The sequence below is a fragment of the Erinaceus europaeus genome, chromosome 4 (genome assembly GCF_950295315.1).
Source record: "Erinaceus europaeus chromosome 4, mEriEur2.1, whole genome shotgun sequence".
Lineage (NCBI taxonomy): Eukaryota > Metazoa > Chordata > Mammalia > Eulipotyphla > Erinaceidae > Erinaceus > Erinaceus europaeus.
Genome location: NC_080165.1, coordinates 69,132,505 through 69,254,400, shown reverse-complemented (window position 1 = coordinate 69,254,400; position 121,896 = coordinate 69,132,505). Strand labels below are relative to the sequence as shown.

General features: G+C 48.4%; 6 protein-coding genes across 10 annotated transcripts; 4 read left to right on the top strand and 2 right to left on the bottom strand.

Moving 5' to 3' along the window:
• The first annotated feature begins 4,172 nt into the window (after window positions 1–4,172).
• Window positions 4,173–22,903, top strand: AARS2 (alanyl-tRNA synthetase 2, mitochondrial). Of its 2 annotated transcripts, XM_007537382.3 has the most exons (22): window positions 4,174–4,585; window positions 6,200–6,391; window positions 7,605–7,750; window positions 7,978–8,145; window positions 9,586–9,730; window positions 13,375–13,520; window positions 13,698–13,806; window positions 14,353–14,391; window positions 14,484–14,595; window positions 15,047–15,180; window positions 15,817–15,961; window positions 16,188–16,360; window positions 16,470–16,583; window positions 16,684–16,824; window positions 18,930–19,067; window positions 19,149–19,258; window positions 19,382–19,490; window positions 19,742–19,864; window positions 20,069–20,179; window positions 20,808–20,891; window positions 20,998–21,108; window positions 22,008–22,903. In XM_007537382.3, the coding sequence occupies exons 1-22, from the start codon at window positions 4,343–4,345 to the stop codon at window positions 22,170–22,172; spliced, it is 2,958 nt and encodes a 985-aa protein (XP_007537444.1). In that variant the 5' UTR covers window positions 4,174–4,342; the 3' UTR covers window positions 22,173–22,903. The 2 variants fall into 2 exon arrangements, with proteins under 2 accessions (XP_060045880.1, XP_007537444.1); XM_060189897.1 differs by lacking the exon at window positions 20,998–21,108 and having other exon boundaries at window positions 4,173–4,585.
• A 6,591-nt stretch (window positions 22,904–29,494) lies between these two features.
• On the top strand, window positions 29,495–53,414 carry TCTE1 (t-complex-associated-testis-expressed 1). Its single transcript, XM_007537391.2, has 5 exons — window positions 29,495–29,798; window positions 31,057–31,432; window positions 34,768–35,336; window positions 44,300–44,749; window positions 52,001–53,414. Exons 2-5 carry the CDS (start codon window positions 31,153–31,155, stop codon window positions 52,202–52,204), a joined length of 1,503 nt encoding a protein of 500 aa, XP_007537453.1. The 5' UTR covers window positions 29,495–29,798; window positions 31,057–31,152; the 3' UTR covers window positions 52,205–53,414.
• Window positions 52,755–61,440, bottom strand: TMEM151B (transmembrane protein 151B). Of its 2 annotated transcripts, XM_060189895.1 has the most exons (4): window positions 61,035–61,440; window positions 60,971–61,002; window positions 58,391–58,685; window positions 52,755–56,652 (listed from the first exon to the last, which is right to left on the bottom strand). In XM_060189895.1, the coding sequence occupies exons 1-4, from the start codon at window positions 61,149–61,151 to the stop codon at window positions 55,501–55,503; spliced, it is 1,596 nt and encodes a 531-aa protein (XP_060045878.1). In that variant the 5' UTR covers window positions 61,152–61,440; the 3' UTR covers window positions 52,755–55,500. The 2 variants fall into 2 exon arrangements, with proteins under 2 accessions (XP_060045878.1, XP_060045877.1); XM_060189894.1 differs by having other exon boundaries at window positions 58,391–58,831; window positions 60,971–61,437.
• Window positions 61,441–73,937: 12,497 nt separating this feature from the next.
• On the top strand, window positions 73,938–82,198 carry NFKBIE (NFKB inhibitor epsilon). Its single transcript, XM_007537393.3, has 6 exons — window positions 73,938–74,530; window positions 76,686–76,788; window positions 77,448–77,670; window positions 79,576–79,664; window positions 79,826–80,065; window positions 81,074–82,198. The coding sequence occupies exons 1-6, from the start codon at window positions 74,181–74,183 to the stop codon at window positions 81,137–81,139; spliced, it is 1,071 nt and encodes a 356-aa protein (XP_007537455.2). The 5' UTR covers window positions 73,938–74,180; the 3' UTR covers window positions 81,140–82,198.
• Window positions 82,199–83,071: 873 nt separating this feature from the next.
• SLC35B2 (solute carrier family 35 member B2) lies at window positions 83,072–89,115 on the top strand. 3 transcript variants are annotated; one of them, XM_007537383.3, is made up of 4 exons: window positions 83,072–83,221; window positions 83,724–83,917; window positions 84,117–84,271; window positions 87,671–89,115. In XM_007537383.3, the coding sequence occupies exons 1-4, from the start codon at window positions 83,211–83,213 to the stop codon at window positions 88,607–88,609; spliced, it is 1,299 nt and encodes a 432-aa protein (XP_007537445.1). In that variant the 5' UTR covers window positions 83,072–83,210; the 3' UTR covers window positions 88,610–89,115. The 3 variants fall into 3 exon arrangements, with proteins under 3 accessions (XP_007537445.1, XP_060045881.1, XP_060045882.1); XM_060189898.1 differs by lacking the exon at window positions 84,117–84,271 and having other exon boundaries at window positions 83,091–83,221; XM_060189899.1 differs by lacking the exons at window positions 83,724–83,917; window positions 84,117–84,271 and having other exon boundaries at window positions 83,108–83,221.
• Window positions 89,116–89,376: 261 nt separating this feature from the next.
• HSP90AB1 (heat shock protein 90 alpha family class B member 1) lies at window positions 89,377–95,695 on the bottom strand. Its single transcript, XM_007537386.3, has 12 exons — window positions 95,538–95,695; window positions 94,188–94,334; window positions 93,881–94,087; window positions 93,635–93,794; window positions 93,383–93,516; window positions 92,975–93,283; window positions 92,586–92,751; window positions 91,539–91,729; window positions 90,944–91,091; window positions 90,356–90,624; window positions 89,827–90,160; window positions 89,377–89,740 (listed from the first exon to the last, which is right to left on the bottom strand). Exons 2-12 carry the CDS (start codon window positions 94,332–94,334, stop codon window positions 89,631–89,633), a joined length of 2,175 nt encoding a protein of 724 aa, XP_007537448.1. The 5' UTR covers window positions 95,538–95,695; the 3' UTR covers window positions 89,377–89,630.
• Window positions 95,696–121,896: the final 26,201 nt, after the last annotated feature.

The following is a 121,896-nucleotide window of genomic DNA, read 5'->3' as shown; positions in this document are numbered from 1 at the left end:
CCCAGAAATAACCCTGGAGGCAAAAAAAAAAAGAAAGAAAGAAACACTGTCTAGAGGGTCCAGGTGGTGAGCATCCAGTAGAAAACATATATTACGGATGACAGAGGACCTAGTGGGGGTTGTATTGTTACATGGGAAACTGGGGAATGTTGTGCATGTACAAAATATTGTATTTACTGTTGAATGTAAAACATTAATTCCCCAATAAAGAAGTTAAAAAAAAAAAAACATATTACAATATGCATGGACACGCCGGTTCAAACCTCTGGTTTTCATCTGCAAGCAAGGGAAAGCTTCACAAGGTTTGTTTTGTTTTGTTTTGTTTTTATAAATACTATTTATTGTGGTTAATCCCTCAGTTCATTAGCTGGTTTAAGAAAGTTAAAGGTTTATAGTGAAAAATAACATACTATAAATAGTTGTTTTGCAGTGTCCTTTATGACAAGCTCAGAAAATGTGAAACACGGGGTAGAAACATTCACCACAATGGGGCAGAAACATTCAAAACAACCACAAATTTTACACAGAAAGCTTGCTACAAGAAAAGCTGAACACTGCTGCAGAAGTCCCTCCTTCTGTGAGTTGGGTGGTAGCACAGCAGGTTAAACACAGGTGGTACAAATTGCAAGGACTGGCATAAGGATCCTGGTTCAAGCCCCCAACTCCCCTCCTGCTGGGGTGTCGCTTCACAAGCGGTGAAGCAGGTCTGCAGGTGTCTTTCTCTCCCCCTCTCTGTCTTCCCCTCCTCTCTCCATTTCTCTCTGTCCTATCCAACAACGACATTAATAACTACAACAATAAAACAAGGACAACAAAAGGAAATAAACATTAAAAAAATTTTAAGACCCTCTTTTCTTTTTTTAAAATATTTATTTATTTATTCCCTTTTGTTGCCCTTGAATCATTGTTGTAGTTACTGATGTCGCCATTGTTAGATAGGACAGAGAGAAGTGGAGAGAGGAAGGGAAAACAGAGAGGTGGAGAGAAAGATAGACACCTGTAGACCTGCTTCACCCTTGTGAAGCAACTCCCCTGCAGGTGGAGAGCCTGGGGCTTGAACAGGGATCCTTACCCCAGTCCTTGCACTTCGTGACATGTGTACTTAACCCGCTGCGCTACCACCCGACTCCTGAAGTCCCTTCTTTCTATAATATCTCCCCTTCCTTTTCAATTTCTGTCTCCAAAATAAATTAATTATTTTTACTCAGAAGTGCCTTGGCAATTCTTGGCCTTTTTGTGGTTCCACACAAATTTTTGGACAAGTTGTTCAATTTGCTTGAAAAATGCTATTGAAATTTTTGTAGGGATTGAACTGAAATTGTAAATTGTTTTTGGTAGCATGGCCTTTTTTTTTTTTGGTCACCTGCATAACTGTTTCACCGCCTGTGAAGCGACTGCCCTGCAGGTGAGGAGCTGGGGGCTCGAACCGGGATCCTTAAGCCAGTCCTTGCGCTTTGCACCACGTGCGCTTAACTGCTGCTCTATTGCCTGACTCCCAGCATGGCCTTTTTAATAATGTTTATTCTTCCAATCCAGGAACAAAGGATGTTCTTCCACTTCTGTGTGTCTTTATCTCTGTTAGCAATGTCCTATAGTTCCCATTATAATATTCCTTCACCTCCTTCATGAGATTCACCCCAACGTATTTTATCTTGTTAGGTTTGACTGTAAATGGGATTGAGTCTTTTATTTCCTTTTCCTCTGACTCCTTGTTTGTATACAGAAATGCCACAGATTTATGTGTATTGATTTTGTATCCTGCTACTCTAGTGACTCTAATATTAATTATGCCGAGTAGTTTTTTGGTGTAGTCTTTGGGGTTCTCTAGGGATAAAAGAATTCCAGGGGTCAGACAGTAGTGCAGCAGGTTAAGCACACATGGCGCAAAGTGCAAGGACCAGCTTAAGGGTCCCCGGTTCCAGCCCCTGGCTCCCCACTTGCAGGGAGGTCGTTTCACAAGCGGTGAAGCAGGTCTGCAGGTATCTTTCTTTTTTTTTTTAATTATCTTTTATTTATTTATTGGACAGAGACAGCCAGAAATCAAGAGGGGAAAAGGGTGATAGAGACAGAAAGATACCTGCAACACTGCTTCACCACATGCAATGATTTTCCCCTGCAGGTGGGGAGCAGGCGCTTGAACCTGGGTCCTTGTACACTGTAACATGTGCACTCAACCAGGTTTGCCACCACCTGGCCCCCAGTGTCTATCTTTCTCTCCCCCTCTGTCTTCCCTTCCTCTCTCAATTTCTCTCTGTCCTATCCAACAATGACATTAATAACAACAATAATAGTAACCACAACAACGATGAAACAACAAGGACAACAAAAGGGGAAAAAAATAGCCTCCAGGAGATTTATGGTGCAGGCACCAAGCCCCAGCAATAACCCTGGAGGCAAAAAAAAAAAAAAAAAAAAATTCCAGCAGATATGGATTGACCTGCCAACGTCCATCTACAGCAAAGAAGCAATTACTGAAGCCAGAACTCCCACCTTTTGCATCCCATAAAAAACTTTGGTCCATGTGGCCAAGGAGGTGGTACAGTGGATAAAGCATTGGATTCCCAACCATGAGGTCCCGAGTTCGATCCCCAGTAGCACACGTACCAGAGTGATGTCTGGTTCTTTCTCTCCTATCTTTCTCATGAATTAATTCCTTAACAATAATAATAATAATAATAATAATAATAATAACTTTGGTCCATTTTGGTCACTATCAGGACACCCCATCATCTGGGGCCCTAGTCAGTGAATCCTGGGATTCCCACATAAATATGATGGGCCTAGACCTCTAACAGATTCCTCTCTCCACCATCACTGTCATCTTCATCAGGAACAACATAAACCTCTTGTGGGTCTCTACAGAACCTTGCCCTCAATGTGGAACAACTGTGGAAATTGCTCCACTCTCAAAGGGAGGCTGGATCAACATATTCTGCCATTCAAGGAAGACTAGTCCTGAAATGAGTGCAGCCTAGAATGTTCCTAGCTGTGACCATGGAAAGGGACCTCAGACTGACAGAGATGCAGAAGTTACACAGACTCCTGTGATAAATATGAATAGACATGGGCCCTAGGTCAGATCAATGGGGTTTATAGTTTACAGTATTTATACACTTTTCCTAGATTTGGAAGCTGCCCTAATCCAATTTATTATTCCTACTCCCAGTTCTGACACTATCTTTCCAGACAATACTTTTAGACCACTTGCATGTTATCTATGGGGCTCAGGCAAAAATTAGTAAAGTCATGGGTCCCTTAGAATATACCTAAAATAGACTTTCCAGCTTCTTCCAATATAAAGATCCCAAATTTCATATGCTGTATTCTTACCTTTAGGTTCCTGATTATTAAGCAATTTGTCCTGCTTTATATCTTAATGGTTTTCAGCCACCGAATTGCAAATGCTACCATGACACCAAACTGACTTCCCTGGACAGACTACCTCACCAATATGTCCTGGAACCCCACCTCTCCAGAGCCCTGCCCCACTAGGGAATGGTAGAGACAGGCTGGGGGTATGGATTGAACTATCAACGCCCATGTCCAGCGGAGAAGCAATTACAGAAGCCAGACCTCCCACCTTCTGCACCCCATAAGGGTGCATACTTTGGTCCATACTCCCAGAGGGATAAAGGCTAGGGACTCTTCCAGTGGTGGGGGAGAATATATGGAACTTTGGTGGTGGGAATTGTACCTCTCTTATCCCATAATCTTGTTGGTCACTGTAAAATCACTAATAAAAATAAATAAATAAAAAATTTTTTAAAAACTTTGGTCCATACTCCCAAGGGGGTAAATGTTAGGGGAAGATGACCAGAGCGCTCTGAACTCCAATTCCATCAGGACCCAGAGAGAGAAGAGGCTCAGTAGGTGTGACTTAGGAAGAGAAGGCAGGACCACAGGGAAAAAGGGGAGGGGGCAAATAAATATATAGATATAGATAAGTCGTTATAGAAATAATAGTCAACCCAAATCTGTGATCGTGGAAGAACTACTGCAGTTTCCAGTGGAGGGAATGTGAGACAAAGAACTCTGGTGGTGGGTAAGGTGCGGAATTATACCCATTATCTTATAATTTTGTAAATCAGTATTAAATCACTAATAAAAGTTCTCAGCACGTAATATGCTCTGACAAACATTTCCTTAATGCCGAAGAATACAGGGTTTACTATATGCTGGTCACTGGACTAGGCCTATTCCTAATGGACTCTTTCCCAGTCACTAGTACCGGAGTCCTCCAAACGCCAGGGGCCGCTGTAGGAAAGGCCTGGTTTTCTTCCCACAACACCCAGCAACCCCAGCGGTGCCCTTTGACCCAGAGAAGCTGCTGCCCAGAGTTAAGATGGCGGCCTCAGTGGCAGCTGCCGCTGGGCAGCTTCGACGCGCCATTCGAAGGTCGCCAGCATGGCCGGGCCCCAGCTGTCGGCCGCTGTCATCTGGGCCTCCTCCAGCCAAGGCCGCTGCCGTTCGGAACGCCTTCCTAAGCTTCTTTCGGGACCGCCATAGCCACCGGCTGGTGCCCTCCGCTTCCGTGAGACCCCGCGGCGACCCGAGTTTGCTTTTCGTCAACGCCGGCATGAACCAGGTGGAAGGGGTTTCCCCGCCCCTGCGGCGAACAGCGCCACGGGATTGGGCAAAAGGAAGAGGGGCGGGGCTTTGAGGGGGTGCGGAAGGAGTTGGGTTTGAGCAAGACCTGACCTAGGGTCTTTTTCTTCGGGAATGAATTTAGGTCCAGGAAGAGCGGGTGTAGTGGTCCTGGGGACAACCTGTTGGGGAATACCTGACTTCATTTACTCATTCGTTAAATAAAAATGTCATTAGATGTTTATTGAACATACATCATATGCTGGATGATGTTTCACTAAGCGCTTGACTTATGAGTTCCATTTGCCCTTTCTAGACTTCATTTTCGTTTACTTATTTTTTAAATATTTACCTATTGGCGTGATAGAACTAGAGCATTACTTTGGCACATGCAGTGCTGGGACTTCATGCTTGAGAGTCTAATACTTTATCCACTTTGCCAGCTCCTGGGCTGCTAGACTTCATTTTTCATCTGAAAAAATAGGTGAGGAGGGTTGAAAATAGGGTAACCTTAGAGCCTGTCCGAGATCCTTATGAAATACTGGCATTGGGGATGGCAAAATAGCCCACTTAGCTACTGTGCTGCTTTGCCATGTGCGTGATCCAAGTTTGAGCCTGGCCCCCATTGTATTAAAGGAAGCTTTGGTGCTGTGGTGTCTTTCTCTCTCTTTCTCTTTTCATTTACCTGTGTCTGTTAAAAATAAGAACAGGGAGTCGGGTGGTAGCGCGGCGGGTTAAGCGCACGTGGCGAAAAGCCCAAGGACCGGGGAAGGATCCAGGTTCGGCATCCGGCTCCACCTGCAAGGCGGTCGGTCGCTTCACAGGTGGTGAAGCAGGTCTGCAGGTGTCTGTCTTTCTCTCTCCCTCTCTGTCTTCCCCTCCTCTCTCCATTTCTCTCTGTGCTATCCAACAACGACGACATCAATAACAACAACAATAATAACCTCAACAATAAAAACCAACAAGGGCAACAAAAGGGAAAATAATAAATACATATTTTTAAAAATAAAAATAACAATAAAGGGGGCCAGGTGGTAGCACAGCAGGTTAAGAGCATGTGCCGGGAAGCTCAAGGACCTGCCTAAGGATCCTGGTTCAAGCCCCAGCTACCCTTCTGCAGGGGGGGTGGGGGGAGAGTATTGCTTCACACAAGCGATGAAGCAGGTCTGCAGGTGTCTTTCTTTCTCATCCCCTATCTGTCTCCTCTCCTCTCTCGATTTCTCTCTGACCTATACAACAATAACAGCAATGACAACAATAACAACAACAACAAGGGTAACAAGGGCAAAAAAATGGGGAAAATGGCCCCCAGGAGCAGTGGATTTGTAGTGCAGGCACCAAGCCCCAGCAATAACCCTGGAGGCAAAATAATAATAATCATAATAACAATAAATAAATACTGACATCTTGTGTTCTGAACTATGCTTTTCCCTTAACCCATTCTACTAGGAGAGGGTCTCTATTTCCTTATTTTTTAACTCCTTGTCTGACCTACATACAACAGAGATGGTGCCTTCCAGGCTCCCAGGTTGCTCCCTTAGCCCAGACCACACTGCAAGAGGCATAGTCAACCCTATCTGAAATTTTCTCCCTCTCCCCCTTCATGTTTTTGCAGTTCAAACCAATCTTCCTGGGTACTGTGGATCCACGAAGTGAGATGGCTGGCTTCCGGCGTGTGGCCAACAGTCAGAAGTGTGTGAGGGCTGGAGGACGCCACAATGACCTGGAGGATGTGGGCCGAGACCTCTCTCATCATACTTTCTTTGAGATGCTTGGCAACTGGGCCTTTGGAGGTGAATATTTTAAGGTGAGTCTCCAGGAAACCTTGAAAGTAGATCAGTGATCAACCAAGAGCAGTCTCAAGATTATTGCTGTCTCAGCTTGTGGAGTCTGTTTGGGCAGGGTCTCATACCAGACACAGAGACGAATTAAAAGATGATGTGTTTAATAAGAATGTGACTTTCCTAAATGCATTGTAAATTCCTTGAGCACAAGGGCTGTGCCTTCTACCTAATAGCTGGTCAATAATTACTATATGAATAAATGATGAGGTAGTAATACTAAAGTACAAGAATAAGAAATCATCCCAAGCTAACATGGATAGAAGATATTTCATGGAGAAGTTGTACTGAGACTAAAAAGAAAGGAGGGAGGCTGCGAGACAGTGCACCTGGAATCCTGTCTGCTTTGTCATATGCATCATGCAGGTTGTAGCCCAGCCCCTGCCACAGTGGGGAAAGCTTCAGTGCTCTGGTATCTTTCTCTCTGCCTCTCTCTCTCTTTCCCTGTTAGTATTCTATTTGAAAAAGCACTGTGAAACAAAGAAGTCCTTGTAACAACAACAAAATAAATACACAAAAAGAAAGTGGGATCTGGAAGAGAGAGGATGCTTTCTGAACAGTTAAAAAAAAGGGGGGGGGGAGTCCGGCAGTAGTGCAGCGGGTTAAACGCAGGTGGCACAAAGTGCAAGGACGTGTAAGGATCCCGGTTCAAGCCCCTGGCTCCCCACCTGCAGCGAAGTTGCTTCACAGGTGGTGAAACAGGTCTGAAGGTGTCTATCTTTCTCTCCCCCCTCTGTCTTCCTCTCCTCTGACCATTTCTCTCTGTTCTATCCAACAACGATGACAGCAATAACTACAACAATAATTTAAAAAAAGGCAACAAAAGGGAATAAACATTCCAAAAAAAAAAAAAAACGGGTAGTGGTGCACTGGGTTGAGTGCTCATGTTATAATGTGCAAGGATCCAGGAACGTGCCTTCTGTCTCCACCTGCAGGGGTAAATTTCGCAAGTGGGGAGGCAGTGCTATGGTGTCTTTCTTTCTCTCTCTCCTCCTCTCAATTTCTGTCTCTATCCAATAAATATATATGCCTGAGGAACAGAAGTGGTCATGTTGGTTCTGGAAACAAGACAGGTAGTGAAAATGGGTTTGTGTTAAGCTGAGGGCTGAACTCATGCAGCTTGATTGGGACCTTAGTCTCATCTGTCTTCTTCCTCCCCGTGATGGACTTCTGCTACAGGAAGAAGCTTGCAGCATGGCCTGGGAACTGCTAACTCAAGTCTATGGGATCCCCGAGGACAGGCTCTGGGTCTCCTACTTTGGTGGTGACCCAAAGACAGGGCTGGAGCCAGACTTGGAGTGCAGGGATATCTGGCTCAGCTTAGGGTAAGTCCACTTCTCACCCTTTGGGGGAGGGGGGGGCGGCGGGGGGAAGCTTGGGAAAACAGAAGCTATCAGCACTATCCTCAGATTCTCATTACTTTCTAGGGTACTACTTACTATAAGGTCCTCTTGTTATCTTGATGAGCTTGAAGGAGGGGCTGTCATGTTACTAAAAGTCCCAGCTTCTGGGCTTGTCTGTCTTCTTACCATCTACATGACTTTCTTCTCAGGGTGCCTGCCAGGCGTGTGCTTTCCTTTGGACTAGAGGAGAACTTCTGGGAGATGGGGGTTACTGGGCCCTGTGGGCCTTGCACTGAGATTCATTATGACCTGGCTGGTGGAGTGGAAGCCCCCCAACTGGTGGAGCTTTGGAATCTGGTCTTCATGCAACACAACAGGTAATAGGATGCTGAATCCAGAGGAAAAAATCTCTGGTTAGAAGTGAATGAATTGGCAGTTAGAAGACATGCCTCCATTTCTTATAAAAGCAGACACTTAAATTGTTCTTACTTGTGTCAGGCACGTTACACTCTGGTTTCTCTTCAGATCGCATAAATCTTTCACCTTTTACTTGTGTCAGGCACGTTTTGAAAATGGTTTGCAGATAGTAACTAATATTATTATCATTGTTATTATGATTTATAAAGGGTACAATTTCTCATCCTTCTGTGATAGGTGCTTGTACACCACTCCCGCCAACTGCCTAGGTCCCCCTCCACCAGTGTGCATTGGGGCCCTGGTGGGGCAAAGGTGACTTTATCACATAGTAACTGATTTAACACTAGTTTTTTCACATGAGATTTTCAACTTGTTACTGCTATTTCTGATCTCTCTTATCATATGATAGAATTGAACTTAGTCTCTAAAATTTTTCTGCCAGTCTTATTTTTTTAAATATTATATGAATTAATAAGATAAGTAGGAATAGAGAAAAGGAACCAAAATAAGTCTAGTACAAATTTTGTTTATTTACTTATTTATTAAATCAGAGCACTGTTCAGCTCTCAGCTCTGACTTTGGGTGGTACTGGGGACTGAACATGGGACTGTTGGTGCCTCAGGTATGAAAGTCTTTTTGGAGAACTGCTATACTGTCTCCCAGCGCCCCCTTGCCTGCCCCACAGAAATCACTCCTTTTTCCTTTTTTGTCTCTGGGACTTCACCTCTCCAGGCCAATTTTTTTTTCTTTTTAAATATTTATTTATTCCCTTTTGTTGCCCTTGTTGTTTTATTGTTGTTGTTATTGATGTCATTGTTGTTGGATAGGACAGAGAGAAATGGAGAGAGGAGGGGAAGACAGAGAGGGGGAGAGAAAGACAGACACCTACAGACTTGCTTCACTGCCTGTGAAGTGACTCCCCTGCCGGTGGGGAGCCAGGGGCTCGAACTGGGATCCTCACACTGGTCCTTGTGCTTTGTGCCACCTATGCTTAACCTGCTGTGCTACTACTGCCCAACTCCCCTTTTTTTTCTTTCTTTTTTTCTTTCTTTCTTTGTCTCCTTTCAGAGAAAGAGGAAGATTCCACAGCACTGAATTTCCTCCAATACACTCAGGGTCAGGCTCATTATTCATACTCATGGGACCAAGTACACTATCCAGATGAGCTATTTTGCTAACCCCAGGTTACTCTTTATGAGAAAGGACAGGGCCCAACGCATCACTGTCCACTGGTGAGGACTTTCAGGAGGTTAAAGTGGAAGTGGGGGGGAATGAGTTGATACTTCCTACTGGCTCTTCCCACTATCAGTCCCCTTAAATCCTTTCTCATTCCTCTACTCCACTGGGGCACCACTTGATGCTTGTAATCCTGCATGACCATGCACACTTTCCTTGACCAGAGAGGCGGATGGAAGCCTGCAGCCCCTGCCCCAGCGGCATGTGGACACAGGAATGGGCTTAGAAAGGCTGGTTGCTGTGCTCCAAGGCAGACACTCCACCTACGATACTGACCTCTTTTCCCCACTACTTGACGCCATACATCAGGTGAGCCTGCCTTTTGCCTTCTGGGAGCTTCTCTGACCTGCTTATCACCAGCACTCACCTCCATTGTTTTCCATCTTTGTTGAAAACTCAAGCATACTCCCACATATGGGTGAACACTCACAGATCCCAGGCTGTCAAATATAAGAGTAGGATTTATGTTATTTACCTACAGCCTCTCCTAACTCCTTCCTTCATTTATTTAGAAAGTACATGTTGGGCCAGGGAGACAGCATAGTGGCTATGTAACAGACTTTCAAAACAGACTCTTGTTCCAAGCTCAGTTCCTGGTACCACCTAAGCCAGAGCTAAGCAGTGTTCCAGCTAAAGGAAGGAAAGGAGGGAAGGAGAGAAAGAGAGGGGAAATTGTATATTGAATACCTACTGTTTATCACCTCATAGACTGGAACGATGTAATTTCCAACTCATTCTTTGACCAAAGCAAGTCACAAGGCTAGCCCAGATTCAAGGGATGGATAGATTCTGTCCTCTGATGGAAGCTCCTGTAAAGTCACACTGTAAAGTGGCATGCACATAGGGAAGGAAATAATTATATCCTTTTTTTAATTTAATTTATTTTTTTCACAAGAGAGAAAAACCAAAGAATTACTCTGATGTGGCAATACTGAGGATCAAACTCAAGACCCTCATGCTTACAAGTCCAAGAATTCAACACGCACCACCCCCTGGCTGTGGATAGTGGCCATTTTTGCAAGCTGTCTACATGAGAGAGGAAGGCCAGAGTCAAACCTTATATAGGACCTTAAAATCCAAAGTCAGGGAGGTCAGGCGGTAGCGCAGCAGGTTGAGCACACGTGGCACAAAGTGCAAGGACTGGCATAAGGATCCCGGTTCAAGCCCCCGGCGCCCTACCTGCAGGGGAGTCACTTCACAGGCGGTGAAGCAGGTCTGCAAGTGTCTGTCTTTCTCTCCCTCTAATAACCACAACAAGGCTACAGCGAGGGCAACAAAAGGGGGAAAAAGTGGTCTCTAGGAGCAGTGGATTTGTGGTGTAGGCACTGAGCCCCAGCAATAACCCTGGAGGCAAAAAAAAAAAAAAAAAACCAAAGTCAGGTGGCCAGGGAGATAGCACAGCAGTTGTGCAGAGAACTTGCATGCAAGAGATCCCATCTTCAGCCTCAGCACCATCACTAGCCAGAGCTTAGTATTATTCTGGTTAAAAAAACAAGGAAAAAATAACATCTAAAGTGGGAGTTCTGATGTGTGTAGTAAGAAAGTTTCTGAAGGGAGAGGGACATGATCTGACTGGGATGTTTGAAAGGCCACTCCTGTTGCTGTGTTAAGGCTGGGTTGTAGGGAGATAACATCAGAAGCTGCGAAACCATTTGGGAGGCTAGTATTATACTCTAGGGGAAAAAGAGTAGGGCTGGGCTTAGGCTTCCAGCAGTGGAAAAATGTATGTTGATTTGTGAGTTGTCATGAGGATTGAAACAAAAGACCCTGCTGGGTTGGGTGGGGAGGAGAAAGAAAATCAAGACTCATGTTTTTTTTTTTGAGCAGTGCAGTGAATGGCAGAACTGTCTTTTGAGGGAGAAACTTGAGGAAGAGACTGGTGTGGAAGCTCAGGAACCAAGCACTCTCCCTCATGCCCTCACACACTCCCTCTCTGCAGCCATAAAGTTTGTAGAGGCTGTCGAGGGTGGTGGTGAGTACCTGAACTCAGACCTGGTTCAAATCGAAGATCTGCACCCAATAAGTTATGTGACCTTATATCACTTAGCTGCTGAGAGCCTCAGTTTTCTCTTTAAAGTGAGACTAGTAATACTTTCCAGATTAGACTCTTCAGGGAATAGATATATTATTTAATCATGTGTGCACATACACACAGATTTTTTTTTCTGATTATTTTTTATTGGGGGTATTAATGATTTACAGTCAACAATAAAATACAGTAACAAAGTTGGGCGGTAGCATAGCAGGTTAAGTGCAGGTGGCGAAAAGCACAAGGACCGGCATAGGGATCCCAGTTGAGTCCCCGGCTCCCCACCTGCAGGGGAGTTGCTTCACAGCAGTGAAGCAAGTCTGCAGGTGTCTATCTTTCTCTCCCCTTCTCTGTCTTCCCCTCTTCTCCATTTCTCTCTGTCCTATCCAACAACAATGACATCAATAACAACAATAATAATAAAACAAGGGCAACAAAAGAGAATAAATAAATATTTTAAAAATATTTTAAAAATACAGTAACAAAAAATAAAATACAGTCGTTTGTACATGTATAACATTTTTCAGTTTTCCACATAATAATTCAATCCCCTCTAGGTCCTCTGATATGTCCAGGGCCTGAACCCTACCCCCACCCCAGAGTCCTTTATTTTGGTGCAATACACCAAACCTGGTTCAAGTTCTGCTTTGTGTTTTCTTATTTGTCAACTTCTTTTATTTATTCATTTATTATTGGTGATTTAATAATAATTAACAAGATTGTGGGATAAGAGGGATACAATTCCACACAGTTCCCACCACCAGTCTGCCATATCCCATCCCCTCCATTGGAAGGTCCCCCATTCTTTATCCCTCTGGGAGTATGGACCAAAGATCTCTACGAGGTATAGAATGTGGAAGGTCTGGCTTCTGTAATTGTTCCACTGGACATGGGCATTAACAGGCTGATCCATACCCTGTCTCTGCCTTACCCAGAGGTAAGGGCATTAACTGGTTGATCATACCCAGTCTGTCTCAGACTGGTAAGGTCATCTGCCCAGGGAAAGTAGACAGGTGTCATGGTAGTATTTTTTTTTTTTTGCCTCCAGGGCTATTGCTAAGGCTTGTGCCTACACTGCTCCTAGTGGCCATTTTTTTTTTCTATTGGTGGTGGTGTTGCTGTTATTACTATTGGTGTTGTATTGTTGGAAAGGACAGAGAGAAATTGAAAGAGGAGGGGAAGACAGAGGGGGAGAGAAAGATAGACACCTGCAGAACTGCTTCACCACTTGCGAATGACCCCTCCCTTGCAGGTAGGAGCCAGGGGCTTGAAATAGGATCCCTGCGCTTCACATTATGTATGCTTAACTCGGTGTGCTACCACCCAACCCCCTCTCTTTCTGATTTATCTCACTTAACATGATTCCTTCAATCTCCATCCAAGATGAGGTGAAGAAGGTAAATTCACCATTTTTAATAGCTGAGTAGTCTTCCATTGTGTATATAGACCACAACTTGCTCAGCCACTCATCTGTTGTTGGACACCTGGGTTACTTCCAGGTTTTGCCTATTACAAATTGTGCTGCTATGAACCCATGTTCATACAGAAATCTTTTTGGATGGGTGTGTTTGGTTCCTTAGGATATATCCCCAGGAGAGGAATTACAGGGTTATAGGGAAGGTCCACTTCTAGCCTTCTGAGAGTTCTCCAGACTGCTCTCCACAGCATACCCCAGTTCAGATAGTAAGCTCAATGTGTGATCACAGCTATGATCCTTGCTGATGCTGGATACAAGCCCCATGAGGGCAGGGACTGGCTCCCATCCATCTTTTGTGCTTCTCCAGCTCTGGCCAGCCTGACAAGACTATTCCAGATGTGGTTGGCTCTTTAGGGATGAGGGCAGATCCTATAGCAGTGACAAAGAGCATCCACCTGGGTGAGGTCAAGCAGGGCCAATAGCCATGTCTCCTCCTCTATTTTCCAGGGCTGTGGGGCACCCCCTTACTTGGGCCGGGTAGGGGCAGCAGACAAGGGGCGCACAGACACGGCGTACCGAGTGGTGGCCGACCACATCCGCACACTCAGTGTCTGCATTGCTGACGGCGTTTCTCCTGGGATGTCAGGTGCCCCGTGAGTCTGGAAGGGCTACAGAGGGGTAACGGCTGCTGGGGATTGTTGGGGGGTAGGAGGGAAGAGATGGAGAAGTGAGTTGAGTTGGCAGGAAGAGGAGAGAGGGCTCTGGGGTAGGAGCATGGCCCGTTACTCAGAGACGGTGAGGGGGTCATATTGGGCTCTGAACTCCTGTAGGCTGGTTCTGCGTCAGATCCTTCGCCGAGCTGTGCGCTTCTCTACAGAGGTGTTGCGGGCACCTCCTGGCTTCCTAGGCAGCCTGGTGCCTATAGTGGTGGAGACACTGGTAAGGGCAGAGCTCCCTTGCTCCTCTAGAGCTTTCTGGGCACATGTTGGGGGGGGAAACCTGCTGCTAAACCCAGATAGTGCCCAGCCGACTCCCCAGCCCCCCACCCTCTGTGTCCAGACCAACACCCTATCAGCTGACTGAGGAAACTTCAGTGGCTTCAGAAGGTGAGAATCTTCAGCGGACCTCTTTGCCCAAGCTGCTGAGCCCTTGACCTTGCCCCCCCACACATACACAAACTTTTTTCTTTTTTACCAGAGCACTGATTAGCTCTGGTTTACGGTGGTATAGGGGATTGAACCTAAGACTTCAAAGCCTCAGGCATGACACTCTGTTTTCATAACCATTATGCTATCTACCCTTGCCCCCCACACACTTCTTGTCTTTCCACCCCATCAGAAAACTGGGGTGACTGACTCATCCAGATCAGTCAGCGGAGCTGAGCCTCCAGGGCAGGTCTCTTCAGCATGGCCCCAGGTGGGGAAGTGAGAAAGGGGGAGGGCAGTGAGCTCCCACACCTCCTTATCCCTCTCTACCTCCCCCTAGGGAGACACTTACCCAGAGCTGCAGAAGAACTCCACCCAGGTACTGGATTTCGGTGGGGGAAGGAGAGCTGATGAGAGGGCATTGGAGAGAGGCTATCCCCCACCCTCAGGCCCACCCTATCCCTGGTTCAGATAGTCAACCTGGTATCAGAGGATGAGGCAGCCTTCCTGTCCTCTCTTGAGCGAGGTCGGCGTATCATCGATCGGACCCTGAAACGCCTGGGGCCTACGGATATGTTCCCTGGTGAGTAGGGTGCCTGACTTAGGAGTACCAAGGCAGGTAGAGAAAGGAGCCCTGGCCAGGACTGCTTCACATGCACCCCTAGCTCCCACCACACACACACACCCATCAGTACTCTTTCTCAACACTCAGTCCCGTTGGCAGTGACACCACCCACTCACTGCCCATTCCCCAGCTGGCCCTGCCCCACCACTGCTTTCTGAGGCTGCCTTCATTCTGGAATCAGCTCCCCTCTTCCTCTGAACCGATGGACAGCAGGGAGGAACCCAGGATATCCCCAGCTCTGGCCTAAAAGCATGAACCCACAGATAACTGACCTCTCTTCTGAGCCACCCAGTGTAGGCTTGTGCTTGACTCCTGGTGGCTCCTGTGCTGTTAGAGAAGCTCTGGCCTTGCTCCTCACTCCTCCCCACCTCCCACTTCTTTTGCCTCCCCTTGTCTTCCTTTTTCAAAGCTGAAGTGGCCTGGTCCTTGTCCATGTCTGGAAACCTGGGGCTCCCCCTGGACCTGGTAGAACTGATGCTGGAAGAGAAAGGAGTGCAGCTGGATTCCGCTGGACTGGCAAGGCTGGCCCAGGAGGAGGCCCAGGTACAGGCTAGCACACCCACCCCTGAGAGGTTTTTTTTTTTAAATATTTTATTTATTCCCTTTTGTTGTCCTTGTTTTATTGTTGTAGTTATTATTGATGTCATTGTTGGATAGAACAGAGTGAAATGGAGAGAGGAGGGGGAGAGAAAGACATCTGCAGACCTGCTTCATTGCTTGTGAAGCGATTCCCCTGCAGGTGGGGAGCTGGGGGCTTGAACCCGGCTCCTTACACCGGTCCTTGCGCTTTGCGCTATGTGTACTTAACCCACTGCGCTACTGCCGGACTCCCCTCTGAGAGTTTTATTGGGATCCATCAGCCCTTCCCCAGGCCTGAGCTCCAGGGGCAAGAGCTGCAGCTGTTGAGGGAAGCAGGAGACTAAGTAGGCTCCGTGCCCTTACCTCAACCTCACTCCCTGTATCCCATAGGAAGGAACACTGACTGTAGTGCACTAGTTTCCTTAGTGCACTAGTTTCCATGGGCTCCTCAGCCAGCCCTGGGTCTCCAGCAGCTAGGCTGAGGGCTCATCCCAGAGAGGGCTGCAGGCTCCCCACAGCTGTACAGCCGGGGCGGAGCTCTAGGGGCTGCAGCCCCATTGTACTGTCCCTGCTCCCTCTCTACACCCACCCACCCCACAGCACCAGGTGCAGCAGGCTGAGCCAGTTCGGGAGCATGGACTGCAGCTGGACATCCATGCATTGGGGGAGCTGCAGCGCCGAGGGGTGCCCCCAACGGATGACAGCCCCAAGTACAACTACTCTCTGCGGCCCAGTGGGGATTATGGTGAGAGCCTGGGTGAGGCAGTGGTCACAGGCTTGCCTCACCATGAGTGACTGGAAGGGACCCCAGGGAGCAAGACTCCCAGCCCTGTGCATTCCCCAGGGTGGCCACCAGGGGTCACTGTGGCCCCAGCTGGAAAGACCCCCAATGTTGGCCTGTGGGCCTTGAGGTTGGGGGCAAAGACCCCCTAGCCCCTACCTAGCACTGATAACCACTCTTGCCCTGACAGATTTCAGTGCCTGTGAGGCCCAGGTGCTCCAGCTGTATACAGAGGATGGGACAGCTGTGGCCTCTGTGGGGGGCGGCCAGCGCTGTGGCCTCCTTTTGGACAGGACCAACTTCTATGCTGAACAGGGCGGGCAGACCTCAGACAGAGGCTACCTGGTACCCGTGGGGCAGCAGGTGAGCATCCATAGGCTAAGCAGCAGAAAGACCCCAGAGCCAGGAAGGGATTCAAGGGCAAGTGCTATGAGTAGTTACCGCAGTACCTCAGCCCCTGTCCTTCCCCCAGGATGTCCTATTCCCAGTGGTCCGGGCCCAGGTCTGTGGAGGCTTCGTTCTGCATGAGGCAGTGGCTCCCGAGTGCTTGCAGGTGGGGGACCGGGTGCAGCTACATGTGGATAAGGTAAGGACCCCGCCCCCAGTATTCTTGATACCCTATGGACTCCTTGCTCCTCCTACTCCCCAGCCCTCACCCAGAACCCTGGGTGACGAAAGTGTTTCAGGCCTGGCGTCTGGGCTGCATGGAGAAACACACCGCCACCCACCTGCTGAACTGGGCACTGCGGCAAACCCTGGGCCCCAGCACAGAGCAGCGAGGTTCCCACCTCAATCCTGAGCGGCTACGCTTCGATGTGACAATCCAGGTGAGCAGAACCTAGAAAGACAGACTCCAAGTGAGGGGGGCAGACTGAAATACACAGGCCTGCAGTGTGGGGAGTTTGGCCATCCAAGGGCCCGGGCTCAGTGTCACTCAGTCACTATGGGACCTGGAGCAGATGTCTTCCCCTCAGCGAAGGTCTGGGCTAAGGGGTGTCTGCAGCCTCCCTCCCCTTCCAGCCACCCAGCTTCCTTGTGTCTGCTGACACCCAAGCCACTGTTGCTAAAACATAGCTGCTGTTTCCCTTTCTCTGTCGTCCCATCTCCCTCACCTCCTTGCTCATCTGCCAGAAGTACTGACTAGATCCCATTTCGCCTGAGTACTGTTTGCTCCTGAATCTCACCAGCCCCTGGTGCTGGGGCCACCCCTATGAGTCCCTTGAGTGCAAAGCCTTTATTTGCTGTTTCTCCATCTGCTTTTTAGTGCTCAAGAAAAGCTTTACAACTTCCTCCCAATAGGCCTGACTCTCAGATAATTCTCTAAGGAAATGAACTCTCTGCCCCTCAGCCAGAGAGACAGCACAGCTACTAAAGCACCAGACTTTGATACCCATCTTTTTTGAAGATCTCACCAAGTTCAATCCCTGGCACCACCATAAGCCAGAGCTGAGCAATCCTCTTATCGCTCTCAAAAAAGATATAACTATATCAAGTGGCTCAAAGTGCAAGGACCGGAGTAAGGATCCCGGTTCAAGCCCCCAGCTCCCCACCTGCAGGGGAATCACTTCACAGGCAGTGAAGCAGGTCTGCAGGTGTCTCTCTTTCTCTCTCCCTCCCTGTCTTCCCCTCCTCTCTCCATTTCTCTCTGTCCTATCCAACAACAATGACAACAATAATAACTACAACAATAAAACAACAAGGGCAACAAAAGGGAATAAATAAATAAATAAAATAACTATATCATTAAGAGACTTGTTGGGGGCCAGGCGTTGGCGCACCAGGTTAAGCACACATAGTACAAACCTCAGGGACCTGAGCAGGGATCCCAGTTCAAGCTCCCAGCTCCCCACCTTCAGGGGAGTTGCTTCACAGGCAGTGAAGCAGGTCTGCAGGTGTCTGCCTTTCTCTCCCCCTCTCTATCTTCCCCTCCTCTCTCCATATCTCTCTGTCCTGTCCAATAAATGGAAAAAATGGCCACCAAGAGCAGTGGATTCATAGTGTAGGCACTGAGCCCCAGTGATAAGTCTAGAGGCAGAAAGAGAGGAGAGAATTGTCTGTTTCTCCAAAATGTTTTAACTAGACTATATATATATATATTTATATATATATATATTTTTTTTTTTTGGCCTCCAGGGTTATCGTGGGCTCGGAGCCATTTTTTCCTTTTTTTTTTTTTTTATTTCTATTAAATAGTACATAGAGAAATTTAGAGGGGATGGGGAGGTAGAGAGGGAGAAAGAGAGAGAAAGGTGAAGTCACCTCTTATGAAGCTTCCCCCTGCTGGTGGGAGCTGTGGTGGAGGGCTTAAACTGAGGTCCTTGGGCATGGTAACATTTGCACTTAACTAGGTGCACCACAACTCAGCCCCTGATCCTCAAATTTTTTTTTTTTTTTTTAAGATTTCCTGATTCGGGAGTTGGGTGGTAGCACAGCAGGTTAAGCACACGTGGTGCAAAGCGCAAGGACAGGCTTAAGGATCCTGGTTTGAGCCCCCGGCTCCCCACCTGCAGGAGATCACTTGACAGGTGGTGAAGCAGGTCTGCAGGTGTCTGTCTTTCTCTCCCCCTCTCTGTCTTCCCCTCCTCTCTCCATTTTTCTCTGTCCTATCCAATGATGACAATAATAACTACAACAATAAAACAAGGACAACAAAAGGGAATAAATAAATATTTTAAAAAAAGATTTCCTGGCTCATTAGATATTAAGAAAAAAATCAAAACATCACCAGATCAAACTCAAGACCTTAGTGCTTCATCCACTATGCCACTTCCTGGGCACTGTTCCTCAAATCTGTTGAGCACTTGTTAGATGCTCGTCATTGAGTCAGAGCCTGGGAAGAGTTCAGGGAACATGGCCTGCTTTGTGACACACCAGTCTACAGACATGGGACTGACTGTCATCTGCCCATCCCCCCTCTGGCTCTCCCCTCCAGGCGCCCCTGACCCCAGAGCAGCTCCGGTGCGTGGAGGACACCGTGCAGCAGGCTGTGGAGCAGGATGAGGCCGTGTACATGGAGGAGGTGGCCCTGGAACTCACGGCCCACGTCCCTGGCCTGCGCTGTCTGGATGAGGTGATTTGGGGAAGCTCCTGTGATGGGGCTCCGTGGCAACACACCCCACCAGCTGACACACCTGTCCCTGCTCTCCCTCAGGTGTATCCAAACCCTGTGCGGGTGGTGTCCGTGGGGGTGCCTGTGGCCCAGGCCCTGGACCCAGCCTCCTCAGCTGCACTGCAGACTTCTGTGGAGCTGTGCTGTGGGACGTAAGTTGATGCAGAGGCCCGGCATCCCTGCCTAGCCTGGTCTGGAGCTCAAGCTGCTCTTTCTTTTTCTTCTCCATCATCCCCCTGACCTCCTCCTCCTCCTCTTCCTCCCTCTGCCCACAGGCACTTGCTCCGCACAGGGGCAGTGAGGGATCTCGTCATCATTGGGGAGAGGCGGCTCACCAGGGGCACCACACGCCTCCTGGCTGTCACCGGGGAACAGGCCCAGCAGGTGGGCACCCCATGTACCTGGCACAGGGTAGGCTGCTGGGGTGGGGGGAGCAGACAGGAGACACATAGGCACTGAGATGCAAGGAGCCAGTGTTCATATGTGAATAGAATCTGCTGCTTTGACTAGTCCTGACTGTTAGGTGTTTCTGACTTGACCCTGTCCAAGAGTGTATTGAGAGCCCAGGTCCTAAGAAGCCAAAGTCAGCCAGGCAGCCCTGACCATCCTGTCTCTCCCCACCCCCACCCCCGCAGGCCCGAGAGGTAGGCCAGAGCCTGACCCAGGAGGTGGAAGCAGCTGTGGAGCGCTATAGTCGGGGCAACCAGGATGTGGCAGAGGCGCAGAGGCTGTCCAAGGACATAGGACGGCTCTCTGATGTGAGGGCCACCCCCACCATGATCTTCCCTGGCTTCCCCCACCTCTCCCCATCTCCCCAACATTCCCGGTGGACTCCCTCTGACCCAGCTGATTGTTATTTGTCTCTGGGGTAGACGTGGTCCCTTCCCTGGCCCCTGCTGGCCCTGGCCTCAGATTCTTGGGCTCAGCAAGGGGCCAAGATGATGAACTACCTCTGACCCTAGGCTGTGGACACCGTCATGATGCCCCAGTGGCAGAGGCGGGAGCTTCAGGCCACACTGAAGGCACTCCAGCGGCGCAGCAACACTGTGATCCGGAAGCTAGAAGTGGGGCAGGTGAGAGGAGGCTTGGCTGCACTCATACCAGGCACTGAAACAAGGGTAGTCACATTCCAGAGTGCAGATGAGAAGCTGCCAAGGGTGGGGAGCCGGTCCTCCCGCTCCTGCCAGCTGGAAGCCATCAGCAGGCCATTCCCTCACTTCTCTCTCTCTCTCTGTGCCAAACTGTGTCTCTCCTCTCAACTCCCAAATCTAGCTCAGACTCCTCCCCCCCGCCCCCCCCCCCCCGAAGCTGACTGGCTTGATTACGCCATTCAACTGTAATTGCTCCTTGATGATAGAGCCACTCCTTCTCCCCACCACCTCAAAGTCCATCTGTGCTCCAGCCTCAGTCCTTTCACCTTCAGCAACCTATTTCTAGGGGCCTGGAGCTATGATGGGAGGCAAGAGGCAAAGGAAGAGAGGAAGGACACTGGTGGCACCCATTAAAAAAGAGGTCAATCCAGATAGAACCCCTGCCAGCACCCTCAAAGCCAAAGACCTTTGCAGGAGGAGGAATAGAGTGGGTTTTCAGACTGGCGCTTAGCTCAGAAGCGGGGACCAGTCTGACAGCCTGACCCCTCCCTCTGCTGTCCTTCCTGCTCCTCCTGACCCCTGACCTCCCTCTCCCCATCCCCACTTCCAGGCTGCGCAGAAGACACAGGAGCTACTGAGGCAGCACTCAGAGGGCCCGGTGATCGTGGACACCATTTCTGCTGAGTCCCTCTCGGTGAGTGCTGGGGTAGGAGGGAACCCCAGAATCTTGGAAGGGGAACACCCTAAGATGTAGCTGGGTGAGCTAGCTACTGTGTCACCCCCTGCCCTCCCTTGCCCAGGTGCTGGTGAAGGTGGTGCGGCAGCTGTGTGAGAAGGTGCCTAGCACATCTGTGCTGCTGCTCAGTCCCCAGCCTGTGGGGCATGTGCTTTGTGCCTGCCAGGTGGCCCAGGTGAGGAAAGTGAGGGGCAGCCCCCCACCCATCTCCTGATTCCACCCCCAGACGAGGAAGCCAGAGCTAATTAGAGATGATCTATAAGGACACCCAAGGACAGGACTAGAGCAGCCTCCTTGTCCCTAACTATGACACACACCACTAGACAGGGCACCCTGAAATCCTTTCACATAACCACCCTACTCCAGGCTTCACAACCCTTGCAAACAAGTAGACACACATCAGCCTTCACACACATCTCCAGCCCAGCCTTGTTGGCTCACTCAGTCACCCCCACCATGTGCCTGTCTAGGGAGGGTTGTCAGTCACCCTGACTCCACTCTTAAAAGATACAGTGAGGGGGCTGGACGGTAGTGCAGCGGGTTAAGCGCACATGGCGCAAAGCACAAGGACCAGCGTAAGGATCCCGGTTCCAGCCTTCGACTCCGCACTTGCAGGGGGGGTCGCTTCATAAGCAGTGAAGCAGGCTGCAAGTGTCTATCTTTCCCCCTCCCTGTCTTCCCCTCCTCTCTCCATTTCTCTGTCCTATCCAACAATGACAACAATAAAAACAACAATAACCACAACAACGATAAAACAAGGGCAACAAGAGGGGAAAATAGCCTCCAGGAGCGGTGGATTTGTAGTGCAGACACTGAACTGAGCCCCAGCAATAACCCTGGAGGTATAAAAAAAAATTAATTTTCATAACTGGATGAGGGATTTTCCGGGAATAGGTACACTTTGCAGAGCAAGAATTTGAGGCACTAAAAGTAAGTCCTCACAACAATGTAAAAAAAAAAGATACAGTGAATGTAACTCAATTTTCCACCTGCCCCCCCCCCATAAAGGATGGTGGGAATACAGTGAATGGACAGACTGCTCTGAATTGCTGCCCCTTCTTTTTTTGTCCCTAGGATGCCACACCAGCCTTCACAGCAGAAGCCTGGGCACTGGCTGTTTGCAGCCACATGGGGGGCAAGGCCTGGGGCTCTCGAGTGGTGGCCCAGGGCACCGGAAGCACCGCTGACCTAGATGCTGTCCTCAATATAGCCCGAACCTACGCCCTCAACCAGCTCTGACCCAGGAGCCCCCGGGGACACAAGTGGACTAAAGAGATGGACTAGGCTAGTGCTCAGAGCCTTGACGGAGCCAGTGGAACACACTTGTAGGCTAAAGCTAAGGACTAGACTGGAAGCCAAGCAGCAGAGCCATGGAAAGTTGACCTGAGCCATGTCCTGCTTGGAAAAAAGGAACTGAGATACTGAGAGGGTGGAAGTGAACACACATACAAGGTGAGTATGAGGATACCAGTTCTGGCTGTGATTACTTATTAAACAGTATTTCACAGAGGCTAGGAAGCTCCAGACAGATGTTTTGCTTAATAAAGAGAAGACCATCCCATCCCCAGCAACCTGGAATATGGGTGCCAACTTGGGCACACATACCTATCACCAGCCTGGTCCACCATACTGGGTGGGAAGGCCACCATGAATCCAAATCAGAATGTCCAAGGACGTCTTCATCGTCAGAAGTGCCCCGACAAGTTCTCCAAGGTACACAGAAAGGCCCATCCTAGTCCCGCCCCAGTTCCAGGAATGTCAAGTGAAAGTCACTATGGGGGCAGACCCTTGCTGCTATCCCTTATCTCATTAATGATGACTTTTTAATGAAGACCCTGCTGTTTTTGTTGCTAAATTGAGCAACAGCTACTAATCAGTTGCTGAAAATGTGTCATGAATCCAGCAGATAGTCCTGCCCTTGTGAACTTACTTTAGTGGGGAAATGGACAATAAAGAGAAAGAATGTCAAATAGTGCTGTCTTTCCCCTCTGTCTGTCTACCTGTAAAAGAGGGGAAAGAGGGGAACAGGATTGGGAGGGTAGGGTAACATCTGAGCAAATACCTGAGTGGGGAAGGTGTGAGCTCCATGGATGTCTGAGGGAAGAGCTGGAACCAGGGCCCTTAAGTGAAGGGGAGGGAGAATGAAGAGGCTCAGTGACCTGAGAGGGTGATGGAGTAAGAGAGAGGGAGCCAGAGCAGCTCTACTCTTTGTAAAGCAAGTGGCACTGCACCTTTGCCAAGCCTGAGCTAAAACTGGGAAACAGTTGAGAGCAAGAGGAAGCCAAGGCATGGAGGGCAGCCCCTATCCTCTGCCTGAATGGTGCTACTGAGGACCAAGTCAGATGCTGGAACTCCACTCCTGTCCGCAAATCTCTTAAGAAAAGGCAGGGAGACTCTCACGCTTGAGGCTTCAAAATCCTGGGTTCAGTCCCCTTCACCACCATAAGCCTGAGCAGTGTGTTCTTCTTCTTCTTCTAGCGTTTGCTTTGCCATTCTTCCGTAGCCAGTCAACAGGTCAGGTTGAAAGCTGTCAGGAGCTGCTTGTTGCTGGCTTTGAAAGTGACTGGGATCCATGTGGATTCAGTCGGCTAGGAAGGATCGTCAGTTTCCCCAATGAATGGGTACTCAGGGGATGCACCACGAGAAGGTCAATCCAATGCTCTGATAAAAACAAAGAGAAAAAATTAAAGAAAGATCAACTACTAGTAATCAGTAGCACTGAATTTCTTTTATTGGATTTTATTTTATTTTTAGGTAGAGACAGTGAAGGCAGATGAGACCACAGCACATCAAAGCTTCCTTCAGTGTAGTGGACCAGGCTCGAACCTATGTCATGAATAATCCAAATGAGCTATTTCACCAGCCCAATATTTATTTACTTATTAATGAGAGAGGAGGGAAGAGAGAGAACCAAAGCATCACTCTGGCATATGTGGTGTCAAGAGTCAAACTCAGTACCTCATGCTTGATAGTCCAACATTGTATTCACTTAGCCACCTCCCAGACCACAGTAGTACTTAAAGCTATGTTCTGCCTCTATAGATAAGCTCCCACCGACCTGGTTGACTCTCCCCTTCTGAAGGACTTTTTTTTTTTAACTAACCACATTCCTGAAGTTGGTCATTGGGAGTGAGGAGGGAGGCAAAAATCCTGTCACCCAGGGGTGGAGGAGCCAGGATTGCCATCAAACTTGGAACTGAAGAAGCTCTGTGGGGGGGGGGGTGTCTTCCTGCCTGGTGCCAGGCATCAGCTTGCTGATAAACTAGAGAAGAGTGGCAGGTGCAACTCAGCGGGATACCCCAACCCAGAGCTTCCTGCTGGGTCTGAAGTCAACAGGAGGCCAGGGTGTGTGTGGGGGGTGGGGGGTTCCATTGCCTTCTGCAACTCCTCCCCACCCCCTTCTGGGAACCCTGTGCTTTTCCTGGCTCCCCTCGCCACTCCCCTGCCCCAGCCCCATTTCAAACAAAAGATAGCAGATAGCAAGCAGGAACACCATCTCAGTCCGGGAGCCCTGCCTGTTTTTGGGACTCCTCATTTTCCCCCACCCACCACCTCCTAAACACGTCTTCCAGGAGCACAAAGTTGGGCCCACGGGGCGCAGCGCAAACCTGGCCAGTGGGCAGGACACCCGGGGCGCCATTGGAGGCTGGGGGGGGGGGCGCGGAAGTGCACGCGGGCCAGGCCCCGCCCCCTAGCAACACGGGCGTCCCTAACTACCGGAGTAGGCAGCCGCAGCACGGCCCCAGGGAAGGCGAGCCCTTCGCTCCCGGAGCAGGTGAGGTAACCTCCGGGGAGAGAGCTCTCAACCCTCAGCAGCCTAGTGAAGGTGCTCAGTCCCCGCTCCCGCCTGGGCGGAGCCGGAAACCCCTCCAGTGCCGGGTCTTGGGGGGGGGGGGGAGCCGGGAGTATCTGCGCGTGCCCCACCGCATGTCTTGTCCTCATATATAAACAGTTGGAGACACAGGGTTACTGTCGAGTAAGAGGAAGGAAACAGAAGGTCAGAGAGAAGAGCAGCCCTACATCCCAAGGCTTCCGGTCTTCTCACAAAGACTAGCCCCTCACCCCCACTGCAAGCCTCCTGCAGGTCAAGAAGCGCCAGGCTGAGCGCACATGTTACAATGCATAAGGACCAGGGTTCGAGGGAAAGCTGAGCTGTGAAGCAAGGTTGCAGGTGTCTCTCTCTCTCTCTCTCTCTCTCTCCTCCTCTCTATCTCCCGCTTCCCTCTCGATTTCTGATTGTCTCTATCAAATAAATAAAGACCAAAAAAGACTGCCAGTACCTCCCTCCCACAATGTGACCGGTTTCCCTTGGTAACAGAGGCCTTGCCAGGCCTCTACCACCCAGGTGGAATGGGGGAAAGACTCACTGGCCTTTGGAGCAGAGCTGCCCTGCTGGCTGCCTCAGTCCAAGGTAGGGATGAAGACAGGAGCAGGGAGGTCAGAATCCCCTTTAAGAAAACAGATCTCAGTGGGCAGGTGCAGGGAGGGGGGCCAGGCCCAGATACTGAGTTAAGTGTACTGGGCCTTTGCCCCTCTTTTCTCTTTTAAAGACATTGATTTACATATTTACAGGAGGGTTACAGGTGAAAGGAAGAATCATAGGGACACTCATGCACCCTCCAACGGGGAATCAAACTCGGGACCTCGTGCACACAAATGGACTGCTCTACCTACTGCACCTTCCTGTTGCTTACCCCTTGTTTTGTAGTTCCACAAGCTAGAGAGATTCTAAGCTAGGGGTGGGGGAGTGACCCCAGGGACGTCTGACTTGGTCATAAATCAGAGAAAATGAAAACAAAGGCCCAGAGCAGAAAAATGCATGGGAAAGGCTCTTTCTAGAGGATCTTGATGAGCAGACACTGACTGAGAAAACAGGGAAGGCACCCATGAAGAAGTGGGGAGAGAGACAGCAGGCGGTAGCAGCCAGCTCATCAAAGCTGAGTCAGCCTAGGGGTGTTCAGGGACACACAGATACCCAAGGGCCTAATGAGGTCCAGACACTTCAGCTTCTGAGTAAGAGGAAGAGAGGTGAGCTGGCTGAGGACCGTGAATGCAATGAGCAGGAAGGGGAGAGGTCTCCCCCTGACCAGTATCTTCCTATTTGGGCAGAGGAGAAGCCTCTTCTCCAAAGTGGTTGGATGTATCTGGAGACTGGAAGGGTGGAGAAGGTCTGAGATCTCCTAACAGGAGAGGATAGACTGGTGATTCAAGTCGGAACAGTACTCAGACTCCAAGGGCAACAAAAGGGAATAAATTTTTTTTAAAAAAATGCATAAAAGGAAGCCCAGGGGTGATGCACCTGGTTGAGTGCACATGTTACAATGCACAAGGACCCAGATTCAATCCCCTAGTCCCCACTTGCAGAGGCAAAGCTTCACGAGTGGTAAAGCAGTGCTTCAAATGTCTCTCACCCGTTCCTTGTCTCCGCCTCCCCCTCTTTATTTCTCTCTGTCTCTATCCAATAAATAAATAAATAAATAAAATATTTCTTAAACAAATCTTCAGAGGCCCAGTGGTGGCGCACCTGCTTGAGCACACATGTTACAATGCACAAAGACCCAGCTTCAAGCCCCCAGTCCCCACCTGCAAGGGGAAAGCTTCAGGAGTGGTAAAGCAGGGCAGCAGGTGTCTATTTCTCTTCCTCTCTTTTTCCCCCTTCCCTCTGGATATCTGGCTGTCTCTATCAAATAAAGATAATAAAGATTTTTAGAAAATAGTAAAAAGAAAGAAACACATATGAGGAAGGCATCTAATATCTTCACGATAATATCAGACACATATCTTGAGTGCTGACCCTGGGCCAAGCCCTGTGTGACTAGCCTCTCACATATTTGCTCCTCTACTCCTCTGGCTCAGCCAACGGAGTAGGGGCCATTAATTATCATCCTCATTTTCCAGATGAAGAAGGGGAGCCTTAGTGGGTCATGTGACTTGCCCGAGGTCTCACAGATGCTAGGGACAGAGTGGAGATGTGACCTACCTCAGGCGGCATAAGTACTGAGTTCTTGGCAAGCTGCTACATTCTCTCCCATTATTCACACACTACTGAGGCCTAGAGTTCAGCATAATGGTTATGCAAAGAGACTCTCATACCTGAGGCTCCGAAGTCCCAGGTTCAATTCCCCACACCAGCATAAGCCAGAGCTGAGTAGTGCTCTGGCAAAAAAAAATAATAGAAAGAAAGAAAGAAAGAAGAGGGGCTGGGAGATAACAGAATTTGATACAGAATGCAAGGTCTGAAAAAAGTCTTCCCCAAAGCACAGCATTATACTAATGGCAATTGAAAAATTAAAATAAAAAACTGGTAGTATCACATAGAAAAATACTTGCATAAAAATACCTTAAAATGTTTTTTTTAAAAAAACAGGGGTAGAGAGGGAGTAAAAGAGGCCATAGCACTAAAGTTTCCTTCAATGTGTTGGGGGTCAGACTCAAATCTTATTATGAGGCTGATGGTTTCAACATACCTTAAAAATGTTATCAGGGACATGTGAAGATTGCTCAGCCTGTTAGAGTACTGCCTTACGTGCCTGAAGCTCCAGAGGCTACAGGTTCAATACCTAGCTGCTCCTCATACCAAAGATAATCAGTTCTCTGCTCCTCTCATGTTTTTTCTCTTTATTCTTCCTCTCATAATAAATAAACAAATCTTGGGGCTAGGCAGTGGCACACCTGATAGAAACTGCACATTTCCGGGGCTGGGTTGTGGTGCACCTGGTTAAGTGCACATGTTACAATGCGCAAGGACCCAGGTTTGAGTCCCCGGTCCCCACCTGCAAGGAGAAAGCTTCAAAAGTGGTAAAGCAGTGCTGCAGGCGTAGCGTTGTGGTCTGGGAGGTGGCACAGTGATAAAACTTTGGACTCTTAAGCATGAGGTCCCGAGTTCGATCCCCTGCAGCACATGTGCCAGAGTAATGTCTGGTTCTTTCTCTCTCCTCCTATATTTCTCATAAATAAATAAAATCTTTTTAAAAAAAATGGTAGAGTCATGCAAGCACTGAACTCCAGCAATAACCCTGGTGGCGAGAGAGAGAGAGAGAGAAGAGAGAGAGAGAGAGAATAGAGAAAGGAAGAAATAGAAAAAAGAAGACAGTAACACCAGACCTTCTGGTGTGGAGCATCTGGAGATGTGGCAAGTTGTACAGGAGGGGAGGGAGGGAGTCCTCCAGAGGCAGCATATTGGAGCAAGAACTGTTAAGACCATACCATGAGAAGAAATGCTGGATCCTAGGACAGTGAGGCTTCATACAGGGAGACAAGGTTCTCCTGTTCCAAAATGTAGCTTTCCACATTTATTTTTATAGAGACAGAAATGGAAAAGAAAGGATGGGCGGTCTGGGAGGTGGCACAGTGGATAAAGCATTAGACTCTCAAGCACGAGGCCTTGAGATCAATCCCCGACAGCACATGTACCAGAGTGATGTCTGGTTCTTTCTCTCTCCTCCTGTCTTTCTCACCAATAAATAAATAAAATCAAAGAGAGAGAGACCTGCAGACCTGCTTCACTATTTGTGAAGCTTCCCCCCTGCAGGTTGAGGGTGAGGACTTAAACTCAGATCCTTACATGATGGCATGTGCGCCAGCTGGGAGCACCACTGCTCACCCCTACACACACCCCAACATGTAGCCTTCCAGGAAGAAGGAGAAGGACTATCTCCAGGACTGGCGAGGCCGGGCAGCATGGTGAGTAATGTGCTTACACAAATGGCTCTAGGGTAACACCCACTAGTAACCTGGGGCTCCCCCTGCCAAGCTGGGTCCTGCTCCCCTGGGTGTGGCCACGGGGTGTCCCAAAACATAGCTGGAGCCAAGAATGCAGCAGGTGATTAAGGCTAGAACTTTGGAGGGAACCCAAATGTTGAGTTGAGCAGGAACCTCTGGCCTGGTTTCTGTTGCTCATAAGGCCAGGGTCTCTGGGGTAAGGTCTCCTAGCCTCAGCACTCTCTCCAAATATTGCCATTACCATTCAGATAAATCTCTCCCAGGACTCTCCACCAGAGCCTGCACAGAAAGGCACTGTGACCCTGTTATATTACAGATAAGGAAACTCAGATAGGTTGAGTAAACTGGCCACGGTCACACAGCAAGTCACTGGGAAAGCCAGAAATGCAAAGTCAGATATCTGGTGCTTCAAATAAGAAACCCCTCCTAGCCACACCCTCGAAGAGGCTAGTAGTTAAATAGTACCAGCTAGCTATTCCACAATTCTGGGCACAAGTGGTCAGTGCATTTGCATCTGGTTTGCATAAGGGTGTCACAAATGCAAAGATATCTTCCTTACATTGCCCTTTCTCTTTCTGTCACACACACACACACACACACACACACACACACACACACACACACACACAGAGCCAAGCTCTTCCTCCTTGAGACGCCTGGTGAGCTGGGGAGCACCATCTGGTCCCCTCCATCTGCCAAGGACACCTTCTTGGTTCAGAGCGTTTCTTCCCGCAGGCCACTGCACAGGTCGGGGAGACAGAAGCAAGGGGAACAGGAAACCGCCAGGAGGAGCTGCCTGCAGGCTGCCCCATGTCTGCCTGCAGTCCCAGGGCTAGGGCACCTGCAGCAAGGGTGTAAAAATGGACAAATGAGGAGTGGAGGGGCTACTGCCCCCAGAAACATTCCCTGTCTTGTCTTCATCCCCAGATTTAGCTGCCTTTTTCACCTCCCACGTCTTCCTGCTGCTGCTGTCTGGAATGCTGGGAGGTTGGAAGAAGTAGGGAGACTGCAAGAAAAAATGGAAGGGAGGAAGACCAGAGCTCACAGGGAGTGAGAAGAAATGCCACCCCCCAGTACTGTCTCAGAGTCTGTTCTCTCTGAGACTGCACTGTCCAAAACCACGTGTGGCTACTGAGATATCAGGTTCTTAATGCGTAGTATGAAAAAAGGACATACTGTTGACTCTTGAACAACAGGGATTATGGGCAGCAAACCTCAGTAGTTTAAAATCTATAATGCTTATACAGAAAAGACTTTCGTGGTCTGGGAGATGGCGCAGTGGTTACGGCATTGGATTCTCAACCATGAGGTCCTGAGTTCGATCCCTGGCAGCACATGTACCAGAGTGATGTCTGATTCTTTCTTTCCTCCTGTCTTTCTCATGAATAAATAAATTCTTAAAAAAAAAAAAAAGACTTTCATGTCAGAGGCTCCAAACTCCTATGTTCAATCCCCAGCATCACCATAAGCCAGTGCTAAAACAGTGCTCTGGTTAATAATAAGAACAATAAAAATAATAACAATAATAATGACAGTAAAATAAAATTTACATATAGTAGCCCAGGAAGTAGTGCAGTGGTAGAGCACTGGACTAAACAGGCATGAGGTCCCAAGGTTCATCTCCAGCATCACATGTGCCAGAGTGATACTCTAGTGTGGGGCCATCTCTCTTTCTTTGTCTTGTGAAATAAGTCTTTACAATAAAATCTCCACATAACTTGTAGTTAGCCGCCTGTATCCATGCTTCTGCACCAATGGATTCAGCCAGTGAACATCAAGGGTTGATAAAATCTGTGACTATGAAACCCTTCAATAAAAAACATAAGGGGGGTGGGCGGTAGTGCATTGGGTTAAGCGCACATGGCATAAAGTGCAAGGACCAGCATAAGGATACTGGTTCGAGCCCCCAGCTCCCCACCTGCAGGGGGGTCGCTTCAAGAGCGGTGAAGCAGGTCTGCAGGTGTCTGTCTTTCTCTCCCTCCTCTCTCCATTCCTCTCTCTGTCCTATCCAACAACAACAACATCAATAACAACAATAATAACAACCACAACTATAAAACAAGGACACCAAAAGGGAAAAAAATAGCCACCAGGAACAGTGGATTTGTAGTAAGAAAGAAAGAAAGAAAGAAAGAAAGAAAGAAAGAAAGAAAGAAAGAAAGACAAAACTGTGCTTAAGTCGACCCTCAATACCCAATGCTATGTTGTTCAAGGCCCAAGGAAGTGGCCCACCTTGTTGAATGCATATGTTACAGTGCTCAAGGACCCAGCTTCAGGCTCCTAGTCCCTGACTGCAGGGGGGAAGCTTCACAAACAATGGAGCAGGTTTCAGGTGTGTCTCCTCTCTCCTCTCCCCTCCCACCCCCCTTCCAAAGTAATACCTCTGTCTACCTCACTCCAGGTTTCCTCCAGCATCAACAACCTGCCAGTCTGAGAAACTTCCTACCGCAAGCCTGTTACTGAGGGGCCCTTGGGCCTCAGCTGCCAAATTCTCAACATGCAGGAGACACTAACAACACCGCCGTCACTGTCAGCCCCCAGCCAGTCCTCAGTCTCCACCCAGGGCCGGCCCTCCATTCTAAGCCCACCTTCTGCCACGGGCCCACATCACTCCAAGACCTTGGTGGTACAGTCCCCCATGAAGCCCAAGTCTGGGAGTACTGGAGTCTCTAGCCGCCGGATGCGCAGGATCATCGCCGAGGATGCCGAGTGGTCCCTGGCAATTGTGCCTCTCCTCAGTGAGCTCTGCATCCAGCATATCGTCAAGAACTTCCAGAGTGAGTCTGTGCCCTTCCCAGTGAGGAGGGAGAAGGCCAGGAGTGATACAGGGAATGTGAGGGCTGTCTGGCAGCGAGGCTGCAAGAGGCTGGGGTATGCCTGGGCAGCCACTGCCTTCTCACAGAGCCCTCACTTCCAGTGACCTAGCTTCCCTGGGGCCTACTGGCCACACTTCCAGACACCCACCATACTGTCCCTCCATACCCCTGTGCTCTCCTCCCCTTCCTGGCTGTCCCCAGCCCCACAGACGCCAATGCCCCCTCCACAAACCCCTCCCTGACTGATGCCACTCTCACAGGGCCTTTCATGCTATCACTCGCCTCTTAGAACCTTGTCTCAGACATAGCCAGCACTCAAGATGCTTTTCTCGTTTATTTTATTTTATTTTATGTTTTTTATTTCTTTATTGGGGAAGTAATGTTTTACATTCAACAGTAAATACAATAGTTTGTACATGCATAACATTCCCCAGTTTCCCATTTAACAATACAACCCCCACTAGTCCTCTGTCATCCTTCTTGGACCTGTATTCTCCCCACCCACCCACCCACCCCAGAGTCTTTTACTTTGGTGCGATATGCCAATTCCATTTCAGGTTCTACTTGTGTGTTTTTTTGTTTTTTTTTTTCTGATCTTGTTTTTCAGCTTCTGCCTGAGAGTGAGATCATCCCATATTCATCCTTCTGTTTCTGACTTATTTCACTTAACACGAATTTTTCAAGGTCCATCCAATATCGGCTGAAAACGGTGAAGTCACCATTTTTTACAGCTGAGTAGTATTCCATTGTGTATATATACCACAACTTGCTCAGCCACTCATCTGTTGTTGGACACCTAGGTTACTTCCAGGTTTTGGCTATTACAAATTGTGCTGCCAAGAACATATGTGTACACAGATCTTTTTGAATGGGTGTGTTGTGTTCCTTAGGATATATCCCCAGGAGAGGAATTGCAGGATCATAGGGTAGGTCCATTTCTAGCCTTCTGAGAGTTCTCCAAACTGTTCTCCACAGAGGTTGGACCAACTTACATTCCCACCAGCAGTGCAGGAGGGTTCCTTTGACCCCACAACTTCTCCAGCATTTGCTGCTGTTACCTTTTCTGATGTATGACATTCTCACAGGAGTGAAATGGTATCTCTTGTTGTCTTGATTTGCATTTCTCTGACAATCAGAGATTTGGAGCATTTTTTCATGTGTTTCTCGGCCTTTTGGATCTCTTCTGTGGTGAATATTCTGTCCGTGTCCTCCCTCCATTTTTGGATGGGGTTATTTGTTGTCTTGTTGTTGAGTCTGGCAAGCTCTTTATGTATGTTGGTTATTAAACTCTTATCTGATGTATGGCATGTAAAGATCTTCTCCCATTCTGTGAGGGGTCTCTTGGTTTGGGTAGTGGTTTCTTTTGCTGTGAAGAGCTTTTTAATTTGATGTAGTCCCACAGGTTTATACATGCCTTAGTCTTTGTTGTAATTGGATTCGTTTCATTGAAGATGTCTTTAAAATGTATGCGGAAAAGAGTTCTGCCAATATTTTCCTCTAAGTATCTGATAGTTTGTGGTCTAACATCCAAGTCCTTGATCCACTTGGAATTTACTTTTGTATTCGGTGAAATACAGTGATTCAGTTTCATTCTTCTGCATGTTTCAACCCATTGTTTCCAACACCATTTGTTGAAGAGACTCTGCTTTCCCCATTTAATAGTCTGGGCACCTTTGTCAAAGATTAGATGTCCATAGGTGTGGGAGTCATTTATTTTTTTTAATCAAAGAGAGAGAGAGAAAGACACCAGAGCACTGCTCAGCTCTAGTTTATAGCAGTGTTAGAACTGAACCCAGGACCTGGAAGTCTCAGGCATGAAAGTCTTTTTGCATGAACATTATGGTATCTCCCCACCCTTTGTTTTATTTTAGTTTTTGCTTCATTTTATTTTTATTATATTTGATAAGACAAAGAAGAATTGAAAGGGGAGGAGGAAAAGGGAGAGAGACATAGAATGACATCTGCAGCACTGCTTCATCACTTATGAAACTTGCTCCCTGCAGGTGGGGATCAGGGGCTTGAACCTTCTTGAACACGTCAACAAATGAGCTCCACCAAGTGGACCACTTCCCAGAATCCCCTTTGTTTTGTTTTTTAAATATTTTAGTGAGTAGTGGATAGAGATAGGAGAGAGAGAAAGAGAACCAGAGGATCCTTCTGGCACTTGCTCTCACAGGGATTGAACTCAGGGCCTCATGCTTGAGAGTCCATTGCTTTATCCACTGCACCACATCCCAGACTGCTTGTCTCATTTTAAAATGCATGAGTCAGAGCAAAGTGGGGTCTTCTGAAGTCAGAGTATCTGCCCTATCAAAATAAGTAGTTCCTGAAGGTTGAACCTGAGAGTCTTCCTTAGACTGTGAAGTCCCAGAGGTCAGATGCTAAAAAATCCACTCTCAGGGGAGTCGGGCAGTAGCGCAGTGGGGTAAGCGCAGGTGGCGCAAAGTGCAAGGACCAGCATAAGGATCCCGGTTCGAGCCCCCGGCTCCCCACCTGTAAGGGAGTCGCTTCACAAGAGGTGAAGTAGGTCTGCAGGTGTCTACCTTTCTCTCCCTCTCTCTGTCTTCCCCTCCTCTCTCCATTTCTCTCTGTCCTATCCAACAATGACAACATCAATAATAACTACAACAACAATAAAACAACAAAGGCAACAAAAAGGAATAAATAAATATTTTTTAAAAAGAAAGAAATCCACTCTCAGGCAGGGAAACACCCCTCTCCCCTACCCCCACCCTTTCCCATTCCCGTCTCACCCCACCAGCCATCAAATGGCTGTGTCTCTCACCACAGCAGATTGAGCCTCACCAAAAACACAGGGGTCTACCCTCTTGGATTGGGGCTCCCTGGGGACAGAAGAGAGGGTTCCCTTTCCTTGCTGCCTCAAGGTAGGTCCAGCCCAGGGAAGCTATTGTAGTATCCCTAACACTTGTGACCCCCCCTCTTTTCCTCTAAGATTTATTCTCTCATTCATTAAACCAGAAAGAGAAAGAGAAGAGATAAACAGGGCTATTGAAATAAATAGCCCACTAAGCTAGTGCATTTCTTTGCCATGTGCACGACCCAGATTCGAACCCAGCCCCTACTTCCTTGAAGGAAGCTTTGATGCTGTAGTATCTATTCCCCCACCCCCTGTCTCTATCAGTGTGGGGAGGGGAGAACAAGAATATCACTCTCATGCATGTGATGCTGGGCATCAAACTTAGGACCCCATGCTCGAGGGTCCAGTGCTTTAATGCTTTATCCATTGCATCACCTCCCGGGCCACAACTCCTGCTTTCTTCCCTCTGCTCCCAAAGACAACCCTATCCTGAAGCAGCTGCTCCCAGAGGACCAGCAGAAGGTCCTGAACCACCTGCCTACTGACCTGCCGCTGGTGGTGACAGCTACCATGATTGAGGATGAGAGCTACTGGCACCGCTGCTGCCTGCAGCGCTGGCCGGTGTGTCACGTGAGCAAGCACGGCGGCAGCTGGAAGCGCATGTTCTTCGAGCGGCACCTGCAGAACCTGATCAAGCACTTCATCCCCAACACCACCGACCCTGGAGTGATCCTGGACCTGCTGCCGCTCTGCAAGAACTATGTGCGCAGGCTCTGCGTGGACCAGTTCCTGCCACCCGTGCAGCTGCCAGCCGCACCCCACAGTGGGGACCAGTCTGACTCTGGCAGCGAGGGGGAGCTCGAGCAGCCCCCTATGGACCACTACCAGCTAGATGACCTGGTGGCCGGCCTGAGCCATTTGGAGGAGCTGGACCTGGTGTATGGTGTCAAGGACTGTGGCATGAACTTCGAGTGGAACCTCTTTCTCTTCACCTTCCGTGATTGCCACTCTCTGGCCGCAACCATCAAGGCATGCCACACCCTCAAGGTACTACTCCACCTCTGGCCACCTCCACTTCATTTTCAGAGGGTTCTGAGTAGGTACTGGAGAAGGCAGGAAAGGTGGGATAAGCCTGGGGTGCCTTTTATTTACTCTCCCCTCCCCTCCACCGCTGCCACCACCCCTTACTGTTTCCTTCTCTCTTTCTCTTTTAAATACTTTATTTATTATTGGGTAGAGACAAATTTAGAGGGGAGGGGGATTTAGGGAAAGAGACAGAGAGAGATACCTGGAGTCTTCACTACTTGTGAAGCTTTCCCCACTGCAGGTGGGGACCAGGGGCTTGAACCTGGGTCCTTGCGCATTGTAATGTGTGCGCTTAGCCAAGTGCACTACTGTCTGCCCCAATTTCCTTCTCTGTCACCATCCTAGTGTTTTTGTTGTTGTTTGTTTTATTTTGTTTTTTGTTTTTTGCCTCCAGGGTTATTTCTGGGGCTCATTGCCTGCACTGTGAATCCACTGCTCTTTGAGGCTACTTTTCCCCTTTTGTTGCCCTTGTTGTTTATCGTTGTTATTATTATTTTTTTGTTCTTATTGCTGTCGTTGTTGGATAAGACAGAGAGAAATCGATAGAGGAGGGGAAGACAGAAAGATAGACACCTGCAGACCTGCTTCACTACTTATGAAGTGACCCCCCTCCCTGCAGGTGGGGAGCCAGGGGCTCAAACCAGGATCCTTGCACAGGTCCGTGTGCTTTGTGCCATGTGCACTGAACCACTGCACTACCACCCAGCCCTCCCCCCATCCTAGTATCTTTTTATGCACCCTGTACCAAGCTAGATTCTGGGGGTACAGTGAGGAACAAGGTGCTGTGGGTCTGACTCACTTGACACTTCTCTCAAGCAAACCCCTGCATCCCAGGCCCTGTCCTAGGTGCTGAAGAATTCACAATGAGCAGAATTTTGCCATTCATTCCTGCCCTCTGGCACTAATGAAGCCTAGTGGAACGAAAGGCACTAAACAGCAGTCATAGAAAAAATTTTAAGGGAGTTGGGCGGTAGTGCAGCGGGTTAAGAGAAGGTGGCACAAAGCACAAGGACCGGCGTAAGGATCCCCGTTTGAGTCCCCGGTTGCCCACCTGCAGAGGAATCGCTTCACAGGCGGTGAAGCAGGTCTGCAGGTGTCTGTTTTTCTCCTCCCCTCTCTGTCTCCCCCTCCTCTCTTGATTTCTCTCTCTCCTATCCAACAACTACAATAATAACAACGATAAACAAGAAGGGCAACAAAAAGGGGAAAAATAGCCTCAAAAAGCAGTGGATTCATAGTGCAGGCACCAAGCCCCAGCAATAACTCTGGAGGCAAAATAATAATAATAATAATTAATTTAATTAAATAAACATACCAAAAAAACAGAGCCAAAGGAGGGGTGAGTTTGAAGAAGGGATGAGAGACCTAGGAGGTGTTGGACTTAAAAGTACTTCGGTCCCAAGTTCAACTCCCAACATCATATGTGTCAGAATGATGTTCTTGTTCTTTCTCCATTATTAATAAAGAAAATCTTTAAAGGGGTCAGGTGGTGGCGCACCTGGTTGAGCACACTTGTTGCAGTGCACAAGGACCCAGGTTCGAGCCCCTGGTCCCCACCTGCAGGGGGGAAGCTTCACGAGTGGTGAAGCAGTGCTGCAAGCGTCTGTCTCTCTCCCTCTCTATCCTCCCTTCCCTCTTGATTTCTGGCTTGTTGTTAAAATTCAGAGCTCCAACAGGCCGGGCTAGCTTCATGGGCGGGTGACAGAGACTCGCGGACACACGGCTGGGCAGGGAAGCTGTATTTCTTTATTCAGAAACAACGATTCATAAACTAACCCAAACTAATCACCAAACAGAACTCTCCTGCCTCCTTCTCACATGGAGGCGCCAAGCACTCTCGAACTCTGGAACTCTGGAACTCTTTCAGGGTTCCTTGGGGCGGGGACAAGCGGGCCCGCGAAACTAGCAGGACTGAACCAATTTTCTTGGCAGGGGGAGAGCATACAACACTGGCTGTCTCTATCCAATAAATAATAATAATTATTATAAAGAAAATCTTTATAGAAGGAGAGGAAGAAGAGAATGAAAGAGGATAAACAGTAGTGGGTATAGTGGAACTGGTTTTTAACAAACCCAGAAGTTCATGGTGGGGGAGGTCCAGGTCAGTAGAGTGCTAGGAGCAGGGACAGGAGAGGGCTGGTTTAAGAAAAGAGTCGGGGTGGGGGAAGAAGAAGAGAGTGGGGTGGTCCAGGAGGTGGCACAGTGGATAAAGCACTAAAACTGTCAACCATGAAGTTCTGAGCTTGATCCTGGGCAGCACATATACCAGAGTGATGTCTGGTTATTTCTCTCCTCTTATCTTTCTCGTAACTAAATACCTAAATAGATAAATAAATAAAATATTTAAAAAAGAGAGTGGGAAGTGAATAGATGCAGTGACTTTGATCAGCTTTTTCAAGAACTTGGCTATGAAGTGGGGGAAAAGTAGGATAGTAATAGATGAGGAGTTTGGACTTCCTTAGGAAGAAACATCCATGTGTTTAAAAACAAAACAAAGTCCCACCCATGCAGATGCAAGGAATGGAGTTATTAAACCTCATTGGCCAAGGGGGGTGGGGTTTCCTGAGAAGGCAGGAAGGGTGGGAGCTAAGGCTGGGGGTTGGTTGACGCTGGGCAGAGGGGTGAGTGGATGTTGTGGGTAACTGGAGACTTATGCTTAACATTGGGAAATTGAGGGGTTCCTGTTCAGTGCTTCTGTAGGCAGAAGGAGATTTGTGTGCTGAAATTAGGGTCATCTTTGATATTAGAAGAGTCTAGAGAAAGAAGGCTGAAATGGTGGTTATCTTTCTTTTTTTTTTAAATATATTTTTAAGATTTATTTATTTTTATTTATTTTTATTTTTTTAAATAATTTATTTCTTTATTGGGGAATTAATGCTTTACATTCAACAGTAAATACAATAGTTTGTACATGCATAACATTCCCCAGATTCCCATTTAACAATACAACCCCCACTATTTCATACATCATTTTTCATGGACCTGTATTCTCCCCACCCACCCACCCACCCACCCCAGAGTCTTTTACTTTGGTGTAATACTCCAATTCCATTTCAGGTTCGACTTGTGTTTTCTTTTCTAATCTTGTTTTTCAACTTCAGCCTGAGAGTGAGATCATCCCATATTCATCCTTCACTTTCTGACTTATTTCACTCAACATGATTTTTTCAAGGTCCATCCAAGATCGGCTGAAAATGGTGAAGTCACCATTTTTTACAGCTGAGTAGTATTCCATTGTGTATATAGACCACAACTTGCTCAGCCACTCATCTGTTGTTGGACACCTGGGTTGCTTCCAAGTTTTGGCTATTACAAATTGTGCTGCCAAGAACATATGTGTATACAGATCTTTTTGGATGGATGTGTTGGGTTCCTTAGGATATATCCCCAGGAGGGGAATTGCAGGGTCATAGGGTAGGTCCATTTAATATATTGCTGTAGCTCTTTCAGTAGAAGTTTGATGTATTTAGATGGCTTCTCATTGGGTGCATAGATATTAATAATTGTTAAGTCCTCTTGATTGACTGATCCTCTGAGCATTAAGTAGTGTCCATTCCTATCTTTTTTAATCTTATCTATTTTATTTTATTTTATTTTATTTTATTTAAGAAAGGATTAGTGAACAAAAGCATAAGGTGGGGGGGTACAACTCCACACAATTCCCAACACCCAATCCCCATAACCCACCCCCTCCCATGGTAGCTTTCCCATTCTCTATCCCTCTGGGAGCATGGACCCAGGGTCGTTGAGGGTTGCAGAAGGTAGAAGGTCTGGCTTCTGTAATTGCAGTCTTATCTATTTTAAAGTCTATCATGTCAGATATGAGAATAGCTGTTCCTGCCTTTTTTTGTGGGCCATTGGCTTGTATGATAGTTTTCCATCCTTTCACTTTAAGTCTGTGTTTGTCTTGTTGAGTTAGGTGAGTTTCCTGTAGACAACATATTGTTGGGTTGTGTTTTCTGATCCATCTTCCTACTCTGTGTCTTTTAATAGGTGAATTCAGGCCATTGACATTTATTGATATCAAAGATTGAAGATATTTTAACGCCATTCTTGTAGAGTTTTAGAGTGTTTTGATATATGTCCTATTTGTGGTGGTCTGGTTGTTTATAGGAGACCTTTCAGAACTTCTTTCAGGGCAGGCTTGGTGATGGTTGCTTCCTTCAACTGTTGCTTGTCTGAGAAGGTTTTGATGCCTCCATCTAGTCTGAATGACAGTCTAGCAGGATATAGTATTCTTGGATGAAAGCCTTTCTCTTTGAGCACTCGATAGATATCTTGCCATTCTCTTCTGGCCTGTAGTGTTTGTATGGAGAAGTCTGCTGCTAATCTTACGGGTTTTCCTTTGTAGGTGACTCTTTGTTTTTCTCTTGCAGCCTTGAGGATCCTTTCTTTATCCTTATTCCTTTCCAATCTAAGTATGACATGTCTTGGTGTCTTTAGGTCTGGGTTAATTCTGTTTGGGACCCTCTGGGCTTCTTGAATATTTATGTCTTTGGTGTTGTCTAGACTAGAGAAATTTTCAGCTATTATGGCCTGGAGAACGCTTTCTTCCTCTCCTTCTCTTTCTTCCTCTGGTAAGCCAATAATGCGTATATTGTTTCTTTTGAAGTCATCCCATAGGACTCTGTTGTTGTTTTCTGCATCTCTTAATCTCTTTTTGAGATCTCTTACTCCTTTTTTAGTTGTCTCTAATTCATCCTCAATCTTGCTAATTCTGTTTTCAGCCTCATAGATTCTATTCTCTCTGCCCTCTACTGCTTTCTGGAGTTCATCTATTTTGTTGCCCTGCTCTGATACTGTTTTAGCTTGTTCAGCTAGTTGCCTTCTTAGCTCAGCGATTTCAGCTTTCAGCTCTCTAATAACCATGAGATAATTAGAATTTTCTTCCATTTTCTCATTTGTTGTTCCTGCATTTCTGATTACAATTTTTTCAAATTCTTTACTCACTCCTATTATTATTTCCTTAGCTAATGTTTGGATGTTGAACTCGTTGTTTTGTGCTTCACCCTCTGGAGGACTTTTAGCTGGACTCTTGTCCTGGTTCAGGTCTCCAATATTTTTTCTTGTTGTTTTAACCATTTTATATATGTTAACAGTTTTTTCAGTCCCTGAGTTGGAGCTCAGTGGTGTAAAAGCCTCTTTTTTTTTTCTTCCCTGTAGGCTATGGGAGCCTGAGGGCTTTTAAACTATCAATAGGCTTCTTAGCTTAATCACTGACTCCTGACCAAGAGATAAAGCAGGGTGTGGCAGAGATAATCTAGTGGTTATGCAAAGAGACTTTCACAGCCCCTCAGCTATGCCACCGAGGTAGAGGTCTTCTCCTGAGTTTCCCGGTTAGATCTCTGTCCCCTGGTGTCCCTCCCTGTTGCTGCTCCAGATTCTGAGGGTAGTAGCAATGGAGACTCAGAGTTGCACTTAGTGAGTCTCTGGGGAGTCCTTTCCTCCCTTCAGCTGTCCCCTTGTTGTGGAGCAGACTGGAGGTGGTGTCTCCACTGATAAACTGTTGAACTGTTAGCAGCCACTTAATCTCTCCTTAGGCCCCTCTCTCCTCTCTGTCACCAGCCACGCGTGTTTGTACTCACGGGTGAATTACTGGGTTCCTGTGGTCATTCTAGTCCTGTCTTGTTTCGGTCTGGGTGGTCTCCTTTGGTATTCCTAGTTGATCTAGGAGAGGAGAGGAGAGAAAGGGATCTGCTGCTCGTAGCTCCGCCTCAGGAAGTCGAAATATTTATTTTATTTTTGAGAGAGATGAAGAGAGAGAGAAACACACAGAGAGAAACACCAGAGCACTGCTCAGCTCTGGCTTATGGTGGTGCGGGGGATTGAACCTGGGACTTGGGAGCCTCAGGCATGAGAGTCTGTTTGCATAACCATTATGCTATCTCCCCTGCCCAAGATAGACACCTGCAGACCTGCTTCACTACCCGTGAAGCGACACCCCTTTTCTTTACACCTACCATCTTAGCCAGCTTAGTCTTTTGCCCTTTTTTTCCCCAACTAATTTATTTATTTATTTATTTATTCATGAGAAAGATAGGAGAGAGAGAGAGAGAAAGAACCAGATATCACTCTGGTACATGTGCTGCCAGGGATTGAGCTCAGGACCTCATGGTTGAGAATCCAGTGCTTTATCCACTGCACCACCTCCCAGACCACACCCCTTTTTGTTTTTCATTGCATCAATTTGGCAAAACTTCAACCCTCTAGATCCACCCCATTCTCTTGTTTCTTTCTTTCTTTCTTTCTTTCTTTCTTTCTTTCTTTCTTTCTTTCTTTTTTTCTTAAAGATTTTATTTATTTATGAGAAAGGTAGGAGAGAAAGAACCAGACATCACTCTGGTACATGTGCTGCCAGGGATTGAACTCAGGACCTCATGCTTGAGAGTCTAGTGCCGTAACGACTACACCATCTCCCGGACCACATTCTCTTGTTTCTACATGTCTGTACCTAAGCAATTGACATGGTGAAAATGTCATACCATGAGACTGGGGTTAGGGTTAGGTATCACTGAAACTATCAACAGGTTGATGGGGGCCAGGTGGTGGCACACATGGTTAAGTGCATACAACACAGAGTAAGTACAAGGATGCAGGTTTAAGCCCCTGGTCCCCACCTGCAGGGGGTGGGATGCTTCACAAGTGGTGAAGCAGGTCTGCAGGTGTCTGTCTTTCTCCCTTTCTATATTCCTCTCCTCTTAGTTTCTCTCTGTATCTATCCAATAAAACAAACAAACAAACAAAAAACAGGCTCTCAGTGCTGGGTGTCATTTCAGCTCCGCTTCTCGACCAACATTGTCCTCTTGAAAGACAACCACCAGTAGCACATCGGGTTAAGCGCACGTGGCGCAAAGCCCAAGGACTGGCATAAGGATCCCAGTTCAAGACCCTAGCTCCCCACCTGCAGGGAAGTTGCTTCACAGGCGGTGAAGCAGGTCTGCAGGTGTCTGTCTTTCTCTCTCCCTCTCTGTCTTCCCCTCCTCTCTCCATTTCTCTCTGTCCTATCCAACAATGACAACACCAATAGTAACTACAACAATAATAAAAAACAACAAAGGCAACAAAAGGGAAAATGAATCAATAAAATTTTTAAAAAAGAAAGAAAAGGGGAGAAGAGGAGGGAGAGAGTGGTGAGGATGGTTACTGAGAGATCTCAAGGGAGAAGGAGGTCTTGAAGAATGCAGGAAGGAAAAAGGTAGAGGGCTGGGGAGATAACCCAGCAGATGTGCACGAGGTTGCATGCAAGAGATTCCAGTTTTCATCCCTGGTATCACCAATCATCAGAACTGAGTAGTGCTCCAGAAAAGAGAGACAGAGGAAAGGAGGTGTGGAGGAGGAGAAAGAGAAGAATAGGAGGAAAAGAAAAATTGCTTAGCCAGGGCACCTGCCTGGCTGCTCCAGTACTGTAGTGTTGCTTCCTGTATGTATGTATGTATCTATCTATCTATCTGAAAAAGTTGAGCTGGAGCAGTGGAATTGCAGATGTGCAAGTCCTAGTAAGGAAGAAAGGAAGAGGGAGTCGGGCAGTAGTGCAGCGGGTTAAGTGCTGGTGGTACAAAGCACAAGGATCTGCATAAGGATCCCGGTTCGAGCCCTACCACCTGCAAGGGAGTCGCTTCACAAGCGGTGAAGCAGGTCTGCAGGTGTCTATCTTTCTCTCCCCCTCTGTCTTCCTCTCCTCTCTCCATTTCTCTCTGTCCTATCCAGCAACAACGACATCAATAATAACTACAACAATAAAACAACAAGGGCAACAAAAGGGTATAAATAAATATTTTTTTTTAAATAGAGAAAGAAAGAAAGGAAGAAAGAAAGAAAGGGAGATGCTCACCCTGCTCCCTTCCTCTCATTGTACCATCCCATCCATTCCTTTCCCCCTCAAATAAAGGGGGGATTTCATCTTTCCCACTTTCCCCCTGGTCTTCACCTTTGCATTCTCCTTCTTGTTTATATTTTTATTTCATTTTACTATATTTTATCCTACTGGAGAAATGTTTTTTACAAGACTGTTCCTCTCACAGGTACACCTTTAAATATACCCTTTTCTTTAAACATTTACTTATTTATTATCTTTATTTATTTATTGCATAGAGACAGCCAGAAATTGAGAGGGAAGGGGGTGATAGAGAGGGAGTCAGTGGTCCAGGAGGTGGCACAATGGATAAAGTGTTGGACTTTCAAGCATGAGGTCCTGAGTTCAATAACCAGCAGCACATGTACCAGAGTGATGTCTGTTTCTTTCTCTCTCCTGTCCTTCTCATTAATAAATAAATAAATATTAAAAATATATTTTAAAATAAATCTTTTTAAAAAGAGAGGGTGGAGTCAGAGAGACACCTGCAACACTGCTTCACCACTTGTGAAGCTTTCCCCTTGCAGGTGGGGACCAGGGGCTCAAACCTGGGTCCTTGCACTTTGTAACATGTGCACTCAACCAGGTGTGCCACCACCCGGCCCCTTCTTTAAATATTTATTCATTATTTATGAGAGAAAGAACCAGAGCATCATCCTGTCACATATAATGTGGGATATCAAACTCAGGACCTCATGCATTTAAGTCCTTTCCTCTTAGCACTACCTCCTGGGCCACCCTTTACCTGCCACCAATTCTGCAGTACCCTGCTGCTCTGGGTAGGCCTGTCTCTTGAAGAGCCAGCCAGGTCGCCAGCACTGCAGGCCTCCTTGCTGCTGCTGCTGCTTCCTTTTGTCCTGTCTTTTAAGATGGAGAGAGAGAGAGAGACCATAGCACCCAAACTGCCTGATAGCAGGGCTCAAACCTGGGTGGAGCACATGGCAAATCCTCGCAGTCCCTCTCCAAGGGAGCTGTTGCCCCCTGGTCCTGGCCCTTTCTATCTTGCTCAGGCAGGCAGGCAGATCTGCGCCGGCTTCCAAGTGCTGTGGGACAGCTCTGTACCTGCCCGTAGGTCTTCAGGCTGACCCGCAGCAAGGTGGATGACGACAAGTCTCGCATCCTGATCCGCGGCCTCCTGGACCACCCGGCCCTGGAGGAGCTGGACCTGTCGCACAACCTCATTGGGGACCGTGGGGCGCGTGCCGCCGCCAAGCTGCTGAGCCACAGCCGCCTGCGTGTCCTCAACCTGGCCAACAACCAGGTGCGCGCCCCCGGCGCCCAGTCGCTGGCTCACACCCTGGCACACAACACCAACCTCATCTCCCTCAACCTGCGCCTCAACTGCATCGAGGACGAAGGTGGTCAGGCGCTGGCCCACGCCCTGCAGACCAACAGGTGCCTCACCACGCTGCACCTAGGTGGCAACGAGCTGTCCGAGCCCACGGCCACGCTCCTCTCCCAGGTGCTCACTGTCAACACCACCCTCACCAGCATCAACCTCTCCTGCAACCACATCGGGACGGTGAGTCAGGGCTTCCGGGCAGAAGGATGCCAAGGTGGGAGTGGAAGCCAGCCACCAGGAGGTGGTTAGAGGACAATGATTAAGATCACAGGCTTTTCCTGATTCCAATCACAGTTTGCCAGTTGACAATTTAACTTTGCCAGTTAAATTAATCTTTTTGTATGTGGGTGGGGGTCTATCTTCTCATCTATAAAATGCCTTTATCATATATTTATTTTAGGTAGAGACAAATTGAGAGGGAAGGGAAAGAGAGAGAAGAAAGAAAGAGAGAGAGAGAGAGAGAAAGAGAGACTTGCAGCTCTACTTCACCATTTTGATACTTCCCCACTACAGGCAGGGACCAAGGGCTTGAAACCTGATCCTAGTGCGTGGTACTGTGCGCTCAACCAGATGCACCACCACCCAGCCCCTATGGTATCTATAATACTTCTAAGGGTTGTTACTGAATTAAGTGAGTTGTACTTGCAGAGCAATTAGCCACTGTTAAATTTCACAGTACTTACTTTTCTTTTCTTCTTTTCATTTTTTCTTTTCCTTTTTCCCCAGAGCACTGCTCAACTCTGGCCTCGGTGGTTCAAGTGATTAAAACTGAGACTTTGGAACCTCAGGCATAAGAGTCTCTTTGTGTAACCATTGTGCTGTCTACCCGCCACCCTTTTTTAATCTTTATTATTTTTTTCTTTTTCTCCTAAAGCACTGCTCAGTTCTGGTTTACTGTGGTGCTGGGGATTGAACCTGGGAGCTCAGAACATACAAGGCACTTGCATAACCATTATGCTGTCTCCCCAGCTCTATTTATTACATTTACTTTGATGAAAGAGAGATACAGAGGGACTAAAGCACTGATCAGTTCTGCCTTATGGTGGTACTGGGGATTCAACCTGGCGCCTCAGAGTCTCAGGTGTGAAAGTCTTTTGCTTAATCATTATGCTGTCTCCCAGCCCCAATAATACTTTCTAGGTGTTTCCATCCCTCAGAGATAAATGTGATAGTAGGCACCCAGTATCCGTTAAAGCTCCTTCAGTCCTCATCATTACATAGAAAGATGGATGTTTGGGGGCCAGGCGGTAGGTAGCACAGCGGGTTAAGCGCACATGGTGCGAAGTGCAAGGACCAGAGTAAGGATCCCAGTGTGAGACCCGGCACCCCACCCTGCAGGGAGGTCGCTTCACAAGTGGTGAAGCAGGTCTGCAGGTATCTATCTTTCTCTCCCCCTCTCTGTCTTCCCTTCCTCTAACGATTTTTCTGTCCTATCCAACAATAGCAATGACATTAATAACAAGGGCAACAACAGGTGCAACAAAATGGGAAAAAATGGCCTCCAGGAGCAGTGGATTCGTAGTTCAGGCACTAAGTCCCAGCAATAACCCTGGAGGGGAAAAAAGGATGTTTTTCCCGACCCTTAATCTCTATTTTAAAATTTTATATAATGGGAGTCGGGTGGTAGCGCCGCAAGTTAAGCGCAGGTGGCCCAAAGCGCAAGGACCGGCATAAGGATCCCAGTTCAAGCCCCCCGGCTCCCCACCTGCAGAGGAGTTGCTTCACAGGCGGTGAATCAGGTCTGCAGGTGTCTATCTTTCTCTTCCCCTCTCTGTCTTCCCCTCCTCTCTCCATTTCTCTCTGTCCTATCTAACAACGACGACATCAATAACAACAACAATAATAACTACAACAATAAAAAGACAAGGGCAACAAAAGGGAAAATAAATAAATTTTAAAAATAAAATAAAATAAAATTTTATATAATAATCTAGTTATTAGTGATGGAACAGTGGTTTATAAAATGATAAGGTATCAGGGGTATAATTCCGTGTGTGTGTGTGTGTGTGTGTGTGTGTGTGTGTGTGTGTGTGTGTGTGTGTGTTTAACTCAACAAACCTCCACCACAGTTCTTGTGCCTTTTCTTCTCCTCCAACATCACCAAAGTTCTCACAAAATCAAAGATGGACTTTAGTTGCTTTTACTTATCTATATTTAAAAATATAAAATATAGGGAAGTTGGGCGGTAGTGCAGCGCGTTAAGAGCAGGTAGCGCAAGGACCGACGTAAAGATCCTGGTTCAAACCCCGTCTCCCCACCTGCAGGGGAGTCGCTTCACAGGCGGTGAAGCAGGTCTGCAGGTGTCTATCTTTCTCTCCCCCTCTCTATCTCCCCTCCTCTCTCCATTTCCATTTTGTCCTACCCAACAATGATGGCATCAATAACTGCAACAATAAAACAACAAGGGCAACAAAAGGGAATAAATATTTAAATATATATAAAATATAAAAGTATTAAAAATCAGTTTGCTTTAGTTCTCTATATATTTCACATATGAGGAAGATGTGTTGTTTGTTTTTGTTTTGTCATCTCCAGGGCTTCACCGCTCCAGGCTGACTCTTTCTGATGGGAGGAGGATGGAAAGAGGCAGAGAGGGAGAGGAGAGAAAAGGAGAGAGGGAGAGAAAAGCAGAGAGGAAGAAACACAGTACTGAAGCATGCTTCAATGCATTGCTCTCAAGCCTGGTCTCACAATGACAAAGTAATACACAATCTAACTGAGCTATTTTGCCAACCCTATAAGGTGTGTGTTTTTATTTTTCCCACCAGCATTATCTCTTGGGCTATTAATACAACACAACTTTACCATTCCTGGATGCCATTTTCCTCCCTTGTTGTTAAAATTTTCGGAGGCTCTAGCCGGGCTGGCTTGCTTCACTGTCGGGTAACAGAGACGACCAGACACACGGCTGGGCAGGGCAGCTGTATTTCTTTATTCAGGAACAACGATTCACAAACTAAGACAAACTAATCACCAAACAGAATTCTGCTGTCTCTTTGTGGCGGCGCAAGCACTCTCTCTTTTACTCTGGAACTCAGGAACCCTCTCCCTTACTCTCGAACTCAGAAACTCTCGCACTCGGGAACCCTCTGAAACTCTGGCACACTGGAACTCTCTCTTACTCTGTAACCCTCAAACTCTCGAACTCTGGAACTCAAGAACTCTGTCACTCGGGAACTCAGGAACTCTCGGACTCCGGAACCCTCTCCCAGGGTCCCTTGGGGCGGGGCCAAGCAGGCCCGCGAAATTAACAGGACTCATCCAATTCTCTTGGAGGGGGAGGGCTATAACAAGCCAATGTAAAGCATACGACACTCCCTTTTCTTTCTTTTTGAAAGAGGATGAAAGACAGAGAGAGAAAGAGAAAGAGAACAGTAACACTGTTCTACAGTTTGTGAAGCTTTCCCTACATGGAGGGACCGGGGACTTGAGCCCAGGTCCTTGCATATGGCTAACACGTGTATTCTGTCAACTACCACCTGGGCCCAGATGTGTACTATTTTTAAGATTTATCTTCTGAGGCTGGGTGGTGGCACATCTGGTTGAGCTACAGTGTACAAGGACGTAGGTTTGAGCCCCCAGTCCCCACCTGCAGGGGGAATGCTTTGCAAGAGGTGAAGCGGTGTTGCAAGTGTCTCTCTGTCTCTCCTTCTCTGTCACCTCCTTCCCTCTCGACTTCTGGCTGTCTCTATCCAGTAAATAAAATAAAGATAATAAAACACATGAGACAAAGTGTGAAAGAGAAACCAAAGCACCGCTGTGGTTCATGCAGCACCAACAGTCGGATCAGGAGCCTAAGGTGTGCGAGTCTACTTCTGTGTCAGTTGAACCAGTTCCCCAGATGTGTATTTTTAACCCTTTTTTAAAAAACTTTTTAATATTTATTTATCCCCTTTTGTTGTCCTTGTTTTATTGTTGTAATTATTATTGATGTCGTTGTTGTTGGATAGGACAGAGAGAAATGGAGAGAGGAGGGGAAGACCGAGAGGGGGAGAGAAAGATAGACACCTGCAGACCTGCTTCACCACCTGTAAAGCGACCCCCCTGCAGATGGGGAACCGGGGGCTTGAACCAGGATCCTTACGCTAGTCCTTGTGCTTTGCGCCACCTGCGCTTAACCCGCTGGACTACAGCCCGACTCCCGCCCTTTTTTCTTAATTACCACGAGGGTTATCACTGGGGCTCAGTTCCTGCATGATGAATCAACCCATTGCTTCTGCAATCATTTTCCTTTTCTCTTTCTTTTTTAAAAATATTTATTTATTTCCCTTTTTTGTTGCCCTTGTTTTTTGTCGTTGTAGTAGTTATTATTGCTGTTGATGTCATTTGCTGTTGGATAGGACAGAGAGAAATCGAGAGAGAAGGGGAAGACAGAGAGGGGGAGAAAAAGATAGACACCTGCAGACCTGCTTCACCCCTGCAGGTGGGGAGCCGGGGGCTTGAACTGGGATCCTCACGCTGGTCCTTGTGCTTTGCACTATGTGTGCTTAACCCACTGCGCTACCGCCCAACTCCCTTCTCTTTTTTTTCCCCTTTTTCTCCTTCTTTCTTGCTCTTTTTCTTTCTTTTTCAAAAATATTTTTATTTATTTTAATGAGAAAAAAATACAGAGCACTGCTCAGCTCTGATTTAAGTGTGGTGCTGAGGATTGAACCTGGGGACCTCACAGAGCTTCAGGCATTTTCACCCATTATGCTATCTCTCCAGCCTCTTTATTTTTTCTTTTTGCTAAAGACAGAAATTGAGAAGGGAAGGAGCAAATAGAAGGAGAGAGAGAGAGAGACCTGCAACACTACTTCACCACTCATGAAGCTTCTCCCCTGCAGGTAGGCACCCAGGGCTTGAACCCAGGTCCTTGTGCATGGTAACATGTGCCATGAACTGGCTGTGGATCAAGTCCCTAGAGAAATTGATTGTCACAATAGTTAGGTGACCAGGCTACATTTCAAACCCAAAACTGACTGAAAACCTGGATTTTTGAGAGACAATCTCTCTTACTTTGGTGAGGGAATTGGAGAATAAGAAATGAAATGCATGGGTTGGGGGATAGATAGCATAATGGTTATGCAAACAAACTGTCAAGCCTAAGGTTCTGAAACCCCAGATTCAATCCCCCACACTACTTTAAGCCAGAGCTGAGCAGTGCTCTTATAAAAAAAAAATGAAATGCACATGAAACCCTGTGAACATATATTATTTGTGAAACATGATGGTTTCCCTTAATATTCTCTCTCTCTCACTCGCTCTCCTCTCTCTCTTTCTCTCTCTCCCTTTCTCTCTCTCTCTCTCTCACAGAGCCAGGGCCTTATGTGTACATGATCTCATCACTCTGGGCCACTTTTTCATTCAGATTGAGGGAGAGATCAAGAAAAAATGGGGAAACCATAGCACCAGAACAGTCTGTGTTGTCCAAGCACCTCCCATGTGGTGCTGGGGACACCTAGGACAGATGCTGGGCGAGGCAGGTGCCCTACCCAGTGAGCTCTCTTTCCAGTCCTCTACTTCATTTTTTAAAGATTTTATTTATTAATGAGAAAGATAGAAGAGGGAGAAAGAATCCGACATCACTCTGATACATGTGCTGTGGGGATTGAACTCAGGACCTCATGCTTGAAAGTCCAGTGCTCCATCCACTATGCCACCTCCCAGAACACCTCTACTTCATTTTTAAAAATACTGTATTGTAGGGCCGGGTGGTGGCACACCTGGTTAAGCACTCACATTACAGTGCTCAAGGACTCGGGTTCAAGCCCCTGGCCCCCACGTGCAGGGGGAAAGCTTCAGGAGTGGTGAAGCAGGGCTGCAGGTATCTTTCTGACTCTCTCCCTCTCTATCTCCCCCTCCCCTCTCAATTTCTCTCTGTCTCTATCCAATAATAAATAAATTAAAAGATTTAAAAAAATTTTTAAATACTGTATTACAGCAAATTGACTTTCAACAAACTGTTGCATCATAGGCATAGAAAAATAGCACTCTGCCTCCCACTCTGAAATTCTTTTACATTGGCATGGCCCAACCAACCCAAAGCGAGTGGAGCTATGAAGACTAGTGGACTTCCATGTATGTCAATCAGGAATACCCCCATACCCTCTACTATGCCTTCCCAGAGAGCTATCTTGTCTACTCAACACTGTTTCCAGACTGGGTATGTCCTACAATCAGAAGTTCCGGGTCTGGGTTCCAAGGGTGGTAATTCTTGTGGTTCAGGCCAGCAAAATAGCTCACCTGGATAGGGATAGGTGCTTTGCCATATGCATGACTTGGGTTCGAGCCCAGCCCCCACCACTGTGGTAGCAGCTTTAGTGCTGTGGTGGCCCTCCCGCCTGCCCGCCCTCCCTTCCTCTGTCTCTTTCTTTTTGTATGAAAAAGTCAGATCAGTGAAGTCCAGCAGTGACTTCTCTTTAATCCCTTTTCATGGCAACAGAAGCTTCCTAGGACTTACACCTCCAAACATCCTCCTCATGTCTCAGCAGATTTTTCTCAGATGGAGGAAGGGGATTATCATTAATGCCATAGAGTCAAGTTGTTTTTTTCTTTCTTCAAACTATTGGGATTGAAGAATCAATGTACTGAAGGTTGTTTTTATTATTTGTCTGTTTGTTGTTATTGCTGTTTTCTGCTGCAATCGTTTCCACTGGCCTCTACACTGCTCTACCACTCCTGAAGACTCCTTTCTTTTTCCTTGAAGACTTACTTACCTCCTTTCTTTTTTTTAGAGGGTGAAAGCAAGTTTAGATAGCATAATGGTTATGAAAAGAGACTCTCATGCCTGAGACTCCGAAGTCCCAGGTTCAAGCCCCTGCACCATCATAAGCGAGAGCTGAGCAGTGCTCTGGTTTAAAAAAAAAAAAAAAAAAAGTATAGCTAGAGGGTAAAAGAAAGAGAGGGACAGGGGTGGTGGAGACCATAAGCCAGAACTGAGCAGTGCTCTGGTGTTTCTCTCTGTGTGTGTCTCTCTCTCTGCACCTCTCTCAAAAATAAAATTAATTAAAAAAAATTTTTTTAAAGAAAGAGAGGGACAGAGGAGAGACACCACAGCACTTCTCCACTGTTTGTGAAATTCCCCCTTTGCATGGAGCTCCCATATGGTGATGGAGGCTTGAACCCAGGTCCTTGAATTTGATGAAGTGTGTGCTCTCTCAGGTGAGCTATCTCCTGGCCCTCAAATCAGTGAGTCTTCAGCACCATTTTCCTTAAGCACCTGGAAGACAGTAGCACAGAAAATGTCATTATGCCACATGGATATGTTAAGTTTTGTTTTGTTTTGTTTTACCAGAGTATTGCTCAGCTCTGGCTTATGGTGGTGCCAGGGATTGAACATGGGACTTTTAAGAATTGTTATGAAACTTTTGTTTCAGCCACATGTGAGAGGTGGAAAGGAATCTGGTGGTGATATGATGAAATCCGCTTCCTTCCCCTGTCCCCCCTCAGGATGGTGGGAAGCAGCTCCTTGAAGGCATATCAGACAACAGGACGCTCCTGGAGTTTGATTTGCGTCTGTCTGAGGTAGCCCAGGAGAGCGAGTACCTCATTGGCCAGGCTCTCAGTGCCAACCGTGAAGCAGCCCGTCAGAGGGCCCTGAATCCTGGATACTTCATGTCGTCAATCTGTCCCAAGGATCCTGAGAACCCTTAAGTATAAGACAGTGACCTGGTGGAGCAGCAACAAGATCTGCATCATGTCCCATCCCCATTTCACGCCCCTGCCCGGCCTGCTACCGTGTCACATTGGGACTTGGGGGTGGGGTGGGGGAACTGCAGAGAGGAAAACAGCCACAGATAAATCTTCAGATGAGTGATTGCGGGTTATATGGACAAAGATGTGAGGAAGAGGAAGTGCCCAGGATATAGGGAGAAGTGGTGGGGACCAGGACCCAGCCCCTGCACAAAGGTGGAGGCATCACAGAACCCCCAGAAATGACCCACTTCTAGGAATAAGGCAGGCAGTGATGTGTGCGCTCATGACCCACCCTCCCCTTTCCTTTCCCCTCCCACAGCAGAGCTTTGCTGACTCTCCCACCTTCACCCCTGCCTTTTACCTCTGGGTTCAAGTGGCCACGCAGTCCCTTAGTCATCCAGCCTGGGAAAGGAAAATCAGGGGTAACTACGGGATGGACTCAAACCCAGAAAGTTTTTCATGGAAGGGAAAGCTGGGGATGGGGCAGAGTGCCACACAGAGAAGGGCATTCAGTGAGTCAACCGCAACTTTATTATCCACCAGTTTGATTTGTACAATCTTTGCGCTTGGAAATCCATGACAGAAAGGCCACAGTGTGATGCACCCAGTTAACAGAGACCTGTCTTCTCCCCAGTCAGGCCCAGCCCACCCCACAAGCCCTTGTCCCCAGAACACATCCCCGTCCTTCCATAGCTGCCCACTCCAGGCCACACTCACAGGAGTCACATCAGTCTCTAGGGCCATGAAAGGTCCTGTCAGATGGGCTTCAGGCTGAGTCCCAAAACTCCCACCCAGCTAAGGGCTGAGTTGCCCAGACCTCCAGCTCAGTGTTTCCAGGAAGAGTCATAGGCTGCAGCCAGCCTCAGGGTACCTGCTCTCCGGGGACTCCTAGCAACCGGCTGGTGCAGAGCAGAGCACCAGAGGGGGGCTTGGGAGTGACTGCAGAGCCTCTCTGGACCTCCGGAGTCTGCCCATTCTTGACACCTCTGACAGTTCTGGAGTGCAAATGTGTAAGTGTAAGTGTGTATGTGTGTGTGTGTACATAGCTACAGATGCTAGCAGAGGTTCTAATTAGAGAAACGAGAACATTCGGTGTAAAGTTTAATTTTAGAGATTAATTTTCTGTTTTTTCCCTGACAATAAAGCTACCAAGAAAATAGACCAAAAAGACTTGGTTTCTCTCTAAGTCTGTGCGTGTGTGGGAGATGAGGCTGTCTGTGTGAAGACCTAGGCAGAAATGGTCAAAACAGGCAAAAATGAAAATAGTAACAGGGGGGCCTCTTCCCCTCCTCCCACCTCAGGTTCTCTCTCCAGAACAAACCTGGGGGAGAAGCTAAATCCCTCCTTCCCTGGAGCCTTGAGGTGGCCTCTAGGTGCCAGATGGCCCAGAACTGGGGCCTGAGGCCACTGCTCACCACCTGTGCCTCACAGATGTCCATTCAATGGAAAGAGGGGTGCTTCAGCTGCCTTGCCCCCCAAGAGGCACAGACTCTAGCCCTGGGCACATTCAGTGCTGGCAGCAGGTGGGCAGTGCTGCCCAGAGAAAATGAATGAGACAGCTGTTCCCTCCCATCGGAGCCTTCCCACTCAGCCAGCTAGCTCCACACTAAAGCAAAGCCCAACCCCCGAAGGGTCACAGGCCTGTGGAGTCCCCACAATCTGTGCTTCCTGCATTCCCCCGCCCAGGGAAGGAAGGGAGTGGGAGCCAGGGTAGATGTTGCATAGGTGGAGGCCTAACCCTGAGGGCCTCAGGCCTGGCGAGTCTGGAGAAGGATGAGAAAAGCTAAAGGTACAGGGAGGGGAGACTCTGGTGGCTCAGACCAAGTGAGAAGTAATGAGGAGTGTTGGTGGCCCAGGGGTTATCCTCTCCAGCTTCAGACAGCATCTTAATCCCCCTGCTGGGAAAACATGGGGGGTGCGGTGGGGGAGGCACACAGGCATGCTCACTGAAGCACACTGGGCAGGAGGTTTGAGGGAGGACTCAGAGAAGCATGACAGCTCTGGGGGCCCAGTGCCCTGGGCTGACAACAGGATGCCCCTGAACAGTCCTGGCAGGGCTTGTTCATCTGGTGGGACAGGGCAGCACAGAGGGCCAGGTCAAGATGTAGAGAATGCCTGCCACTGGGCTTGTGGTGACACTCTCAACCCCGAGGACTGGCACATGGCTAATGACTACCCTCCATTCCTGACAACTCTGGAGAGGAGGCAAGGGGCACCCCAAAGACACCCCCCCGCCACCCTTCCCCTCTACCCTTGACTGATTTGCATCTGGTCCCCACTGTCACCCAGCTGTCTCACACTCCACCACCCCCCCTTAAATGATTCACCTTGGCCACCTTTCAGGAGCGCCCAGTGGTGACGTCTCACACACACCCTCCTCAGTGAGGAGGCTGCAGAGTTTAGAGAAAGAACAGAAATTGGCTGTTCACCATGTTCTGACTACCTCCCCACATCCGGGCCCAGGCCACAGCTCCTCAAGGCCAGGGAGGGTGGAGGGAAGAGCATGGTGAGGTGGAGAGCGTGGTCCCTCCAGGATTCGGCCTCCTGCTCCCCCGACCCCCCCCCCCCATGAGATAAACAACAGTGGAGGGAGCAGCCGCAAGGAAACCCCAGTCTTTGGGGTCAGTGCCAAGAAGAGGACAGCAACATCTCCACGGGCTGGGATTTAGCGATGGATTCGTGGGGCAGAGCCCTGGCCTCCGACACACAGAATTCGTTAGCTGCTTGGAAACCAGCCCTGTCCTTTGCCAAACCACAGGCCCCTCAGTAGAGGCCTGTGTGGGTGAGGCAGCGGGGTAAGGAAAAGCCCCAATTTCCCTTCCCCACGGGTCTCTGAACCTCCCCAGCAGCTCAGCGAGGTTTCTAACTCTAGATGAGACCCCAGCCGGGTGTGTGTGTGTGGGGGGGCACATTAGCCACTTAACAGTCAGAAGATGGGTAGAAAGGCTGGATGGAAGGGTGAGTGTAGGGAGGGAAGGAATCCCCCGCCCCCCAAGAGACGGGGTAGGGCTGGAAGAGACACCACACAGCTCAGGTGGGGTTCGCCCATTCCAACTCCCTGCCATCCATCTGACTCTTTATGTACAAGGAGGGCGGGAATCCTGGGGCCACCCGGGGTCAGTCCTGGGCGCCCTCGATTGCCCCAGCCCCAGCCCCTGCCCCCCTGCAGTCACTATTAGACTCCCCCTGCTACATGCAGGGGACACAGACGAGCAAGGGGCTGCAGGGCAAGGGTGCCGTCGAGGGGCCAGAGGTCACAGTGAGGTCTCCACGCAGGAGCCATGGCGGTGCAGCGGCCGATGGCTGTGGCCCAGGCAGCCCTCCTGCCGGTGCACGATGAGGACCGGGAAGTAGAGGGCGTCGTGGTAGGGCGGTGGCGGCCCGGCCTCCTCCTCGTCGTCGTCATCGTCGTCCTCGTCGTCGCCCATGCTGGCCTGGCTAGACAGCCGCGTCTGCTCCGTGGGGCAGCTGGCCTCGTTGACGCTCCCGCTCCGGCTGCGCCACAGGCAGCTACGCCGGGAGCCGTAGATGCGCCCGAGCGAGAAGCGGCTGCCCCCGCAGCCCGGGCCGCCTCCAGGCCCCGGGCCGGCCCGCGGGCTGGCGCAGATGCTCAGGGCGCTGCGCGAGAAGATCGACGAGCTGCTGGCCGCGCGCTGGCAGTGCTCGCAGCTGCGCCGGTAGGGGGCCACGCCCGCCGCGCCCGGGCCGCCCACCCCGCCATAGCGGCAAGTCGGCGCGTATCCCGCCGCGCCCCCGCCCCCGCCCCCGGAGCCGGAGCAGCGCGCGCCCAGCCCCGCCAGGTCCATGAGCACGGCCTCCGAGTAGCTGGGCACCAGCTGCTGGTTGGAGCGGATGTGCCACTCGAGCTCCGTGCTGTCCACCGTGTTGACCCGCGGCAGGCGGTGGTGGGTGAGCGGGGGCAGCAGCTCGTCGCTGGGGCTCAGGCCGCCCGCGCTGCTGGCCGAGCCGGGGCCCTCCAGGCCGAAGAGCTTCTCCACGTGGTAGTGCGCGTAGGCCGTGCGGTACTCGGACAGCACGCGCAGCGGCCACGACAGCGTGAGCAGCGCCGCGGCCCAGAAGGCCGACGAGCAGGCGTACCAGGGCGGCCGCGCCGGGTCCGGGAAGGCCACCATGAACTCACGGAAGTCCACGTTCTTGAGGTGCATGCCCTCGCGCGCCTCCATGTAGTCGTCCAGACCCTCGTTCTCGGCGAAGAAGCGCGCTCGCTGGCACAGGTAGGCGTTCTCGGCCTCCACGCTGGCGAAGCTGAAGCACTTGGTGAAGCGCAGCCGCGTGGCCGGCGCGCCCTCCAGGCCCACCAGCGCCTTGGACACGTCCCGGACACCGCAGCGCGCGTAGTCAAACTCGGCCTCTGCCACATGCGTGTTGACCCGCTCGTGGTAGACCTGCGGCGCCAGGGGTGGGGGGCAGGCGGCGGGAGTCTCGGTCTGCTCGCCCCTAGGCCGCCCCGCCACTGCTCTGCTTGACTGCTCAAGCCCTGAACCCAGCTTGATTAACGATTCCCATTCCAGCAGCCTAGGGCTCATCACTTGCCTTACAGACGAACTGAGGCCCTCGATTTGAGCAGTGAGTTAGGAGGGCAGGACTTGAACTCAGCCGTGTGTGTGTGTGTGTGTGTGTGTGTGTGTGTGTGTGTGTGTGTTTTGGACGCTAACCTTCTTTTTCAGCAGTGAGTTAGGAGGACAGGACTCGAACTCAGCCGTGCGTGTGTATGTGTGTGTTGGACGCTAACCTTCATTTTCATGAAGTTATGCTCAGCTTTGGGGGCACATGCTAGCCATGAACTTGGCCTGACCCTAGAGCCACTGCCTCTCCTGTCTCACACTCTGCACCCCCCTCCCCCATCACTACCAACTGCAGGCTCTTTGTCTCCTTTACAGATGTGCTTCCAGGGCTAGAGAGATAATGTTATGGTTTTGTAAAAAACTTTCCAGGCTTATGGCTCTGAGCTCTCAGGTTCAGACCCTAGCACCACCATAAGCCAGAGCTGAGAAGTGTTCTGCTAAAAATAAATAAACAAATTAAATAAAACAAATGTGTTTTCAAATGGGCTCTTCAGAGAAGTTTCCTATCAAATAGCCTATCTCAGATCTCCCAGTTCCTGAGCTTTGGCCCACTCTGCCCCCCTGATTCTCACAGGCTCTAGGCTACTGTTTATCTACCCCAGTATTGAGACAGAAGTCACCCACATGGAGCCAGGCACTGGCACACTTGGTTAAGTGTACACATTACAGTGCACAATGACCCAGGTTCAAGTCCCTGGTCCCCCACCTGCAAAGGGAACGCTTCGTGAGTGGTGAAGCAGGGCTGTAGGTGTGTCTCTGTCTGTATCTATCTATCTCACCCTTTCCTCTCAATTTTCTGTCTCTATTCAATAATAAACAAATAAAACCATATTTAAGAAAAAAGAAGTCACTCACATCTAGGAACATCTCCCCTGCCATCTTCCTCTTCCAGGGCCCCAATTAATATTTCTAATTATAGCAGATGTTTTTTGTTTGTTTGTTTCCTAGCTGACCCTCACCTCTGGTGGGCTTGTATTGGGGATCTAGGGAGCTGGATTTGAGTTTAGCATTATCTCTTAGAAGCTGCAGACCTTGGGTGAGTCACTGATCTTGAACTTTGGTCTCCTTTTGTTGAAGACGAAGTTGTGAAGTGAAGGATAAGTCAGCTTACTGAACAGGTGAGAGCATGCTGTGAGTCTGTGCAGGTGAAGCCATCGATCCCTAGCCCACATGCACTAACTAGTATCCAGCCTGCAGCTTGAGTTCAAATCCCAACTCCACCACATATCATTAGTTAATTGGCTTTAACTGAGTGACTAACCCTCTTCAAGCATCAGTTTCCTCAGCTGTCAAAAGGGGGTAGAGTTAGCTACAGCACAGGGCTGCTATGAGGTTAGTGAAATACATGATTTCATACTATAAAATGCTCACAGCACAGCCTGGCTCCTAGTGTTTGTTGTCACTATTGTGGCTGTTCTCACCCCCCTGTTGCAGCTCTCCCACAAGACTTCATTGCCTCCTGTGCTGCCACCACCACCGCTACCACCCCGGACTGTCAGACAAGACCCATGCACACCCTCCCTCCTGGACTGGCCTGAACACCTTGCCAGCCCCTCACCTGGGTGGTGGTGTAGGCATCTCCGTTTCGGTACCGAGTGACCTGGCGGGTGCGCCGGACATAGTGGTAGCTGATAGCCTTCCACCAGATGCAGGGGGTGGCCTGCTGCATTCGGCCAACGCGTTCCCGCACACTGCCCACATCTACTCGGTGCTGCAGCTCATGGCGGGCTTGGCAGTGCCAGCACTCCACCAGGTAGACGGCATACAGCATCAGCAGGAAGGCCAGGGGGATGTAGACATAGCCGTTGGAACAGGGGCTGTCATGGTACATGAGGCTGTTTCCCTGGTAGGAGCTGCTGAAGGTGAGGCGGGTCACCGTGGTGACATGGCACCAGGCCACGGCCCCCAGGCAGCCGTACATGAGCAGCGAGAGCAGCAGGCACTTCCAGTGGGACTCACGGCAGAGGGATTTGGTGAAAGAGGGCTGGATAGGCCGCTGCTGCTCAAACAGGCAGGAAGAGGGGCCAAGATGAAGGGGGAGGGAGACAGAGTGTCAGGAACCAACACAGAGGATACAGTGAGGGAGACAGGGAAAGAGGCCAGTGCCAGGAATGACAGGCAGAGACAGAAAAGGGAGGTGGATAAGATCCAGGATGGGCACCAAGGAACAGAGATGAATAGAAAAAACCCAGAGTGAGCCATGGGGACACACACACAAAAGGGATGGGATGGTGGTACCAGGAAGTCCAGAGAAACATCCCAAGAGACAGAAAGGGATCAGAGCCAGATAGAGAGGGGGGAGGCCAAGGTGGCCAAGAAAACACAGATGGAGAGGATAGCACCCAGAGACACAGTCCAAAGCCAGATACAAAGATGGCCACAAAACAGGAGAGGTGCCAGGATGGGGAAGACAAGAGAGGACAGACAGGGTGTTATCAGTGAAGGCAAACCCCATAGCCCAGGCTCCCTCTAGGTGTTCCAGAAAACAAGGGTGGGGGGAGCCCTCTGACAAGGCCTGTCTACTTAAATAGGGCTTTCACTCCTCCCAGATTTCAGGCCTAGGTTCTAAAGAAGTCACTGTCTCCCCTCCCCCCTCCACACCCCTGCCCCTGGCAGGCAGACTCAGACCTCCTTTGGAGGGGGGATCCCCAGGAGAAAACTCTCCTGGGCCCTATCTCATCCCCTGCATCCTCAACTCCAGATCACCAGTGCCTCTCTCTCTTGCACCCTGACTTCCTTCCCTTGTCCTATGAGGGGAGAGAGAGTCAGGGCCCCTTAGCAGTCCAGCCAGAAAGGCAGGGGTCTGTGGTTGGGAAGGGGATGAGGAAGGGGTGTGGGACAAGGACAGGGAGGGAGATGTTTGCATCCCCGGCCATTTATTGAAAGAAAATAATTTTTTTGGTGCTCCCTAGGGGCCTGTTAGAGCACTTGGCACTGCTCTTCCTCATAGCTGCCCAGTGAGTTGTTTACATGTCTGGCTCCCCAACCACACTGGTTGCTCCTGAGAGCAGGGCTCCATTCTCTTTGCATCCCCAGGTGCCCACCAAGGTGCTGCCAGCCCCAGTAGACAGTAGGTTGAGTATTGAGTTTTCGGTGCTGATGGGTGCTTTCCCACTCCCTCTCCCTGCCATCCAGCTTTGGAGCCTCCCCCCCCCCCACACACACACCCTCCTGCTGAGATTTGTCTTATTCCCTCAGCTCCCCAGCCCTGACCAGGAGGCCAGCCAGGGTGGTAATGGAGAAAACGTGTGAAAAGCCGGGACATTGTCCAGGCAGCAGGCCCCTGGCTGGGTGGAAAATTAGAGGACGGTCCGGAAGTGGGGGGGGGGGCTAGGAAGCAGCACAAAGGAGATGAGGACATATGTGCCTTTCAGGGAGCTTTGTCCTTCAGGGGATGAGGGAGCAAGCACCTCTGCATGCCGGTTCCAGGAGAGCTTCCCAAAAGCGGCTCAGCCAGCAGCGTGAGCCTTCCTGTCCTAGTGTGTGCATCAGTGTGCAGGGTTGAGGTGGGGTGGGGGAGGGTTGGTGGGAAAATGCTCATGGTAACTTGCTCAGTTTCTTTCTTTGTCTCTGAGGAGTAGGGCCCCCCAAGTAGGGATATGCTTAATACCAACGCTCTGAAGCGGGAAGGGGCTGCTTGGAGGGTGGGAGAGTGAAGCGCACCCCCCAACACACACGTTCCTAGTGACCCCATGAGGTAACACGTCTGAACACACCTGAGCTTCTTAGGACCCCAGCTCAGAAGACAGCGCCTGTCCTGCTGCTATACCCCGCCTCTACCCCCCACAAGTCGCTCTTCCCGGCCTTCAAGCCCGCACGCCCCTCCACCACTTCCCCCCCTTCCCACCCCGCAGCCACCTACCCCACCCCACCAGCCCGGGGTCCGCGAGGCTCCGCCCCCGGCACCGCCTCCTGCCCGGGACCCCCCCCGAGCCCCGCCCCTGGCGCAGCCCCTTCCCAGCCACCGCCGACAGCTCGGCCGCGGGTGCGGGCAGCGGCGCGAGACTGCGGCTGCGGCGGGCGGCTCCGGGTGCGGGGCGCCGGCCGCGCTGCGGCGGAACCGGCAGGGGCCGCGCTTGGCGGGGGAGGGGGCAGGCTGCGGCCGCGCCCGCGGGAAAAGGGTTCCCCGGGCTCTCACCTCCTCTCGAGCGGGGCCTTCGTCCGCCGCCGTGGGCTCCTCCGGGACCCCGGGGCCGCCACCACCGCCGCCGCCGCCGCCGCCGGCGCTCTCTCCCGCAGCCGAGCCAGGGGGGGACATGGCGGAGAGGGGGCGCGTCGAGCTCAGGGCCTCCCGGGGGGCTGCCGGGGGCCGGGGGCATCCTGCGCGGGCCTTGGGGAGGGGACGGGAGGGGGCGGGCCCTGGCTGCTCCCCACCCCCCCTGGGGGGCGGGGGGCCTAGAAAGGGCACCGGGAGGGAAGGGGCTGGGGTGGGGGGAGGCGGGCTGTGGGGCCGGGTCGGGGGGGGCCGGGGCCGGGGGCAGGTGTCACCTTGAGGCCCTCGCGGCGCCGCTCCGCCTCCCGCCCGCTCCCGCCGCCGCCTTTTGTCTGAGCGGAGTTGGAGCCAGCGCGCCCCCACTTCCTCGCAGCGCAGGAGCCCCGCCCCCGGCCCCCCAAACTCCGCCTTCCCCAAAGCCTACCTAATAACCACCCCCAAAGGGAAGAAGCAACAGGGGGGCGTACCCCTTTCTGCACCCAAGCCCTGCTCCCCGCATCCCCCCATCCCTAGGACGATCTGTCCTCCGTGGAGGGGGCACGATGCTTGTACCTCCCTCCCTCCCCAGCCTAAGTTCCTGGGAGGCGAGGAAACCGAGTCTTGGAACCTTAGGGTCTATCGGTGGATCGTTATTTCCAACTGGTTTGCTGAAGAGTTAAGGCAGGAGCCGAACTTTAGAGACCAGACCCGGCAGGAACAGGGATGAATAGGGTGAAAGGGAAAGAACTGGAGCTAGATGTGAGAAAGGACTAGCAGAGGACATTGAGAGGTCTGCACCTAACCATCTTCCTTCCCTAGAACAGAGAAAACAGCAAAGTGTGTTCATGGCCCTAATCTGGAGAGATCAAAAAAAAAATCTGACTGTCATGTATATATGATAGAGACAGAAATTGAGAGGGGTGGGGGAAGATAGAGAGGGACAGAGGCTGAGACACCTATAGCGCAATTTCACCCCGGTGAAGCTTTTCCCCTGGGGGTGGGGCAGGAGTTGGAATACAGGTCCTTGTGCATTGTAGTGTGTGTGCTTAGCCAGATACGCCACCACCCGGCCCCCAGAAAACCCGAGTTCTAATTCTTTTTTTTTTTTAAGATTTATTTATTAATGAGAAAGAGGGAGGGGTGGGAGTAGATAGCATAATGGTTATGCAAACAGATTCTCATGCCTGAGGCTTCAAAGTCCCAGGTTCAACCTCCATACCACCACAAACTAGAGTTGAACAGTGCTCTGGTAAAAAAAAGAAAGAGGAAGAAAGGGAAGAGAAAAGGAAAAGGAAAAGGAAGGAGGGGATAGACAGCATAATGGTTATGCAAAGAGACTCTCATGCCTGAGGCTCCAGAGTCCCAGGTTCATCTCTGCACCCACCATGAGCCAGAGTTCAGCAGTGCTCTAGGGAAGAAAAGAAAGAAAGAAGAAAAAAAAAGGGAAAGAGAACCAGAGCATCACTCTGGCAAATGCAGTGTTGAGTATTGAACTCAGGACCTCATGCTTGAGAATCTAACACTGTATCACCATCTGAGTTCTAATTCTTAAAAAAATAAATAAATAACTTTATTTCAGATAGAGACAGAGAGAGATTGAGAGAGAAGAGGGAGAAAGACACACTGCTTTACTGCTCCAGAAGCAAATGGAGCAGTTGGGATAGGGGAGATTTATTCCTCAATAATAATGAGAAGGGATCAGAAAGAGAAGGATGAATATGGGATGATCTCACTTTCAGGCAGAAGTTGAAAAACAAGATCAGAAAAGAAAACACAAGTAGAACCTGAACTGGAATTGGCGTATTGCACCAAAGTGAAAGACTCTGGGGTGGGTGGGGAGAATACAGATCCAAGAAGGATGACAGAGGACCTAGTGGGGGTTGTATTGTTATATGGAAAACTGGGAAATATTATGCATGTACAAACTATTGTACTTACTGTTGAATATAAAACATTAATTCCCCAATAAATTTAAAAAACAAAACAACAACAAAAAATAATAATAATGAGAAGGGAAACAGAACCAGAGCATCAGTATGTTCTGAATTCAGGGTCTCATGCTTGAAGATCTCATGATTCATTCTCTGCCACTACCTGAGTTTTAATTCTCTTTTAAAAATTATTTTTATATATTATTTATTTACTCCCTTTTGTTGCCCTTGTTGCTTTATTGTTGTAGTTATTATTGTTGTTGTTATTGATGTCATTGTTGTTGGATAGGACAGAGAGAAATGGAGAGAGGAGGGGAAGATAGAGAGGGGGTGTAAAAGTCGCTTGTTAAGTGACTCCCCTGCAGGTTGAGGAGCTGGGGGCTTGAACCGGGATTCTTAAGCTGAACCGGGATCCTTAAGCCGGTCCTTGACGCTTTGTGCCACCTGCGCTTAATCTGCTGCACTACCACCCAACTTCCTCTGAGTTCTAATTATTTATTTATTTATTTATTTATAAAAAGGAAACACTGACAAAACCATAGGATAGGAGGGGTACAACTCCACACAATTCCCACCACCAGAACTATATATCCCATCCCCTCCCTTGAGAGCTTTCCTATTCTTTAACCCTCTGGGAGTATGGACCCAAGGTCATTGGGGGATGCAAAGGTGAAAGGTCTGGCTTCTGTAATTGCTTCCTCGCTGAACATGGGCGTTGACAGGTCGACCCATACTCCCAGACTGCCTCTCTCTTTCCCGAGTGGTATGGGGCTCTGGGGAATCAGAGCTCCAGGACTCATTGTTGGGGTTGTTTGTCCAGGGAAGTCTGATTGGTATCATGCTAGCATCTGGAATCTGGTGGCTGAAAAGAGAGTTAACATATAAAGCCAAGCAAGTTGTTGAGTAATCATGAACCTAAAGGCTAGAGTAGTGCAGATGAAGAGTTGGGGGGGGGGGGAGTGTCTCCGTTTAGTATATAGCTAGTAGGCATATTTTAGTTCTATTCCAAAGGGCCTATACTAGTTTGTTTGTTGCAGGTGGATCCAAGTTATTGTCTGGGGAGATGATGTCATGGCTGGAAAAGGGACCAGAAAGCTGGATCAGGGAAGAGAGTAGCTCCCAAGTATAAGAAAGGTGTATATATATTGTTGACTGTAAACCCCATTGATCTGATCTGATCTGATCTGATCTAGAGCCCATATTCAGTTTAGGAGCCTATGTGACCTCTGCATCCCTGTAGATCTGAGCTCACATTCTGTAGTCATGAGTAGGAACATTCCAAGCTGCCCCAATTTCAGGACCCATCTTCCTCAGGTGTAGCACAAAGTATGTTGTCTATCCTGCCTTCGGAGGATGGAACATTCTCTACCATTGTTGATCCAAGTTGAGGGCAAGGTCCTATGAGGGCCCACAAAGGGGTCTATTTTGTTGTTCCTGATAGAGATGACTGGTAACATTGGGGAGAGGGATTTATTTATTTATTTATTTATTTATTTATTTATTTCTGTTTGGGAATCTCAGGACTTCCCAAATAGGGCCCCAGCTGATGGGGTGGCCTGATAGTGACTAAAGAGTCATTGTTGAAGTATCTTGTCCTTATTCAGCCTTTGCAGTCCTTGCTTTGATAAGGTTAGCTTGGGAGTGAGTGAGGGAAGTATAATGGGAAGTAAGTGAAGAGGGTTTCTAAGTCTAAGTACACACTATTTCATTATGAACTTCATACTGACTCACTGTAGACTATTGTGTCCTTTTGCTTTCAGGTATATATTTTGCCCTAATTTATGGATACCTGTGAACATATGCTCTATCTCATGGGACCTGGTCTATATATAGGTTTTGGGACTTTGTTAGGAAGTGAACCACCTGGAATGGAATTAGAGAATCCTATGAAAGGAAAGGTCTCAACCGAGTAATGAGGCTGAAAGGTTGACATTCCATGCCTGAAGTCTCTGAACACAGTCTGAAGTGAAGCATACCGAAGTGGTACTCGTTGCATTGATTAGGCTGGGATGAGCAGATTTGATATCATTTGGTATGAATTGAGAGAAGCACGCAGGAAGTGAGCCCCACTCTAGAGGTTTCAGGACTGGGGAAATATAGGTTATATAGAGGAAGCGGGAGGTTCCTACTGTCTTAGGGTTTAAGAAGGCAATAGATAGTTATTGCTATCATCACATTATTTGGCAATTGGGTTAACTCTGAAAAATCCCTTTGTTAGGATTTTCTGTATCTTACACAACATCACCATAATATATGTCCTTTGACATTATTTGTATATAGGTGTGCCACTGGTTGCTTCTGTTCTCCCTGGTCTAAGCTTTTAAGAGAGTCAACGTGGGAGTCGGGCGGTGGCACAGCAGGTTAAGCACATGTGGCGCGAAGCATAAGGACTGGCGTAAGAGTCCCAGTTCAAGCCCCTGGCTCCCCACCTGGAGGGGGGGGTCGCTTCACAAGTGGTGAAGCAGGTCTGAAGGTGTCTATCTTTCTCTCCCCCTCTCTGTCTTCCCCTCCTCTCTCCATTTCTCTCTGTCCTATCCAACAACAATGACATCAATAACAATAATAATAATAATAACAGTAATAACCACAACAAGGGCAACAAAAGGGAAAAAAAAATCTCCAGAAGCAGTGGATTCGTGGTGCTGGCACCAAGCCCCCCAGCAATAAACCTGGAGGGAAAAAAAAGAGAGAGAGAGAGTCAACACATCAAAGATTCAGCCTATGGTCTGTGCATTAAAATTTTTGAGACAGGAGTCGGGCGGTAGCACAGCTGATTAAGCACACCCTGGCTCCCCACCTGCAGGGGAGTCGCTTCACAGGCGGTGAAGCAGGTCTGCAGGTGTCTCTCTTTCTCTCCCCCTCTCTGTCTTCCCCTCCTCTCTCCATTTCTCTATATCCTATCTAACAACAGTGACATCAATAACAACAACAATAATAACTACAACAATAAAACAAGGGCAACAGAATGGAATAAATAAATAAAATTTTTAAAAAACTTTAAAAAGTTTGAGACATTCAATCAATTTCCCCCCTCTCATATAAATTAGTGATTTATATGACTATAAATTAATAGGAGTATATATAAACACCATTCCCACCACCAAAAGACTATGTCCAATCCCACCCCCTTGAGTTCTAATTCTTTTTTTTTTAATATTTATTTTATTTATTCCCTTTTGTTGCCCTTGTTGTTTTATTGTTGTAGTTATTATTGTTGTAGTTATTATTGTTGTTGTCGTTGTTGGATAGGACAGAGAGAAATGGAGAGAGGAGGGGAAGACAGAGAGGAGGAGAGAAAGATAGACACCTGCAGACCTGCTTCACCGCCTGTGAAGCGACTCCCCTGCAGGTGGGGAGCCGGGGTTCGAACAGGGATCCTTATGCCGGTCCTTGTGCTTTCGCCTCCTGCGCTTAACCCGCTGTACTACAACCCGACTCCCGAGTTCTAATTCTTAACCCTGGCTCTGTCATCAGTGTCTTCCCCTCTCTGAGCTGGACACTCTCTAAGGCTCTGACCCTGTCGTGTGTGTGTGTGTGTGTGTGTGTGTGTGTGTGTGTGTGTAGCAGACAAAAATCAGAGGCCACAGGTTAAGCTCAGTAACTGCATGGAGCTCCCTCCCAAAGCCACCCACCCATACTGCTTTCCTCTGCACTCCCTAGGATAGGCCAAAAAAGAACATTCTTTCATCCACTTATTCCTGGATGCATCCATCCAATAAACATGGAACACAATCTTTGTACCTTCAAGGAGCACAAAGCCTAATGTGGATGGGGTTGGGGTGGAAAATGCTCATTCTGATAGAATGGATTAAACTATGCAGTCACTGTGGATTCCTACTGTGTACAAAGTGGTTCATTAGAGGCTTTGACATGTAGTAACTTTCCCCACTTATCCATAAGGAACCAATGACAGAGTAAGTGACTTACTGGCAAGTACTTACATAGCTTGTTCTAGAATCTAGGTCTTTCCCTTTCAGAAGTGGGGGGGTAGGGAGGGAGTAGCCTGGAAGGTGTCACAGTGAAAAAAGCACAGGACTTTCAATGTGTTTGAAGTTCCAAGTTTGACTCCCAGGACTGCATGTGCTAAAAAGTGTTTTGTCTGGTTCTTCCTCTTATTAATAAATAAAATATTTTTAAAAAAAAATTTAATAGAGGACAGGAGAGATACCATAATGGTTATGCAAACACACTCTCATGCCTGAGGCTCCAAAGTCCCAGGTTCAATTCCCTGCACCACCATAAGCTAGAGCTGAGCAGTGCTCTGGTGTTTCTCTCTAGCTCTCTTTGCATCTCTCTCAAAAATAAATTAATTTTAAAAATTTTGGTAGTTAAGGAACCCAACACATCCATCCAAAAAGATCTGTGTACACATATGTTCTTGGCAGCACAATTTGTAATAGCCAAAACCTGGAAGCAACCCAGGTGTCCAACAACAAATGAGTGGTTGAGCAAGTTGTGGTCTATATACACAATGGAATACTACTCAGCTGTAAAAAATGGTGACTTCACCGTTTTCAGCCGATCTTGAATGGACCTTGAAAAAATCATGTTGAGTGAAATAAGTCAGAAACAGAAGGATGAATATGGTATGATCTCACTCTCAGGCAAAAGTTGAAAAACAAGATCAGAAAAGAAAACAGAAGTAGAACCTGAAATGGAATTGGCATATCGCACCAAAGTAAAAGAGTCTGGGGTGGGTGGGTGGAGAGAATATAGGTCCATGTAGGATGATAAATGACATAGTGGGGGTTGTATTGTTAAATGGTAAACTGGGGAATGTTATGCATGTGCAAACTATTGTATTGACTATTGAATGTTAAACATTAATTCTCCAATAAAGAAATAAATTTTTAAAAAATTTGGTAGTAACATTTATAGGCACATTTTTTTCCCTCCAGGGTTATTGCTGGGGCTCAGTGCCTGCACTACGAATCCACTGTTCTTGGAGACTATTTTTCTCATTTTTTTTTGCCCTTGTTGTTATTGTTGTTATTGCTGTTGTTGTTGGATAGGACAGAGAGAAATTGAGAGAGGAAGGGAAGACGGGTAGGGAGAAAGATACCTGCAGACCTGCTTCACTGCTTGTGAAGCAACCTCCCTGTAGTTAGGGAGCCAAGGGCTCGAACTGGATCCTTGTGCCAGTCCTTGAGCTTCGGTCCTTGAGTTTTGCGCAGTGCCTAACACACTGTGCTACCACCTGCCCCCCACCCACACACATTTTTTTTTGTATTCTAATGAGAGAGAGATATAGAGAGAAAGACTCAGAGATAAAGGCCAGAGCACTGCTCAACTCTGGCTTGTGGTGGTTCTGGGGATTGAACCTGAAAGCTCAGAGGAGCCTCAGACATGAGAGTTTTTTGTATAACCATTATCTTTTCAGTCCAATATATATATTTTTTTAAAAAAGAAAAAAAAAAAAGGTTGTGAGGGAGTAGGGGAGTTAGCTTGGGGCAAACTAGTAGAGAAGACCAGATAGCTGCAGTCTCAGAGGAAACTGGTATGGAGAAAATGAAGTTAGGATGCTGATCACCCTGAAAGTGAGAGGAAGGGGGAGAGAGAGAGAGAGAGAGATGTAGGCACCTGCAGCCCTACTTCTCCACCCTTGTAGGTGGAAACTGGGGACTTTAACCTGGGTCCTTGAACATTGTAACATGTGTGCTCAACCAGTTTCAACACCAGTCGCCAACGCACCCGCTTCAGATCATCTTCCCAGATGATGGCTGCCATTCCTGGAAGTATCCGAACAGATCTTCCTATGAATGCAGGCTAGATATTAGAAGCAGCGGGTAACTCAATGCTGCTCCCATGTGGCCAGAAAAGGGGTTGCGACACACCTGTTATGACCAGAGCTAAACACCCAGCTGAATCAGTGTGTTTTTTCCTCTGAAGTTCAAGCGCTGCAAGAATAAAAAAGGCAATCACTGCATACTCCTGAATTCTTGTGTCCTGGAAGATAACTCATATGCCCAACTCCATCAATCTTTGTAAAATAAAGAAAGTTTGCTGAAAAAAGTTAAGTTTATGGTTGGGAACAGGAAAACTGAACTCTACTCTTTTATACTGTTTGACAATTTGCACCTCTCTCTCCGAGCCTCCATTTCCCATCTCCTGAGTGGAGATGACAGTGCTAGATTTTTTAGCCTTAGTCATCCGAATCTGGAATTTATGACTGCTTTTGCTGGAGCCTTTGAAGAGGGAAGAGGAACATGTCAGGAGAGGAAGTTGCGAACAATCAGAAATCATACTGACACCAAGGGAATGAGATGCCTCAGTTTCCTTGGGTTTTCCCCCTCCTGGTTTCTCACTGCCTCATGTTTAACAAACTCTCTGGTTCCTCTGGTTCCTCATGGGATACAGAGCAGTGGATTGTCTCCTCCCATCTGCCCCCCACCTCTGCTTACCTTCTTTCCATACTATGTCCTTCTCCCCAGTCCTCATCCCTTCACATTTCCTGCTCATATGGAACCTTTTCACCTTACAGAGTATTTGGTCTCACTGTGTGCCCCTACAACACCTTATTCAGAGTGATGTAATTGCCAGGGGGGGGGTTGTGGGGTTTTGTTTGTTTTGTTTTGTGGAACACTGATCATCTCTGGCTTATCATGATACCAGGATTGATTCTGTGACCTCTGGTGCTTCAGGAATGAAAGTCTATTGTGCTGAGATGGGGATCCAGTATAATGGTTGAGCATCTGAGGTCCCAGGTTCAATCCTCATTACCATTTTTACCATTATAAGCCAAAATTGAACAGTGCTTTGATTTTCTGAGTCTCCTTCTTCCCCCCTCTATATATATGAAATAAAGAGGGGGCCAGGTGATGGTGCACCTGGCTAAGCACTCACAATACAGTAATCAAGGACCGGGGTTCAAGCCCCTGGGTCCCAAACTCTCTAGGAAAAGCTTCATGAGTGGTGAAGCAGGTATGCAGGTGTCTGTCTCTTTTCCTTTCTACATCCCCCTCTCAATTTTTCTCTGTCTCTGTCCAATAAAAAATAAATAAAAGATAAAAAAGAAATAAAGGGCAGGGGAGACAGCATAATGGTTATGCAAACAGACTCTGGTGCCTGTGGCTCCAAAGTCCTAGGTTCAATCCCCCACATCACCATAAGCCAGAGCTGAGCAGTGCTCTGGTGTTTTTTTTTTTTTTTCTCTCTCTCTCCCTCTGCATCTCTCTCAAAAATAAAATAAATACAATATTTAAAAAAATAAAGTCTGTTGTGCTACTGATTGCATATCTCCCCAGCCCACCCGAGAGTTTTTGAAGGGATAAGGATCAAAAAACTTTTTTTGGTAAAGGATTGTAGCCATTGATGCTTTTAAAAAAATTATTTATTTATTCATGAGAAATATAGGAGAGACAGAACCAGCCACCTCTCTAGTACATGTGCTACTGGGGACCGAACTCGGGACCTCATGCTAGAGAGTCCAGTGCCCTAGCCACTGCACCAACTCTCGGACCACCATTGATGCTTCTTACTGCTCTTGTGATACTTGGGTTTTGCCTCCAGCAGGGGTACCAGAGAACCATTTGTATGCATGTGAAATTAATGAATACATGAGTGAATCGAATAAAGTTGCATGGAGAAGCTCTCTACACTCACTCCAACTTTCTCCCCTACCCCATGCCAGGGATGGAAAAGGGAGATGTCCCCTTGGGGGTGACCTTCTAAAGGCATTGCTGACTTCTAAAGGCATTGCCACTTGGGGTAAGTGTGGGGGTTCACCATGGGTGTGGACTTCCTCTGACCTCCCTGGGCCCAGGGACAGGAAGAAGGGAAGATGTGCTGGGGTTGGGGTTGTGGCAGGGACCTCACCAGAATGTGTCCCAACATGTCTGGGTCCTCCCCGACCTGGCCCCACCATGAGAAACAAAATGTTGCTGTCTACTAGGGGTACTCATATATAGTAACCTTTTTTTTTTTTTCCCCTCCAGGGTTATTGCTGGGCTCGGTGCCTGTACCATGAATCCACCGCTCCTGGAGGCCATTTTTCCCCCTTTTGTTGCCCTTGTTGTTGTAGCCTCGTTATGGTTATTATTATTGCCATTGTTGATGTTGTTCGTTGTTGGATAGAACAGAGAGAAATGGAGAGAGAAAGGGAAGACAGAGAGGGAGAGAGAAAGATAGACACCTGCAGACCTGCTTCACCGCCTGTGAAGTGACTCCCCTGCAGGTGGGGAGCCGGGGGCTCGAACCAGGATCCTTAATGACGGTCCTTGCACTTTGCGCCACATGTGTTTGACCCACTGTGCCACCGCCCGACCCCCCCCCCCTTATTTTTTTGTCTCCAGGGTTTTTGCTGGGGCTCGGTGACAAATCCACTGCTCCTGGAGGCTATTTTTTCCCCTTTTGATGCCCTGGTTATGGTTATTGTTATTGTTGTTGTTACTGATGTTGTTGGATAGGCTAGAAAGAAATGGAGAGAGGAGAGGAAGACTGAGAGGGGGAGAGAAAGATAGAAACCTGCAGACCTGCTTCACCACTTATGAAGCTACCTCTATACAGGTGGGGGAGCTGGGGGCTCTAACCAAGATCCTTATGGCTGGTCCTTGTGCTTTGCGCCATGTGCGCTTAACCCGTTGAGCTACTGCCCAAGTCCCTATAGTAACCTTCTTAAGTCTGTGTTTCTCCTATGGAAGGAATCACTGCTCTGATTTTTTTTCTTGCAGAAAACATGGCTATTCTGCACTTATGATTGAATCCAAAACCTTATACATGCAAGGTGTGCAGTCTATCATACATTCCCAACACCTCACTCTGATACTTTCTTTTTTTTAATGGTTCATTTATTTATTAATGAGAAATACAGGAGGGGAGTGAGAGAAAGAATGAGACATCACTCTGGTACATGTGCTGCTGGGGATTGAACTGTGGACCTCATGCTTTATCTACTGTGCTACCTCCCAGACCACTTAAATTATTTTCCTCTTTTTTTTTATTTTTTGTCTTGTTTTTTTTTTGCCAGAGCACTACTCAGCTCTGGCTTATGGTGGTGTGGGGGATTGAACCAGAGACCTGGAAGCCTCAGGCATGAGAGTCAGTTTGCATAACCATTATGCTATCTTCCCTACCCTTAAGTTGTTTTTCTTTTCTTTTCTTTTTTTTACCAGCGCACTGGTCAGCTCTGGCTTGTGGTGGTGCAGGGGATTGAACATGGGACTTCAGAGCCTCAGGCATGGCAGTTTGTTTGCATAACCATTATGCTATCTACCCCTGCCCCAAGTTATTTTTCTTTAAAAAATAATTTAATCATTAATTATGAGGAGGGGTCTTTCTGGCACATGTAGTGCTTAAGCCATTGTGCCACCTCCAAGGTGACTCACTCTGCTAAAAAAAAAAAAAAAGTAATAATTTGGACACTGTCCCAGTGATAATCTTGGTAGCAAAATAAAATAATAATAATAGTAATTTGCTTTATTTATCACATTTGAAGAGAAAGAGTGTGTTTCATGTGAGACAGAGGAAAAAAGAGACAAATCAGGGCATTACTATGGCATAAGTGGTGTTGGGGAATCAAACTAACCAGAAACCTCAGTTATGCCAGTCCTGTGTACTGCCAGTTGAAGCATTTCCCCAGTCACACTCTGCTTTTTTTTTTTTTAAGACAGTCTGCCCCAGAAAACACACACACACACACACATCCTTGTGCCCTTTTCTTTCTTGTTTAAAAATCTGATGCTAAGGTATGAGCCCAGAGTCTTGCACATGCATGTTACCACTGAGAGAGAGAGAGGAAGAGTGAGAGGAAGAGTGAGAGGAAGAGGGAGAGGGAGAGGGAGAGGGAGAGGGAGAGGGAGAGGGAGAGGGAGAGGGAGAGGGAGAGGGAGAGGGAGAGACAGAGACATTAAAGTACCATTCACAGATTTCCCTTGTTCATAGTGTTTCCAGGTGGGGACAGGTGACGGGGTGAAATCCTTAGCCTCATAGGTGGTAAGGTGTGTACTTTGCCTGCTAACCTATCTCCTGGACCTCCTCATAACCAAGTCTGTGTGATCTGGGACATTGACAGGGGACATCTTCTATCCAGGAGCCAAAGGGAGACCAGCTTTTTGTTTCATTTTGGTTTTCAGATAATTCAAACTTTTATTTTCTTTAAACATATTTTGTTGGGAGGTGTAGATAGCACAATGGTTATGCAAAGAGACTCATGCCTGAGGCTCCAAAGTCCCAGGTTCAATCCCTGGCACTACCATAAACCAGAGTTGAGCAATGCTCTGGTTTAAAAAAAAAAAAAAATCATTTCGCTTACTTTAATGAGAGTGATACAAAAAGAAAGGCAGATTGACACTGCTCAGCTCTGGTTTATGGTGGTGTTGGAGATTGAACCTGGGACCTTAGAGCCTCAGGCATGAAAGTCTTTTGCATAATCATTATACTATCTCCCCAGACCTATTTTCTTCATTTTTATAAGAGAGACATCAAGAGAAAGATCAGAGCACTCCTCAGCTCTGGCTTATAGTGGTGCTAGGGATCGAATCTGGGACCCTGGGGTCCCACCGAATACAAATCCTGTGCTCTAACGCGTTGAGTTATCTTCTCGACTCAGATTTTTTTTTTTTTTAATCTTACAGGCAATGGATGTCCCCTTTCCCTACGTAAACTTCAGACACTGGTAGATGAGAAAAACAAGAGACATGCGTAGAAGACAGGAAGTAGTGTTTCCCCATCCAACCACCTCAGTGCCTTCCAGCAAGGCACCCAGCTGATGCAGACAAGAAATGCATATTCTTTTAGAGATAAACGATTGGATAAATGAATGAAGGGGGGAGGGACAATGAGTGAAGAATTGGAAGAAGAAAAGGGGGAAAGAAAGGGTGCACGGAACGCATAAATGCAGAAGGAAGAGGGTGAATGGATGGTGGGTGGATCGAGGGACAGAGCAATGAATGAACCGACTGGCAAGTCTTGACTCCGAGCGGACTTAAAGGGCCCGGCAAGGGGGATTCCGAAGGGCGGGGCCTCGTCCCGGAAGCGCCGCCGGGGGCGGGCCCTGAGGGGCGGGGCGTGAGGGCGCATCTGCCGGGGCTGCCCAGCTCCGCTGAGTAGCCGCTGCCTGGACCTGGCCGGCGCTGCTCGCGGACCCCCTCGGGCCCCCGCAGGCGGGAACCCAGACCAGCCCGGCCGGCCGCGCGCGCCCACTGCGGCCTCGCGGCCCGGGAGGTGGCGCGTGGAGCCCGGAGCAGGATCCCGCCGGGGCCCGGCCCCCGCGGCCCGGCACGGCGGGCATGTCGGAGGTGCGGAAGGGGCCGGACGAGCCCGAGGAGAGTCAATACGACTCTGGCATCGAGTCCCTGCGATCCCTGCGCTCCCTGCCGGAGCCCGGCCCGGCCTGCGCCCCCGGGCCCTGCGAAGGCGGCGGCCCCCAGCCCTGGACCCCTGCTTCGGGAAGCGCCCAGAAACCCCCCGACAAGGAAGACGATGGGGAGCGCGCTGACTCCACCTATGGCTCCTCTTCGCTCACCGAGCCCCTGCCTTTGCTGGGGGGCCCCGACACCCGGGCCCAAGCCCCCGCTGGCGGGCCGCTGAGCCCGCAGCAGCTGGAAGCTCTCACTTACATTTCTGAGGACGGAGACACGTGAGTAGGGGGAGGGGGGCTGCGCCCTCCTCCAGGACCATCCTCTCTGTCACCTGGAAGGGGGGGCGGTCCCCACTCTTCACACTGCAAACTTAACTCCAAAGCCACTTCTGAGTTCTGGCCAGGCCCGGCCCAGGCGACCTAGCAGTCATCTCTTGGGTCACCCTTTTGGATATGGGCAGGGCCCTTAACAGGCGTCTGGAACCTCAGCCAGCATCTGGAAACCTACCCACAGCCCGCCCCTGAGAAAACAAAAATCTTTTAACCAGCTCACCCGCGCCCGCCACCCCCTTCTTGCTAGGGGAGAAGGCATCTTTGCTTAATATCTGGGATTCCCAACCCCTGACCTTGGAAAACCCTGTGTCAGTGAACAGAAAGTTCCAGCTACAGGTTGCCGGTTGGTGCCAGGAAGCTAGGGATAGGGGGTGCCACCGGTGTGCTGAGCAGAAACTAGGACAGGCGGGGGGGGGGGGGTGTCGGGGGGGGAATGTCAGGCAGGCTGTGGTGCTATTGCCTGAGCAGACAGACAGTAGCTTGGAAGCCCCAGCCTACTTCCTCCTCTGCGAAGAAAGGGGAAGTGAGGGCTGGAGTCAGTCTCACCGACACCCTCCGACTGCCCGGGCCCCCCAAATTCCCCGACCATCCTGACTGCTGCTCCTCCTTTTACCCTTCTGCCCCCCAGGTCCAGGTGGAACTGAGTGGGAAGTGGGCCAGGAAGTAGCTTGTGTAGGAGAGGCTGGCCAGAGAGGAGCTGGTCCCTTAGGAAACAGAAAATGGGGTGGGGGGCATGAATTTCAGGGTGAAAAACTAAGGTGGCCGGGGTCCCAGATCAGGGGTGCTGGAGTGAATGATGATTTAGAGGCGACAGTCATATCTGCCCTGACCCGCCTCCTGGAGAACCTGGGTGGCCTTAGACATAGCCAGCCTCTGACCCCAGTGGCAATTCTCAGGCCCAGAGCCAAGACATGGGAAACTCCAGAGAGAATACCTAGGGCTGACCTTTGCTCCAGGGAGTGGGATTTTTTTTTCCCCCAGAGTACTGCTCAGCTCTGGCTTATGGTAGTGCGTGGGTATTGAACCTGGGACTTTGGAGCCTCAGTCATGTGAGTCTCTTTGCATAACCCTTATACTATCTACCCTCACCGTGGAGTACTTTTAACATTACCAGCCCTTAAATGCTAGAGACAGGTGTTAGATCTTGGTGGGAGGGTGGGTGGTGAGGGACCAAAGTATCTAGATTCCCCATGGGATCCCCAGAGGGAGGGAACCAAGTGTCTGGGCTGTGGGACACATGGAAATGGGAAGAGGAAGTGGGAGGAGGGGAGACTGAGGGAGAGAGGGAGGTGGCGGCAGGAATGTGACCCAGAGAGCAGGCCCTGGCCGAGGGGATTTCCAAAGCAGTTCCTCCCTCCATGTCTCTCTCTCTCTCCTGGGCCTTCCTCCTGCCACCTGCCACCTAAGCCTGCTCCGCTCCTGCCTGAACAGCCCCCTCTCCAGCCCCGACAGTCCGTTTCTCCGAGATGACCCCACACCCCCAGGCAGCTGTCGGGGTCTACACCCTCTAGTACAGACTTTCATTTTCCCCCACCTGACACAGGGGAAACCCCAGGACTGGAACTTCCCTCCCAGCTACCCCCAACCCCTGCCCTTGGTTAAAGCTCTTGTCCCCCAAGATGCACACATTTTCCTCTACTGTAACAGACCTCCCTTTTGAGGGGCACCCATGAGTGGGGCACAGGAGATAGAATGCTCAGCCCTGGAAACCACCTCTGCACTACCCCCTGCCTGCAGCTTTCAGTTTAGCTCTGAGTTGCAGCTGGCCTACAAGCCCTGCAGCCTGGGCCTGTAGGGGAGTGGGGTGTAGGCAGTGGACAGGAAAGTCTTCATCCTACCAGCACCCTGCCCACACACCTATCAGTCAAGACCTTCTTGAAGGCCTGGAGATGAACCTCTCACCCCAAGGATCCTAGTTTCCACATCAGCCTTTACTTCCTTCAGGCTCAAATTCTCACTTCCTGCGCCTTACCCTGTGGGTGGTTACTTAGAGACCAATATGTTCTTTTTAACCCCAGGACCCCAGGACCCCAGCCTGTTGTCTCTGGCCTGGGCCCTGATCCCCATATCCTGTCCTTACCTCATCCCCTTCCCCCCTCAGGCTGATCCACTTGGCAGTGATTCATGAGGCCCCAGCTGTGCTGCTCTGTTGCTTGGCTTTGCTGCCCCAGGAGGTCCTGGACATTCAGAACAACCTTTACCAGGTGGGTAGGGGTAGAGTTAAGCCCAGGTACCAATTCTGCCCTGATAGCCACCCCCTATAGTCACACAGGCATCCCTAGGCCATGCATTCAGCAAACCATGTGCCAGGCACAAGGCAAGAAAATGAAGCTACAGAGATGAGTGAGATAGTCTCTGTCCAGCGGGTGCTCCCTGCCTGGCTAGGGGACTCACAGCAGTACCTCATTACACAGCATGGTGATCAGGGTGGGGATGGGGATACACAACAATTGCTGTGTCTGTGGGTAGCAGCCAGGGAGGGAGGGCTCATAATGCAGGTGGTGACATGGAGACTGCAGGACCATGCTGGGTAGGGCCTGCCCAGTGCCTCATTCTCTCTTTCCTCCCCCTGACCTCTAGGGGAAACGGAGGCCTCCTTGGGCCTGAGAGGCCAGGTCTGCTTCTTACCCTCCTTTCTCCAGGAAAAGCAAGAAGCCCCTGTCCTCATCCTGCCCATCAGAATTGGGGTTTCAGAGCCACGGGGAGGTTACAGAGGGAAGGGCTTGGTCGTACCTCCTTGGAAAGCCAGGACCAAAGCCTTTCGAAGCTGCCTGACACAAAAGGTTGTGCCCATCCTCAAGTGTTCCCAGAGGTGAGTACATGCTGCAGTGGGAACTGTGACTCTCTCTCTTTGTCCTTGCAGACTGCTCTCCACCTAGCTGTCCACCTCAACCAGCCAGGAGCAGTTCAGGCCTTGGTACTGAAGGGAGCCAGCAGGGTGCTCCAGGATCGGCATGGCGACACAGCCTTGCATGTGGCCTGCCAGCGCCAACACCTGGCCTGTGCCCGCTGCCTGCTGGAGGGGCTGCCGGAGCCAGGCCGAGGACCACCCCACTCCCTGGACCTTCAGCTTCAAAACTGGCAAGGTGTGGGGGGGGAGTGGGGTTGAGCAGGATGGCAGCTTCAGGGCCCTTGAGGAGAGGACAGGAGGGGCACAGCTTGCCCGCTGATGCACCTCCTGTTCTGTTTGTTTGTTTTCCATATTTATTCATTTTTTTTTTTTAGATTTTCTTTTTTTTTCATGTTTATTTATTTTTCCCTTGTGTTGCCCTTGTTGTTTTTCATCATTGTTGTAGTTATTATTGTTGTTGTTATTGATGTTGTCGATGTTAGGTAGGACAGAAAGAAATGGTGAAAGGAGGGGAAGACAGAGAGGGGAGAGAAAGATAGACACCTGCAGACCTGCTTCACCACCTGTGAAGCGACTCCCCTGCAGGTGGGGAACTGCGGGCTCGAACCGGGATCCTTGTGCTGGTTCTTGTGCTTTGCGCCATGTGCGCTTAACCCACTGCCCAACTCCCTGTTTACTCATTCTTAATGAGAGAGATACACAGAGAAGGATAGACATAGAGATATAGACCAGGGCCCAGGCGGTGGTGCACCAGGTTAGGTGCACACACTACAGTGTGCAAGGACCTGGGTTCAAGCCCTTGGTCCCTACCTGCAGAGGGAAAGCTTCACAAGTGGTCAAGCAGGACTGCAGGTGTCTCTCTCCCTCTCTATCTCCCTCTCCCGTCTCAGTTTCTCTCTGTCTTTATCCAGTAATAAATTAACTAATTAATTAAATTTAAAGAGAGAGAGAGATAGACCAGAGCAGTGGTTCAGGAGGTGGCACAGTTGATACAGCGCTGGACTCTCAAGCATGAGGTGCCACGTTCAATCCTAGGCAGTTCTCTCCTCCTGTATTTCTCATTAGTAAATAAACAAACAAAAAGTAAATAAAATATTTTTAAAAATATATAAATATGAGATAGACCAGAGCACTACTCAGCTCTGGCTTATGGTGGTGCTAGAGATTGAACCTGGGACCTCAGAGCCTCAGGCATGAAAGTCTTTTGTAGAACCATTATGCTATCTCTATAGACCTGCACCTCCCATTTTAAGCACATCTTTGCAGAAGGGGTGACTGAATGAATTTATTGAGAATGTACTACATGCTAAGCATAGAGCCTAAACACCTAAGACAGCAACTTAGTAGAGATTAGATGAACTCATTAATTCACTTGACAAAAATGTACTGAGGGCCTTCTGTGTGCCAGACACTATTCTAGGGATTGGGTCTGAGAGCAAAACAGAAGAACTAAGACATGCACTGAATGTTGTAAGATGTGAATTTTCTAGTAGGTTAAAAGGCAGCGAGCACTGTGGGGAAAGTAGAGCAGAGGGAGAGCAGGGCTGTGGGGGAGGGCAGGAGGTGCTGTTCAGGGCAATAGGGGACACCTGAGCAGAGATTAGAAGGAGGTGAGGGATGTGCATTTGAATCCAGTTCTCTAAGGAAAGAGAGGAGGCGACAGGCCAGAAAGTGGCCTAAGGGAGCACTAAGAAAGGAAGTTGGGGACATAGCCCCTAGGGAGGGGCTGGGAATTGTGAGGATAGTGACTCTCACTCAGGTGGAGCTTGGAGGCAGATCTGGGGCTTAGGGGAGTTGAGGAGGTGGAGTTGGGGGGGGGGGCGATGACTTGGAGTCTGCCAGGGGTTTAGGGGAGGGTTGTCGCCAGGCAGGGGTGTCACTGAGCAACCTGACTCCTGAAGCATGAAAATTTCAATAACATGATCTGAAAGGTGGAAACTCTGAGTCCTTTTCTCTTCAGACTTTCGAGGGGTTTTTGGGGGATTGTGTTTTCACAGCCCTGTGACCCAAAGCACTGAGTGGGCAGCGGGTCCCTTGGGACCAAAGGCAAGGGAGGTCCCCGCAGTGGGGATGGGGCAGGGGCTGGGGGTGGAGAGAATGAAAATGAGGGGCTAGAGATCAACATCCTTCACTCTGGCAGGTCTGTCCTGTCTCCACATTGCCACCCTGCAGAGGAATCGGTCCCTCATAGAGCTGCTGTTGCAGAATGGAGCTGACATTGATGCGCAGGTGAGGTGGCCAATCAGGGCGTGGCCAGCCCCAGGGCCCGCCCCCCCCAACCCCCTACACATCTGGACCCCCCCTGCGTTCCCAGCCCTGTAACCCAGCGTGGAGATACCCACCACTGCTTCCTCTAGAGAGGTTTGACTGATGCCCTTGTTCCCTTCCAGGAGGGTACGAGCGGGAAGACAGCTCTGCACCTGGCTGTGGAGACCCAGGAGCGGGGCCTGGTGCAGTTTCTGCTGCAGGCCGGTGCCCGGGTGGACGCCCGCATGCTCAACGGGTGCACGCCGCTTCACCTTGCAGCTGGCCGTGGCCTGGGCGGCATCTCGTCCACCCTGTGCGAGGCGGGGGCAGACTCCCTGCTGCGGAACGTGGAGGATGAGACCCCGCAGGACCTGGCTGAGGATGTAAGAGGCGCTCTTCCACACAAGCAGAGGCTTTAGTCACAGCCCAAAGGGTCAGGGAGTCAGGAAAGTCCATGGGTGCAAGACACATTCTGCCAGTGACAAGGTGGGGGAGATAGCATAATGGTTATACAAACAGACTTTAATACCTGTAGTTCTGGGGCCTCAAGGGTTCAATCTGTCACACCACAAACCAGAACTGAGCAGTGCTCTGGTAAAAAAAAAGTCAATCAGAGGCACAGTCTTATGTATAAGATAGCAAGGGTATGAGGTCTGTGGGGCATGTGTTCTAGGCAGACTTTAATATTTCCAGGCCTTCAAAATCCTGTTATAAAATTTTTAAAAGAGTTTACTTATTTACTCATGAGAAAGATAGGAGGAGAAAGAGAAAGAACCAGACACCACTCTGCTACATGTATGTGCTGCTGGAGATTGAACTCAGGACCTCATGGTTGAGCATCCAACACTTTATCCACTGCACTACCTCCCGGACCACTTTTAACTTTTTTTTTTTTTTTTTTGCCTCCAGTGCTATAACTGGGACTCGGTGCCTGCACTGCAAATACACTGCTCTTGGTGGCCATTTTTTTTGTTGTTGTTGTTGGATAGGACAGAGAAATTGAGAAGGGAGGGGAAGATAGAGAGGGAAAGACAGACAACCTGCAGGCCTGCTTCACTGCGTGCGAAGCAACGCCCCTGCAGATGAGCCCCCCTGCTGGGGGCTCGCACTTCGCACTATGTGTGCTTAACCTGGTGAGCCTCAAATTTTTTATTTGAGGCCAGGGGTAGATAGCATAATGGTTATCTAAGGACACTCTCCTGCCTGAGGCTCCAAAGTCCCAGGTTCAATCTCCTGCACCGACATAAGCCAGAGCTGAGCAGTGTTCTGGTAAAAATAAAAACAACACTTTACTTGCTAGGACTGGGGTTCTCCTTAGCTTCTTTCCCCCCACACTTCTTTTCCCATGGACTCTGACCTTGCTTCTCTCTTTCTCTTTTTCGCATTCTCAGCCCCTTGCTCTTTTGCCCTTTGATGACCTGAAGATATCAGGGAAGCCGCTGCTGTGTACTGACTGAAGCCAGGGCAGGATCTGGAGCCCTAGGACTGCTGCCTCTTCTCACCTGGAAGATGGAGCTGATGTTGCTTTGGTCTGGGCCCAGGCAGTGGATCCTTCTGGTGTCCTGGGGCCTGCTGGTGCCAGAGCCAGGACTGACATAGCTCTGGGCTGACTGGAGGGACCACAAGCTAGAGAGACAGCCTGGAAGTAAGGTCTTCCCGGGTTGACAAGAGATACTCGGGAGACACCTTCCCTGCAAAACCTCAGGTCTTCTGTGTGGAAGCCTGTTTGCTATCTCTGAAAATGGCAGGGGCTCTTGTTTCCATTCACATTGGGTCAGCCTCAAACTGCCAACTAGTAAAAAAACAAACAAACAAACAAACAAACAAACAAAAAACCTGAATCTCCAGAGTGAAGACAGATTGAACAACCTGAAGGATCAGGACACTGAGAGCTTCCATGCTTCCATTTGCACTGCTGTTGAGGACTCTCAAACACCATTGTTTAAAGACTTCTTGCAGAAGGCCCCAAGCTGAACCTTGAAGGGGGAAGGGAAGCTTTAATAACAAGACACTAAAACAGCAGAGACTTTTAGGATGTACACACGCACGTACACATGCACACACAGTTGTTTTGTCCACATGCATGCCTGTGTGTGTTGGGAAATGTTATCCAGGTCTTCCTTCTCAAGGAAATTGTTACTTAAGCAGGGTAGGGCCTTAGTAGTAGGTAGGGGAGAAGAGTTTCTCGTTCCTCCTTAGGCCAGAATTTCTGCCCAGCACAGACCTTTGCCCTTTCTGTGGAAATGCAAAGGGAGAAAGCTAAGGGGGAACAGGTAGGAGACCTCACTAATGTCCTGGAGTTCACCATCTGAGCTGCAAAGAAGAGCTAGCCCAGAGACGTACGTGTGTGTGTGTGTGTGTGTGTGTTCTCTTACTCCACACACATTTTGAATGCCCAGCTAGGTCAGCCCTATGCTAGAGTGAAGAAAATAGGGAAATAGAGTAGTCTCTGGCTACTCTAGTAAGATAGACAACCATTAGAGTCATAGACCTCCAAATAAATATGTAATTACAAATTCGCAGTGGATGCTGTGAATGGAGAGAACAGCGGGAAAGTGGACAATGGAGACGGTGGAGGGCTGTGCTGTGGGTGTCAGCGATGCCTCTGAGGGGTGCATTCTCGGTTTTGACACAAAGTTAAGTCTGGGATGGGGGAAGAATATCAGGGGGGAGCACAAGTAAATTAGAGGAACTGAGAGCAGGCCAGTACAAGTCTATAAGGGTTGGTGAGTGGGCGAAGCAGACAGGCACCAGGTCATGCAGAGCCTGAACAGTCATGGGGAGTGGGGAGAGAAGTGTTGACCCAGCCAAAAAAGGAAAGAGACATCTTCCTATTAGCAAATGAAAAAATGTCCCATCTTTTCTTTATCTTATTTTTATTATTTTGAACAGAGATAGGGAAAAGGGGGGAAATAGAAATAGAGACACCTGAGAGGCCAGCGGTGGCGCAGCGCCAAACGATGTTCTACCAGATGCACCACCTCCTGGCCCCCATAAACTCTCTGGCTCTTAGTGGTGCTGGGGATTGAACCTGGAACTGCAGGGCCTCAGGCATGGAAGACTTATTTGCATAACCATTAAACTGCCTTCCTCAGAGCCCCTCCGTTCTAACAATACTGTAAACCAATGTTAAATTAAAAAAAAAAAAAAACTGAAACTTATGGGACATAAGGGGAAATCCCCGAGACACAGAGCCTCCTCTCAGAGATGGTCACCACTCCTTCCCGGGGTGTGCGGAAGGCGCCAAGTTGGCTCCCCACTTGCCGCTGCTCAACAGAAGCAGCCAGGCTCCCGGGAACCCAGCGGCGTCTACCTCCCTCCGGGCCGCGCGGGGGCGCTGTGACCCGGTGGTGGCCCGGGGCGCTGCGTGGTCCCGACTGGGGGCGGAGGGGCGGCCGCGGGGAGGGAGGCGGGAAGAGCGGGCACTTCCGCTCGCCGCACTCGCTGGAGGCGGCGGCGGGAGCGGAGGGAGTGCGCGGCTTGGGGACCTGCATTCCCCGGCCCCCTCCGCCCCAGGCGGCCCGGACGATGGACACCAGGTAGGGGGGCTCGGGGACCCGCGAGCTCACGTGACCGGGCCACGTGACCGCCTCCCGGCGGCTGGGGCGGGGGTGCCGGGTGGGGGGTCCCAGCTGCAGCAGGAGGCCGGCACCGTGCTGCCCTGGGCCGGCGGGGGTGGAGGTTGGGTGCAGTCCACTTCTTGCATTCGAGGTTGTCGAAGTGGGGGACCCTGGCGTTCCGAGGAGACGGAGGGAGGAGGGACCGGGGCGCCGCCTTTGGCCGGAGCAGCCGGCGATCGCTGGAGGGAACAGAGGGAACCTGTGTGGTCAGAGGGGCGGGCCGCCCCTGGGGAGGGAGGCCGGGAGGGAGGGAGCCCAGCCGGCACCCCCGCCCCCGGGAGAGAGAGAGGCTCTTTGTCCGGGCTGGGCTGCAGCTGAGGGGGGCGGGGAGAAGACTCCGGGCCCTCCTCCAGGGAGATCCCCCTCTCAAGGCCGGGTGATGAAGCGCTGCCCCCTAATCCTCTGTCCGCTGTTCCCGCAGGTGGTGGGCTGTGGTGGTGCTGGCTACACTCCCCTCCCTGGGGGCAGGTGGGGAGACCCCCGAAGCCCCTCCGGCGTCATGGACCCAGCTGTGGTTCTTCCGCTTTTTGGTGAATGCTGCTGGCTACGCCAGCTTTATGGTACCTGGGTACCTGCTGGTGCAGTACTTCAGGCGGAAGAACTACCTGGAGACAGGTGTGTAGAGGAAGGGTGTGGGACCTGTGTTAGCTCTGGGTTATGACCGCTGTCTAGCATTGCAAACGGAATGTGACTTGGAAAGGGGAGGGAATGAAGGAGGGTGGGAGGTCAAAAGACCTTTCAAGGTAGACTGGCTGCTGAGGGGAAGATGAGATGCTAGGGAGATGTGGGGCTTGACTTAGCATGTCTTCTTCAGGAAGGGGTCTCTGCTTCCCTCTGGTGAAGACCTGCGTGTTTGGCAATGAGCCAAAGGCCTCAGATGAGGTTCCTCTGACACCCCGGGCAGAAGCCACAGAGACCACTCCCACAAGGCAGGCCCTGAAGCTGCTTTTCTGTGCTGTGGGACTCCAGGTAGGTAGGCAGGTTCTGCTTGGGTCTCAGTAAGCAGAACTTCAGAGCCAGTTTCAGCCATACTGGTTTCAGAAGTTTGCTAATTGGTGTGTAAGGGTTGCCCTCTTCTTTGGGCTGCACCATTACCATTGTCTTCTTGCAGGTGGTTAGAAGCAAACCTTGGGTTTTTGTTTTTAAAGATTTATTTATTTGGGATGGGGAGGGGGTACAGAAAGAACCATAGCATCACTCTGGCACACCCAATGCTAGGTATCAAACTCGGGATCTTTTCCAACTCTATCCACTGTGCCATCTCTGGAATTTTTTTTTCTTTTTTGCCTCCAGGGTTATTGCTGGGGCTCAGTGCCTGCACCATGTATCCACTGCTCCTAAAAGGCCATTTTCCCCCCTTTTGTTGCCCTTGTTGTTGTAGCCTTGTTGTGGTTATTATTGTTGTTGATGTCGTTTGTTGTTGGATAGGACAGAGAGAAATGGAGAGAGGAAGGGAAGACAGAGGGGGGAGAGAAAGATAGACACCTGCAGAACCCCGGTTCTGGGGGTCGGGCAGTAGCACAGTGGGTTAAGCGCACCTGGCACAAATCGCAAGGACCGGAGTAAGGATCTGGGTTCGAGCTCCTGGCTCCCCACCTGCAGGGAGTCGCTTCACAGGCGGTGAAGCAGGTTCTCCAGGTGTCTGTCTTTCTCTCCCCCTCTGTCTTCCCCTCCTCTCCATTTCTCTCTGTCCTATTCAACAACCAACATCAACAACAATAATAACTACTACAACAAGGGCAACAAAAGGGGGGGGGAAGCCTCCAGGAGTGGATTCATGGTGCAGGCACCAAGCCCCAGCAATAACCCTAGAGACAAAAAAAAAGAACCCCGTTTGCTCTCCCGGTACCCCACCTACAGAGGGGTCCCTTCACAGGCAGTGAAGCAAGTCTGCAGGTATCTCTCTCCCCTCTATGTCTTCCCCTCCTCTCTCAGATTCTCTCTGTCCTCTCCAACAATAATAACAATACTACTAACAACAATAATAACAGCAACAATAAAACAAGGGCAACAAAAGGGAGGAAAATAGCCTACAGGAGCAGTGGATTCATGGTGCAGGCACCAAGCCCCAGTGATAAACCTGGAGGCAAATAAAAAATTGAAAAAAAAATTGTTAAGTGGTCCGGAGGTGGATAAAACACTGGACTCTCAACCAGTAGGTCCCACGTTCAATCTCCAGCAGCATATGTACCAGAGTGAAATCTGATTCTTTCTGTCTTTCTACTCCTATGCCTCTCATGAAAAAAATTAATTATTTTTTAAATAAAGTTTTATGTTAGTAAGACAGAAAAAGAAAGAATCAGAGCATCACTCTGGTACATGGAATGCCAGGAGTCAAACTCATGCTTCTAAGTTCAACAACATTAACCACAGTGCCACCTCCCAGGCTCCAACCCTGTCTTCCTTTTTTTAAATATTTATTTATTCCCTTTTGTTGCCCTTGTTTTATTGTTGTAGTTGTTGTTGGATAGGACAGAGAGAAATGGAGAGAGGAGGGGAAGACAGAGAGGGAGAGAAAGATAGACACCTGCAGACCTGCTTCACTGCTTGTGAAAGTGGGGAGGTGGTGAGCCTGGTCCTTGCACTTTGCACTGACTACCTGCACTTAACCCGCTGCACTACTGCCTGACTCCCCCCCCCCCCTTTTTTTTTAAATGATTTCTACTGTGCTGTTACTACACTCTCTTCTGGAAAAATGTGTCTCACATATCTAAATCCACTGATGAGTTAGGGATAGCCATCCTACCTGTGAGAGGGGCTATAAGATGCCCTCAGGGCCTTTTTTAAAAGTTTTTTTTTAACCTCCAGGGTTATTGTTGGGACTCAGAGCCTCCACTGAGTCCACTGCTCCTGGAGGCTATTTTTTCCCTTTTCTTGTTGTTTATCATTGTTATTATTATCATTGGATGGGACAGAGAACCGAAAGACCAGGAAAGATAGACACCTGCAGACCTGCCTCACCAGTGTGAAAGGACCCCCTGCAGGTGGGGAGCTGGGGGCTCGAACTGGGATCCTTATACCTGTCCTTGCGCTTGGAGTCATGTGTGCTTAACCTGCTGTACTATTACCACCCAGCCCCCTAAAGTACTTTTATCAACATAAGGAAATGAACACCAGAGCATCACTCTGGCACACGGCTGGGGATTAAACTCAGGATCTCATGCTTCCAAATTTAGCTCCTTACTCACTGAGCCATCTTCCAGGCATTTTAGAGTGGGTTCTACTAGTTCCCACCTCATGTACCATGTTGAAGTAACTGGTGTCCCAGCTTTCCTAAGAATTTTGGCCTCGTGGTCCGAGAGCTGATGCAGTGGATAAAGCGTTGGACTCTTTTAAGTGTGAGGTCCTGAGTTCAATCCCTGGCAGCACATGTTCCAGAGTGATGTCTGGTTCTCTCTCTCCTCCTACTTTCTCATTAATAAATATTTAACAAAAGCAAACCAAAAAAAAAAAAAAATGAGGGTCTCTGAATTGGGGGAGGATAGGAAAAATATTTGAGGGTTGGTAAGAGCATAATAGGCAAAATGACTTTCAAAAGAAAAATATTTGAGGGAGTTGGGTAGTAGCGCAGCAGGTTAAGCGCACGTGGTGGTGCAAAATGCAAGGACCTGCGTAAGGATTCCGGTTCGAGCCCTGGCAACCCACCTGCAGGGGGTTCGCTTCACAAGTGGTGAAGCATGTCTGCAAGTGTCTTTCTCTCCCCGTCTTCCCTTCCTCTCTCCATTTTTCTCTGTCCTATCCAACAACGACATCAGTTAACAACTACAATGAAAAAAAAAAAAGCAGCATGGGCAACAAAAAGGGAATATTCAAAGTATTTGAGGGGCCAGGTGGTGGTGCACCTGGTTGAGCACGTTACAATGTGCAAGGACCCAGCTTCGAGCCCCTAGTCCCCACCTGCAGGGGGAAACCTTCACAAGTGAAGCAGTGCTACAGTTGTCTCTCTCACCCTATCTCCCCCCTTCCCTCTCCATTTGTCTCCATCCAATAAATATAAAATTTAAAAAATTTTAAAGATATATATTTTTTCCCTTTTTTTCTTTTCCTTTCTATTATATTTCATAGGACAGTGAGAAATTGAGAAGGGAGGGAAGATAAAGAGGGAGAGAGAAAGACACCTGCAGACCTGCTTCACAACCTGTGAAGCTTTACCCCTGCAGGTGGGGAGCAGAGGCTAAAGATATTTTTGAGATTGGCATGGGACCTGTATATGGTCATAAAGCATTTGTCATACACGTAACACCCTATAGTTGAAATCCAGATTGGGAGAGGAGAAAGTGATCGTCAACATATCCTAAGGAAATAAGGGAGTGTTGACCATTTTTTGCTTACCTTTTTCCTCACTTCTGTCTCCTCTCCTCCATCCAGGGTTCTTACCTGACTTGGGGTGTGCTGCAGGAAAGAGTGATGACCAAGAGTTACGGAGCCACAGCCACATCACCAGGAGAGCACTTCACAGACTCACAGTTCCTAGTGCTTATGAACCGAGTGCTAGCGCTGATCGTAGCCGGCCTCTACTGCATCATCGTCAAGCAGCCCCGGCATGGGGCACCCATGTACCGGTACTCCTTTGCCAGCCTGTCAAATGTGCTTAGCAGTTGGTGCCAATATGAAGCTCTCAAGTTTGTCAGTTTCCCTACCCAGGTGCTGGCCAAGGCCTCTAAAGTGATCCCTGTCATGATGATGGGGAAACTGGTGTCTCGGCGCAGCTACGAACACTGGGAATACCTGACAGCTGCCCTCATCTCCATTGGGGTGAGCATGTTTCTACTGTCCAGTGGACCAGAGCCCCGAAACTCCCCAGCCACTACACTGTCAGGCCTCATCCTGTTGGCTGGCTACATTATCTTTGACAGCTTCACCTCAAACTGGCAGGATGCTCTGTTTGCCTATAAGATGTCACCAGTGCAGATGATGTTTGGGGTCAACTTCTTCTCCTGCCTTTTCACAGTGGGCTCCTTGCTAGAGCAGGGGGCTCTCCTTGAAGGGACCCGTTTCATGGGGCGACACAGCGAGTTTGCCGCACATGCCTTTCTGCTGTCTGTCTGCTCTGCTGGTGGCCAGCTCTTCATTTTCTACACCATCGGGCAGTTCGGGGCTGCTGTCTTCACCATCATCATGACTCTTCGCCAGGCCTTGGCCATTCTCCTCTCCTGCCTCATCTATGGCCACGCCATTACTGTAGTGGGGGGCTTGGGGGTGGCTGTTGTTTTTGCTGCCCTCCTACTGCGGGTCTACGCCCGGGGACGGCTAAAGCAGAGGGGTAAAAAGGCAGTGCCAGTTGACTCCCCTGTACAGAAAGTTTGAGGGTTGTGACATGAAATGAGACCCTCAAAGGTGGCTGGCTCAAGGGCAAAAGGCAGGTTTCCTGTATCACAAACCAGCCTTTGCTAAAAGGGGGAAAAAGCAAGTATTCTTGCCCCTGGCCTTAAGTCACCCATCCTCTTGGAAGCAGGAATGCCTGTTTTGGCAGGGTAGCCAAGAATCCTGGTGGGGTTTTGTCTAGGAGCTGAAGGGACCTCCAAAAGCTCACACTCAAGATCCCTGAAATCTGCTACCTGTGCTTGTCCCCCCCCCCCCCCATTGACCTCTGGTGAGAAAAGCACAAGTGTAGGCTCCAAATGCTGCTTTCCCAGGAGAAAGATGGTGCTTTGCTGGGGGAGGAGGGTGGTAGAGCCCTGCCCAGCAGTGCTGCCCCCTAACAAGCTCCTGGATCCCTAGGCTCTGTTCCATGAGCCAGTTGCAGGTTTTAGTACTTTGAAAAATGTAACTTTTGGCTCTTATAATTTTATTTTATTAAATTGTTGCAATGAGCAATGTGTTTAGTTTTTTTTGGCCAGAGCTTTTTGGCTTGTGGTTGAGGGACTAGAACCATGTTAAGCAAGTTAAGGGACTAGAACCATGTTAAGCATGTTAACCATGTTAAGCAACCGTGCTTCCCCCACCCCCCATCATTTAAACATGCCCTCCTCCAGGCATTGTGACTTCCTTCGGAAGAACTTACCAAAAAATATTGCACTACACTCCTGCCAGAGTAAAAGCAGCAGTTATTTCCACTTTACAAGTGAGAGCAGAACTGTAAAACTGCCATCTTTATTTTGCATACTTTAATTTCAGAACAAAATAATACACAACATCCAAACCCATTGTCAAATGTGGAAGGGGGTAGGGTTTGATACTTTTCCCCAGTCCTGTCTTACAAAAGACAAGAGAAAAAGAAAAACCACTAGACATCAGCAGAAGTAACCAGGTGGGCAGGGCCACTCAAGGTTGCCGGGGCAATATGGGGCTACTATACAGAGGACACAAGGTTTGCAGGTAGAAACTTCTAGTCTACTTCTTCCATGCGAGAGGCATCTTCATCACCCTCAAGGGGGGGGATCTCGTCAGGGACGGCGGTGCTGGGCTCTTCTGTGGTTACCTCATCTTCATCAATGCCTGGAAGCAGCAGGAAATACAGATTGGCTCTCATGGCAATGAATCTTAATCTCTGCATGCCATTCAGATCAATCAAGGGCACTTACCTAAGCCTAGTTTGATCATGCGGTAGATGCGGTTAGAATGAGTCTGGGGATCCTCCAGGGAGAAGCCTGAAGACAGCAGTGCAGTTTCAAACAGCAGCACCACCAGGTCTTTGACAGCCTTGTCATTCTTGTCTGCCTCTGCCTTCTGCCGCAGTGTCTCCACAATGGGGTGGTCAGGATTGATTTCCAGGTGCTTTTTAGCCATCATGTAGCCCATTGTAGAGTTGTCCCGAAGGGCCTGGGCTTTCATGATGCGTTCCATGTTGGCTGTCCACCCATAGGTGCTAGTTACAATGCAGCAGGGTGAAGATACAAGCCTATTGGAGATTGTCACCTATGGGCAGACACATTAAGATTACTCCTTTGAAGAAAATCCCAGTTTTAACTAGTATTCTCAGAAGCTCCAAAACTGTTAAAAAAAAAAGTGTTAAAGCTTGCAAGACCTGTTGACTCAAATCAGACTGCAGTTGAGGTCAAGTGACCCTGAAGACATTCTTTACAAAACTGTGCCTTTAGCCCCAGAACTTACCTTCTCAACTTTCTTATCCAGAATTTCTTTCATAAGCTTGCACAGGTTCTCAAACTTGGCCTTGCTCTCCTCCATTTTCTTCTTCTCCTCCTCATCCTCAGGCAGCTCCAGGCCCTCCTTAGTCACTGAGACCAGGCTCTTCCCATCAAACTCCTTCAGCTGCTGCACGCAGTACTCATCAATTGGTTCTGTCATGTATACCACCTCGAAGCCCCGCTTGCGGACTCGCTCTACGAATGCAGAGTTGGCAACCTGCTCCTTGCTCTCACCTGCAGGGGTTTAATCAAATGTTAAGAACAGAAGACCCATGTGGTCCAGGAAGTGGCACAGTGATAAAGCTTTGAACTCTCAAAACGTGGTCTGAGTTCAATCCCCAGCAGCACATGTGCCAGGCCAGAGTGATTATCTAGCTTTTTTTTCCTCTACCCCGATTATCTGGTTCTATCTGGTTCTTTACATCATCTTTCTCAAAATCTAAAAAAAAAAAAAAAAAAAAAAACAGAAGACCCATACCACCAGCTGCCAGGCAGTTCCCAGGTCTCTCTACCAAAACACGTGTTTAGAGACTTGGATCAACCACCAACGCACCAGTAATGTAGTAGATGGATTTCTGAGTCTCCTTCATGCGGGAAACATATTCTGAAAGTGAAGTCATCTCATCTCCAGATTGGGAGGTGTGGTAGCGTAGCAGCTCAGAAAGTCGTCGCCGATTAGTGGAGTCCTCATGGATTCCAAGCTGTAAGGATGGCAAGAGTATTGTGAAAACAATCTTGGGGCTGGGAGTGGTACACCTGGTTGACCGCAGGTTACAGTGATGCCCAAGGACGCAGGTTCAAGCCTCCAGGCCCTGTCTGGGGGTGGGGGGGCACTTTACAAGTAGTAAAGCAGGGCTGCCAGTGTCTTGTCTCTCTCCCTCTTCATTACCCCCTTCCCCCCCCGACTTCTGGCTGTCTCTATCCGAGTAATAAAAATAACTAGAAGAAAAGTGGTCCAGGAGGGCACAGTGGATAAAGCATTGGATTCTTAACCATGAGGTTCCGAGTTCGATCCCTGGCAGCACATGTACCAGAGTGATATCTGGTTCTTTCTCTCCTATCTCTCAGGAATAATTAAAAAAAAAAATCTTGGCTGTGCGCTTGTAGTCTACCCATTTTAATTAAGTTGGAAAATTTTGTTACCTTACCTTGAGATTTTTAGAGAATGCCTCATAAAATTTCTTGTAGTTTTCCTTGTCCTCTGCCAGCTCAGAGAAGAGCTCAAGGCACTTCTTAACAATATTTTTGCGAATGACCTTCAAGATCTTGCTCTGCTGGAGCATTTCTCGAGAAATGTTCAGAGGCAGATCCTCGGAGTCTACCACACCACGGATGAAGTCTGCAACCAATGAGTAGCAAAATTCAGTTACGGAGAGAAAGACTTCACTAAATTTAGTGTGTTTTTTTTTTTTTAAAAATGAACCAACTTGCTGTTAGTGGATCCTTTAAGTATTTAAGATACCAGGGCCAAGTAGTTAAACTCAGATTATAATGTGCAAAGACCCAGGTTCAAGCCCCCTTTTCCCCACCTGCAGAAATGGGAGGCCTCAAGATTGGTGAAGGGCATCAGGTGACAGCACACCTGGTTAAAGCGCATGTTACAATTTACAAGAACCCAGGGTCTCTCTTACTATCTTCTCCATACCTGATTTCTATCTATCCAATGTAGATAATTAAAAATTGGTGAAGCAGTTTGGCAAAGGACAGCCCCTCAACATTAAGTTGGAGGACTCGAAGAGCAGGACCAACAGCTTGAAAGCTGTCAGGAGCTGCTTGTTGTTGGCTTTGAAAGTGACTGGGATCCATGTGCATTCAGTCGAAAAAAAAAAAAAATTGGTGAAGCAGATCTACCAGTGTCAATTCTCCTCCCCTCTCAATTTATCAGTCCTATTCAATTAAAAAAATTTGACTGCTGGGAGCAGTGGATTTATAGTGCTAGCACTGAGCCCCAAAAAATAACCCTGACGGGTGGGGGTAGATGCAAACAGTGCCTGAGGCTCCAAAGTCCCAGGTTCAATCCCTTGCAACACCCTAAGCCAGAGCTGAACAGTGCTCTAGTAAGAAAAAAAAAAAAAAAAACCTTGATAGCAAAGGCCCCTGGTCCCCCCCACCTGCAGTGCTACAGGTCTTTCTATCTCTATACCCCCCCCTCCTCTCCTCTAAAGTTGTCTCTATCCAGTAATAAAAAAACTCACTCAGATACTCTGGTATCAATTCATCACAGCTATCCATGATGAATACACGTCGTACATAGAGTTTGATGTTGTTCTTTTTCTTCTTATTCTCAAATAGGTCAAAGGGAGCCCGACGAGGAATGAACAGCAATGCTCTAAATTCCAACTGACCCTCCACAGAGAAATGCTGAAATAGCAAAATAAATCAGTAGTGTACTTCAAGACAAAAGTTGCTTTTAATCCCCATCACCAAATTATAAAAACAATCTTCCCTGGTCAATAGGGGCTTATTAATCCTAGTAAACATGAGGGTAGCTATGGTGACAATTACAAGGTCCAACCAGTCTATCATGAGCTCCTCCCTGCCCTCTACTTGCTGTTTCTAGAGTCTACATGCAAAAGCTCCTCACCTTGACAGCCAAGTGGTCTTCCCAGTCATTAGTTAAGCTCTTATAGAACTCTCCATATTCTTCCTGGGTGATGTCATCAGGGTTTCTGGTCCAAATGGGCTTGGTCTTGTTCAGTTCTTCTTGATCGATGTATTTCTCCTTAATCTTCTTGGTTTTCTTTTTCTTGTCCTTACCACTATCATCTTCCTCATCTGAACCCACATCTTCAATTTTGGGCTTTTCCTCATCATCCTTATCTTCCTCCTCTTTTTCGCCTTTCTCTTCCTCTGCCTCATCATCACTAATTTCCTTCTCTCGTTCCTTCTCCAGCTGCAAACAAAGACAGCAATTAAACACCAGTGTATGGGACACTGACTGCTCCAGTTTTCTGGAGGTGTATCACATGCAAAAATGACCATCAATACTCACATAAAGAGTGATAGGATAGCCTATGAACTGCGAGTGCTTCTTCACTACTTCCTTGACTCTCCTTTCCTCCAAGTACTCTGTCTGGTCTTCTTTAAGGTGAAGGATCACTTTGGTACCACGGCCAATGGGCTCACCTGGAAAAAAAAAATAAATCACAAACCAAGAATAAGCTAGGAACACTAAAAGACAACTACTTTATAGGTGTTACGCAGAGGATCCTAACCAGCCAACCTGACAGGAGAGCTAACTTACCATGGTCGGCACGAACAGTGAAGGAACCTCCAGCAGAGGACTCCCAGGCATACTGCTCATCATCATTGTGTTTTGTGATCACAACCACTTTCTCTGCTACCAGATAAGCAGAATAGAAGCCAACACCGAACTGCCCAATCATGGAAATGTCTGCACCAGCCTGCCATAGAAATTAAAAATGTTAAAAACACTTGTTTCAAGTACATCAGTAAATGCACAACTCTGCCTAACCAGACCACAACATACCTGAAGAGCCTCCATAAATGCCTTCGTTCCAGATTTGGCAATGGTTCCCAAATTATTTATAAGGTCAGCTTTTGTCATGCCAATGCCTGTATCCACCAGGGTCAGGGTGCGTTCCTGGGGGTTGGGGATGATGTCTATCTTCAGCTCTTTGCCACTGTCCAACTTGGATGGGTCTGTGAGGCTCTCATAGCGGATCTTGTCCAAGGCCTAAAATTAAAAATTGATTTTGTAGTTATTAAAATAAAGCACCACAAGGCCGTTTGGCCTGCTACTAGTACTTCAAACAATGAACTCCCAGGACACTCACGTCAGAAGCGTTACTGATCAACTCCCGAAGGAAAATCTCCTTGTTGGAATAGAAGGTGTTGATGATGAGAGACATAAGCTGGGCAATCTCTGCCTGGAAGGCGAAGGTCTCCACCTCCTCCTCTCCATGGTGCACTTCCTCAGGCATCTGAGGAGAAAAGGCCCCGAGTTAACAATGGAGCGGACCGGACCCTCCCAGCTGAACGATCCCCAAAGTCACCCCAGTCAACGCCGGCCGCGGCTCCAGCTGCTTTGAGCTGAACCGTGTTTCCCCAGAGACCGAGGAGCCCTTTCTTCCAAGACCCAAAGCTGCAGCCTTAAAAGCAGAGGTGGAGGAAGAAGGGGTTTCGGGAGCCTCGATACCTCAGTTTGCTCAGTGAGGGATCTCGAAACCTCCCTTTGTGGGGACCGGGCCAGACCGAGGCCTCCGGCAGCACCGCGGGCCGCACGGGCCCCACAGGCCGGAACCTACGCCTGGGGTCGCCCATTCCCGCATAAGTGACACTATCGCGGGTCTTTCTGATTTTGGGGCGGGCGGAAAGCCAAGGTGACCCCGTTTTATATTCCGGGGCGCCGGTGAGCCCGGGCCCCTCTTTAGCCCTGGGGGGGAGCCCCCAGTAATAAAAGGCGGAACGTCGAGGCTGACGGCCCAGCGGCGGATCCCCGCGGCCGACCCCCAACAGCAAGATGGTGGCCGCGGCCCGACCCTCGTCACCGCCGGACATGCGTGGGCCGAGGCCCGCGGGGAGGGGGCGCTGCTGCCGCACAGCCTCCCTTCGCTCCAGCATCCGGGCACCAGGGCGGGGCGCCGGGCTCCAGAAGCTTCCAGAACAATCTCGACCAGCCGCGAGGGCGGGGGAGGAGGGAGCCCGGCACTGTCCCCGCCCCTCCCCGGTGGAAAGATCTAGAAAGGTGAGCCTGGACCGGGTCGGGAGGCTGCGAAGCACAGCGCCGCCGCGAGCCCGCCCGGGAAGCGCCTGAGGGGCCGCGGGAGCAGCCCCGGCGGCGGGGGGGGGGGGGGCTGTGCTGAGTCACGCCGGGCGCGCGGACCCGCCACCTACGCGGCGTCCGGAAGTAAAGGGCCAAACATGGCAGCGCCCCGGGCCCGCGGCCACCACGTGCAGCCGCCCAGCGTCCCCAGCCCCCACCCGCCCAAGGCCGCAAGCCACGGGGCCCCAGCCGGGTCCCCGCCAGCTCCGGAGCTACCCCCCCCACCCGCCCACTCCCGAGAGGAATCAGCCATGCGCGCTCCAAACAGACCAAACCTGCTGGCTTTTAAAAAGACAGAAATGGCGAAGCAACCTCGAGGTGCGCGTTGAAAGAGCAGAGCCTGAGGAGACTGGAAGCTTACCTTGAAAGAGGAGAGCTGCAAATTAGAAAGCTGGGCGGGTAAAGGCCGAGCCTGGCTCACGCACGGCGAAACGCTGCACGGGGGCGACTCAAGAGAGCGGCTGGGAGCCGCCGGTCTGCCTTTATAAGGCGAAGCACAGGCATCTGCCCGCCCCCGGATCCCTCCGCCTTAAAGGAGTTTGCCCGAAAGTCCGGCACCTGCGCCTCCCGCCTACCCTGACGTCATGGCCCCGAGCCAGGGAGGGGGCGGGGAGCTGGCAAGCACCTGGCTGGGGCTGGAGTGCGAGCACATTGGCGGGGTTTGGCCCCTCCACACCCTCCAACGGGGAATTGAGGTTGCGGTCCTGGCTTCAGCTTGAGCGGAGCTAGAGGCCTAATATCCCCCCACCACTACCTCTCTAAACGCCTCGGGGGGGGGGGGGGGGCGGGGAGTCGACGCCTCCGCAACTAAGACACGCAGCCAGTTTCAAGGCACCTAAAGGGGGCTGGGGGTGGGGCACAACCTCTCAGACCTCTGCTCCAAGTTTTTTTTTTTTCTGGATTCTCTAAACCGTCAAACACGATAAGGGGTTTAGTGGGGGCGGGAGAGGGGTCTTTGGGACCGGTGAGCACTCTGGGTTCCCCGGGACTCGAGCCAGCCACGCGGGGAGGAGGGGGGAGGGCTAGCGCTTGGCCGCGGGGTGGGGCTGCGGTCCCTAGGGGCGGAGGGGGGGGACTCTTTGTTTGCTCTCCGCGGAAGGAGCGGGCCGTATTGCGAAGTTTCCAGCAGTTTCCAGACCCGCCTCAGCGCCCCCGCCCCTGCCCCGGAGGCCCCGCCTCTCTCGCTGCAGCTTCCCGGGGTCTCTGCGGTGGCGCCTCGGACCGCGCCCCCTGCAGAGGGTGGGCGGTGTCCCCTCTCCGGCGACCCACTTGTGCTTCCCACCCGCCGGCTTTACTATTCGAATGCTGCCTGAAGGTGGGCTGGGAAGGAAAGTGAATGGCCCGCCTGCTCCCCCTCCAATGCGAAAGTGCTGGTGGAGCGGCTCTGAAAGCTGGGGTGCGGGTGAACCCCGGAGGCCCCCTCCCCAGTCTCTGCCACCGCCCTCAAGGCCCGGGTACACCGAGCTGTCTTATCAATCCGGTTCCATTTTCGCCTTCTTCTCTCCTGCGGCTGCCTAGACCTGAAGGGGGAAGGGCGTCCAGCCTACACCCCCCACCCCCCGCCTCTTGCCCCTCTCCCCCCTTGCAGGATGGCAGGAGCTCTCGGAAGCCTAGCTGGCAGTCAGCACCCACAGTGGGTCCCCCCCCAGGCGGTGGTGCACCTGCCCTGCGAGCTGCAGACCACCATGCTTCGCTCGCTCCCCTTGTCCTTTCTCCAGCTGCCTCTCCCAGGTCTCATCCTGGAAGCCTGATGGAACCAGAGCTCCTCCTGGACAGAATGGCCTCTCCCTGCTCAGTGAACGTGTAGAAATCCATCAACTCCCTATCTCTTTCCACAACCCTGGATGCTGGGGAGGGATTCCTACAGAGACCCCCACCCCTCCTAAAAACACACATGCACACCCTGCGCTGGGCCCAGGCTTCCCTTGCTTCACTGTCTCTGGTTATGGGTCGGATTCCAAAAGGCAAAGGAGTCTTGCTTTTCTCCTGATCCAGGCCAGACCTCTTCCCTGCCACCTCCAGCCCAAAGTAATCTCAATTCAGCGTCTTCATTAAGGTGCAGGAGGAGCCTGTGGTTGGGAGAAGAGGAGGGGTGGTGTTTCAAGGGCAGGGGGGAGGGAGGCTGCTGCCTGGAAGGCTCCAGAATGCTCTTGCTTCGGATAGAAATCTCTAACCTGCTTGCTTTATCCTTCAGCATCCTGCCCCTAAGCGGAAGGGGCCTAGGTGATTACAAATCTATTCCCTCCTGGATTTAGCTAAGAACACCCACAGCATCTCACTGTCCTGTGAAGGAGGTCAAAGCTTGTCTGCAACTTCCGTGCCCAGGGAAAGGGAGGCCTTGACTCCACTAAGCTAGCTGCCTTTCTTCCTCCTCCAGAAATGGAGGGTGTCGCTTCCCTTTCAGGACTCAGATCCAAAACAGAGCAGGAGAAACAACACTGCTTCAGTGTCAGGACTGGATACCCCTCCAGATTTTTTCCTCTGTTATTTTGGAGCAGGGGCCCACTACATGCACTATTTCACCACTCCACACAGCTTTTACACTAAGATACTCAGATAGCAGGGGTGGTTGTTTATTATTATTATTATTATTATTATTATTATCTTTATTTATTGGATAGACAGCCAGAAATTGAGAGTACATGGGGAGATTGAGAGGGGAAGACAGACATCTCCAACCCTGCTTCACCACTTGAAAAGCTTTCCCCTGCGGGTGGGGGTGGGGTTGGGGGGGGGGCTCAACCCAGGTCTTTGCACACTTTAATGTGTGCTCAACTAGGTGTGCCATCACCCAGTCCTCTCCCGCTTTTTAAAATATAGGATAGAGAAATTGAGAGGGGAAGGAGAAATAGATCCCTGTAGAATTGTTTCACTGCTGATAAAGCTTCCTTTCCTACAAGGGGGTGGGGAGGAGGGTTGTGCATGATAATCTGTGTGCACCATTGCTTACCTGTTTTTTTGTTTTGTTTTGTTTTGTTTTGTTTTTCTGCCAAGGGCCATTTGGGTAATTATAACACCATTCAAAGGCCAAACAAAATTATCAGCTTAAAGGCTGGCATTTAGGGATTGAGCGGATAGCATACATAACACAGTGGTTACGCAAAAAAGGTGTTCAGACCTAAGTCACCAAAGGTCTTGAGTTCAATCCCCAACACCACCATAAACCATAGCTGAGCAGTACTCAGGAAAAAAAAATGTTTTGCCATGTGCATAAACGAGATTTGATCTTGGCCCCACTGCCAGGATGAAATGAAGGAAACTCAGGTGCTGTGGTGCAACCCACCTCCTCACCTTCCTGCCTTTCTGCCTCTTATTTAAAAAAAAACTAATAATAATAAATAAATTTTTAAAAAAACATTTAATATGCTATGAAAAAACTGCATTTGCATGGTCTGGGAGGTGGTGCAGTGGATAGTGTTAGACTCTCAAGCATGAGGTGCGAAGTTCAGTCCCCAGCAGCACATGTGCCAGAGTGACATCTGGTTCTTTCTCCTCTTATCCCTCTCATTAATAAATATATAAAACATAAACAACACTCCATTTGCCTTAGTAGATCGAATGATTTTGTAGGATATCTATAGATATAGATATAATTTCTTTGGGCTAGGCATTCCCCACCCACCCCCACTATGTGATAGAGAGGAAAGAATATCACAGCAATACAAATCCACTGTCGTAGCACCTTTGTGTGGTGCCAAGAATGCTTGCATGGCAAAGCAGGCTCGCTAGGAGGTGAGCTCTCTCTCCACACACCCCACCCACCTCTCAGGATTTTTTTAAAAAATTTTTTTGTATTTATTTATTTATTCCCTTTTGTTGTTCTCGTTACTTTATTGTTGTAGTTATTATTGATGTTGTCGTTGTTGAATAGGACAGAGAGAAATGGAGAGAGGAGGGGAAGACAGAGAGGAGGAGAGAAAGACACCTGCAGACCTGCTTCACCGCTTGTGAAGCGACTCTCCTGCAGGTGGGAAGCCGGGGGCTAGAGCCAGGATCCTTATGTCAATCCTTGCGCTTTGCGTCACGTAAGCTTAACCCGCTGTGCTACCGCCTGACTCCCATCTCTCAGGATTTTCTTAATGGGAAAAGCTCAAATCTGGCACCAGCACTCAATTTCCACTTTCTGTTCTACTTGTATGCCGCAATAACTTCTCCTACTCACCCCACTCCTTGACACTCACTCAGGCCTCCCCTGAGGATGTAGAGATGCATAAACAATACTGGTAGTAGTGCTCAGGCCCACTGGGGCTACAGCAGGCTGAGTGTGAATCACTACAATGTGCGATAAGTATTGAAGATTTGTGGCATGGTGCTGGTGCAGCAGGTTGAGCACACAAGTTACATTGTGCAAGGACCCCCGTTCAGGCCCTCTCTGCATCTGCAGAGGGAAAGCTTCATGAGTAGTGAAGCAGGGCTGCAGGTGTCTCTCTCTGTCTCTCTCCCTCTCTAACTCCTCCTTCCTCTCAATATCTGGATATCTCTATTCAATAAATAAATAAAGATTAAAAAAAAAAAACAGATCAGCCTTGGAAGGAGGTAAGATTAGGGCTACAGCTATCCAAGCCATGACACAAGTCTAACCCCCAGAAAGAGAAAAACACGGAAAATTACACCCCCAACACAGAAACCCCTGAGGGAGTGGGGGAACACTGAATGTGTGCTTGCAGGCAAGGGTAAAGTCACAGAGGATTACAAATGTTGTGCTAACAGCAGAAAGGGAAACGCAAAGTAGAATTTGACTTGAGTTTGTAGTATTGCATCAAAGTAAAAAACTCTAGGTGGAGGGGTGCCAGGAGGTAACACAGCTTGTTAAGCGCACATGCTGTGAAAAGCAGGGACAGACCGGCACAAGGATCCTGGTTCCAGTCCCTGGATCCCTAGCTGCAGGGAGGAGCGTCACTTCACAAGCAGTGAAACAGATCTGTAGGTGTCTATTTTTCTGTCTTCCCCATCTCTCTCAATTTCTCTCTGTCCTATCCAACAACAGCAATAACAATAACAAGGGCAATACAATGGGCAGAACTTCAGGAGCAGTGGACTCATAGTGCAGGCACTGAGCCCCAGTGATAACCCCGGAGGCAAAAAAAAAAAATTCTGGGTGGAGTGTGAGGGTAGACTTTCAGCTTCACTATAGGGGGGTAAGGGTAGGGACACAGATCTTTGATGGCAGGAATGATGTTACTATACACTCCTATTAACATATAGTCTTGTAAATCACTGTTTAATCAATATGAGGGGGAAAAGTAGATTGAAATTTATTATAATTAAAAAAAAAATGCTGTGGTCCGGGAGGTGTCGCAGTGGATAGGGCATAGGATCCTCAAGCATGAGGTCCCCAGTTCGGTCCCCAGCAGCACATGTGCCAGCGTGATGTCTGGCTTTCTCTCTCCTCCTATCTTTCTCATTAATAAATAGATGAATTCTTTTTTTTTTTTATATTTTATTTTTAATTTTTAGTGAAAGAAGGATACAGAGAGAAAGATACACAGAGAGAGCACTGCTCAGCTCTGGCTTATGGTGCTGCTGGGGACTGGAGCCTCAGACTTGAAAGTCTTTTGCATAACCATTATGCTGTCTCCCCAGCCCAGATGAATTCTTTAAAAAAAAAAAAAATGCTGTGCTAAAATTCTGACCTGAGAGCTGGATAGACTTGCACCATGTTGAGATTACATGTTACCATGTAAGCCCTGGGTTCACCCCCACCCCCATTTCCATCTCTACAAGCATGAAGCAGTGCTGCAGGTGTCTCTCTTTCTGTCCTGTAAAATGAAATGAAAATGGAGAAGAGAGGAGGGGAAGGGAGGGGAGGGGAGGAGGGGGGAAGAAAGGGGAGAGGAAACTGCTAGAAGCTTTGGATTTGTCATATAGGCACTAAGTCCCGGAGATAACCCTGGCTGGGGAAAAAAAAAATATATATATATATATTAATGTAGGGTGAGGCAAGTCACGAAAGGAGATTAAAGAGGACTTTCAGTGGTCTAGAAGGTGGTGCAGTGGATAAAATGTTGGCTTCTCAAGCATGAGGTCCAGAGTTCTAACCCTGGCAGCATATGTGCTGAAGTGATGATGTCTGATTCTCTTTTTTTCCTTGCCTCCAGGATTATTGCTAGGTCTTGGTACCAGCACTACAAATCCACTGCTCCTGGCAGGCATTTTTTTTCTTTTTTTTTTCCCCCTTTATTCAATAGGACAGAGAGAAATTGAGAGAGGAGGGGGGAGGCAGAAAGGGACAGAGAAAGCAAACACACCTGCGGACTGCTTGTGAAGTGCTCCCACTGCAGGTGAGGAGCCAAACTCAAACCTGGTTCCTTGCAAAAGTCCTTGTGCATAGTATTGTGTGTGCTAACCCGCTGCATCACTACCACCCAGCCCCTCTGATTCTCTTTCTTTCTCTCTTTCTAACTTTATCATTAATAAATTAAATAAATAACAGTTTAACTTCTGCTAGACTTACAGGAGCCACTTGTGATGTTCCAAAGATATCCTTTTTATAAAAAAAATTAATTCTTTTTTGCCTCCAGGGTTATTTCTGGGGCTCGGTGCCTGTACTAGGAATCCACTGCTCTTGGAGGCCATTTTTTCCCTTTTGTTACCCTGGTTATTTTACCATTGTTGTGGTTATTATTATCGTTGTTGTTGATGTCGTTGTAGTTGGATAGGGCAGAGACAAATGGAGAGAGGAAGGAAAGTCAGAGAGGGGGAGAGAAAGATAGACACCTGCAGACCTGCTTCACCACTTGTGAATCGACTCCCCTGCAGGTGGGGGGCTGGGGGCTCTAAGCCAGGATCCTTCCACCGCTCCGAGCTACCGCCAGGCCTCCAATTTAATTTTTTTTTAATTTTTAAAATTTATTCCCTTTTGTTGTCCTTGTGTTTTATTGTTGTAGTTATTATTGTTGTTACTGATGTCGTCATTGTTGGATAGGACAGAGAGAAATGGAGAGAGGAGGGGAAGACAGAGAGGGGAGAGAAAGACAGACACCTGCAGACCTGCTTTACCGCCTGTGAAGCGACTCCCCTGCAGGTGGGGAGCCGGGAGATCAAACCGGGATCCTTAAGCCGGTCCTTGGGCTTTGCCACCTGTGCTTAACCCGCTGCGCTACCACCCGACTCCCCCCCTTTTAGAATTTTTTACATATATGCCTTTTTTTTTTTTTTGCCTCCAGGGTTATTGCTGGGGCTCAGTGCCTGCACTGGCAAACGCTAGAAGAAGAAGAAGAAGTGCCTGCACTACGGAATCCACTGCTCCTGGAAGCCATTATTTCCCATTTTTTTTGTTGCCCTTGTTGTAGTTATTGTTACTGTTTTCATAGCTGTTGTTGTTGTTGGATAAGACAGAGAGAAATGGAGAGAGGAGGAGAAGGCAGAGAGGAGAGCTAGATAGACACCCGCAGACCTGCTTCACCGCATGTGAAGCAACTCCCCTGTAGGTGAGGAGCTGGAGTCTCCAACCAGTATCTTTATGCCGTCATTGCGTTTTGCGCCATGTGCACTTAACCCCCTTGCGCTTTTTTTTTTTTTTTAAGAATTATTGTAGTTATCATTGTTGCCATCATTGATGTCACTGTTAGATAGAACAGAGAGAAATGGAGAGAGGCGGGGAAGACAGAGATGGGGTGAGAAAGACAGACAGACACCTGTAGACCTGCTTCACCGTCTGTGAAGCGACTCCCCTGCAGGGAGCTGGGGCTCAAACCAGGATCCTTACTCCTCGCTTCATGCCACGTGTGCTTAACCCTTACCCTTGTTTTTTTTATTGTTGTTCTGGTTATTATTGTTATTGCTGTCGTTGTTGTTAGATAGGACAGAGAGAAATGGAAAGAGGAGGAGACAAGAGAGGGGGAGAGAAAGACACCTGCAGACCTGCTTCACTGCTTGTGAAGCGACTTCCCTGCAGGTAGGGAGCCAGGGGCTTGAACCTGGAATCTTACACCTGTCCTCATTCTTCGCGCTATGTGGGCTTAACCCGCTGCGCTATAGCCCGACGACCCCTATTTACTTAATTTTTTGACAATTTATTTTTTATTATTTATTTATTTATTTTTTTTACCAGAGCACTGCTCAGCTCTGGCTTATGGTGGGGCAGGGGATTGAACCTGGGACTTTGGAGCCTCAGACATGAGAGTCTATTTTCATAACTATTATGCTATCTACCCCTGCCCTACTTACTTTTTAACCAAAGCACTGCTCAGCTCTGGTTTATGGTGGTGCAGGGGGATTGAACCTGGAACTTTTTTTTTTTTCTCTTTTCATAGTTCCATTTTCTTTTTTTTTTTTTTAATAATTTATTTCTTTATTGGGGAATTAATGTTTTACATTCAACAGTAAATACAATAGTTTGTACATGCATAACATTCCCCAGATTCCCATTTAACAATACAACCCCCACTATGTCATTCATCATCTTTCATGGACCTGTATTCTCCCCACCCACCCACCCACCCCAGAGTCTTTTACTTTGGTGTAATACTCCAATTCCATTTCAGGTTCGACTTGTGTTTTCTTTTCTAATCTTGTTTTTCAACTCTGGCCTGAGAGTGAGATCATCCCATATTCATCCTTCTGTTTCTGACTTATTTCACTCAACATGATTTTTTCAAGGTCCATCCAAGATCGGCTGAAAACGGTGAAGTCACCATTTTTTACAGCTGAGTAGTATTCCATTGTGTATATAGACCACAACTTGCTCAGCCACTCATCTGTTGTTGGACACCTGTGTTGCTTCCAGGTTTTGGCTATTACAAATTGTGCTGCCAAGAACATATGTGTACACAGATTTTTTTGGATGGATGTGTTGGGTTCCTTAGGATATATCCCCAGGAGGGGAATTACAGGGTCACAGGGTAGGTCCATTTCTAGCCTTCTGAGAGTTCTCCAGACTGTTCTCCACAGAGGTTGGACCAATTTACATTCCCACCAGCAGTGTAGGAGGGTTCCTTTGACCCCACACCCTCTCCAGCATTTGCTGCTGTTACCTTTTCTGATGTATGACATTCTCACAGGAGTGAAGTGATATCTCATTGTTGTCTTGATTTGCATTTCTCTGACAATCAGAGACTTGGAGCATTTTTTCATGTTTCTCAGCCTTTTGGATCTCTTCTGTGGTGAATATTCTGTCCATGTCCTCCCTCCATTTTTGGATGGGGTTATTTGTTGTCTTGTTGTTGAGTCTGGCAAGCTCTTTATATATGTTGGTTATTAAACTCTTATCTGATGTATGGCATGTAAAGATCTTCTCCCATTCTGTGAGGAGTCTCTTGATTTGGGTAGTGGTTTCTTTTGCTGTGAAGAAGCTTTTTAATTTGATGTAGTCCCATAGGTTTATACTTGCCTTAGTCTTCTTTGTAATTGGATTCATTTCATTGAAAATGTCTTTAAAATTTATGCGGAAAAAAGTTCTGCCAATATTTTCCTCTAAGTATCTGATAGTTTCTGGTCTAACATCCAAGTCCTTGATCCACTTGGAATTTACTTTTGTATTTGGTGAAATGCAGTGATTCAGTTTCATTCTTCTGCATGTTTCAACCCATTGTTTGAACCTGGAACTTTTGGCATGAGAGTCTGTTTGCATAACCATTATGTTATCTCCCCACGCCTTTGATATCCTTTTTTTCTGGCCAAGCCTCAAAATTCAGCTCAACTGTCTGCGATTGGGCCTGATGAAGCAATGGAGGATTGACCAACTACAGCCTGCAGCTGATGGGTTTGTTGCAGGTGTTTGGAGGTCTGTGTCCGAAGACTAGTGTATTGCTTATCAACCCGGCTTTGACCTAGCACGTTATGATTGGGCCCTCCTCAATCGGACAGGCCATGGCTGGTGCGCCGCTATGTTCCACCACTGGGGAGCCAGAGATGACCCGAACTGCCCCTGCGGCTACAGACAGACTATGACCCACGTAGTCAACGACTGCCACCTCTCCAGATTCAAAGGAGGTCTCGAAACTTTACATCAGGCTCAACTTGAAGCTGTTAACTGGCTACGGAAGAAGGGCAAACGCTAGAAGAAGAAGTGTATTGCTTCATGTTTGAGGGACCAGAGCAATACTTTGGCACTGATGATATTTTTGTCTTATTACTTTTTTTTTTTTTTTTGCCTCCAGGGTTATCTCTGGGGCTCGGAGTTGGTGCTATAGATCCACTGCTCCTGGAGGCCATTTTTGCTTTTAATTGAATTAAGAGAGGAGGGGAAGATAGAGATGGGGCAAGAAAGGTAGGCACCTGCAGACCTGCTTCACTGCTTGTGTACAGACACCCCCCACCCCCCCCAACCCCCCGCCCCTCCGACCCCCGCCCCTCCGACCCCCGCAAGTGGGGAGCAGGGACTTGAACTGGGATCCTTGTGCCTGTACTATGTATGTGTGCTTAAGCTGGTGTACTACCGACCGGCCCCCATCTTATTATTTTTATGCAGGAGACTCTTTGCATAAACATTATGCTATCTACCCCCACCCAAATCTTTTTTTTTAATTTTATATATAGAGAAAAATCATGTTGTAATGCTAAAGGACCTGGATTCAAGCCCCCAGTCCCCACCGGCAGGGGGAAAACTTCACAAGTGGTGAAGCAGTGCTGCAGGTGTCTCTCTGTCTCTCTACCTCCCCCTTTCTTTTTTTAAAGACTTTAATTTTATTATTATTATTTATTTATTAATGAGAAACATAGGAGGAGAGAGAAAGAGCCAGACATCACTCTGGTACATGTGCTGCCGGGGATTGAGCTCAGGACCTCATGCTTGAGAGTCCGATACTTTATCCACTGCGCCACCTCCCGGACTACTACCTCCCCCTTTCAACTTTTGATTTCTGGATGTGTCTAGCCAGTAAATAAATAATGACTAAAAACATTTTAACAAAAAGAAATCAGATCATCACTCTGGCACAGGTAGTGATAGTGGGTCAAATTCAGGACTTTATGCTTTTATCCACTGTGCCACCTCCTAGGCTAAAGTATTCTGTAGTTTTTTTTTTTAATTTAGACTTTTAAAAATGTTTTTATTTACTTATTTTTTAAATTTATTATTATTATTTATTTATTCCCTTTTGTTGCCCTTATTGTATTGTAGTGATTGTTGTAATCATCCTTGGATAGGACAGAGAGAAATGGACAGAGGAGGGGAAGACAGAGGGGGAGAGAAAGACACCTGCAGACCTGCTTCACTGATTGTGAATCGACTCCCTTGCAGGTGGGGAGCCGGGGGCTCGAACTGGGATCCTCACACCGGTCCTTGGGCTTTGCCCCACATGCACTTAATCTGCTGTGCTACTACTGCCTGAGTCCCTGTTTTTATTTATTTATTGCCTTTTGTTGCCCTTGTTTTTTTATTGTTGTAGTTATTATTATTGTTGTTGTTATTGATGTCACTGTTGTTGGATAGGACAGAGAGAAATGGAGAGAGGAGGGGAAGACAGAGAAAGACAGACACCTACAGACATGCTTCACAGCTTGTGAAGTGACTCCCCTGCAGGTGGGGAGCTGGGGGCTCCAACTGGGATCCTTACATCAGTCCTTGCGCTTTGCGCCACCTGCGCTTAACCGTCTGTGCTACAGCCCAGCTCCCTCATTTTGACTTTTTTTTTTTTTTTCACCAGAGCACTGCTCAGCTCTGGTTTATGGTGGTGTGGGGGATTGAACATGGGACTTCAGAGTCTCAGGCATGACAGTTTGTTTGCAAAACCATTGTGCTATCTACCCCTGTCCAAGTATTCTGTATTTTAATCATCTTGTATTACTTTTTTTTAACATCTTTTTTCCTTTTTATTTATTTGTTTATTTATTGTATAGGGACAGAGAGAAATTGAGAGAGGAGGGGGAGATAGTGAGAGAGAGAGAGAGAGACAGAGAGACACCTGCAGCCCTGCTTCACCACTTGTGAAGCTTTCCCCTGCAGGTGGGGACCAGGGACTTGAGCCTGGGTCCTTGAACACTGTAATGTGTGCACTTAACCAGGTGCGCCACCGCCTGGCCCATACTTTTTTTTTTTTTTTTTAATTCATGAGAAAGATAGGAGGAGAGAGAAAGAACCAGACATCACTCTGGTACATGTGCTGCTAGGGATTGAACTCAGGACCTCATGCTTGAGAGTTCACTGCTTTATCCACTGTGCCACCTCCTGGACCACATGTTACTTTTTTTATTATTAGTAGTATTGTGTCTGTAATCCTGACTTTTTAGTGTTTCAGATTTCTTTCTCTTTCTTTTTTAAATACTTATTTGTTTATTTTTACCAGAACACTGTTCAATTCTGGATTATGGTGGTGCTGGTGATTGAACCTGGGATGTTGGAGTCTCAGGCACGAGAGTCTCTTTGCATAACCATTATGCTATCTACCCTTCGCCCTCTCTCTTTTTTAAAAAAATTAGTATATGTATTTAAATATTTTAAAAATGTATTTATTTTTTGTTCCCTTTTGTTGCCCTTGTTGTTTTTTATTATTGTTGTAGTTATTGTTATTTATGTTGTTGTTGTTGGATAGGACAGAGAGAAATGGAGAGAGGAGGGGAAGACAGAGAGGGGGAGAGAAAGACAGACACCTATAGACCTGCTTCACCTCCTGTGAGGCAACCCCCCTGCAGGTGGGGAGCCTGGGGCTGGAACCAGGATCCTTATACTTGTCCTTGCATTTTGCGCCACGTGTGCTTAACCTGCTGCGTTACTGCCCGACTCCCTAAATTAATATATTTTAAAATATTTTTATTTATTATTGGATAGAGATAGAGAGAAATTGAGAGGAGTGGGGGAGATAGGGAGAGGAAGACAGACAGACACCTGCAGCCTTGCTTTACCACTTTTGAAGCTTTCTCCCTGCAGGTGGAGACAGAGGGGGCTCAAACCCAGGTCCTTATACACTGTAACGTGCGCACTCAACCAGGTACGTGGGCCACCACTTGGCACCTCTTTCTCTCTCTTATTTTAAAAAATTATGTATTTATTTACTGGATAGAGACATAGACAAATTTAGAGGGAAGAAAAGATTGAAAGGAGGAAAGAAGGATGAGGTGGGCATGGGGTACACCCAGTTAAGAACACACACATTACCATGTGTAAGGACCCAGGTTCAAGCCTCCAGCCCCTAAAGCAGATCAGGAGCTTTGCACATGATGAAGCAATACTGCAGATGTCCCTCTTTCTTTTTCTCTCTCTATCATTGCCTTCCCTCACAATGTCTCTCTGTCTCTATAAATTAATAATTAAAAAAAACCCTTTAACAATTTAAAAAAAAGGGAGGGAGAAGAACACACACCTGCAGCAGTGCTCACCACCTGTGAAGCTTCTCCCCTGCAGGTGGGGACCAGGAGCTTGAACCTGGTTCCTTGCACATGGTAACATGTGCTCACAGTTGGGTGCTTACTACCTGCTCCCTCTCTCTTTCTTTCTTCTTCTTCTTCTTTTTTTTAACTTTCATTTTATTTACTGATAGAGACAGCCAGAAATTGAGAAGGAAGGGGGAAGGTAGAGAGAGAGAAAGACAGACACCTGCAACACTGCTTCACCACTCATGAAGCTTTCCCCTACAGGTGGGGATCAGGGGCTCAAACCTGGGTCCTTGTGCATTGTAACACACTCAACCAGTTGCACCACCACCTGGCCCCTCTTTCTTCTTCTTCTTCTTCTTCTTCTTCTTCTTCTTCTTCTTCTTCTTCTTCTTCTTCTTCTTCTTCTTCTTCTTCTTCTTCTTTAAGATTTTATTTATTTATGAGAAAGATAGGAGAGAAAGAACCAGACATCACTCTGGCACATGTGCTGCCGGGGATCGAACTCAGGACCTCATGCTTCAGAGTCCTCCTGGACCAATTTTTTTTTTTTTTTACCAGAGCACTGCTCTGCTCTGGCTGATGGTTCTTCTTCTTCTTCTAGCGTTTGCCCTTCTTCCGTAGCCAGTCAACAGCATCAGGTTGAGCCTGATGTAAAGTTTCGAGACCTCCTTTGAATCTGGAGAGGTGGCAGTTGTTGACTATGTGGGTCATAGTCTGACTGTAGCCGCAGGGGCAGTTCGGGTCATCTCTGGCTCCCCAGCAGTGGAACATAGCGGTGCACTGGCCATGGCCTGTTCGATACCGATTGAGGAGAGCCCAATCATAACGTGCTAGGTCAAAGCCGGGTTGATGCTTGCAGGGGTCTGTGATGAGGTGTTTGTTCTTTACCTCAGATGACTGCCAGCTCTGTTTCCAAGAGACTGGAACAGAGAAGTTCAGTGTAGGTGTAGGGGACCAGATTGGGTGACGAGACATCAAGCGTTGAACAGGGTGGGCGAAGATATCCGCGTATATTGGCAGGTCCGGTCGAGTGTAGACGTGGGAAATGAACTTAGATGATGCTGCATCCCGACGAATATCTGGCGGGGTGATGTTGCTAAGAACTGGCAGCCATGGAACCGGGGTGGAACGGATGGTTCCAGAAATGATCCTCATGGAGGAATATAATTTGTAATCGACCAAGTGGACATGGGGGCTACGGAACCATACTGGGGCACAGTATTCTGCAGTGGAATAGCATAATGCCAGAGAGGATGATCGTAGTGTGGAAGCGCTCGCGCCCCATGAGGAGCTGGCCAGACTTGCAATGATGTTACTCCTCGCGCCCACCTTTGCTGCAGTTTTTATGAGATGTTTGTGAAATGACAGAGTGCGATCGAGAGTAACACCAAGATAGACTGGCTGGGCTTCATGCTGTATTCTCGTATCGCCAAGCTGCACATTAAGCTCATGTGAGGCCGAGGCATGGTGTAGATGGAAAACAGATGATACCGTTTTTGCAGTGCTAGGGATTAGTCGCCAAAGAAACCAAAGAAAGACCCAACACTGGCCGCCAGCTATAGACCAATTTCTCTCCTCTCCGTGTGTTACAAACTCCTTGAGAGGCTGCTTCTGTCACGTATTTCTCATCTTACAGAGAAATTCCTATCGCCCGCCCAGGCTGGTTTCGCCCAGGAAGATCTACCTGCGAACAAGCCCTGGCACTCTCAACTTACATTGAAAATGGATTCCAGAAGAATTTAAAGACGGGTGCTGTCTTTGTTGATCTCACAGCAGCCTATGACACGGTCTGGCACCGTGGTCTCCTGGTCAAGATCTCAAGATGCCTGCCTCCATGGGTGGCCAACACTATATTGTTTCTTCTCCAAAACAGAAGATTCCGGGTGCATCTGGGTGACAAGTCTAGCAGATGGAGACTTGTCTCAAGTGGCCTCCCCCAGGGCTCTGTTCTGGCTCCTACGCTATTTAATATTTACATCAATGACCTCCCAGAAACTTCTTCAAGGAAGTTCATCTACGCCGATGACATCTGCTGTGCAACTCAGGCATCCAAGTTCGACATCCTCGAGGAAACACTCACGAAAGACATGTCTCTGATATCTGATTACTGTAAAAAAAATGGCTGATGGTGCAAAGGATTGAATTTGGGAATTTGAAGCCTCAGGCATGAGAGTTCGTTTGCATAACCATTATGCTATCTACCCCCTGCCTACCCCCTTTCTTTCTTATTTAATTTTTTAAATTCATTTATTACAGATAAAGAGAACTGAGATAGAAGGGTGAGATAGACAGAGAGAGAGAGACCTTGTGGCTGAATGGTGGTGCACCTAGCATATATTACAATGTGCAAAACCCTAGGTTCAAGCCTCTGGGCCCCACCTGCAGCAGGAAACCTTTGTGAGTGGTAAAGCAGGTCTGTCAGTGTTTCTGTCTCTCTCTCCCTCTCTCTCTTTTTTAATTTATTTATTAGTGGGAAAGATAGCAGGAGGGAGAGAGAGAGAAAGAACCAAATATCACTCTGGTACATGTGCTGCCAGGGATTGAACTCGGGACCTCATGCTTGAAAATCAGGTGCTCTCTATCCACTGCACCACCTCCCGGACTACTCACTCTCCCTCTCTATCACTCCCTTCCCTCTCATATCTGGCTGTCACTATCCAATAAATATAATAAATTAAAAAAAAATTTAAAAGAGAGAGAGAGAGAGAGAGGGAGACCTCTGCAGTACCGCTTCACTGTTCATAAAGCTTCCCACCACAAGTGGGTCCTCATGCATCGTAACACATTCACTTAACCAGTACACCACCGCCCAGCCCCTTCTTTCTTATTTTTAAGCAATAGAGAGGTAGAGAGGCAAAGAAAGAAAGTGAAAGAGGAAGCTGAGTGGTGGCACATCTGGCTAAGCACATACACTGCAGTGAGTTCAAGCCCCTGGTCCCCGCCTGCAGGAGGAAACCTTCACTAGTGGTGAAGCAGGGCTACAAGTATTTCTCCGTCTCTCTCCCTCTCTAGCTCCCCTTCCCCTCTCAATTTCTGTCATAAATAAGTATTATTAAAAATAAAAAAGACAATATGGTCTGGGAGGTGGCACAGTGGATAGAGCACTGGATTCTCAGCCTGAGTTCAATCCCCGGCAGCACATGTAGCAGAGTGATGTCTGGTTCTTTCTCTTTCTTTCTTTTTTTTTTTTTCCTTTCTCATAAATGAATAAATTATTAAAAATAAATAAATAAAAAAGAGAAGGCACTAGTGCACCTGGTAAGCGCACATAGTGCAAAACACTAGGACCGGAACAACAATCCAGGTTTGAGCCCCCAGCCCCCCACCTACTTGGGGGGGGGTGGCTTCACAGCAGTGAAGCAGTTCTGCAGGTGTCTATCTTTCTCTCTTTTCTTTCTTTCTTTTTTTTCCTTTCTTTTCTTCTTTTTTTTTTTTTTTGTTCAGCTCTGGCTATGGTGGTGTGGGGGATTGAACCTGGGACTTGAGAGCCTCAGGCATGAAAGTTTCTTTGCATAACCATTATGCTATACCCCCATCCTCCCCTTTTCTGTGTAGCAGGTGAGAATTCTACCACTGAATCACCAATGCTTCCTCTCTACCCTTTTCTATCTCCCCTTCCTATCTTGATTTCTCTCTGTCCTATCCAACAACAACTACAGCAGCAACAACAATAGTATCAACATTAACAATGGAAAAAAAATGGCTGCCAGGAGCAGTGGATTCATAGTGCAGGCATCAAACCCCAGTAATAACCCTGGGGGCAAAATAATAATAATACTTTAAATTAAATTAGAAAAAATAAAAATAAAGAAAATGAAAGAGACTTTTTTTTGTTTTTTACTTTTTTTTTAAATACTTTTTAAAAATATATTTTATTTATTTTTTCCCTTTTGTTGCCCTTGTTGTTTTATTGTTGTAGTTAGTATTGTTGTTGTATAGGACAGAGAGAAATGGAGAGAGGGAGGGGAAGACAGAGAGGAGGAGAGAAAGACACCTGCAGACCCGCTTCACCGCCTGTGAAGCGACTCCCCTGCAGGTGGGGAGCCGGGGTTCGAACCAGGATCCTTATGCCGGTCTTTGTGCTTTGCACCTACCTGCGCTTAGCCCGCTGTACTACAGCCCGACTCCCGAAAGAGACTTTTTTTATTTGGAAGATAGGAGGAGAGAGAAAGGACCAAACATCACTCTGGTACATGTGCTGCTGGGGACTGAACTCATGACCTCATGCTTGAGAGTCCAATGCTTTATTCACTGTGCCACTTCCCAGACAGCAGCACAAAGGCTTCTTTCAAAATGATAAAGATCAGGCTTGGGGGAGTCGGGTGGTAGCGCAGCAGGTTAAGCTCATGTGGCGCAAAGCGCAAGGACCTGCTTAAGTATCCCTGTTCAAGCCCCCGGCTCCCCACCTGCAGGGGAGTTGGCTTCACAGGCGGTCTTTCTCTTCCCCTCCTCTCTCCACTTCTCTCTGTCCTATCTAACAATGTCATCAATAACAACAACAATAAAAAACAACAAGGGCAACAAAAGGGAAAGTAAATATTAAAAAAAAAATTTAAAAAAGAAAGGCTTGAAACTGGGTTGTGTACATGACAAAGCAGCACCACATATGAGCTTTCTTTCTTTCTTCCTTCCTTCCTTCCTTCCTTCCTTCCTTTCTTTCTTTCTTTCTTTCTTTCTTTCTTTCTTTCTTTCTTTCTTTCCCCTTTTGTTGTCCTTGTTGTTTTTTATTGTTGCTGTAGTTATTATTGACTCCCCAGCAGGTGGGGAGCTGGGGGCTCGAACCGGGACCCTTAAGCTGGTCCTTATGCTTCACGCCATGTGCGCTTAACCGCCTGTGTTACCGCCGGACTCCTTCTTTCTCTCTTTCTTTCTTTCTTTCCTTTCTTCCTTTCTATATATTCCCTTTTGTTTTGCCCTTGTTTCATTGTTAGTTATTATTGTTGTTGATGTCATCGATGTTGGATAGGACAGAGAGAAATAGAGAGAGAAGGGGAAGACAGAGAGGGGGAGAGAAAGACACCTGCAGACCTGCTTCACTGCCTGTGAAGTGACTCCCCTACAGTTGGGGAGCCGGGGGCTAGAACCGGGATCCTAATGCCTGTCCTTGCACTTGGCGCCACCTGTGCTTAACCCACTGCACTACAGCCCGACTTCCGTCTTTCTGCCTTTTTTTTTAATTAATTTATTTTTTATTTAAGAAAGGAGACATTAACAAAACCATAGGATAGGAGGGGTACAATTCCACACAATTCCTGCCACCCAATCTCCATATCCCACCCCCTCCCCTGATAGCTGTCCCATTCTCTATCCCTCTGGGAGCATGGACCCAGGGTCATTGTGGGTTGCAGAAGGTAGAAGGTCTGGCTTCTGTAATTGCTTCCCCGCTGAATATGGACTTTGACTGGTCGGTCCATACTCCCAGTCTGCCTCTCTCTTTCCCTAGTAGAGAGAGTCTCTGGGGAAGCGGGGCTCCAGGACACATTGGTGGGGTGTTCAGTCCAGGGAAGCCTGGTGGCATCTGGAACCTGGTGGCTGAAAAGAGTTTACATACAAAGCCAAACAAATTGTTGAGCCATCATGGACCCAAAGGATGGAATAGGTTGTATTGTTATATGGGAAACTGGGGAATGTTATGCATGTACAAACTATTGTATTTACTGTTGAATGTAAAACATTAATTCCCCAATAAAGAAATAAAAAAAAAAAGAAATTGGCCTCACATGCAGTGTTTGCCAACCTATGTGCATAAAAAAAAAAAAGATTGGAATAGTGAAGAGGAAGTGTTGGGGGGGGTACTCACTGCAAACTCTAGTGTACTTCTGCTTTCAGGTATGTATTTTGCACTAGTTCATGTGTGAACATATGCTCTCTCTCACAGAAACTGGTGTATATCTAGGTTTTGGGACTTTGTTAGAAAGTGAACCACCTGGGATGGAATTAGAGAATATTATGAAAGGAAAGGTCTCACCCGAGTAATGAAGCTGAAGGGTTGTCCTTCCACACCTGAAGTCTCTGGACAGTCTGAGCTGAAGCATGTTGAGGTGGCAATCGGTTGTGTTGATTAGGTTGTGATCAGCAGATGCAATATTATTTGATATGAATTGGGAGAAGCATGTGGGAAAGTGGGCCCTATCCTAAGGTTCCAGGACTGGGGGAAATATAGGCTCTATAGTGGAAATAGTGAGGTTCCTGCTGTCTTAGGGTTCAAAAAGACAATGGATAGTTATTATTATCATCACATTATTTGGTAATTGGGTTAACTTTGAAAAGTCCTTTTGTTAGGGTTTGCTGTATAGTACCCAGTATCTTGTATATAGCTATGTCACCAGTTGCTTCTGATCTACTTGGTCTAGGCTTTTGAGAGAGTCCACATATCAAATATACAGCCTATATATTAAAAAGATTCAGTCTGTGTTTTAAAAAGTTCGAGACATACAATCAATTTTCCCCCTCTCATATTAACTAGTGATTTATATGACTACACTTTACTAGGAGTATACATAAACACCATTCCCACCACCAAAAGACTGTGACCCATCCCACCCACCCACCACCACCACCATCTACTGGCCCAGGAAGCCGCATGTCCACCTTCCCCCTCACCACAGGGTTTTTACTTTGGTGCCCTACTTTCAATTTAGTCAGATCCTGCTTTTAGTTTCCCTTTCAGTCTTCTTTCTTAACTTCTGTTGATGAGTGGGATCATCCCATACTCATCTTTATCTTTCTGACTTAGCTCACTTAACATAATTCTTTCTATCTCTGTTCAAGGTGGGTCAGAGAAGGTGGGTTCATTGTTCTTGATAGCTGTATAGTATTCCATTGTGTATATATACCACAGCTTTCTCAGCCACTCATCTGTTGTTGGGCACCTGGGTTGCTTCCAGGTTTTAGCTATTATGAATTGTGCTGCTATGAACATAGGAGTACACACCTCTTTTTGGTTGGGTGTTATGGAGTCCTTGGAGTATATCCCCAGGAGAGGAATTACTGGATCATATGGAAGGTCCATGTCTAGCCTTGTGAGAGTTCTCCAGACTGCTCTCCACAGAGGCTGGACCAATTTACATTCCCACCAGCAATGCAAAAGGGTTCCTCTGTCCCCACAGCCTCTTATAGCATTTGTTGCTGCTGTCCTTTTTGATATATGCCATTCTTACAGGAGTGAGGTGGTATCTCAAGGTTGTCTTTATTTGCAGTTCTCTGACAATCAGCGACCTGGAGCAGTTTTTCATATGTTTGTTAGCCTTTTGGATCTCCTCTGAGGTGAATGTTTTGTTCATATCCTCTGCCCATTTTTGGATGGGGTCATTTGCTTTTTTGGTGCTAAGTTTGCTGAGCTTATCTTTCTTTCTTTTAAAGATTTTATTTATTTGTGAGAAAGATAGGAGAAGAGAGAGAGAAAGAACCAGACATCATTCTGGTACATGTGTTGCTGGGGATTGAACTCAGGACCTCATGCTTGAGAGTCTAATGCTTTATCTACTGCGCCATCTCCTGGACCACTGAGATTTCTTTCTTTTTAAATATATTTTTATTTATTTATTATTGAACAGAGACAGAAAGAAATTGAGAGGGTAGGGGGAGATAGAGAGGCAGAAAAATACCTACAACACTATTTCAGCACTTGGGAATCTTTCCATCCTGCAGGTGAAAGGACCCAGAGGCTTGAACATGGGTCCTCTCACACTATAGTGTGTGCACTTAACCAGGTGTGCCATCACTTGGCCCCTTGAGAGTTCTTCTGTAACCTAGAATATGGTTGAATTTTGTAAATGTTACATGTGTTCTTGAGAAAAAAAAAATTACTGCGGGCCTGTGGTAATGCAGCGGGTTAAGTGAATATGGCACGAAGTGCAAGGACTGGAGTAAGAATTCCGGTTTGAGCCCCCACCTCCCCACCTGCAGGGAAGTCGCTTCACAGCCAGTAAAGCAGGTCTGCAGGTGTCTATTTTTCTCTCCCCCTCTCTGTCTTCCCCTCCTCTCTCCATTTCTCTCTGTCCTAGCCAACAACAGCAACAACAAGACAACAATAACAACAACAAGGGCAACAAAAAATGGGGAACATGGCCTTCAGGAGCAGTGGATTCATAGTGCAGGCAATGAGCCCCAACAATAACCCTGGAGGCAAAAAAAAAAAATCACTATCCACTGGCCAGAAAGATAGCACAGAGAATAGTGTTGAACTCTCAAACATTAGGTCCTGAGTTTGATACCCAGCAATGCATATGCCAGAGTGTTGGCTCTGACACTTCTCTCATAAATGAATAAGTAAATCTTAAAAACAAACAAACAAACAAAAAAACAGTTCCCACTTACAGCCAATGAAATAGCTCACTTGGATAGTGCACTGCTTTGTGATATGCGTGACCCACCCAGGTTTGAGCCTAGACCCCATGACACTGAAAGAAGCTTCAGTGCTGGAAGTCTCGTGGTAGTGCAGTGGGTTAAGCGCAGGTGGCGCAAAGCACAAGGACAGGCATAAGGATCCAGGTTTGAGCCCCCAGCTCCCCACCTGCAGGGGGGTAACTTCACAGGTGGTGAAGCAGGTCTGCAGGTGTCTTTCTCTCCCCCTCTGTCTTGCCCTCCTCTCTCCATTTCTCTCTGTCTTATCCCAACATCGACATCAATAACTACAACAATAAAACAAGGACAACAAAAGGGAATAAATAAATAAATATTTTTTAAAAAGAAGCTTCAGTGCTGTGGTCTCCTCCATTCTCTGCTTCCTCTGTCTCTAAATAAATATAACACATGTATCATTCAGTTGTTGGGTGGAAGTCTAAATATATTAAATAATTAAGTCAAACTAGTTGACTGTGTTGTTCAAAACAAGCAAAATCCACCTGGAGACTGTGAGACCTGGCTGAGGGAAGCAGAGGCTGCCTGTGGAGATCAGGCAGGTGTGGGGAAATAGTGTCTGCCTATCCTGAGGTCAGTTATGGAGGGGAGAGTGGGGCACTCTGTTGTATGTGTAAGAAAATCTATTTTAGGCATGTTATGAGGCACTAAAAGAGATGTCTAGTCTACAAGGCAGAGACTAATGATTGAAGTCATGAGCATGAATAAAATCTCATTGGAATATGGCAAGAAGGTCAGAAATTACAATCTAAGCCACTCCAGAATTTTAACTCTGACCTCTTTAGTAACCTCCTCTATTAATAACACCTGTGGGTGGTAGGGTCTCGTATATGAATGATTCCACTACTCCTGGGCCAAAATTTTCATTTGTTTTATTATATAGGTAGTGTGTGTGTGTGTGTGTGTGTGTGTGTGCGTGTAGAGAAAGAGACAGGGAGAGGAAGAGAGAGACCACAGTACTGCTCTACCATCTATGGAGCTTCCCCACAGTGTTATGATGTTTCCTTCTGGTGTGAGGGTTTGACCCCAGGTTTTCCTGCATGGTAAGATCCATGCCTTGCTGGTCAAGTTTTCTCCTAGATAGTCCAGGACTATATATCAATGCTTTTTTTGACCTCCAGGGTTATCTCTGGGCTTGGGCTTGGTGCCTGTACTACCAATCCACTGCTCCTGGAGACTGTTTTTTTCCTTTTGTTGTTTATTTTTGTTGTTGTTGTTGGCATTATTGCCATTGCTATCATTGTTGTTGGATAGGACAGAGAGAAATCGAGGAGGGGGAGAGGAAGATAGACACCTGCAGACCTGACTCAGCTGTGAAGCAACACCCTGCAGGTGGGGAGCTGGAGGCTCAAACTGGGATCCTTACTCTGGTCCTTGGCTTCCTGCCAAGTGCACTTAACCCACTGTGCTACTGCCAGCCCCCTTAATTTTTTTTTTTTTTTTTAGAAACAGAAAGGAAGTGAGAGAAGAGGAGGAGACAGGGAGAGATACCTGCACCACTACTTGTGACACTTTCCCCCTACAGGTGGAGGCCAGGGATTTGAACCTGGTTCCTTGTGCATAATAACATGTACATATATGGTCTACCCGGGGTGCCCTTGCCCAGCCCTTGCTTTTCTTTCTTTCTTTCTTTCTTTCTTCCTTTCTTTCTTTCTTTTTTTCTTCCTTCCTTCCTTCCTTCCTTCCTTTCTTGAGCACTGCTTGGTTCTGGCTTATGGTACTCCTGCATAGCCATTATGCTGTATCTTTTTTATTTTTTATTTTTAAAGATTTTATTTATTTATGAGAAAGATAGGAGGAGAGAGAAAGAACCAGACATCACTCTGGCACATGTACTGCCAGGGCTCGAACTTGCAACCTCATGCTTGAGAGTCCAAAGCTTTACCACTGCACCACCTCCCGGACCACTCTGTAACTTTTTTTAAAGATTATTTATTCATTAACATGAAAGAAATTACAAGAGTCCAATGTCTGAGACTTCAAAGTCCCAGGTTTAGTTCTGAGCACCACCATAAGACAGAGCTAAGCAGTGCCCTGGCGTCTCTCTCTCTCTCTGTATTTCTCTTTTATTAAAATAAAATGGGAGCCAGGGTAGAGAGCATAATGGTTATACAAAGAGACTATCATGCCTGAGGCTCCAAAGTCCCAGGTTCAGTCCCCCACACCACCATAATCCAGAGCTGACCAGTGTTCTGGTTAAAAAAATAAAATAAAATCTCTCTCTAAAAAAAAAAAAAGTCTGTGGTTGGGGAAACAGCATGGTGGTTATGCAAGACTTTCATGCTTGAGGTTTCAAGATCCCAAGTTCAGTCCCTGGCAGCACCATAGGCCAGAACTGAGAGCAATTAAAGAAAATGTCTATTGAAGGGTGGGAGTAGATAGCATAATGGTTATGCAGAGACTCTCATGCCTGAGGGTCTAAGACCCCACACCACTATAAACCAGAGCTGAGCAATGCTCTGGTCAAAAAAAGAAAAAGAAGGGGTCAGGCTGTAGCTCAGCGGGTTAAGCACATATGGCGCAAAGCGCAATGACCAGCATAAGGTTGGAGCCCCTGGCTCCCCACCTGCAGGAGAGTCGCTTCACCAACAGTGAAGTAGGTCTGCAGGTGTCTTTCTCTCCCCTCTCTGTCTTCCCTCCTCTCTCGATTTCTCTCTGTTCTATCCAACAACAATAACAACAGCAACAACAAATAAACAAGGGCAACAAAAGGGGAAAAAAATAGCCTCCAGGAGCAGTGGATTTGCAGTGCAGGCACTGAGCCCCAGCTATAACCCTGGAGGCAATTAAAAAAAAAAAGAAAAGAAAAGAAGAGAAAAGAAAATGGAGTGGAGGGTAGATAGATAGCATAATGGTTATGCAAAGAGACTCTCATGCCTGAAAATCCAAAGTCCCCTGCACTACCAAGGGCCAGAGCTGAATAGTGCATCTGGTTAAAAAAAAAAAAAAAAGACTGGTCCAGGAGGTGGCACAATGGACAAATCATTGGACTCTCAAGCATGAGGTCCTGAGTTCAATCCCTGGCAGCACATGTACCAGAGTGATGTCTGGCTCTTTCTCTCTCCTCCTATCTTTCTCATTAATAAATAAATAAAATCTAAAAAAAATGTCTACTGAGAGCCATGGAAATAGCACATGAGGTTATACAGTAGAATTTCATGCCGCCTAAGGCTTGGAATTCCAGGTTCACTTTATGGCATTACTAAGCTAGAGCTAAGCAATGCTCTGGTCAACTAAATAACTAGTCAAATAAATAAATAAAATAAAAAAAAAACCCTGCAGTTAAGTAGGTTGATTCCATCCACGTAGTTGAGTATAGTTGAGGTCGAAGTTACCACTGCAGGGACCAGGCACACATGATATATGCCCAAGAGTCTGGGTTCAAGCCCCCAGTTCCCACCTGCAGGGAAAAGCTTCATGAGCAGTGCTTTAGGTTCTCTCTCTTTTTCTTTCTTTTTTTTCTTTTCTTCTTTTTAAAAATACTTATTTATTCCCTTTTTTGTTGCCCTTGTTTTTTATTGTTGTAGTTATTATTGTTGTTACTGATGCAGTCGTTGATGGATAGGACAGAGAGAAATGGAGAGAGGGAGGGAAAACAGAGACGGGGAGAGAAAGATAGACACTCGCAGACCTGCTTCACCGCTTGTGAAGTGTCTCCCCTGCAGGTGGGGAGCCGAGGGCTCGAACCGGGATCTTTACGCTGGATCCCTCGAACCGGGGTCCTTGTGCTTTGCTCCACCTGCGCTTAACCCGCTGCGCTACTGCCCATCTCCCGGTTCTCTCTCTTTTTCTCTATCTCCCCCTTCCCTCTCACTTTCTCTCTGTTCTATCAGTGGAATAAATACAAATAAAATCTAAAAGAAATTATGGGCCAGCAGTGGTGCACTTGGCTAAGTGCACATATTACCATTCATAAGGATCTGGGGGAGTCAGGCAGTAGCTCAGCGGGATAAGTTGCAGGTGGTGTAAAGCGCAAGGAGCGGTATAAGGATCATGGGTCGAGCTCTGGCTCCCCACCTGCTGGGGAGTCGCTGCACAAGCAGTGAAGCAGGTCTGCAGGTGTCTATCTTTCTCTCCCCCTCTGTCTTCCCCTCTTCTCTCGATTTCTCTACCCTATCCAACAACAATAGTAGTAACAACAATAACAATAAAAAATAAAAAAGAAATTATCATTGCAGGTACTTAGATAAATCTTACAAAATTATTCATTTTTAAAAATATTTATTCCCTTTTGTTGCCCTTATTGTTTTCCTGTTGTAGTTATTGTTGTTGTTATTTGATGTCGTTGTTGTTGGATAGGGCAGAGAGAAATGGAGAGAGGAGGGGAAGACAGAGAGGGGGAGAGAAAGACAGACACCTGTAGACCTGCTTCACCACCTGTGAAGTGACTCCCCGGCAGGTGGAGTCGGGGGCTTGAACCGGGATCCTTACACCAGTCCTTGCGCTTTGCACCACCTGAGCTTTAACCCGCTGTGCTATGGCCTGACTCCCCCAAAATTATTATTTTATTTTTTGTACTATTTTTTTATTGGGGAATTAATGTTTTACATTCAATAGTAAGTACAATAGTTTGTACATGCATAACATTCCCCAGATTCCCATATAACAATACAACCCCCATTAAGTCCTCTGAATCCTTCTTGGACCTGTATTCTCCCCACCCACCCACCCCAGAGTCTTTTACTTTGGTGCGATACGCCAATTCCATTTCAGGTTCTACTTGTGTTTTCTTTTCTGATCTTGTTTTTCAACTTCTGCCTGAGAGTGAGATCATCCCATATTCATCCTTCTGTTTCTGACTTATTTCACTCAACATGATTTTTTTCAAGGTCCATCCAAGATTGGCTGAAAATGGTGAAGTCACCATTTTTTACAGCTGAGTAGTGTTCCATTGTGTATATAGACCACAAGCCACTCATTTGTTGTTGGACACCTGGGTTGCTTCCAGGTTTTGGCTATTACAAATTGTGCTGCCAAGAACAAATGTGTACACAGATCTTTTTGGATGGATGGATATGTTGTGTTCCTTAGGAAATATCCCCAGGAGAGGAATTGCAGGATCATAGGGTAGGTCCATTTCTAGCCTTCTGAGAGTTCTCCAGACT

Bases quoted from the DNA above. Each gene is read 5' to 3' on its own strand.
- AARS2 (XM_007537382.3), top strand. From the start codon at position 4,343: ATGGCGGCCTCAGTGGCAGCTGCCGCTGGGCAGCTTCGACGCGCCATT. The intron at 19,491-19,741 runs GTGGGCACCCCA...CCACCCCCGCAG, and splicing joins CCGGGGAACAGGCCCAGCAG to GCCCGAGAGGTAGGCCAGAG. The intron at 19,865-20,068 runs GTGAGGGCCACC...CTCTGACCCTAG, and splicing joins ACATAGGACGGCTCTCTGAT to GCTGTGGACACCGTCATGAT.
- TCTE1 (XM_007537391.2), top strand. From the start codon at position 31,153: ATGCAGGAGACACTAACAACACCGCCGTCACTGTCAGCCCCCAGCCAG. The intron at 35,337-44,299 runs GTACTACTCCAC...ACCTGCCCGTAG, and splicing joins AGGCATGCCACACCCTCAAG to GTCTTCAGGCTGACCCGCAG. The intron at 44,750-52,000 runs GTGAGTCAGGGC...GTCCCCCCTCAG, and splicing joins CCTGCAACCACATCGGGACG to GATGGTGGGAAGCAGCTCCT.
- TMEM151B (XM_060189894.1), bottom strand. From the start codon at position 61,090: ATGTCCCCCCCTGGCTCGGCTGCGGGAGAGAGCGCCGGCGGCGGCGGC. The intron at 58,832-60,970 runs GTGAGAGCCCGG...CTGTTTGAGCAG, and splicing joins AAGGCCCCGCTCGAGAGGAG to CAGCGGCCTATCCAGCCCTC. The intron at 56,653-58,390 runs GTGAGGGGCTGG...CTGGCGCCGCAG, and splicing joins ATGCCTACACCACCACCCAG to GTCTACCACGAGCGGGTCAA.
- NFKBIE (XM_007537393.3), top strand. From the start codon at position 74,181: ATGTCGGAGGTGCGGAAGGGGCCGGACGAGCCCGAGGAGAGTCAATAC. The intron at 76,789-77,447 runs GTGGGTAGGGGT...TTGTCCTTGCAG, and splicing joins TTCAGAACAACCTTTACCAG to ACTGCTCTCCACCTAGCTGT. The intron at 79,665-79,825 runs GTGAGGTGGCCA...GTTCCCTTCCAG, and splicing joins GAGCTGACATTGATGCGCAG to GAGGGTACGAGCGGGAAGAC.
- SLC35B2 (XM_007537383.3), top strand. The intron at 83,918-84,116 runs GTGTGTAGAGGA...TGTCTTCTTCAG, and splicing joins GAAGAACTACCTGGAGACAG to GAAGGGGTCTCTGCTTCCCT. The intron at 84,272-87,670 runs GTAGGTAGGCAG...TCCTCCATCCAG, and splicing joins TCTGTGCTGTGGGACTCCAG to GGTTCTTACCTGACTTGGGG.
- HSP90AB1 (XM_007537386.3), bottom strand. From the start codon at position 94,334: ATGCCTGAGGAAGTGCACCATGGAGAGGAGGAGGTGGAGACCTTCGCC. The intron at 94,088-94,187 runs GTGAGTGTCCTG...TTTTAATTTTAG, and splicing joins TGATCAGTAACGCTTCTGAC to GCCTTGGACAAGATCCGCTA. The intron at 90,161-90,355 runs GTAAGTTCTGGG...GTCTGCCCATAG, and splicing joins TGGATAAGAAAGTTGAGAAG to GTGACAATCTCCAATAGGCT.